At 38.9% G+C, this 144,179-nt stretch overlaps 1 protein-coding gene across 1 annotated transcript; it reads left to right on the top strand.

Annotated features, from left to right (window-relative positions):
• Positions 1-45,677: 45,677 nt before the first annotated feature.
• Positions 45,678-132,667, top strand: prrt4 (proline rich transmembrane protein 4). The gene is made up of 4 exons (XM_039761447.1): positions 45,678-45,786; positions 69,834-70,847; positions 105,675-105,764; positions 130,218-132,667. The coding sequence occupies exons 2-4, from the start codon at positions 69,878-69,880 to the stop codon at positions 132,134-132,136; spliced, it is 2,979 nt and encodes a 992-aa protein (XP_039617381.1). The 5' UTR covers positions 45,678-45,786; positions 69,834-69,877; the 3' UTR covers positions 132,137-132,667.
• The last annotated feature ends 11,512 nt before the right edge of the window (positions 132,668-144,179 follow it).

Below are 144,179 nucleotides of genomic sequence, written 5' to 3'. Positions count from 1 at the left end.
CCATTAAATATTACGGTTAGGGGTTAAATAGAATCATCCATCATCTATGTAGTTATTAGAAACTCACATTCTAAAAAAAAAATAAACAGTCACTCATGTGAATTTGTTATTAACATTAAACATTCTACCATTGGCTATTACAAGCATTAATAAACTTAATTATATGTTTGAAAAGGTTGCAGCAGAGCAGATGGTGTTGCTGCCTCACATCTTCAAAGCCCTGGATTCAAATTTTGGCCTGGAATTGGAATGGAGTGTCCTTGGCCCAGGGCTGGCTCCTGCCTCGGTCCCAGTGCTGCTGGTACAGATCCCTGCTTCCATGACCGTGAACTACATAGTTGGAAACTGTTGGCAAAAGTCAGTGAACTGACTTGAAGTTTGTGAATATTATTTATTGAATACAATGACATTTTTAATATGCTGTATTACATATTTAAATTGTAACAATGCAATCAAAGCTTTTCCTTCCATGTACAGTTTTACAGAAAGCATTTATTTCAGAAATAATATTACATTTTCTAGTTTTAAATGTGTATTCTTTTCATGAGTTTAAGCCTAACTGTGTATTGAAAGCGTGTTTGCTGTCCAAAGCACACGGACACCCCAAATGCCTCTTTAATGTAAGAGTAAAGTTTCCTGTTGTTAGACCCTGTTCACATTTGTGTTTAATCCAGTCTTAAAGTCAAGTGTGAATGCAGAAGCACCTTGGGCCAGCCTTGAATCTTCCTTGAACTGATGCTGTGTTTCATGGTTATGTCACAGACAGATAAGTTCTTTCATTCTTCCTAGATTATGTGTATCCTGGCCTCTCCATACTCATGTATTATGTACAAAACTGTGTCATTACCACACTTCCTTCAAATTACCAGTGCACGTTATTATCAAAGCATATTTTACTTACGTGCTGAACTGCTTTTTAACCTAGTTAAAACCTCCGAGGCCTTGCTCAGCAGGATCACTTTCAAACGTAGCCAGGCACATAAATTTTTGTACTGAAAACAGTCTGATGCCTGGAGATTAACCAGGCCCCTCCGATGATGTCATATGTTTAACCACCCTGTCCAACCCATTGTTGAGCTCTGCCCCATTGTTTAGGAACATTTTGTTCTCTGCTATTCAGAGATTAGATTTAATATGAGCACTTTCACACACACACACATTGACACTTGCAGTCTTTTGTACGGCTTTGGTAAAGGCGGCCCCTCTCCCTCCCCCTCTCAAAATAACCTACTCATTTATACAATGCACTCTCTATTTTCAGCTGCTTAAATCTTAGACATTCTTCAGAGAGTAAACACTCTTTTTTTCGCTGCTGTAGTCCATCTCCTAGACCAACAGAATATTTCTGCTACATGCTGAGACTTTATTAACTTGTGCACATCTGAGCCTTTCATCACAGCTTCTGAGGCAAACTAATTCCTCCATTAAAGCTGTGTGTACAGCTTTGGGTAAATGCTTGCTGTGGAAAGACATACTGCTTAGCTGTTTAGAAAGAAAAAGAAGAAAACAAAACCAAATCGAAAATACAATCAAGCAGTTGATTGAGGTGGTTTTAATTATGTAAGTTGTTAACATTTTGGATAAGGAGTTAACTTTACAAGCACAGGTTATGGATTCAAATGCACTTAATGTTAGACCTGTTTAATCTCTGTTGTAATAGAGCACATCAGGGCAAAGATGTGAGATTATTATGTGCACTGTGTCAGAGTGCTTCAGCTCCTTATCCTATTCTTCTGTTTACAATTTTATCTTGTATATTTGGTTTTCCTCATTCGCTTACTGTCAATCTTGTCTAAAGTGTGCAGGAATGGGATCTTCTTATAACTCTCAGGTGCTGTGGTCATTAGGGTTGCTGTTATCTAAGGAGACTATAAGAGGGTTTTGATTAGTTCTAAGGCCCAAAGGGCCAGGGAAAAATGTTTTAATAACATTTTGAAAAGATTCCTGACATTAACTGCTTAATCTGGAAGTGGGGGGGATCTCAGAATAATAAGGAGTGCAATGGTCTGTACACAACCGGGAATTTTTGTAAGGTCCAATAAATCTTAAGGTGGCAGGTAGGGACAAACCATAAGACACTGGACCGACACATTCCAGGAATCTTTAGGTGCCAGCTTCCCAGAATTCAACTGAATGTCCCTAGTCACCAACCACATTTTCTTGTCCCATATTTAGAATAGGAGCAGTCCTACACTTACAGTCGGCAAAACGCTTAGCCGAAAGATCTGCCTCTCTTACATTCTCTCAAGCTAATTTCCATTTTACATGTACGTCTTGAACATAAATCAAAACAGTTGGAACAGTTGACGGGGATGAAGGGTTGTCAAAGAGTCTTGGACAATAAAACATAAAGGCACTCGAAGGCAGTCATTATTAATGCCAAGTGGGTCAATCCATTTCTAACAAATTCTACTAAAGACAAAAACTCAGTTGTCCTGATTAGAATTAACTGTGCACCGAAAATATTTTTAAAATCTTGGCTAGCACATCCCATCTCACCATTGGCCTCTGAGTGATAACCAGAAGTTAAGTTAATAGTGCGACTAAATCTAATACAAAATCATTTCCAAATCGTGATCCAAAACAATCAATGAAGGGAAACCATGAAAACTATCTTTTCCAAAAATAAATCAGCTAATGTTTTGGCAGAAGGTTAACCGTTAAGGGGAATACGATTAGCATATATGAGAACCTATCAACTACCACCAAAATAGTTTTACAACCCTAAGAAAGATGTAGGTCAGTAATAACAACATTTATTTATATAGCACATTTTCATACAAAAAAAATGTAGCTCAAAGTGCTTTACAAAATGAAGAATAGAAAAATAGAAGACACAATAAAAAATAAACATAAGTCAACATTAATTAACATAGAATAAGTAAGGTCCGATGGCCAGGGTGGACAGAAAAAAAAAAAAACTCCAAAGGCTGGAGAAAAAAAATAAAATCTGTAGGGATTCCAGACCACGAGACCGCCCAGTCCCCTCTGGGCAAAATAATAAATAAATTAATAAATAATAAAGTTTGTGCAAATGTGTTCCCAGGAACAGAATGGAACAGCAAAAGGCAGAAGTAATCTAATGGGCAAGCCAGAAAGTGGCGTAGCACGACAACAAGTTTCACATGCTGCAATATAATCCCTTAATTTGAAATTTAACCTTTTACACCTAAAGTTGGTTTTAATTTGATTCACAGTCTGGGCAAACCTTGGATGACCAAAAATACTGCATTGGTAACACAAGTTCGGCACCTGAGCCCTTAAATCGGGAGATATAAATAACTTTCCTGCAGCAATCCTCTGTGTGATGCCTGCTTGATTTTGCACCACTAACTTTCTTCCAAATAAGGTATCAACAAGGTGCCCACTTTTACTATGGAATAATGGGCACAATTTCATCCTGATTATCAATGGAATCACTCATTTTCAAATCTGAGTTATTGTCATTGTTATATCAATGAACTGACTAGATTTGAGACCAGGAGAATAGATGAGTAACATAAAATGGTAAAATCTGGGAGATAAAAAAACAAGCATCAAAGCCAACATGAGAGACAAAAATTATGGCTAGAAATACAGGGCAGAATGTCAGCACCAGGAAAAGATACTGAAAAACATTTAGAGCGATTGCTATGAATGAAGGATTGTTTTCACAACTCAGATAAAGAAGAAAACTTCCAGATAATCTTGGATTCCATTGTATCATTACCTGAAGTTCACAACTGACAGAAAGCAAACACTGCAGAAATTTTGAGAAATACAAAATGGTGTATGAAAAGGTCCAATAATTAGATAACTTTTTAAGCAATTAGAATTTTCAAAAATTTACTTTATAACTGTATTCAGGGGCATCAAACACCCCAAAAATAAGCGTTTGATCTCAGAAATCCATTTGAAGAAATTATAAAAAATAAAAACAGAAATCAGACTCTAGTAGTTAGTTTCTCTTTATCTGATGATTTTCTGAAATTAGTTTAATTAGTTCTATATATGACAATGGAGTGTCACACACGTGCGCATGGGAGACAGCTAGAGGGACCAATCAAAGGTAATTCCACACCAGTCCAGGGTGTGGCGGGGTACACAAATCTGATATTCCTGCAGATCAAATATGGGAAATTCTGCCCGAGTCTCGCCATAAAGACATCACTTCTGTTTCCAACTCTATGATGTCACTTCCAGTTGCGGCCACAAAAACCTCACTTCCGGTTCCAGCTTCAAGAACTCACTTCCAGTTCTGGCCACCAGATGATGTCACTTCCGCTGACCTACTATAATAGCAAGACAACCTCCACATGTGTTCAGTTCTGTTTTGGACTCAAAATTATTCACAACTTTCCTTGTAATTGCCATTCTGCAGCCAGGGATTAAATATATGGGTGGTTGTCCAAAACCTTTTTCTGTGTGTCAAGGCTGATTATTTTCACAGGAGGTATTATATATTGAATACTTCTCATGGCACTATAGAGAAGAATTGTGAGTGGCCCTATCACTCTCGTGATGAATCTACTTATGAGTGCTAAAACTGTATGCCAGGTTCTTCCATGGATAGCTGGTAAGGCTTCCTTCTTTTACTTTACTGCATAATACATAACCTAATAGAATTTACTGCAGCTGCTTGAGAAGTGGGATTAAGGTGTGTTTATGTCTGTAGAGGTGTGTTTGTATGTTGTTTCATTTGGATTTAAGGAGTTATTGATTCTAGACTGGGTATTGGGGACAGCAGGGCATGCTCCTGCTTCAGCTCTCCACCATTGTTTCTTGGCATTATCCTGATACTTTTAAAATTTCTTTAGAGAATACCTCGAGTAATGGGATCAGGTTGTAAAAGAATTAATTTATTGGGCTACTTATGGCATATAAAATAGATGTTGTGCTTCTGCAAGTAACCAAAATTAGTTACAAAATATTCCCAGACACTAATGGATGTTGCGTGATGGCTTTGGTATATACTCTTAGGAGTAACTATCTTATTCCATTACAATTTACTGGTGTAATAAGAGACTAAAACAAGCATGAAGTTTTCCGGAAACCATCCCTGTATAGTTGAAGAATTGCATGAGAATGATAACAGTCTTTGCAGACTGGAGTTCAAAACAGAACTAAGTAGGTCAGCAAACATGTCAAATCTATAGTAGAGAAACCAGAAGAGGAGGGCTCTTTGGACTGGAACCAGAAATAACGTTAATTATGCTGCGACTTCTTGGGTGGTGGGAATTGCGTCATTAGGAGGTGGATTCTTTTGATGGTCTGCAGAAGGAGAAAAGGGAGAAGCATCAAAGGACTGTGTCAACCCCTTCTGGACAGTATTCCTGCTGAATTCTTTAAATCAGCAATTTCTGGGACATCATACTGGATACATTCTACTGTACAACATTCTAATCAGCATCTGGAATGAGGAAATCATGACACATGACTTTAAAGATGCCATTGTTGTCTCTCTGTTCATCCTTAAAGCAAATTTTGGCAACTACCTTGGTATCTCCCTTCTATCCATTGCTGGAGAAATTATTGTACAAATTTTATTTCAATTAATTGACCAACAACATCTCTAAAGAAATGCTGCTAAATGTGGCTTTAGACCAGGATGTAGAACTGTTGACATGGTCTTTATGATGAGACAGGTCCAGGTTCTAATGAATTGAGCAGAATATGGACTTCAATGCTGTCTTAATCAGTCTTGCCAATCTTATCAAGGTTTCTGACACAGTCAACGGGGAAGATCTCCGGACAACGCTTACTAAGTTCAGCTGCCACAGGAGACGTACCCATCTACTTCATGACAGTATGGTGTGTCTTCAGCAAGCCTTTCAAGATCTCCAGTGGTGTGAAGCAGTTCAGTGTCCTTGCTCCAGTCCTTTTCAACATGTTCTTTACATGCACCATGAAGCATGCCATGAACGGCCTTGAAAGAAGGGTGTAATTAAACTACACATTAAATGAGTCTCTTTATGATCTCCGAAAGACAGAATAGAAGAAACAAAACATTAGAGAGAGCTTTTGTTTAGGCTCTGTTCATTGACAGCTCTGTCCTCCAAGGTATTGTCAACAGGTTTACTGGAGCCTCTTTACTCTTCTGGCTCATGATCAGTCTTAATTAAACATCTTTCATTTGCCTGCTTATGGCACTTCAGCCCCCCTCCTACTATTTGTATTGATGGCAACAGGCTTAAGATGGTTGATCAGTTCAGGTACTTATGGGGCATCTTCTATTTACATGGCTCTCTTGATAAAGAAATAAGCAAAGCGAGAGAGTCTGTAGGTTGCCTTTGTTCTCGTGTGATGAATCATAGGAACATCAAGCTGTCAACCAAGGTCAAAGTGTACAAAGAAGATTTGCTCTCAAGCTTTTTGTATAGTGGTGATACCTGGACACTCTACCACGTTTAGCATTTTGGGTCACAGAAAGACAGATGACCAAAGAAATGATACACGATCTTTATTAAAAACAGCTATAAATATAATGGAATCTCTGTAAAAGTGTTTGAGCACTATGCAGTACAGCACACATAATTGTATCACATGGAGGACTACAATGCAGAAAACATGTATTTAATTTTGAAACAGATGTAGTAAATGAAAAAAACAGTACCAAGAACAGTACCAATGCCCCCACAGCCCTTGAATGTGCACCTCAAGGATTGGACTTGACAGGCAACACCCAAACCCACCAACAAAATCTACACAAACTATGACTTCTTAAAGAACCTGCTGAAATTAACTGAAGGATGTTGGCTCAGTACGGAAGTGGAAGCAGCATGACTCAATAAAAAGGTTAAGAATGGACAGAGGTTTAAAGTGGGAAGAACAAGTGTAACCGATGCAGCTTGATCTGGTTGACCATGAATATAGTGTGCACAAGCCTGCTTCGACATGGTGAATCCCTTCATCAGTGAACATTACAAGATTATGTTGTTTGTCTGTTTCTGCACTTTTGGATATCAGCTATGGATCTGCACATGCCATTGTGCATGATGACTCAGGGTACTGTAAAGTTTGGGCAAGATGGGTATCTAAACAGCTTTCTGGTTTGCAAAAGCCAACGTCCTTTGGTGAATTTCAGCAGGTTCTACTCCCTCAGCCCAAAGAACTCTCAGTACAGTGCATCGTTCAACAATGGTGCTTAGCAAAATGTCCATGTTCATTTGAACTTGGCTTCATTGAGACTAACAGACTAACACACTGGGCTGTGTGTGTTTCAATTACCCATAAGCCATCGCGAACATGTTGCATGTTGTATTCTTCTATCCATTGCAATTACCACATAATTTTCAAATTGCCTTTACTTTTGATTTACCCTCGAATTTAAACAGTAAATATTAAGTACAGCCATCATTTCAACTAAATCGGTCATAACAGTAAACTCAGCTTTGATCACAGAGCAAAGATTCACATAGTGCTGAAGTTATTTCCTTCTTCCATTGTTTAATGCGAATGCAAAATTATTAGCAAATATCACCACAAATTTACACCCAGATCAAACTTTTAATTCATTCTCAACAAGTTGATGGGAATGTCAGGCATATCACTCTTTGCATTTTCCTTTATGATTGTATGCCAAAACTAGAATAGCTGCCACTTGATTCTCACCATTAATCCTTTCTTACTTACTTACTAGAAGTCTCCCTCTTTTAATTACACTAATGCTTCTGGAGCTCTTGGCTTCAAGGACTGAAAGGGCAGCCGGCTCTAATGGAACGGTATGATGTCTGGTCCAGGGACTAGTTGGCCAGTGATTCCTAGAGCAAGCAACTTTACCTGCATTTTAGATGTCTGCTATTGTGTTAAACTATAATTAGCTCCTACACTATTGCTTTCTTTCCATTCTGCACTCCAGGGCTGGCGCCGTGCCTGTGATTTGTTCCTGCCTTGCACTCTGTGCTGGCTTTGATTGGCTCCAGCAGACCCTGTGTTAGTATATAACGGGTTGGATAATGACTGACTGGCTCCAGGGCTGGTGGCAATGACTGCATCCCCTTTCTTCTATATGCTTGGGCTACTAGCACTTAATTGAAGTGTTGGTAATTCTCTCTTTTATGGGGCTGTTTTGGGATAATTGGTAGTGCACAAAATACTTTGGGAAATAAATTGATGCACAGAACCAAGATATATTCAGCATAATGACGTAGATAATTGTCCTATCATGAGCACAATTGCCTGTACCCTCAGGCAATGTATTAAAATTCATTTACAGTATGTCATTAATGTTTGTCTGTTCTCAAGCGCAATTCAAAATGCATTTTAGGGATCATGATAGACAGAGATTGACTGAGCACCAGCACAGGCAGCTGTGATATTCTACAACAAATCCGTCACTGTTGAATATGTGAAAAGTAATTAGCAGTTTCCTGCTACTGAAAATTATTTTTATTTCTGCTTTGAATTTATGCACTATGTGACTTGACATATAAACTCTGCACACAGATGAACAAAAAAAATAATAAGGTATAAAATACATATAACAGATGCATAACAACTGCAAACGGTCTTTGAGCACTCAGTGCTTTTCTAAAATGGGGACTATTTGAAATAATTGGAATAAGCTGATTTTAGTGGCTCCTGCTCTGTTAGCTGATGCCGCCAGGATAGATTCTGACATGACATGAAAGTGCATTAAGCATTTTGGATAATGGATGGATGGAATAATGTTGAACTTGAAATAATTCTGGATGGTGTTACTTAATGTCGTCCAGAATGAAAAGCCAAGTGATGGACAGTGTCACCCAAAACAATTGACTGTTACCAGCAATCAATTAAATGAAGTGAGCTTTGTGTGCAACCACCCTACAGCACTCCCTCAGTGTGACGGGACGTTTTTGCAACAAGCCTAATTTAATTAACAGGGTCTCACATTATTGCCTACAGCTAGCATTTGTGTTGGGAGAATTGATTCTCTTCTGTAATAAAATTTCTAAATGCACCACCAGCGGGTTCAGTTTGTTTAGTGATTCTGTCATGCAAATGACATTCCTAAATGGATTTAAAATGACTTTTCATTTCTGTCTTCTAATAGAGTAGACAGCCCTATGCACCTTTTTCTTCTTTTTTCTTTGACGTCAGCTTTTCTTTCTAACGTGAAGAGTTGACCCTAATCTGGGAGATTGTGTCATGTGTCTGAAAGATGGCCACACACATATAATGTATTCATTTATTAATTCGTGATCTGTTACTCATTTTGTGCACTTTGGTATGACAGCCTACCTTGAGCACAAATCAGAATCAAAAGTCCATTGCGGCTCACAATTAAACACAGCCACACACTGGCCAGTTTAAAATTGCAAGTCAAGTAAGAAGAATGCAATTTTGGGGTGTGGAAGAAAAACCTGAGTACCAAGAGGGAAATCATGTAGGTATGCGTTGAATGTGCAACATTCACAAACTAACTTGGCCAAAATTTATGCCCAGAGCACACAGTGCTACTGATTCTACCTTTTAAATATCAGTGGAACTCCTAAACAACAGAATAATAAGAAGAGGCCAAAAAAATAGATAAAAGGTGTGTTGAACTAATAATAGTGGGGTTAGACCTGTCAATATGGGCAGGCCTGAAGCAGCTATGCCATTCAAATCAGACTTCTATGCCCGTTCATTAATAATATTTTAATGAGGAAAAAATACTGTTTTGTATAAAAATACATATATTGCATATGCAGATTTACAAAGAAGCGAGTAGGTAATTTTCTAATTCATAGATGACCTATTAGCGAGGATTGGTATGCTTATACCCATACTGGCTATTTGGCACTGAAAGAAACTCAAGTTTAATTTAGGCAGAAACATGTGCATATATTCAAATTTGTCAACGGAGATCATTGCTAATTACAAAGCAGACCCCATCATTTTAAATAATATTACACTATTCATTTAGAAAAGGCCTACAATTTGTCCCTGCGGCTTTAATTACATATGTAGTTATAAACTGGTGACAGAATTCAGCATGCAAGTGGTAAGAACAGGGCTTGCACTGGCAGTATTCACAAAGAAGTCACAAAACAGAGTCAGACTGAATTAGAGGTGTCAGGTTAATTTACTGTGCGTGACATTGGCAGGAACAATCCTAAAGTTACACCAAACACGGACTCAGGGAGCACCATATCTGGTGAGTTACTTTTGTAGTGTATCTTTTGTGTAGTTTCCATTGCTTATGCAAGCATGTGCTGTCGGTCTTGGTGATGGTTTATTCTGGTGTTAAATATTTGAGTAATAAAGCTGTATACATTTACTAATCCATGATTTGTTACTCATTTTGTGCACTTGTTGGTTAATTTAATATTTGACTGGTATAGTCTTATATGATCCTCCAGCACCCTGTTGGGCTGTTTAAAGCATTTTTATTTTAATGGCTTGGGTTTTAATGCTGCTCTTTGGTTAACTCTAGTTTGCCATTTGACACAAAGATCAATTCTCTTGATGTTAATTTGTCTGCTGGAGTGCAGGATGTCTGCTCACGGTGGCACTGACCTCTTCTTATATACTATCTCTTTAGTCTACTACTTGATTGATTAGTGCATTAACATTTCTCCTGTTCTTTTATTGTATATCTTTTGACAGATACATAGGTCTCAGAACCAACACTGGAATTAATCAAATTTTAATATGGGACTTGTGCCTGTCCACAGGAAGGCAAATGGGCAGCTTTAGCATTGGTTTGGGTGACGGGTCTGAATTGGATTAACAAAGGGAAGACCAAGGTACAAAGCTAAAAGGTACTGCTGTAGTCACATTGGACCTGAGTGTGTGCTCTGTATGTGCCACCATCTCCCTAGCCCTAAGCTGCATCCACACTATTAAGTTTTCATTTGAAAATAGCATTTTAAAATGAAAATGATCTCCTGTAACATTAGTGTTTTTGCATTGTTTATGAATGTATCTCTCTCCATTCTAAAACAGCAGAAAACACATTTGATGTAGACGTTTGGCCACACCGGGCATGTACGTAGCACTGGAAAAAACCCTCAAAAGAAGGGTAATGTTGCCAGCCATCAGATTTTTCACAAAACTGTATTGACCAGTGTAATAAGACTCGGTCACGAGCATAAAGGTTTGGGGCATTAGCAACTCTGTATACTTGAGGCAAAATAAGAAAAATGTCTTTACAGACACAAGTTCAATGCAGTACTGAGGTAACACAAGATGGTGGTGGATTTATATAATGGGAACAAAAAGAGGTGGGATCTTGAGTGAACTGGAACCGGAAGTGATCTCATCATTAGACAGGATCTTGGGAGGCGGAAATGACTTCTTTAAGAGGTAGGTTATGATGAAGGTCTGCAGAGGGAGGAAAGGAGAGAGTGTTTCTGGACAGCGTTAGCCCCTGACCAGGCTGAAAAACACTTGCTTTTCAGCCGGCAAACTTTCTCCCATGCGCATTTGTGTGACGCCAGTAAATTATTTGCTTTTTGTGCATGGATGTAGCATTCAGACTGTACAAAGCACAATTTAAATGTATACAGGTTAGCATCACAACAGACACCATTGAAAGTAACTTTGTTATATCTGAGAATAAGGCTTTCTTCTAAGAAGGGTGACCAATCAGGGAATGAGACATTTTAATGAACAGGATGTAATCAGCGAAGGGCAAATCAGAATGCGAATACTGTCTGCACTTTCAAAAGTTTACTTTTTAATCCAATCACATTGTAATGCTGAGCTTTCATTAGAATTAGGCTCTGGAGAGCATTTTTAAATGTTTATGGGGGTTTAAAATGCCAGGGTAGTGTGGATGAAAGGTGAAAATGGGGACCAATGTGTGCGTTTTTAAATGTAAACGTAGTAGCGTGGGTGTAGCCCTAAATTTCCTCTCTCTCTTTAAGATCATCTCTTCACTCACCTATACCTGTAAGTCTCCTTTAGCCTTGAATCTCAGGTCTCCAAGGGAACATACCAGCTCCCTGTACTGTTTGAGAATCCCTCATATCTCCTCAAAGGACTATCTCCTCATTAACAACCAGAAGGAATTGCCACCCCTGTTTTTCCTTAATTGTCCTCACTCTTATAGACAACCTTAGCATCCACTGGGCCACATATCTTCCAGCTTCTTGAGGAAACACTGCATGTTCCCCTCTAGGTTTCTTTTTCCCTCACACAAAAGGTTGTGCTCTTGCCTGTTACCACCCTTGGGAGATACTGTCAGCAATCTCAAAGGACACAACACTTCCTTGCATTTCTCAGCTTCTTGCTTGGCAACGTACATTCCCTTTGGCAATGCATGATTCTCTCAAGATATAGGACTTCGCAAGATTCTTATCTGGCACCACAACTGTCCTGCATGCATTTCCCCATCTCGACTGGGTAAGCTTCAACAGTCTAAATATGTTTTAATGTTAACAAAAAACAATCTTTGTAAAAAATTAAGAGAACAATTACTTAATATTTTATAGCACATTTGAAGTATGTATGTGGTGCAACTTTTTCTAAATAAATCTATAGCATGCAAAGGATCACAGGAAGGTTAAATAATTTTAAAATGAATGCGAGTCTACAGTTCAGTAGTTTCTAGTTGGACTGTGTTCCTGCTGGCCTAACTGCTTCATCATATAACTCCCAAGGGTGGGAAATGTTTAGAGGCTCTTCATCAGTAATTACCTTCCTAAGATGGTACCAGTGTACATGTTGGCTTGCTGTCTGCTGTTGTTAGTTTTTGCTGTGCTCATTCTGCCTGTGCTTAGCTCTACTTGTTTATCTATATCTGTAATACGTTGTAACCATCAAACCCTTATGGATATATGTTTCTTTGTTTTTGGATCATGTGGTGGATTTCTGGGCATTTATTATTCTCATTGTCCTCCTTGTTGCCCCACTTTACTCACAATCCTTTCAACAGGTGTATGCTGCTCATCTTGCATCCAGCTACACCATAGAAAGTGCTGTAAGAAGTACCAGGGTAAACAGAGTGGTGTTTTGATGAGGATTAAGCTGAAACTGGCTTCGCATCATGGATCATTCGATGCATGAACCTTGGAAGACTGCGACAAGCTGAATCTTTTCTGATCTGCTGGTTCCTAAAACTTAGATATACTGGTCTTCTACCTCTGGTCACAGATCAGCTAGTTGGATCTGCGATGCCTCCCTGGATTCACTCAGCTTCATTGTGGTGGAATTAACTATGGTACTCTTTCCCTATTGGAATCTTCACAGTGAGTGATTGATCCTTTATTAAAATGTGTTGTTCAATGTTAGATCTCTATTGAAGAAAAACATTTATTTTAAATGAAACTTTTCTCTCTCTTGAGGGAGACATCTTATTTCTGACAGAGACTTGCTTAACTGAGTAAGAGTGACATAAACCCTTTTACTGAACTTTCTTCTCCAGATTATAGTTTTTATAGCACTCCCATGTCTACAGGCCATGGTGGAGGTCTGGCTGTAATTTTTACGAATCATTTTAAATGTTGGTTATTACCTACTGAGACTTTTTCTATTTTGAGGTTCAATTGATTAAGGTGGTTTTGCTTCATCCAGTTCTCTGTGTCTTGGCATATACTGTAGATCTCCCCACTCATGTAAGATCTTCATCCCAGATTTTTTTGTCATTGATCATGACACTATATGGCGGAGTTTTAATTCTAGGAGACTTTAATACTTATATTTGTTGTCCTTCTAAAACTTTGTCCAGGAACTTTTTACATCATATGGAGTCTTTTGATTTTGTTCAGTTTGTTACAGATCCCACTCATAAACATGGTCATACTTTGGACCTTGTATTTTTGTCAGGATACTCTTTTGGCAGCATTGAAACAGATGATGGATATCTTTCAGATCACAGTTTTATTACATTTGATGCCAATTTACTGTTCCTCCTAGTTATTGGTCGTGCAGCTTTAATTCCGCATCTGCCAGGCTTTTTTGTAATTCTTATGAAACTATTTCTTTATCGTCTAGGAGGGAAGCATACTATCTGGATCTCAGCATTGATGAGCTTGTGAATTAATTCACATCTACTTGTGTGGATATTTTGAATACCGTAGCTCCACTTAAAGATTGGAAATGTAAACCAAGAAGAAAGCTGTGGTTTAATGACACTATGTGTTCTCTCAGAAGGAAGTGTAGGAAGGTTGAGAGAATGTGGAAGAAAGATCACCTCCAGGTCTCCTATAAGATCTTCAAAGACTCCCTTGTGAATTATCAAGAGGCTGTGAAGGCTGCAAGAACCACATTTTTTTTTCAAATGTTATTTCAAGCAACTCCAACAATCCTTGAGTATTATTTAGTGTTATTGATGCCATGATGAATCCATCTGGAGGTTCTGCAAATTCTGGGTCATCACTCTTTTGTGATGACATTTTGCAATACTTTATCAGTAAAATTACTAATATTGATAACTACAGCCTTTTTATTTAATCCACGGATTCTCTGCTGCTTTATTGTTCGTTTATTGTGATTATAGTTATTGCGTAGGTATTTTAGACTTACTTTACATTGTTCAGGTACCCATTTCCTTTATCATTCCAACTGTACTCCCATTAACAAGTCTATCAAGGTGATCACCATCGATCAAAGAACTGTCACTTACCGAGTGGTTTCCATGCCCAGAGATGGCTCCTGCCTTTTCCATTCTCTGTGTTACATATTGCACGGCCATATCAGGCTCACTCTTGATATCCAGAGGAACATTGTGTCTTATGTATTGAATGACTGGGACAGGTTCAAGGTCTGGACTGATGACGGTACAGGAGATAATTATACTACACAGGAGCACCATAACAGTGAAATGCTTAAACCCTTCACCTCGGCATGTGAGTTGATGGCTGCCGCTGAATTGTTTGGTTGTCGCTTTCAAGTGTACTGAAATGGCCAAATATTTTACACCTTTGGACAACCGCCAGTGCCTCTTAAACATCTTAGATTCACAGGTGACGATTTGAGTAGTGGACACTTTGATGTTTATGAATGTTTAAACTCTCAAAAGCAGGATGTGAAGTTATCGATGAAACCGGTTGTATGCTTACAACGCTTGACAGATGCTGAATGTCACTTCAACACAAATCCTGCAAATACTAATGTAATTAAAACAAACCATGAAACTCAAACCAATTATGACAGCAGCAATCCAAGCTGTGAGATTTGAGACAAGATTACTGTTCACATGGCCAACTGTACATTGCATGCTCAAGAGTAAGCTCAGCGCACAGCTTGGTCATAAGACAACTGGAGGGCCGAACTCCCAATGTGGTATACAATGAGATCCTTAAGAAATAATTATTGGTATATTTTCCCTCAGTTTAAAAAGGTTTAATTTTCTTCTTAATAAACATTTTAAAGCAGTACTTTGCCGCTGCGAAGCGCGGGTATTTTGCTAGTTACTAATATTAGAGCTAACATTGTGCCTGTTCCTCAGGATCTGTCGGTGAGCATCATACACTCCACTGTCCTTAATCAGTTTTAGCCAGATTCTCTTTCAGACCTGATGAAAATTGTGAATTGTCACCTTTTTTTGTCCTCTTAACTTTATGCCTGCTCGATTCTCTAAAGTTCGGTTTGGTATAATCGGTCCTACTTTGTCAATTGTTAATATCTCCTTGCAGCTGGGGACTGTTCCTACATGCTTTAAACATGCAGTGATTCAACTCCAGTTAAAAAAGGCAAACCTCAATCCCGAGCTTCCTAGTAGCTTTTGTCCCATTTCCAAATTATCATTCTCTCCAAAGTTTTGGAGAAAGTTGTGGGTACCCAGCTACAAACTTTTTTGGAGCACAACAATATTCTTGATAAGTTTCAGTCAGGATTCTGAATATTTCACAACACAAAATGGGCGCTGCTAAAAGTAATGTATGATCTGCTGTTTTGGAGAGGTGCGCAGTGCTAATTTTATTGGAGTTGAGTGCTACGTTTGACATGGTTGATCATGACATTCTGATTAACAGGCTCGAGCAATGGGGTGACATTCGGGGTATTGTTCTTAAGTGGTTCACGGATTACCTCAAAGGCAGGATGTTTTCTGTATATATTGGTAGTTCAACGTCTCCTACCACCTCTGTAGCCTGTGGGGTATCCCATGGATTTGTGTTAGTCTCGGTCCTCTTCTTTTTATGTATGTTACCATTCTACTCTATATTAAACAAGTATAGCATCCTGCATCAATGTGTTGCTGATGATACCCAAATCTATTTTCCATTGCAACCAGGTGAAATGGTTTTTAACTGCTTAGACGATATAAAACCCTGGAAGGTAGTTAACTTCTTGCAGTTAAATGAGTCAAAAACTGAAGTCATTCTATTTGGTCAACCCATTTTTACCCAAAATATTACTAGCACGTTGGGTCCACTTGTCCAATACTTAAAGCCATGCGCAAAAAATCTTATTGATTTTGGATTCAGATTTTAAATTTGACAAACAGATCAAAGCTGTGGTAAAAAGTATTTTTTTCTACATCAGGGTGATTTATAAAGTTGTTTCTGACGTTTAATGATTGTAGTGTTTGTGTTTAAAGCCTTACATGGGTCAGCTCCACTGTACTTAGCTGATCTTCTCAATTCATCAGCCAGGCAGCTGAGGTCTTTAAATCAACCATTGCTTACTGTCCTAAGTGTATCATTGAAGCTGAGGGACAATTGTGCTTTTGCAGTGGCTGGTTCTAAACTGTGGAATGGTTTGCCCCTTGCAATAAGGTCAGCTCCCACAATTTATAGTTTTATGTTTTTACTAAATACACTTTTATTCACTTGCTTTTTAGCTTAGGAGTTGATTTTGTTATCTGTCTTTTATTTTGTACTATCAGTTTTTATTGTATGTTTAACACCATGGTCAACTTTTAGTTGTTTTAAATGTGATATTTAAATAAATACACCAAATAAACCAAATCTGGATGAGCATGCAGATGTCATAATGAGATTCATCACAAAATATGAGGGCAACTGTTAACCAATGAAAACGATTTGCATATTTCCTAATAAGAAACCACTGATCACTATTGACAGTATGAAGTTCCTGCAGGCATGCATTTCAAAATGATGACATGGAAACATAGAAGAAATTCATAGAAAAACTCAGAAAAGCAATCCAAGTGAATTAATATTGGTACAGGGGTAAACTAGAGATGAAATTTAGAAGCTGTAATAATTCATACAAACGTTGACAGGGATTAGGAATGTTTACAGACTACAAAATTTCATCCAATACAATATCATCTTCATTCTCCTTTCCACACCAAATTACAGGGTAGAGTGCTGACCCCCCTTCTACACTGCTTGTTCACCTCTGACTGTTTGAACAGACACAGCTCCAGCTCCATCACTACATTTGTCAATAACACCACTATAATGATGAATGATGAGACATCTTACAGAGCAGTGGTCTACCTGATGACTGAGTGGTACCAGAATAATAATCTCACCATTAATATCTTTAAAACCAAGGATCTATAGATAGACTTCAGAAGGTAGACCACATTTTCATGTACATTGGAGAAGATGCTGCTTAATGTGTGAGCAGATTTAAATTTCTTGGAGTGACCATTACTGACAAACTGAAGTGGGCACAACACATTTTGTCTTTTGCAAAAAAGTTTCACCAGCACCTTTACTTCCTTATATATCTGAGTATAGGAAGCAATTTCTCCATCAGTTCTCACAAATTTCTATAGGGGCAGAGTAGCATCCATCCTTACTATCTGCATCACATCCTGATACAGCGCCTGAACAGCTGAAGAATGTAAAGCACTGCAGGGGTTGATGAAGCTGGCACAGAATATTACTGCCATCCACCTCCCTTCTATTCGTGACATATACAATATACTCACTACCTTAGAAAGGCAAAGAGGATGATTAAAGACTCAGCCATCCTGCACTTCTCACAAATAGGACAGGGGTATAGATTCAGGGACAGTTTCTACCCATAGGTTCTAAGATTGCTAAAGAATCAGTTATAACAATTCAAATACTACAACATAACAAAGAGTGTGTGTAAATATACTTCTCAAAAAAATTAAGGGAACACTTAATCATCACAGTCTAAGAACCAAGTATATTAAGCTTCAGGGATATCAATTTGTGCATTTGGGATGCACAAGCGATTGTGAATCAACTTCACCTGCTTTGGTGCAAATGAAAAGTGACAACAGGTAAACTGGAGAGGCAACAGCAAGACAACCCACAAAATGGTGGTTTTACAGGTGCTGGCCACAGACAATTGCTCTCTCGTTATACTTCCTGACTGATTCTTCTCTAGTTTAACATTTTTCATAATGTCGTGTCACTACTGGTAGCATGAGGTGGTACCTACAGTTGATTCAGTTTGCACAGGTAGTCCAGCTCCTCCAGGATGGAACATGCATATGTGCTGTTGCAAGAAGTTTGTTGTGTCTCTCAGCACCATGTCAAGACCATGGAGGAGGTACCAGAAGACTGGGGAACATGTGGGCCATCAATGCCTTTATCATCTAGGAACTGTCTACACACTCTGGCCACATGAGGCTGAGCATTGTTCTACACCAGGAGGAACCCAGGGCCATTTCTCCAGCATAAGGTCTGACAATGGCACTGAGGATTTCATCAGCAGTCACGGTACCATTGCCTAGTATTTGAAAGTCTGTTCAACCCTCCAAGGATATGCCTCCCTAGGACATCCCTAACCCACTGCTAAACTGGTCACACAGGCTGCATAACATTCACTATGGCATCTCCAGACTCTTTCATGTCTGTCACATGTGCTCAATGTGAACCTGCTCTCATCTGTGAAGAGAATGGGGCACCAATGGTGGAGTTGCTAATTATGGTGCTCTTTGGTGAAAGCCAATAGAGCTTCACAGTGATGGGCTGTGAGCACAGGTCCCACTGGAGGATGTCTGGCCCTGGGTTGATGCCCTTCTACGGAACTGTCCAGCTCTCCTCATGTAATAGTTTGTCTCCTGGTCTCTCCTCCATGCTCTTGAGACTGTTGCGGGAGACACAGCAAACCTTCTTGCAATGGCACATATGGATGTGCCATCCTAGAGGAGCTGGACTACCTGTGCAACCTGAATCAGCTACAGGTAGAACCTCATGCTACCAGTAGTAACAAGGACAACAACAAAATGCAAAACTACAGAAGAATCAGTCAGTAAGGATTAGGAGAGAGCAACTGTCTGCGACCACCATCTGCTAAACAATTCCCTTTTTGGAGGTTGTCTTGCTGTGGCCTCTCCAGTGCACCTGTTATCACTTCTATTTGCACCAAATCAGATGAAGTTGATTCACAATCGCTTGTACTTCCTAACTGCAAAAAATTGATATCCCTGACTTGGTGTAGACTGTGATGATTAAGTGCTCCCTTCATTTTTTGAGCAGTGTTGCATTTAGTGTAGGGTTGCTTCAGCCTGTATCTGAAAAGGAAAAAAAGGTTAACGGTTATTTCCACACTGAAAAGGAAAAAAGATTAAAGACAAAATGCTTTAGCTGCATGCCACACCTGATGTTGTTTCTTTAACCTTCTTTGATAATCAGCATGGAAATAACCATTAACATTTTTTCCTAAATGCATGCAAATACATATTCTATATATTTTTTTTTTATTTATTTATTTGTATTTTTGTCAACTAGGAGAGTTGCAAGGGTGTATTTAAAAGAATTACAACAAACTGGACTTGACTGATTAAAAATGCAGAACGTGATCATTTTAGTTTGCATATTCCTAATCGGTTGACATAGTGTTTGGTTTACTTCATAGAAATAAACCGTATTTAAAAAGCAATTGACTGTCAGCATTAGGTTCCCCCGGTGAATTAAATTATATTAACATATTGTTTTTTCAGTTTTAAATTCTGACAAAATGAAATTGCTCATACTGGAAGTAGGATTTTTTTCCTTCATTTTATCACACACTGTAAACAATTACCTTCTTCACATTTCCTGGTGGTCCAACATAGTGAATTACAGAACCATAGCGATCCTCAGCTAATTAGCAAATTACCTGCTAAAGCTACTGACTTCAGAGGCTGGGAAAATTGTGATTACATTTGTGCAGGCAGTGAGCCACATCAGGAAGGGTAGGTTGTGACGTACACTTTAGAAGAGGCCTCCAACTGTGCCAAAAAGGCTGTACGCAGGCAAGTAGTCAGCTCTGCAGAAGAATTACATTTCCATCAAGACATATTTTGCACTTGTGCATTCTTCTACTCATTCGATCAGCCTTATTGCTTTATTAATGGAAGCTTGTAACTATTACAATTATTACAGCTAATACACGTGTTAGCACAGAGGGCAAAAGCAACTTATGTTACACAATGACAATGATATTTGGGAGGTAGGAGAAGAGGTCACAGGAATACTGGGAGAGCTTATAACACAAGTAGGTCCTGAGCTGGAAACCCAATTTCCTGAGGCTGTGTGGCAGCAGAATTATCCTCTGGACCTCCAGGTTGCTTTTTGTTCAGGAAAAATAGCATTAGAATACATTCAGGTTTGTCAATGTGCACTCACTATCTTGTTTTGTTAAAATATTTCTCTTTTGTCCGCTACATTATGCATTATTGAACATGAAAAACTTGAAAAACATGGCTCTTAGTCAAAAGTTATTGCATTATACAACATGTCTAAATTATACGATACTGGTATTTATTCAGTTACTTTCCAAACCTGTTAATGTCAACACAGCGTCATAGTTAAATTGAATTTATCATGGTAGCATTGTGCAAGATTCCAGTTCAACATAGGAAATATTAACTCTGCTTAGGAAATTTAGAATTAGGCAACAAACCTCAGTTGCACAAGTTTGGTATGTAGACAACAACGGGATTGTGCCAAAAGGTAACAGAGCATAAATTGAATCAGTTCACTGAAAAAGAGAAACCCGCGCAGTCAGAATGTTCAGATAATCACTTGAGAACAGGGAGTTCTCCTTTGGCTTGTCCTGCTAAGAAGTTTGCTTTCAAAATAAATACTGTATGAGATATAGCCTATTCCCGCAGAAGGCGAGACAGTGTGATTTTTAAATCATAAAGGACCAGAGGATAACACATTTGTAACAGTTTTTTGCCAAAATGTTAAACCGATTAAGCCCAGCACCTTAACCAAGAATCAGAGTTTCTAAATTCACACACTTAACGATCTTATAGCTTTACTATGTTTGTCTTTATTCTTGGTTGATCCAAAAATGCTACATGTATATGATTGCTCCACTGATGTCAGACACTGCCTACTCTCAGGCTATTCTTGGTAGTTTCACAATAGCAGTGAATTCTTTTGAAATATTGTCATGGGATAATGCTGGTTTCTTCAAATGAAAAACAAATTCCAGATTAAATATTTTTAGGCTAAACCCCTTTCCAGAATAGATGTACATCTATGTGAAACACAATGAAATGTGAAGAAAAATTCTGATCCTAATTCTGTTCTGAAAACAGCTACAGCAGAATTAAAATACTGACTAGGACCTTGAATTCAGATCTTGAATTAATCGGGCAACAGATATCATAGACGCTCACATATCAACACTCACTGCACAATGCTTATTCACAATTAATTTCATAACTGTGTTTCTTTATCACTTTGTCACATTTTATTCTAAACGTGTGGGAAACGTTTACCTCTCCAATTTATCATGCTGACTGATATTCTTGCGTGTTTTGTTACAAATATTGTATGCAATACATTTCCCAGCAAATGTATGGAGTAATAATCTTAAAGAAAACAAATGGAGCTAGAGAAAAGCCCACCATAAATACACTAGATGTTCAATGTATACTGTAGGATGAAAAGAGAATCTAGCAGTGAAAACTGAGCAAAATGATGATCATAATTTTAATAACATATTGGTTTAGGCTACTTAGAAAGTTTAAAATCAAAAGCTTCTGCTGTCTATCTGTAGTTGACGTTTGGATAGTATAAGAAAAAAGAGGTAAATGCATGCTAAAACCACTTCAGAACTCATAAAATGCCTGTGCCTGTTATAACAAACATGGTGGCCATCTACCTAGTTATATTACAATTATAGAAACATTGGTGTGGCTGCAGGCTGGAGGCAAATCCTCAGAGATACAAGTACTGTACTTTGAACCAGGTATTATGGTGAGCAACTAAAGCAAACTCATATTTATGTTAGGCAAAGGAATGATCATTTGATTTAAACTTTAATGTGGAGAATTTGTTAAAGTGATACAATTCTGAGACCACCTTGGGGATGACTGTACTCAAGACAGAACCCAGGGAGCACTTCATCACACAAAGGGTTGTGGAAATCTGGAACAAACTACTGAATTATGTAATTGAAATGGGACTTTTCAAAATGATCTGGAATATGTGTTTTTGATAATAGATGGGAAGGTGTTGCTACCTCACTGTTCCAGTGCTTGCGCATTCTTCCCTTGATTGTGTGGGTTTTCACGTATGTTAGGTTAAATGTTGATTCTAAATTAGGCCCATGTGAGGGAATGTATGTGAGTATATCCTGTGATTGACTGGCACCCCATCCAGGGTTGGTACCTACCATGCACCCAATGCTCTTGGGATACAGTAGGCACGACTATAACTAGGTTTAGATTAGAAACAGGATGGACAACTTAGCTTTCACCCATCCAAATGAGTATGATGAACTGAAGGGCCTCCTCTCATTTGTTAAATTAAACTTCTTATTTTCTACTAAAGAGTTAGAGAGTATGGCCTGCCACCATGATTAAACTTGAATGCAGTAGTACTGTATTGTTATAAGTACTTACTTGCTTGTCTGGACCACATGATAAAATTGATGTAAAAAAATGCAGCATATTCAAGAAATCATTATTCTTCCTTATTCCTGACAACATTTGTTCAGCACATTAGCCATTCACTTGGCTAGCAAGTCCAAAGACAACTTCAGCCTTCCTTAGAGCATCCATCCCTTTCATGTTTGCTGTTGTTGTGGTTTATAGTGTAAAGTATTGTTAGGCTTGGAAAAAAAGTCATTTAAGTTAAAAAATCCAGTGATTGTTAATTGAATGCTAGAATGCATCGATCCATAATCTGCCTTTTGTGCAGCATAAGTCTTTAAATTCACAATCTTTAATGGTTTACACTGCAGGCCACCATTTTTGAGGCTAAGTTTAAGTTTTGATTTTCTGAACTGCTTCATCAAAAAAAGTCACATCTTTCAAGGTGGTAAATTACAAAATGTTCCCAATCATTTTCATTTGAAACAGCAATCTGATTATGTGCTGAATTTGCTGTAATTACTTGATTGGACTCAGAAGATTTCAATCTGCTGCTTTCTCTTGCTGGTACCGCTGTAAATAGGGCTTTTTCTCCTAAAGGACACAGATGTTGGTGTCTGCTGTCATCAATCAAATGATCATTAGCTTACAGAGAGGCTTTTGTAGGCCAACCCTGTTAAAAAAAAACATTTCCACATTTTGAATGAATGTTTAGCTCAGTGTAGGTGCAATAATATAATCAAGATATTCACTGCCAAGATCCGCAGATCATCTGACGTCTGGCAAGGCATTGTTTATTTCTTCAATTATTCAGCATAAACACCACAAATAATAATATGTTTTGCTGCAGGGATGTTTATACAAGTGTAATGTGACAGGTCATTTCATTTTAACAGGATAATTCATTTTTGTTAGTGCCTGTTATATTTGTGATCTATCATTATGCTGATAAAAATGCAGCATCATTTAAACTTGGCATTTTATTTGTGTGAAATGCTGAAAGCATTTCTAAAGGATGTATGTATTATTACTGTACACTGAAAATGCAATTTGGATTACTACTTGGACTCCAGGCTTGATTTCAGTAAGGAGTGTTGTTATTCCTCTTTAGTTTACTTGAGTTCATTTTTTTCACTGCATAGTCCAAAGATTTGTGGGTAGCACAGTTGACAGTTCACAGTTACCCTGGTGTGACAGTGTGCTTCATAGCTAGTTGGGGGTGTTATTGTTACATACAGCTAGTGATTCTGACTCAAGGTAAGTGGGTTTAGTAAATTATGGAGAATTTTGAAGACAAAAATGGGCCTGCTAATGGTGATTGCTGCCACCTGTAAAAATAGTTTGCCACAGGTTTTAAAAATCTATTTTTATCACCATTTTATTTTGAGTATACTAGCTGTTCTATCTGGTAGAGTGGTTAATGTACTGTCATGGACATCATGCATGGGCTGGCATTTTGGCCAAGATTGTTCAAGGGTCCTTACCCAGCCAGGAGGCCAGTATAATGGAGTGACAGGGGGAGATCACCTGCTTGGACTATTTGCTCCCCCGATACCATCGGGGGCAGTTTCCCTGGGCTACGGTGTCTGCATGGATACCCACAGGGCAGACTGGGAATTGCAGTCCCATTAAACATCCCTTCTGAGTTACAAGGATGCCACCAGGGGAGGCTGCAGGAGCAGACCACCCCTGCTCTAAGGGTCTTCTGCCTGATCTGTAAGTGTTTCTGGCATGCAGCACTGTAACACTGGAAGTTCTTCTGGGTCCAGGCAGCACCTCACCTCAAGAAGTCACAGTCGGGAGGCAGATGGCAAAGCTCACATGGAGGAGCAAAAAGAAAGGGGTAGGAAAGAATTGTGTTTTGGTGCTTCTGTAAACTGTACAAAAAAGCCATTGGTGAAGGTATTTGTTAAAATAAATTATTATTTGAGCTGAGGACTTGTGTTGGTCTTGGTGTGTTTGAGAGCTTGGGGATTTGTGGCACCCCTTACTGATCAGAGTTCATTACACATGTGAAATAAATAAAAAGCAGATCTGACACGTATGACCTCCTCCTTGCAAAAGAAAGAGATTTTTTTAGCATTACTTAGCATCTAGTGCTTCTGAGCTTATTAAGGCCTTGTGAAACTAAATGAAAGACTTAGAGAAATAATTTTGCAGCAAAGAGCAACTCATAGAACACTAATATCATTTTCTCAGCAATTTAGTAATACTACTGAAAAGTCATAGACCATGTAGAATGCACCACAGTCACAACGTACAAGTCAGTCGCCGAGAGATAAATGAGGCTCGAGCAGCCCACACCTCCTACCAGTGCAGCACTCCTGGTGGATCTTCACAAAGTGTCCATCCCCTTTCACTCCCACCATCTCAAAAGACTCATTACACCAGCTCAAACATGGAATTCATCCCAAACGGGTCATGTGTTGTTTGCCTTGACAAAAACTGAATATGACCTTTTTGTTTGTCATAAAATGAGCATTCAGAAAAGATGGAATGGATTTTTGATATGATCAACTGCTAAAGAGTTGTTGGGCAGCAAACATAAAAATGTTCCTTTTCAACACACTTAAACATCCAGAATAACAATTGCGGTCAGCAGAAATACCTGATTTATGTGTTGTTTTGTTACACAATCATCTCTAAATCTTTTATGATATCATGTTATGCTCTGGAGATATTGAGGTTAAAAGTGCAAAGGTCAAGCAAAAATTATAATTTTAGAAAGGGTTTCATTTTTTTCTTGATATTTAAGCATTTTAGCCATCATGGCCGAAATTATCGGCACCCCTGGAATTTTCCCAGAAAATGCACCATTTCTCCCAGAAAATTGTTGCAATTACAAATGTTTTGGTATACATATGCTTACTTCCTTTATGTGCATTGGAACAACACAAAAAAACAGAGAATAAAAGCCAAATCTGACATCCACCTCTCACTTCCAGGCCGGACAGACATACACACACACTTCTATGCATAGATATTTATATATACTGTAAGATAAGATAAGATAAATACTGCAGGTTCTTAAAAATAAACAAAGTGCCATTCCTTCTGAGCATTTTCAATTAGGCACACTACTGACCTGCTGCTGCCATCTACCAGATATACAGTGCTATTAATTTAGTATTATTTCCTCTAATAATGGAAAATTCTAGTGAGGTGGTCTCAGTTTTTTTTTCTATTTTTTTGTAGAAAATGTAAACTTTTATTATTGTATATTCAAAGTTAGAGTAAACTGGAAATAAATGCAAAGTTTTATAGAAATAGGTGCAGTGGTTTTTGTATGATGTTCTAATAGACAGCTGGACAGAAAATCAATTCTACGTATATAGATAGTAAAGTTTACAATTCAAAAAATAAAATTTTTTGTTCACGAATGAAGAACTAAACTGGTTGGAAAACCCACTAAATCTTGGAGGTCTTGAGGTTTAGATGAAGTCAGAGGCTATTAAATTCTCACCATCTTCCTCCTCCTCCTCCTCCTCTCCATGTCAATTGGGGTATCTTCATGAAACTAGAAGACAGACTGCAAGATAAGCAAGTGGACATGGATCACTTAGTGAGAGACTGGCTACAAACGTTTACTTATGTATATGCAAAATAACCAATAGCAATACAAAGAATCGTACAATGTGGTCTTTGTTCAGTCTGAGACCCAGTTTCTGAGTTCCAGATAATATATCCTTAATCAAAAAATTAAAATACATCTTTATTGCTCCTTTTTGAAATCTCCAGCAGGTAAAAGGTATCTGTTTTTGCAGCTGTGCTGAGATCTTCACCAAAGTGTCAGAAAAACAACCAGACATCTCATTTCTGCAAAAACCACCAACTGAACTGAACTAAACTGAGAGAACTCTTTTTGAAAAAAGTCTAATAAAAACACAGTCATTCTCTCCTCTTGTCTTGTAAGCACCTGGCTTTCTGTCTGATACCAGGGCAGTTACTAATTCATAGACACACAAGCCATTCATGGGAATCAAAGACTGGACTTTCTAATTTAGCAAAATGTTTTAAATCCTACTTTGCCTTTTAGGTTCCATGCAATACACTTCACTTATGTTCAGCATTACAAGACAGTCAGGCTTTGGTGTCTCTCCTGAAATTTGACAGTTTAAGGATTTTGGATTGGTGAATTGATTTTAGTGGACAGCTTTGATGAGTCTTTTGGTTCTGACATAGTGTGAAATTCAGATACGATTCTGTCACACCCCTCTGTTCCGATCCATTGCCTGGTTCTTTTTACGCTCTATAAAATTGACCATCAATGTCAACTCCCAACACAATGTTTAAGCCAGTTGTAGATAATATAACACTTGGGTCCAGCACAGACTTATGAAATGTTGATTGCCATTATTCCAGTTAAGCAAAATATAGCATATGATCTCACCATTAGTTTATGACTAGAGATTCTAATACCTGCTGTGCTTCAGTGGAAGAAGACAAAATTTTTAAAAGAAGGATCCAAAAGATGATTTGTTATCTTTATCTTAGCCAAAGCTAGCTACTAGAATACTCCAATCTTTTGTCAAATCCAAAACAATAAGCAAAAATCATAATTGAAAAATTGTTGCCAAAGGTGGTTATAAACTATGGAAACACACAGGATTTAATGAAATTTTGGATGACCAGGAAGTGCACTGTGCTGACCTTTAAAGTATCGTGCTGATGACATCACATGACACACACAAAAATATAGCAACAGTAAACAAAATGGTGGCGTCCCTAAAAATAATAATTGAGGCGCAGTAAAGTGTTACATTTTCTTAATATTCTTCTAATCATTTTTTAAGTTACAAAATTGCATTCTACACAATTCACACAAAAGAAAGCAAAAAAAAAGATGCAGGAGAAGATAATAAATAAATTCAGATGATAATATTACTATCCAGTGTTACTCCAAAGTTGCTATAAGGTTGCGCGACATGGACGCTATCCAGTGACCTGAGACGAAGACTGGACTTCTTTGCTACTGAGTCTCTCCAGAAAATCCTTGGGTACCATTGGTTTGCCTTTGTGTCGAATGAGCAGTTGCTCATGGAGTCCCGAATGAGGCACATTACCTGCATTGTGTGGGAGCGTCAGTTACGGCACTACAGCCATGTGATGCGTTTCCCAGAAGGTAATCCAGCTCATAAGATCCTCATTATTGGAGACCCGAGTGGCTGGACAAGGCTAAGGGGTCGCCCATGTAACACTTGGCTGTGGCAGATAGAGGGTCATTTCCGGTGGGTAGGACTGGACCGCATGTCTGCCTGGGGGGTTGCCAACCAGGATCTCGAGTTGTTTTGTTGTGTAGTGTGTGCGGCAACACACTGTACCAGTGCATGCTCACCAACTTGACTTGACTTGTTACTCCAAACATTACCGTAAAAGGATTAAGAATAACTATAAACCTGACACTATCTGACGGGTACATAAATATCTTCTCTACAAAATTCTTCATTTAGGACAATCCAAAAACTTGATATAGCAAGGATGGAGATACAGTATATGGCATTGTGTGGGCTCCAATCCCTGATATATTTTGGATCATTGTAATGTAGAAAATGTGCATGATATACAATTTTAAGATAAATTACATCATGTTTTGGATGAATGTGATGAATAACTGATATCCACTAAAATATTAACAGACAGGTTTAATTGGTTGATTTATTGCACTAGTCCAGCCTCTAGAGTTATCCTCAAAAAAGTTCTGTTAAATGCAACATAATTTCATGCATTTTTGCATAGTGGAGCAGTGGTTTGCACTGCTGTCTCACAGCTCCAGTACATTGGATTTCAACCTCAACCCTTGCACTATTTGCGTGACATCTGCACAGTCTTGCAGTGTTTGCTTGAGTTTTTATCTGTTTACATTTGTTTTTCTTCAACATTCCCACTGTCGTGTAGCTTTGCTGATCACCAGTTCTAAATTTTCCTTAATCAAGAAAATGGGAGTCTATACATGACTATGCCATGCCATGGACTTGGGCTCCATCCAGGAATGGCTCCTGCCTTGTGCCCAGTGTTGCTGGGATAACATGGTGTAGAAAATGGATAGACAAACTTGAATTAGCACTGTATTAGCGTACTGTATTAGTAGGGTTCTGGAGCCTATTCTAGCAACGCTGCATGCAAGCCAGGAAAGATTCCTAGACAGAGTGCCAGTGTGCACACACACACCCACCCACACACATGCATTTACACTCACCCAGTCTAACCACTAATTAGCCTAATTTGCACATCAGTGGAGATGTGAAAAGACCTCTGGAGTACTGTGAAGAAACTTCAACATGCAATTGCCACACCAATGATAACCAGGCATAGTTGAACCAAGAATGCCGTCTCCTTGAAGAAAATGTGCTGCTAATTGCTATGCTACTGTGTTGCCAGGCTACTATAGTGCTATGAGAAAATTCCCCTATAAACATTATAACAAATTTCAGCATCGGCAATGTTGTCTTGTGACTTAAGCAATTGGATGTAAAGCCATAATGTTGGAGGCCACCATAAATGCTTCAGTGTAAATAATGAAGAATTCAAGTATTATAGCATGTTATTCTATGAAGTTATTTTGAAACAGAAGGTGTATTATCAGGATGTTTTTAACAAATGTCATCAATATTTGAATATTTTTTTCTTTTAGATACAAATACTGTATTCAGAAGTAAATATAATTAATAATTAAAATGCTACTGTGATTTATGACTTACATGGTTAGGCAGAGGGCAGCACGGTGGTGCAGTGGGTAGCGCTGCTGCCTCATAGTTAGGAGACCCAGGTTTGCTTCCCGGGTCCTCCCTGTGTGGAGTTTGCATGTTCTCCCCGTGTCTGCATGGGTTTTCTCCGGGTACTCCGGTTTCCTTCCACAGTCCAAAGACACGCAAGTTAGGTGCATTGGTGATTCTACATTGTCCCTAGTGTGTGCTTGGTGTGTGGGTGTGTGTGTGTGCACCCTATGGTGGGCTGGTGCCTTGCCCGGGGTTTGTTTCCTGCCATTGTGACCTGTGTTGGCTGGGATTGGCTCCAGCAGACCCCCGTGACCCTGTAATTAGGATATAGCGGGTTGGATAATGGATGGATGGATGGTTAGGCAGATACTGTATACAGGGAATTATTTTGTGATGTTTAAACATTGTGAAAACCAGGGGAGCTCCACCCACCCCAACCCTGATACAGACAGGCAGAGACACGAGTTCTAGCACAGCACACGTTTATTTACAAGTGGGGAAGCACTTTTGCCCCCATAGCAGCACAGTACAATGCAGCAACACAATTCCTTCTCTTTCTCGCCTCCACTCCTCCATTCCTCCACTGGCAAGCTTCTTTTTCTCTTCCTCCCGACTCTGGCTCCCTGAATGGAGTGAGGTGGCTCCTTTTAAGCTGGTCCTGGTAGTGTTCCAGGTGGCTCGTTAATAAGACCTGGAATCACTCCCAGGTGTGGTTTAAGCCCCATGTAGGACTCTGGATCTCCTCCTGGCACCACCCCCCATGGAAACCAACAGGGCTGTTCCAGACTCCAACTCCCAGTGTGCCTGGCGGGAATCTGTGGTGCCACAGCAACCCAGGAGGGGTGCCCTCTAGAGTCCCGGGGAAGGTAGTGCCTTGTAGATCCACTCTTCCTTGGTTCTTCCATCCAGCCAGGTAATGGCTGTGGCTGCCCATCACAATATGTATACCTAGATTTAGTGTGCATTTGTATACACATTGAACTACCTTAGCTTGAACTAGGGATAGTTGAAAGTCATTATCACACTATTACTTGTTTGTTTTTCTAAGTGTAAATATTGAGAGATACTCTACCAAACATTTTTAATATAAGCAAGAACATTAGAACAGGCCATTTAGCCCAACAAGTTTGCCTGACACTTCTATATGTCCAATTTTTCCAAAATACCATCTAGTTGAGTGTTCCATAAATTACCAATCTCTACCACACAATTTGGTAAATTACTTATTCATCTATTGTTCTCTGTATGAAGAAAAATGATCTAACATTTGTGATAGATCTGCCCTTAACAAGTTTCCACCTGTGTCCCCTACTAATTCCTTCCATTATTTTAAACACTTCAATTATGTCACCTCTTAATTTTCCATTTGCTTAAACTGAAAGGTTCAACTCCTTTAATATCTCCTCATGGCTCAAACATCTTAGTCCTAGAATCAGCCTATTTGCTCTTCTCTGGGCTTCTTTTCAACCGCTATGTCTTTTTTTTGTAATTTGAAGACCAAAATTGAGCACAGTACTCCAGGTGAGGCCTCACTAGTGTGTTATAACATCCTTTGATTTATACTCCACATACAGTATCATGATATATAATCTAACATCTTATTAGCCTTCTTGATGCCTTGTTCCCACTGTCATGATGTGGAGAGTGTTAAGTTCACTGTGACTCCTGGGTCCTTCTCAAAGGTGTACTTTCAAGGTTCAGACCTATACATGATAGAACCAGTTTTTATCGTTCCACTGTTGGATACAATTATCATATATTGTAGCTAAGTCCTACCATATGATGCTCAACTCCCAAATTAAAAGATAGTAGTAAAGTTTCAGTCGATCAAAAGGTTCATGAGTCTTGGCCTTATTTGATAGCCCACTTAATGAGGTGAAAAAATGGTGATGAATAGTAAGAGATAACAACAAGGATTTTATGGGCTTGGAAATTAATACAAAAACAGAAGCTCCTTTTTATATCAATAACATTTCCTCTCAATCACAGAATGACAAATCATTTACAGAATAGTGAATATGGCAAGCATGTCGAACACAGTTCCTACTAGTGACTTATTTTTTCTTAACTCCTGCCTGATTCGTGTCATCATGAATTACCAGACTTGCCACATTAGAACTATTTTTATAAATGAAATCAAATGACATCCTATTTTTGCTCCTCTTAATTTCTTTTTATTATTTCAAATTATTCACTTGCTTTATGAAAAGACCTATGTCTAATAACTTGTGACATTAATAGTTTAAGACACTACAAAGGCTTGATGGATTGATTGATTTGACAAGTTATCTAGCATGGTCATTTATTTGTATTTATATTTTACAAAAACTACTTTGATATTTATTAGGTCCCTTTGCCACCTGGACCCAGCATCGTATCATTGTTTGATTAGAATGTGTGCATTTTCCCTGTGTGTGTTTGTGTGGAGTTCTATTTCCGTGCTGTTGGTTTTCCTCCCAAATTTTAAAACAGTGTGTTAGGTTAGATGGCCATTGTACTGTAAATTGTCCTCTCTGTGTTTACATGTACCTTGTGAAGGACTGGAGCAGTGATAGTTCCTGCCTTACACCCATTGCTGCTGGGTTAGGCCGTGACCATATAATTTTCAATTAGATTAAGTGAGTCTGAGAATTCAAACTCAGAATATTACTGTCTTCAGTGCACCTTTTTGGTAGTATTTCACAGTAAACTGTTTTAAAAGTAATAGATCATGACTTCTGCATCTGCTAAGGCATTTTGGAGTAGTAACCAATTAATCAGTCTTTTCTCTGTCCTTAAATAATGCATGGAGCCACAAAACAAAAACACTGCAAACAGTAAAAATGTGACAGCTAATGAATATGGTGATTGATGAAATTAAAAAATAGTTGAATTTGAAGCGTTTGTGCAATCATTTGGTTGCGGTTTGGAAGTAGTCTGGTCTGTTATACAACATGTCAAGGGTTAGCCTCTTGATTTCAAGTCTGTTCTTCTTGTATACAAAACTTTCACCTTGGGAACTTGATGGTATGATGTGATTGTATTGTTTAATGTTTTAGTAGTATTAGTGGTTTTGGCATGTGTTGAGAATGCACTGATATTCTTGCTTGCATGTCTGACCAACATGCAACATGCCACCATGATTTACTTATTATAACTAGTGACGAGAGAACTCCATTAAATTCTTTTTGTCTTGAGTTAAGGAAATGTCATGGAAGTATTCTTGAACTTCCTTGGATTCAGCGAAATGCATTGATGTCATTGGGTATGGATAAACTGATGGGATTATCATGGTTCAATGGTCTTTAAAGTGTCTCTGGTGGCTTCTGAAAAGTCTGGCTACAATGTTTTACTGATTAATGTCACCACAAATGTGTGCCACTGTGCCTCCCTGAGATAAAATAAATAGACTTGCATATCAAAAGAGTAAAAATTCTTGCAGACATTGTTCAGCAATGGTTTGTGGAACATGACAAAGAGTTCAAGGTATGGACTTGGCCTCCAAATTCCTCACATCTCAATCTGATCAAGCATCTGTGGGATGTGCTGGCAAAACAATAATATGGAGGCCCAATCTTGCAATTTACAGGACTTAACAGATCTGCTGCTAACATCTTGGTACCAGATACACCTTCAGCAGCCTTGTTGAGTCTTGAGCTTTGTCGACAGGGGGCCTTCTTAATATTAGGCAGGTGGTGTATGTATATATATACTGCTCAAAAGAATTAAAGGAACACTTTTTAATCAGAGTATAGCATAAAGTCAATGAAACTTATGGGATATTAATCTGGTCAGTTAAGTAGCAGAGGGGGTTGTTAATCAGTTTCAGCTGCTGTGGTGTTAATGAAATTAACAACAGATGCACTAGAGGGGCAACAATGAGATGACCCCCAAAACAGGAATGGTTTAACAGGTGGAGTCCACTGACATTTTTCCCTCCTCATCTTTTCTGGCTGTTTCTTTACTAGTTTTGCATTTGGCTACAGTCAGTGTCACTACTGGTAGCACGAGGCGATACCTGGACCCTACAGAGGTTGCACAGGTAGTCCAACTTCTCCAGGATGGCACATCAATACGTGTCATTGCCAGAAGGTTTGCTGTGTCTCCCTGCACAGTCTCAAAGGCATGGAGGAGATTCTAGGAGACAAGCAGTTACTCTAGGAGAGCTGGAGAGGGCCATAGAAGGTCCATAACCCATTATCAGGACCAGTATCTGCTCCTTTAGGCAAGGAGGAACAGGATGAGCACTGCCAGAGCCCTACAAAATGACCTCCAGCAGGCCACTGGTGTGAATGTCTCTGACCAAACAACCAGAAAGACTTCATGAGGGTGACCCAAGGGCCCCACACTGGTGCCCTGTGCTTTTTACAGATGAGAGCAGGTTCACCCTGAGCACATGACAGAAATGAAAGGGTCTGGAGAAGCCATGGAGAACATTATGCTGCCTGTAACATCATTCAGCATGAGCAGTTTGGTGGTGGGTTAATGATTGTCTGGGGAGGCATATCCATGGAGGGTCACACAGACCGCTACAAGCTTGACAAAGGCACCTTGGCTGCCATTAGGTATCAGGATGAAATCCTTGGGCCCATTGTCAGACCCTATGCTGGTACAGTGGCTCCTGGTGCACGACAATTCCTGGCCTCATGTGGTGAGAGTATGCAGGCAGTTCCTGGAGGATGAAGGAATTGATACCATTGACTGGCCACCACACTTTCCTGACCTAAATCCAATAGAACACCTCTGGGACATTATGTTTTGGTCCATCTAATGCCACCAGGTTGCACCTCAGACTGTCCAGGAGCTCAGTGATGCCCTGGTCCAGATCTGGGAGGAGATCCCCCACAACACCATCTGTCATCTCATTAGAAGCATGCACCGATGTTGTCAGGCATGTATACAAGAACACAGGGGCCATACAAAGTGCTGCGTACAATTTTGAGTTGCTGCAATTAAATTTTGGCAAAATGGACTAGCCTGCCACATAATTTTTTCACTCTGATTTTTGGGGCGTCTTTGAATTCAGGGCTCTGTAGGTTGATCATTTTCATTTCCATCAAACGATGTGGCATCCTTTCGTTCCTAACACATTACCCAGTCTATATCAGTATAGATATCCAGGAGGATTTCTTTTTCCCATTGAGATCTGATGTGTTTTCAAAGTGTTCCTTTAATTTTTTTGAGCAGTTTATATACAGTAAAACCTCATTTATCGTGGTTAATCCGTTCCAGACTCTACCGCGATAAATGAATTTCCGCAAAGTAGGATTCTTTATTTATAAATCTATTTTCACAGTTAGAGCATAGAAAATCTGTTTACGCCCTTCTAAATACGTTTTTTAACATTATTAAATCCCTCTAGACATGAAATAACACCCTTTAGTCAAAAGTTTAAACTGTGCTCCATGACAAGACACAGATGACAGTTCTTTCTCACAATTAAAAAAATGCAAACATATCTTCCTTTTCAAAGGAATGTGCGTCAGGAGCGGAGAATGTCAGACAGAGAGAGAAATATAAACAATAAAAAATCAATAGGGCTGTTGGGCTTTTAAGTGGAAGCACCATGATATATATTTGCATACTCTTTCCTACTATGGTTAATTATTGGATATGTTCCTTTACTGACAGTGTACCTTGTGAAACAAATACTGCAATATAGCAGATTTAGAAAAATGGATGAATGGATTTACTGTCAACTTATATCCTAAGAGTATTGCCACGGGGACTTCTTCACATTTATATGAAGTGTATGCTTCTGTTTTTCCTCTCCTTCTTTATCAAATCAGTTCAATCCACCTTATTGGTATGGGTCAGAATTCATGGCAGCAGATGCAATGCAGGTTGGTTCCCCCATCTGTTGTGGAGCTCACTTTCACACACACCCACACTCACTCATGCCAGTCCAGTTTAGAATCACCAGTTCACCTACCATACAAGTCCACACCGGATTACAACCCTGGACTGTGAGGCTGCAGCACTAATTATGGCATCACCATACCCCTTTGAAATGATGTCTGTAATGGTAGTGTATGAAATTCTGTTACAGAAGCTTTTGAAACCCACTGACATACTGCATATTGGTGCAAGCTCAACATGCAACTTTGTTTTAGATAATCAGTAACGTTTTTACATTTAGCTTCCTCATGTTCTGCGCTGTACCACTGTATCTGCCCAGTTTTTAATAAAGAAAAATGAATACATATTGGTCTAACTGGCTAAGCATTTACAGTATAATTGTAAACAGCAAACCCCCAAAGCAGGGATAAACCAAGATATTCCAATAATCTTACTGTGTGCTGCTGTTTTATTTGTAGACAGTGATTATACCATTTCCGCTCTATCCCAAACCTTAACAAGGATTTTCTTCTCCCTCTTGTTGTACACAAATGCTCTGGACTCCTGTTTATAAGCCCTCCAAATAAGCATCTGTAGAAGAAGAATTTTTTCTAAATTTCCAAAATGAGGTTTCTGTGCTACTTTAATTTGTATGGATGAGGCAAAGGGACTCAGAGAGTAATTATGTTAGAGCATATCGAATCAAAGCAGCACACTGTGCAGAGCAAGAGGGAAAATAACTTTCTGGGTTCAACTCAGCACGGAAATGAAAAGTAAAACACATGTTCACTTTGGATAAAAAGATGGAAAGAAATGAAGTTGCTGGGATCGCTTGTTGATAAATTAGCATGCAATTTGAAAAGTGTGAAACTCTTGTGTGATAGCACAGTTGTTAATGCTGCTGCCTTATTGCTGTAGCTGCCCTGTTTGAATTCTCAGCCAAGTGCGTTGATTTTGCACATTCTCTGTGTTCAGGAGGTTTTTTCCTACCAAGGATTTGCATCTTTTCAAAAGGGTAATTGTTTGACTCTTAAGTGGGGTTGCATGATAAAATGTGGCTCTGTACATGACTGGGACCTCTAATGGTCTGGGTTAGGCTCTGTCATCCCGCCACTCTGTACTTTGTATTAGAATGGGAAGGTTCAGAACATTAAAAAATGAGAGTGGGTACTTGAGCATGTGTGTCCGACAGGCATTTTCACGAAGATTAGTTTCCGCCTTTTGCACAGTGTTGTCAGTATAGGCTGCAGTTTTCTACAGCCTGGTAAAGTGTGTTCAGAAAATGGATGGATCAATAGATACTGTCAAATAGATAGATAGATAGATAGATAGATAGATAGATAGATAGATAGATAGATAGATAGTGATTAGTTAATGATAGATAGATAGATAGATAGATAGATAGATAGATAGATAGATAGATAGATAGATAGTGATTAGTTAATGATAGATAGATAGATAGATAGATAGATAGATAGATAGATAGATAGATAGAATTCTATTTGTCACTGGGGAAATCTGGCAGTATGTGCTGTATTACCATTATAGAGCTTTCACATTACATAATCCTGACCTGGATAAAGCAGGTTTGACAATGGATAGAAGCCATCAGGTTATGGGTGAACAAGTATATTCAAGTTAAAATAACTGTAGTTCTTCTATAGGCCCATAGGCTCATTGTTGTCACACGTAGAGAATACCATGAAATTCTTACTTGTATGTGCTGAACAACAGGTCGTAGTTACTACGTTCATCTTGACTGTCCTCCTTGTTAACGCCTTCAGGGACCAGCATCGTCAAGGTCTTGTGTTTCTTGTGTTATGAGTTGCTGAAGACAATTCTGTTAATTTTTTTAGGTTTCTGTGTCTGTGGATTTAAATTATTCAGCTCAAGCCAACTTGATGTTTCAAGCTACTAATACTGAGCTCCCATTGACCCCTGGCTCCTGACTACTGATTGCCTTTTTTTTTTTGTCCAGATTCCGGTACTGCTGCTTTTATTTTGATTTTTTTTTCTTTTGGCACCTTTATTACCCACAATTCTCTAGATGGGGGTCTCACCACTGCAATGTAGAAATGAAACAGGAACTGTTTACATTTAATGTATTATTTTATTAGCTTCTTCAATTTATTCTTCCACAACATAGCATGAAATGAAACTACCACTTCCTGAAACTAATTCAAGGTGTGGTGGGAAGGCATCCATCAACCCCGACAGCCTTTGAAGCATAGCAGGAACCAATCCTAGTCAGAACAGATCAGTGCAGGACCCTAACAAGGCTAATTTTGGAATTGCCACTCAACCTAGCATACATGTTTTTGGGAAGTTATAGGAAAACTAGGGTATCTGGAAGAAACCCACAAGAACATGGAGACAACCTGAAAGTTCCACCCACACTGTGATTAGATTGAGATTCACAAACAGGACCACAGATTCATTAAGCAGCCACACTAACCATGACACTCTCTTAATTTGTACTGTTGCATGTTGGCTGGACATTCAAGTAAGAATGTCACTGTATATGTGACAATACTGCTACTACTCTTCATTTGGAAATGTGTGTACATTTTGAAGATGGAAGATATATAAGATACAAGTATGATATTACAAAGAGTTTTGATTTGATTTGATTTTGATATTCTTTATTAGTTCCCAAGAGGAAACTGCCTTTCTGCATAACCTTTGGGATGTCAGATCGCAGGGTCAGCCACCATACAGCACCCCAGGAGCAATTTTCAGGTTAAGGGCTCTGCTCAAGAGCCCTGCGGGGTAGGATCCCTTCTGGCAGTGACAGGATTTGAACAGGCAAACTTCCAGATTTATTTATACTACTAACTTTAGAAAGAGAAAGGGAAACCTTTCTGAAATCATGTTTTCACTTAGTAATTTACTGTTATTGAGTGTGTATTTAAAATGAAATGTGCAACAGAATACGTCTGCAGAAAGTCAAGGGTCTGAACACTTTCTGATTCTGCTGTATGTATAAATATCCCACTACAATCAAAGTACATAATGATCACTGTCTTATCTTTGTAAAATCATGAATATGCTAAAAACGCAGTAATCCACCAGCACCACACTTTATAACTGACCAAAAGCAAAGGACACTGCCTGCAGAAAAGTCTAAGTTTGACTTCAAATAGACTCACCCATCATGATTGTAGCTGGGGAGGAATTTTAAGGAGCTATGTGAAATATGCAGTCCAATTGTGTTGTGTACAAAAAACATTTGACACAATGTGCGAGTGTTTGTGGAATGGCTAGTGTTGAAAGTGCCAGACAGACAAAGAGGTCATTAGGCCAAATTGCGGACCTACAGGGTCACATTTAAACCTTTGCTTCAAGACAATGCTTCTCAAGATGGCGTGTGATTATATTAATAACAATTCAGGGTAGGAATGCGTGTCAGGCCTTGTGCATGAAAGTGAGCATTCAAATCCAGATTTGAAGTGTAAATTAGTTTTTTTTTATTTATTCTTTTTTTTCTTTAAATTGGTAATTTTTCAATAAATTAGTGCATGGATGATAAATGAATAGAATTTTTTAGAAAAATGATTACAATCTGTTTTTTTCATATCCTCAGTCCTTTTCATCTTACTGTCATTCCATCATCCAGTTAGGAGACAGTCTTGTACGTATTGCATGCTGTGTGCTGAAATGTTTAACAAACAAAATACATTTAGTCCGTTGTTTACAATTGGCATTATCATAACTAGTTTGGCTTCTAGCTCACCACTATAAAAAAGAAAGTCACTAAATTGTAATCTCGAAACAGTATTTGCAGTTAAAAACGAATTTCAAGCATTATGACTGTGGCGCATGTTATATGAAAACGAGAAGACAAGAGCCCTGTGTTCAGATTTTATGTTATAGCTGTGTCCTCTTAAAATTTCACATAGTCATTCTGAAATTGAGAGTTTTGTTGATTATACAAAAGAAAAGGTTACTGTCCTTTAGTTAGTTAAACCTTTAGTAACAGTTTATCACTATAATCACAGACACTGGCAAACTAATAAACCATTAAAAATTTTGAACATGTCAAGCCTCTTAAATTAACAGACTTCCTTCGTTCCATTCTTATTTGAATAGTTTAATTGTCGTAAATCTGTAAAAAGTGATACACATGGCAAACTCATTTCTAGTAGTTTTTTGCATTTATCTGCATTCTTTTATATTTTTTTCACTGAAGCTATTCTTTTCAGTAAATCTGGGTTCTTGGATAAATATGAATAGAAATCTTTACATAGCATGCTACTGAAATTGAATGTTCTGAATATTAGTCCCTTAATCAAATCTGTTCTGCCCTTTCAAAAACAAGGATATTTGTTGTTCAAATATTCTGTGAACTTGCACTTTCTTTTTGGCAAAATGGGTATTCCTGAATTTATGCAAAAGAAAGGATTATGAAAATATTATGAAATTATTTGAAGAAGTGACTAATTAGTCGATCAACTTATAACTGAAAAGATACTGCATTTATATGACAGAATAAATGTGTGATTTTTTTTAATTAACTGAAACTTTAATAGTTAGGAGCAATGGGTGGTAATAATATTTTCCATTAAAATATTACAAAGCAGAACTTACTCGCACTTAAATATGACGGACTGTACCTGGATGTATGAAATTTCTTGTTAACCAAGCCGCTGAAAGAAGAGTTGAAAATAAGATCTCACATCGAAATTGTAATTTCGATTTTGAATAAATTCACTTAGTTATGCTGAATTGGGGTTACACATAATTAAGAAAAGGAACAACATTTATAACAAAATGTCTACTCACCAAGAACAAAAAGCTGAATTCAAAAGATGAAGTGAAAAAGCCAAGTTGGACAGTCAAAAGCCAAGAACTTGAAGGGTTGTTTCTATTCTTGTCAATATCTGCGTTATTTACTACTACTATGGAAGTGAAGATTTTGGGAAAAAAAGTGTGTGCCCTACTTCTGTAAATGCTGAGTTATATACGGCGTTTAAATTTTACCAATGAAATGAATAAGGAGATTTTTTAATTTTAGCAGCCAAAATTCCGGACATTTTCAAAATTTTATAAATTTCTCCTGGACAGTCCATGGCACGTAAAATATGAGAACATGTGCGGGAAAATGAGGACAGTTGGCAGCCCTAACTATGCAGTCCTGTTACATAGAAGACAAGTAACAAGCTTAGCTCCCCTCATCACACATTGCGTTTAGTTATTGCTTTTCTAGAGTTTCAGATTTATTCCACAAATTTGGACAAACCAGGAATTCCAAGGAAGTAATCATTATACTCCTTCATCTGTGATGTCATTTTATCTGCGATCCCTGATGTCATTCCTAACAGCCACATAGCAACCACCAAGACTAAAGTCCCAAAGTGACAGTGCCCACAATAAAAACAGAATGGCACCACAGGATAATAAAAAAATGAATAACATAAGTAAAAATGTAATTAAACAAAATGCATATATATTACATCCCAATAAACTATTTAGAAAAATTAAAAATGCAAGTCAAATCATGACCCTTTGAGTTGGTCTTTAGGTGCTACTAGGATTAGTGTAGTAAGGTTTGGGTTTTCTGGCCTTGACTATTTACGTCTAATTAGACTACCCAGTAATGATTATTTGCCTTGGCCTTTTTATCTATACTAAGAATTATGTAGTTTGGAATTTATTTTAGGGGTTGTCCTCTGAAAGAATTATTTTTTTGTGTTGTTGCTTTAGTTTCTGTTCTAAATGGTAAGAAAGGGCTGCAGGTCTTAGTTATTATTTTTATATTATCGTTTTGTTATTAATTTTATTTTTATGATTCACGTCACTTTTCTGGTATATTTTTTTATAGGATTGCTTATTGCCAGTTACGTAGACATGATGTGTGACATCACTTGGTTATGGCATATGACATTTATTTGTAATGTAATGCTGTGGCTATTTAAAATGGCACCACAGATTGAGGTGTATCTAGATTTTTGGATTCAATTATACAAACTTTAAAACTTTGGTAGTAAGACTGGGAAAGCAATTTAAACAAGGCTTAGAATTTCTGTTTTGTTTCATCGATTTTCTCATTTTGTACTTTGTTCACTCAGTTCTCTTTGTAAATTTTTTCTGTTTAGATCTACACCTTGTTATAGACACTGACTATGGACAGCTCTACAAACTACCTTATCTTCCAATTGCAAACTCATTTTCATTTTAACTCTTACAGCCTGCCATTGCAACAGGCATAAAATTCTGAAAGTACTTGTTAGTTTTCTTTGCCCTGTTTCAGTTCATGTAAAGGATTACATGTAAAGTTATTTAATTATATTATAATCATTAAATAAATACTTAAAATATTTATTATGGATGTAAGGTTTAGTGAGGTATTTTAGACTTTCGGCTTTCCCATCAGGGTTAATCTGAGCAGAGATACTTTTTAACATGTCATTATTTACACATTAGCTTACAGTTCTGCTCTGTACCACCATTCAATTAAATTAGTACTGACTTGAAGCTAGGAGTTGATTTCACTTAATCTCAATTTTGTTCATGTCTATTTTAACAGCAGTAGCTTCTATTATGGTGTATAATTTGCTCCTTCCAGTTGGATTAAGTTTTGGCACATGAATCTGTAGTCATATCACTGAAATATTTTCTCAAAACACACAATTAAAGTCATAAAATATGCCAGGAATGAAAGTGACAATAAAGTTTATAGTAGAGCATTGCAATCATTCAGATGTAGCCTTATACAAACCATATAAACACTCCAGGACGCGAATCCCAGGCATGTTAGGATCCATTTAAAACAGTTAAAACTACTGGTCACTGTTCAGTTGGCCCATCAAGATCATTAATTGGATGTGGTCTCTATGGTTTTAGTAGTTTCTTCTGTTAAATATCAAGGTTTTTCTTTTTAAGAAAACTTGTATTCATAGAGGCCTCAATGATTCAGAGACCCTTTAATACAATGAATGAATTTTTTAAAAATCATGAAGTGTTTTTTGAGATACACAACTCAATCATTTGCTCCAGATCCCCATGATCCTTTGCTTGCTTCCTGGCATCCATTTTAGACGCACCTCCTTTTGGTTTCCACTGGCGTCCTCAGGCATAATATTCATTGTTTACTTGAAAGATTTCTAAACAATATATTCCATTATTACCTTTGTGAATCTTCAAGTGTTGAATTAGGCCTTCCACAATATGCGGCCTTCTCTACTCACAATGAAAGGGGTTTAATTCCCTGAGTCCATCAGATAAGAATAGGATATTAAGTTTATTTGTCCCCAGGGGAAATTTGTCTTTTTACACACGCTCTTTAAATAAATAAATACAATTAGTCCAGGACCAGTCTGTCAAAGGTCTTCATGATGTGAGAAATAAGTGCCACTGGCCTGTAGTCATTAGATGTCTGTCTTCTTTGAAAGAGGAACATTGTGGGGTGTTTTCCACAGTAGTGGCACTCTCTGAAGCCTTAGGTGCAGACTGAACAGGTGAAAGAGGACACCACAAAGTTGGCCTTAAGAACTCAAGGACTGGCTCCATCTTGTCCTCCGGATTTTTTCTGTGTTGCTTCTTCAGTTGTCTCCTTACTGTCATGTTTCAGCCAGCATTTCTACTCTGGCTGGGGTACCACATTATGTTTTTGGTCTGTTTTGTCTAAAAGTGGGTCATTTGTTTCTATTTATGTTTCTTTTATTTATCATGTATATTTTGCTTTGTGTTTAATGCTATATGAGAAAAGCCCAGGTTATGTCCCGTGTTCTTTCTGGGTGGCTCCTCAAGGGGCGGGGCCACCTGCTAACCACCTATTTATGGGAGGGCCCTCCATAGTTGCTGGTGGTTCATTACAAATGTGCTAGGGAGTTGAGTGTTTCTTGTGATTTTCTGTGCCTTGATATTGCTTTGCATTAACTCTAGATTTTTGATAACAAATTTTTATATCGGGACTTTGGTTACTTTGTATTCTTTTGTGCTCTTCAGAGCTTTTTGCTTGCACAGCCCTTGTGAAAATACAGGTTTTATTTTTATAAAGATTTTTCTCTGCCTTTTGGGTTACTATTCTAGGTTTTCATGGCATTTTCCCCTTCTAGTCGGGCAATTATTATAAGTGTTTTTGAAGTCACAAGACTTACTTGGTCTAGCTATGGTTATCTTGCCATATGTGTCAAAATACAAATCTGAGTTATTTTGCTTAGAGATTAATCAAAGTTTAAGGACCTTAATTTGAAACCTAAATTGTATCTATATGTAATTCTCAAGAAAGCTTCAGTCACCAAATAAAAATGTTACTTTCTCGTTACATGGTTACAAGTACCCATAATACAGGTCACAGCACAATACAAACACAATTTGAAACATAAAATAAATCATCTATTACAAGCAGTTGGAGACTTAAATTAATATTGAGAAATCATCCAGGAAATTAAATTGTAATCATTTCTTTGAAAAATGTGTTCTTACAACAAGGATGATGTGCAGGAAGTAAATAAGAAAGGATCAGGAAATGAGAATGAAGTCACTGACAAAAAAACCAGGATAAAAATGTACCTTTCAGTGAGCCTTAAAGTGAAGAGAACAGAACATTACATCAATTACCGAGCTATTCATAAATGTGGACACTGAGAATCCCATGGCATCAGTTTATAAAGCTGACCCTTCTCAATATGTCTTAGCAATGGTACCACAAAATGGCAATGTGCATAAAAATAAAATGACATTGCAGTAAACATAATAATCAAAACAGTTTCAAATTCCAAGTATCAGAAAATAATTTGAAATTTAGAGAATTATACCAAATACCTTACTAGAGCATTACGCCTAATTTTATAAAGCTCAAAAGAAATTTAAATCATAATACGATCACAACAAAATGAAGGAATAACTGAGGAGAGAGCTACAGGTCAATCCAAGAAATATGATAACTAAGAACCAAACATAGTGACAAAAATAATATTCAAGAGAAAAAAAAAAAGAAAAAATCTCAGCAACCTAATGATCCTTTCCCTAATAGCTAAAAAGGTTAGTTGATTATGTTTAGAATCCAAAGGTTGGACACAAGTAACCATGAACCACAAAATGATGTTTGTAACACAGCAGCAATGCTGTCGTAAAGAAAAAGAATAAAATTATAACCAAAATGGCACTGCGATGATATCAAAAAATAAAGTTAAAATAAAATAAGAAATACAAATACGAATGAAAATTGGTCAAAATGGCTGATAACAAACTGTCCAGGCATTCATTTTCAAATTTGGCTGGTCTAGTTTGAAGTCAATGAGGGACTGGAGGGTACCCAAAATGCAAGACAAACAGAACCATAGACCATAGAAGAAGAGTAATTTAATGTAACAAGTAACAGTACTTTGGTGAATGATATTTGAAACAGTTACATGAATAATGATGAATAATTCATCTTGGGCTACATGTCCATCTCCCATCAAAATGTTTGTTATTTTCTTAAACTCTGAAGCAGTAGCCCAATCTTGTAAGGATTACAGTTCACTACAGAGAAGATTTATTTATACAGCCATACTCACACAGGGCCAATTTACATAATAAAATAATACAAAATAATTAATCAGATACATGGGGTGTTTCCCTACATGCTGCTTGATCCTGCCTATAACAGCTGCATTTCGGATGTAATTCCCTTGAAGTTAATGACAAAAAATTTAGAATTCTGAGTAAGGAATTATTTTCATAATAAAAGATAAAATGTAAAAAAAATATGAGCTGAGGACTAATAATTAAACATTTTTGTGAATTTGTATGGATCTCCAGTTAAAGCACAACAATTGTTTAAAGTGTGGCCCATGTCCAGCCTTTATTAAGATATCAGTGGGACCTTAGAGCCCTCTGAAATTCTTTATCGAAGTATAACATGTTTATTGGAGACCTCAAGCCCAAGAATATTAGAGGCACAAAAGTGCTGAGCTAAGATCAAGGGAAGCCCGTGAGAATTTTTGTTGCCCAGGCATTCCAACCTGACTTTCAGGACCATATTATGCATTGTCTTCCACTAGACTTCCATACTGTTTATTAGGTAGCCATTTATTTTATTAAAGAAACCCCACTTTCTGTTAAAACTGATCTTAATGAGTTTCTAATAGTAATCTCAAATATGCTTTGCCGTGATTAATTTCAAAGTGAACATTTCAAAATGATGAGTCTGCTAGGGTCGTTCACACAACTTGACCTATTACTCCCAGCTCTCACTCCTCAATTGCAAATTTGTATGCTGCTGCTGCTGTTACTGCTGAAAAGATGAGGAGAAATTGGAAAGAGAGAGAGAGGGGAGAGCGAATGAGCAAGCGAGAGTGAGAGAGAGTAAGAGAGAGAGAGAGAGCAAGCGAGCGAGCGAGCGGTGCTATATACTATATGCAGCCCATCCTTTTCCTGAGGCTGTCTTTCCCAGCGTCCACAGTACTGGCAGTCCTTGCTAATGAATAATTTGCTCAGTGAGGTGTGACCACAGGCATTGTGTATTTGAATTTCACACTGACGGACTGAGGCAGCCAGTGGGAAAGGGGGGTAGGGAGGGTGGGCGGTCAGTCGGTGGTAGTGGTGGCGATGGAGGAGGTGGGGGGAGAGGAGGCACAAACTCAATTTCTCTTGCAAGGAAGGCTATTGAGAGAAATGCAGCAGAGGGAAGCAGGCAATTTCACATTGCTGAATATCACACCTGGCCAAGTAAGTCTTGCTGATTTCCTTTCTAATGACCCGAAGAGCATCCTAATCGGTGGTCCAAAATTAAAATTCAGTTTTGTCTTGCACAACATTCACTGGAATGGATGTGGCAATGAGAGCAGAATGAAGAGCAGCAGATTGCATGAATGGGAATGCATGCGTGTAGTAAACCTTAGGTAGTATTGGGAGCTAACAGCATGTGTAGTAGCAGGAAAAATAAAGAAGCCAGAGCTGAAAGAGAGGACTGAATTTGTGGAGTATAACAAGCCAGCAGTTTTTTTGCAGACAAGTTCATAGATATGCAGAGCATGAATGAATGAAAGGTTTGAATATATGCGGAGGAGCTGCTGTCTCGCTGTCAAACTGGCTTTTTTTTCTTGCGTTTAGAAAATATCTGTTATAAATGTTACGGCTGCTAAGCAGCAGATGAAAAAAAAATAGATAGGGAATGTCTTTCTACAAAATATCTAGAATGAAGGACTAGCAACTGCATGCACATATGAAAAGATGCATGGCTACTTACCTTGGACGACTCTGAGAGTAATGCGAAAATGATACTGAAACGACAGTGTGGCCCCAGCAGTTCTGTGAATTACAGCCAACAGCGGCATGAGTGACAGTGAGGTGGAAAAAGCAGCAGCGTTATGCCAGCCAAAGCTTTAGCAAAAAAAAAAAAAATTGGAAATAGCCTTTAGATTGTATCAATGAATGCTATCAGAGTAGGCTACCCTCCTGTTATAGACAAGACATCTTAGTATATAGAGCCTCTCAACCAAGATGCTTTGTCACTAAATGAGCTTTTCATTTTTTTTTCTGTAATTCACAAACACAACTTGCTAGAAGGAAAATGGCTGAGAGAGGAGGACAGTAAAAGCAAGCTCACCAGGGACTAGACATACTGTTTTTTTATGTCCTAAACACCTTAAGTGTTGCCTGTCAGCCTGGCAAGTGGAGCAGAAGCCATCCCAAGTTATGATGCCCATAGCCTTCACTCTTTTAGTAAATGGGAACCACATTCTGTTATGTGAATATCAAATTAATTGCCTTCGTTTATTTCGTTTGCTCATTAAAATATTTAAGCCAAGCCAAAATCATAATTTGCTTCTGCTCCGGTCAGATTATATTTTTTACATATTTTGTTACTCTCCATCTTCAGCTGTATACGTTAAGCCTTTTCAGCAGATTTGCCTGTCAGTAACAGCTTATCTCCACATTAACAGGACATTTCAAATCTATCTGACAAAAATGTAAACACTTAAACTGACCTGGGCACCATGGTACTCCAGGGTATCTGCTGCCACCTCCTATATCTGTAGTGCTGGGTTCAGATCTCAGCCTGGGCACCGCTCTCTGGGCTTTGTACATTCTCTCTGTGCCTGGGTAGATCTTGCTCTGTTTTTCTTCACACTTCCTAAAAACATACAATTAAGCTAATTAGTAACTCTGAACTGGCCCTGGTGAATTTGGATACTTATGTGTGTGGCCTGCAGTAAGATATGGATGTGGAGTAACCATATATGGATTGGGTCCAACCTTGGACCACCTTGCTACAATGCATTGGATGATGGATGGATAGATTAAATTGTCCTTCCTTAGTATACACTGTATTTTAAACATGGTAGTTATACTTATTTATTAAGACAAATACTTTATTGCTACCTGGCTAACTATTTGATGTTCAATTGAATGAAATATGGCAACACATCCTAGAATAGAAAAAATGAAACCACAAACCCATTTGAGATTTGAACTGTTCATGTAGATTAAACTCATTAAAGCACTATTATTAGCTTCGTTTGCAGGGGACCTTTGAACTCAAGTCACCTAATTCCATGAAGAAGTACAAGTAAGATTCACTGAGAGTCTGCAACCATAGGGGAAATAGCAGATGGTGTGTGGAGGAGGGCAACATAAGATACAGCTCAAAAAAGTGAAGGGCGAGAAGAGAAGAGAAGAGAAGAGGGAGCGTGTGTGCTGTATTAATGCCTAATGTGGACCCCACATAATATTGTTATTATTATTATGATATTGACAACCCGGCCGGTTAAGTCATTTGCTCCAGAAATGCAGTGTTAAGTTTAAAAGAGCAAACCAAGTAGTTTTTTTAAGGACAAATCTCGTCTCAGCACATAACGCTGTCGCCCCACTTAACGTACAACACATAATCTCTTCTTCATTTACCTTATATATATATATATATTGCAAAAAAATGGTGGACTTCACTTTCTGTGTTTATGTTATTGTCAGGTAAAGATGACACTTTTGGAACCAAAACAGAAAATCTAGGTATGAGTTATAGCAGTTAGTGGTGTTCTTGCACAAGACTGAAAGGCCTCACATGTAGCTGGAATGATCCTTTAGTCTAATTAGCAAACCCAACTATGTAGAGATAAGGCTAAAGGCTGTGCAAGGAGCCCAAGTGCGTAACTGGGTCAACACTGTAGCTGTGCACATGTTTTAATTAATCGGAACCTGAAATATGTCTTATCTGAACCCTGTCTATATGACATTTTAGACTGAGTTTAAAAATGTATTTATAGTACTTACCTGCTGATACTGGTCAGCACTGCATACTTTGCATTATTTGATATCTATCATCTACAAAACATATACAGTAAATATAATATATACAACTAATGAAACGAGATGTACAGTACCTACCATACCTATATTTTTCCATGTCTTAAATTTTTACCCTCTTTCTTCATCTTCTATAGTGGCAGTTTTTCAACAGCAACATTTATTTCTATAGCACATTTTCGTACAAAGGATGTAGCTCAATGTGCTTTACAAGATGACAAAGATAAAAATAACAAAAAAAGAAAAGCAGATTAGAAAAAGTTAAAAATGAGACATCCCAAAAATAATATATAAGAAAAAATCAGTATTCACTAACATACTGTAGAACAGATAAACAAGTAATATAACAAGTAGAGTCCTTATATTCTATAGACATTAATTTTAACTCTTTAAAGATAAGTCCGATGCTATGGTCAGATGAGTTTGGAGGACAGAAAAAATATTTTAAAAATCCAGAGGTGCAATGTAGGAATAAAAAGCACAATTTGCAGGAATTCAGAAAACCAACCAACCATTTCTCACTGGGCATTCTACCTAACTAAATGTGCCTTTGTAGTTCCTTACTGTTTTTTAAGCTTTGCCCTAGGAGGTTTGATGCAGTGAGTCTCATTGACAGTTGAGGTACCTGCATTATACCTGCAATGGTACCTGCAGTGTTCCAGCGTTACCTGTGACTGCACAGTGCTATGATTGGGTTGTGGTGGCAGCACAAAACACCACTGCGGAAAAACCAGAAAAGAAAGCAGAGAAAAGTAGAAGTAAATAATGGTTGCAAATCCATAAACAATTTTAATATTTCTATGCATTATTATTCCCACCTACTCTCACCTTTTCTCCTTTCTTTCAGCCTGGCTTTGATCATTCCTTCCCTCCTATATATATTACCAGTATTTTCATATTCAGTTGCACATCCGATGAAGGCTACTATATTTATATAAATAAACAGACATGTCTGAATGACTAAAAAATAACTAATTATGACAATATAAGGTTCAATGGACAAAAGGGAAGAGGAAAAAACTGCAGTCACCCACTTTACTGGAGAAAATGCTATAAATCTCTGGGGGAGTCCATGATCTGGCAATGTAAAGCACTGCAGAGGGTGGTGAAGGTGGCACAGAATATTACCGACACCCAGCTGCTGAACATATAGAACAATTACTAACCTTGAAAAGGCAAACAGTGTAATTAAAGACCTCAGCATGGCTGCTTTTCTCATTCTCCCTTTCTGGCTAATGGTGCAGGACCACTGGCACTAATGGTCAGTTTCTACCCATAGGTTATGAGGTTGCTAAACAGCTGATAAGAAGAACAAACGTTGGAAAATAACAGTGTGTGTATATACTATATATACTGTATATTTTTATATTGATACTAATATCTATCTCTCTCTCTCTCTCTCTCTCTCTCTCTCTCTCTCTCTCTCTATATATATATATATATATATATATATATATATATATATATATATATATATATATATATATATATATATATTTACACACATTTATTTATTCAACATTCATTTTATTTTTGAATAGTTCACTTCAGGTTCACTGGTTTGTATGAAAACACAGGAAAACAAAATGGTTCAAAAGTGATTAATGTAAATAGAGTCCATTAATATCTTTTCATTAATTAACTGTTGAACTATGGCCAGTTGACAACAGAGGAGAGTAAAACGAAACCTCCAGTCAACAGTGTCCCTGGAGCAGATAAACATCTTGGGGCTCCACAGTCAATTGTAAAAGAGAAATTCATTGGTTCTAAGTGTCCTATCCATAGGCAGAAAGACATCTTGGACACAGAATAGTAACCACAGGGTACTGAGAATAGAAACAGAACAGAGGAGGGTTAGTAATGGTTCACAATTATCGTATTACTTATATTTTTCACAAAACAGTGTACAATATGTGCAGCTGCACAGCTAACAAGCAGCTCTAGTCATGGTATGCTAGCCTAAAGTAACAAGTCTTCTGTCTGGATTTAAATGCTGAGACTGAAGGCATATCTCTTAATTAGCAAGTAGATCATTCCACAGGTTTGAGGCCCTGTAACTAAAAGGTCAGCCTCCCACAGTTGTTTTATTAAACCTTGGAGTCTTAAGTAGGCCGGCATCTTGAAATCTTAATGTGTGCTCTTGTTTGTAAATAACAATAAATTCAGATAGGTAAGCATTGCCTTGGCCATTAAAGGCTTTATAAGTTAAAAGTAGGATTTTGAACTTAGCCCTAAATTTAACTCGGAGACTGTACAAGGATTTGAGACCTGAAATTATGTAGTTTTATTTTTTAGTTCCTGTAATGATTCTTGAAGTAGCTTTTGCTATTAACTGATAAAGATCAATTAGAGCAACCAAAGAATAACACCTTGAAGTACTCAATTCTTCCAGAATTAAATTTACCAATTAATTTCTCAGTATTCTCAATATTAAGAAAAAGACTTAATTTCCCAAAACTTTAAAGATGAAATAAAAGGTTTTAGATAGTTTTGTAACCTGTGTTTAAAAAAAAAAACATACTGGTGTCAAGGATAACGCTTAAGTTGCGTGCTAGTCCAAGTGAGTTCAAAAGTGACAGAATGTTGTTGCTGCTTGTATCATTCCCCCCCCAAAGAGATCTCATCCATCTATTCCTGGAACTCACTGTCACAATTAATTGGAACAGGCATTGAAGAAAGGTCATTTGGCCAAAAAGAAAGGTAATAGCTAAGTATCACTTGTATACGAGTGAAAATGAATGTTATGTTTTCTGTTTATAGATCCCCATGGAAACATATAAAGTAAAACAACAGTGTATATATAGTATGCAGTATGCATATTGATTTACTGTCAACTGTTCCAAGGACACATACAAGTAAGAATTTCATTGTACTATGTACACACAACAAAAAGCTTGACTTGACTTCACCCAACCCAAATGAACACCCTCAACGTCATAGAGACTCTACAATATCATAAGCACATGCTGTACAGTCTAATAAGAAGCAGAATGAATACTTTTACTGATGTATTACAAGGTTCAAATTATCACTAGTGTCAACAGTGGCATCAGCAGGATACTACAGGATGATACAACAGAGGATAGTAAGAACAATTTAGAATGATTTGCCAAGCTTACATTGCTACAATATTAAACACTAATAATCAGCTATATTCTGCATATTTTAGACAGAACATTTGGCAATTTCTAGACCAAAGGAATCATTTTCATTGCTTAGACTGTTGCCCTTTGCGGTGACCCAATGTAGTTTCAGTCATCTTTGGAAAATGTTAGAACCCGGGCATCTTGAGACAGTGGATTATCGTGATGAATGTACTAGCAGGTTCTATTAGTTAAACAGGCCCCATACCATTTAAAGTTTTACATGATAGGTGGATAATTTTCAAATTAGCCTTAAATTTAAATGAAAACTTATGCATAGACTTTTAAACAAAAGTATGTGGCCCTTGCAACAGTATTTTCAATTAAGTGAAAGCTGTATAGAGAATGATTTGAAAAGCCTATGAATAACACATTACAGTAGTCAGTTCTACTAGAAATAATGTCTCCATTACTTCCATGCATAGAGAACATCTTTATTTTCCTATATTATGTTTAACTAATAAAAGCAAGTTTTGGATAATATGCTAAAAAGTGTGGTAAAAGGCAAACTGATGCCAAAGGTAACATCTTCAAATTAATGCTGATTCAGTAAAACTAAAGTTGGGCCAACTCATTTAAAAAGTGACAGTGCCTTTTAACTTGTTGACACAGTTCATTTGGAGCATCATAGAAGAAATGTGGAAATGTTATTTGATCTGACGAATAAGTATAGCTGAGTGTCATCTGACATGAGTGAACGCAAAAAGTAGGATTTCTAATGGTATCTGTCACTACTAACATGTCAGATAAAAACAGAAACAGCCCAAATACTGAGCTCAGACTAGCAGTAATGATGCCAGTTTTTCAAATACTTTAAAAAAGAAAAGGCAAGTTTGAAATTGGTTTATAATTATTAAGCACCCTGGGGTCTACCTTCTGCAAAGTTTTTCAATAACTTTCTGACAGCTGACAATTTTATTTCATTTAAAACTGTGCCAGTCAACGGTGCTGGTGTTTGGCCAGGAACAGCTAGTAGGGTTTGTTTTTTAAATAGTTAGAGTTACAATTTGCTATTGTGTAATAAAGTGGAGTTACATGGGTGTTTATGTGCAAGGGGATATGGGTTTTGCCACTGCCATATTAAGATTGCAAGGTGCCTTTTGAAATCTGGCATGTTATCTTATCAACAACTAGTTGTACTAAGAGGGTTGAAATCTAAGTAATCGACATAGACCTCAGAGTTAACATTTACAGTGCACCATGCAATGCATACGTCTCCGTTATATGTTATTTGATATGGGATTTGTAAAAGCATTGTTAATGTTTGTGATGTGCCATCTGTTAGAATGACAAATTAAATGCATTTTATTTCTAAAAATGTTTCTGATGCACCATCTTTTGGAATGACAGAGACATTGCAACCAGACGGACGCACAAACAGACACATAGACACTTATCCTTTTATAAAGGTGGATGTTGTAACTGAAGAACTTCCTAAATCTGTTCTACTGATGCTTGTAAGAATTTTAGTATATATGTCAGTTCAGATCTTGCATTTGGCAAATTACTACCTTAAAAATAGTTGTTAACTACAGAACTCAGGCTAGTTTTGTTTTTATCTGTTTGGATGTAATTGTATTCAAAATGGGCTATAAAATTTTTTTTTACACCTTTTAACACAAACTGTTTGGCAGAGCTGTTTCATTCACCATCTATAATTTTGGCATTGAAATTTAAGAGTGTGTGTGTTCGGGAGTTTCTTTGTACTCTAATCACTTTTGTATCTTCCAAAGATACATTATAGTTACACGTTAAACACAATGCTCTGCCAGAACTCAATTCTAGTTAGTCACAATTTCTGTAAATTTTAATGTAGTGTGGCTATCTGGGTGTGGCACTGTTCTAGCTTTAATTTGTAACCATAGTGGCAATGGATTAACAGAACAAATGCAATCAACTTTTGAATAGAGGTAATTTAATTTCGAAGAGTAATAATTACAGTTTGAGTCTCAATAACATGCATGATAATTAGATCTAATATAAGACTGTGAGAGTGAGTCAGGCCTTTAACAATTTGGTAAAACCTTGTCAAGTTCATTAGGTGTGCAAAACATTTGCTGTCTGTGGGAAAATTAAAATTATACATTTAACACAATGTGGTCATGTTTTATCACGTAAAAACTCACCGAAATTAGTCATTAACAAAGAATATCACCAAGAAGGTCCAATGATACTACAATTATGCTTGATTTATTTTTTGTCTGATATGAGCACTGCATTGTTCAAAAATGATAAAATCTTCATAAAATTGTTAATTTTCTTTAGAAAAAAACATCCAGGCCATCTGTAGAAAAGAACACAGTCAATGTTGCTGTTGTGCCCACTGTAATTTTTCATCCTGAAGAACATTTTAATTTAATTGAGTTTTCCAGGTTTTAGAGTCATTATAAAAGGGTACTCAAGCATAAGCCACCATGGTCGAACAAGAAAACTGCAAAAAAGTTTTTCCTTTATATTGATATATAAGTTCAGATGCTGTTTAAAAACTGTGGTCATCTTTTATAACATGGTTGTATAAGTAAACAGAGATATGAATATGTACAGATCATCAGGTTATTAATCAAAACTGTTTTTCAATCATGTTTACAGAATAGCTGTATAGTTTTTCATTTTAATATCCATGAAGCTCCTAATGCAGGCACCCCAATGGAGAATTTGATTTTATTTCAGATCAATTGAACACTATGTTCAAGCATAAGGGTGTTCATATGTGTACTTGGCACCAGGACACCCTAGGCCTCAGTTCGATGATCGACTTTGTGGTCGTGTCGTCGGACTTGTGGCCATATGCCTTGGACTCTTGGGTGAAGAGAGGGGCGGAGCTGTCAACTGATCACCACCTGGTGGTGAGTTGGCTTCGATGGTGGGGGAAGATGCTGGTCAGACCTGTTAGGCCCAAACGTGTTGTGAGGGTCTGCTGGGAACGGCTGGCAGAGTCCCCTGTCAAAAGTAGCTTTAACTCCCACCTTTGGTAGAACTTCAACCACGTCCCGAGGGAGGTGGGTGACAGGTGGGGGACATTGAGTCCGAATGGGCCATGTTCCGTGCCTCTATTGTTGAGGCAGCTGACCGGAGCTGTGGCCTCAAGGTGGTTGGTGCCTGTCGGGGCGGCAATCCCCGAACCCGTTGGTGGACACCAGCGGTGAGGGATGCCGTCAAGCTGAAGAAGGAGTCCTATAGGACCTTTTTGTCCTGTGGGTCTCTGGAGGCAGCTGATAGGTACCGTCAGGCCAAGTGGAATGCGGCTTCGGTTGTTGCTGAGGCAAAAACTCGGGCATGGGAGGAGTTTGGAGAGGCCATGGAGAATGTCTTTTCGAGGAGATTCTGGTCCACCGTCCGGCGTCTCAGGAGGGGGAAGCAGTGCAGTGTCAACACCGTATATGGTGGGGATGGTGCGCTGCTGACCTCGACTCAGGACGTTGTGGGTCAGTGGGGGGAGTACTTCGAAGACCTCCTCAATCCCACTAACATGCCTTCCAATGAGGAAGCAGAGCCTGGGGACTCTGAGGTGGGCTCTCCCATCTCTGGGACTGAAGTCACCGAGGTGGTCAAAAAACTCCTTGGTGGCAGGGCCCCGGGGGTGGATGAGATACGCCGGAGTTCCTTAAGGCTCTGGATGTTGTAGGACTGTCTTGGTTGACATGTCTCTGCAACATCGCATGGACATCGGGGACAGTGCCTCTGGACTGGCAGACCCCCTCTTTAAAAAGGGGGACTGGAGGGTGTGTTCCAACTACAGAGGGATCACACTCCTCATCCTCCCTGGAAAAGTCTATTCGGGGGTTCTGGAGAGGAGGGTCCGTCTGATAGTCAAACCTCGGATTCAGGAGGAACAGTGTGGTTTTCGTCCTGGTCACGGAACAGTGGACCAGCTCTACACCCTTAGCAGAATCCTGGAGGGTGCATGGGAGTTTGCCCAACCAGTCTACATGTGTTTTGTGGACTTGGAAAAGGCGTTCGACCATGTCCCTCGGGAATCCTGTGGGGGGTGCTCCGGGAGTATGGGGTACCTGACCCCCTGATAAGGGCTGTTCGGTCCCTGTACAACCAGTGTCAGAGCTTGGTCCGCATTGCCGACAGTAAGTCGAGCCTGTTTCCAGTGAGAGTTGGACTCTGCCAGGGCTGCCCTTTGTCACCATTCTGTTCATAACTTTTATGGACAGAATTTCTAGGCAGCCAGGGTGTTGAAGGGGTCCGGTTTGGTGGACTCAGGATTGGGTCACTGCTTTTTGCAGATGATGTTGTCCTGTTTGCTTCATCAGGCCATGATCTTCAGCTCTCTCTGGATCGGTTCGCAGCTGAGTGTGAAGCGGCTGGGATGAGAATCAGCACCTCCAAATCTGAGACCATGGTCCTCAGCCGGAAAAGGGTGGAGTGCCCTCTCAGGGGGGGGTGAGATCCTGCCCCAAGTGGAGGAGTTCAAGTATCTTGGGGTCTTGTTCACGAGTGAGGAAAGAATGGACCGTGAGATTGACAGGCGGATCGGTGCGGCATCTGCAGTGATGCGGGCTCTGCATCGGTCTGTAGTGGTGAAAAAGGAGCTGAGCCATAAGGCAAAGTTCTCAATTTACCAGTCGATCCACGTTCCTACCCTCACCTATGGTCATGAGCTATGGGTAGTGACCGAAAGAACGAGATCACGAATACAAGCGGCTGAAATGAGTTTCCTCCACAGGGTGTCTGGGCTTTCCCTTAAAGATAGGGTGAGAAGCTCAGTCATCCGGGAGGGGCTCAGAGTAGAGCCGCTGCTCCTCCGCATCGAGAGGAGTCAGATGAGGTGGCTCGGGCATCTGATCAGGATGCCTCCTGGACGCCACCCTGGTGAGGTGTTCTGGGCACGTCCAACCGGGAGGAGGCCCCGGGGAAGACCCAGGACACGCTGGAGGGACTATGTCTCCCGGCTGGCCTGGGAACGCCTTGGGATTCTCCCGGAAGAGCTGGAAGAAGTGGCCGGGGAGAGGGAAGTCTGGGCCTCTCTGCTTAAGCTGCTACCCCGCGACCCGACTCCGGATAAGCGGAAGAGGATGGATGGATGGATGGATGGATGAATTGATTCTTTCATTGCTTGGCTGTCAGTTGATTTTGATGCTGTTGCATACCTCTCAGTTCATGAAATACCCCATTACTAGGGTTTTGAGTAAAAGCTACTGTAAAATAACAGTTGGGAGAGAAAACAGTATGCCATTTCAGACTACAAGGCTGCAGTGTGGATGGTGCTCAAAAATTTGCAGCCATATTTTGGGACAAAATAAAAGTTTCCTTTCAGTCTGGTTAGAGACAATCTCCCTAGTAATCCAGATCTTTCCCAAAAAAATTTGTCCTAATTGTTTACAAAAGCTATAATGCACTCATGAGGCCTCATATATGTACAGTATATAGTTTTGGTCTCTATAACACAAAAAAGACATAGCAGCACTACAGATAGTCCACATGAGTTATGACTAGGCTGATTCCAGGACTAAGAGCTATGAGAATAGATTGAAGGAACTGAACCTTTTCAGTGTAAGCAAATGGAGTTTAAAAGGTCACATGGCTGAAGTTTTTAAAAATTATGAAAGGATTAGTACAGTGGGCCCCAGCTGCTATTCTAAAATGAATCCTTCAGCAAGAACACAGGGGCATAGTTATCACTGTATGGACTTGTTAAGGGCAAATTTTGCAAAAATATTTGAAAGTTTTTCTTCATACAAGGAAACAGACACATGGAATAAATTACCAAGTAGTGTAGCAGATGGTAGGATTTAGGGATCTTCTAATCTTAATTAGGGTTAGAGTTATATTACTTTGGACAATCCAGGTGAATAAGATGGATGAGGTTGTTGGGCTGAAAGGCCTGTTCTCATCACAATTGTTCTAGTGTTCTAGTTTTGAATTTCTATTCCAGGTTGCTAACCAAGCAGTGAAGGGAAAGCAGCTCGCTGTACAGTATACTGCATTCATATCATAACATTAACAATCTCAGCTCTACATAATCCACCTTAGAGTCACAGTGGCCTCGAACCTGTCCCTTCAGCTATGGGTGCAAGGGAGGAAGCCCTTAACTGGGTGCCAGTCTAGGGCTTCTGAGTGAACCATTGTAAGGTCCCTACTAAGAACTAGGGCAATTTGAAATTATCAATCAATTTTAACAGCATGTCTGAGAGAACAAAAAAAGTACTTGCAGGAAAACTGATGCAGACATGGGAAACCATGCAGAGTCCACTAGGACAATGGCAGGGTGTGGGATTTGAAGCCAGGACACTAAGTCTGTAAGGCAGCAGCACCACCCTTTAGACTACATTGCCTCCATATAATCTTGCTAAGGGCCTAGCACATTTTTATTTAGATTTGGTACACATAGATGTGAAGGTCTTTCTAATACCTCAGATTGCAACTAAACAAAATTGTGCTGACATGCAGAAAAAAGTTGGCTATTTCATTATCAGCAAGGGAGTCCAGTTTAGCCTCAATTTCAGAAACCTTGTGACCAAGGAGGCTTTTTGCTGAATGTGCTCAATTTTGAATTTCAAAATTCTGCTGTGTGCCACTGCCAATGATGAGCATTTTATTAATAGGACTCTCAGAAGATATTTTTGGTTTAGGACCAGATTGGTGATCTGAGTGCTAAGTGACTAAACTTTGACTTCTCAGAGCTCCCTTCTCATTGTTAGCCATTACTGCTGTTACCAATGTGGGCTGATGATTTTGCTGTGCACTGACTACAGTGGGCTCTGGAGAAACTGAAGCTAAGTCAAAATGGATCTGACAGAATCAGCAGCCTTACATCACTTAAGATCAACCTGCACATTAAATATTTTTTAACATGTTGACTGCTACAGTGAAAAACAGGTAAATTTGTTCCTTGTGCCAATGTAAAGTATACTAATTAAGTGCATTTTGTTATTGTGCCATGATATAAATTTATTTACTTTAAAAAATATTTATTTGAGCTACCTAGTAGTTGGCACCTGGAACAGAAAATTATTTTGTGTGTCAGCTCTGCAATAACTTGGCTGGGTTTAGCAACTTAGATCTTGCACTATTTGTTGCACTTGATTGTCATAGTTTCCATTTGAATGTCATGGTGGTGAAATGTTAATCACTGAGAGATATTCATATGGTAGTTGTTAAGTATATGTAATTATTTTTGTAAAAAATAAATAATATTCAAAATGTGGCTAATAAGAAAAGCATTAAGTGAAATATTCTGCTTTACGACTTGGCATTGATTTTTCATTTGTTTTTCAGAAGCCCACTATCCTCTGTCTTAATGTGTTATCTGAAAATATGCATGTATATATTTGGCACTACTAGTTACCTCATAAAGATGATTTATGAAATAACACGTAGCTGGCGTCCATTTATAGATCTCCTACTACAAGTTAATTCATATTTAGCAGTCAACATGCTCAGGTCAGATAAGACATTAGTTTATTAGCTTGTCATTTTTCACTTCACAGAAGAAGTTATAATTATTTATTGTTATGTTTTCTTTTTTGTTTACCGTGTGCTTGAAATGGGTAGGTACACACTGGCATTCCATCCTGGCACTTTGCTCTTCTTGTGTGATGAATGATGGTAGTTAATATATGTATATGGGTTCATACCAGCATTTCACCTCACATTAACAACCCATATTTAGAAAAACAATGTGTTCTTTCACTGAGCTTTTTGAGCGGTTCATAACTCTCAACTTTCAGACCTGCAAGGGGAAGCCCCATAGATCCTGTATTTTGATGCAATCCATGCATAACAGAGCGCTTTCGCATATTCACCATTTTATGATATTGGCAGCTGCAATGTAGTTATCTGTTCCTAGTGGCATGGTCTAGACTGATTCTTGTTGTAACACCACTAATGTGGCACTTTATAAGCTAGCACCGACTGGGGCATGGTGCCCAAGAAAATGGATATTTCTCAAAAGAATAAAACAATACCTTTATCCACAAATTCTTAATTTTCTTCTGGTTTGCTCCTTCATCATATATTAATTAAATTACAGTAGCCATATCAGCCATTAAGATCCACAAATTCTACACTATCATTACAAGTGCCAGTAGGAGGCTTAGTATATGCATAAATGCCTTGGGAATTTTGCTGTTACTTCAGCATATCTCCTACCCATCGACATCATGTCTGTCAGAGAGTATGCTGTACTTTCTTGGCATTCTTGTATCCATTTTAACTTACTGTCATAGTGAAGTTGGAGTGAAACCAAAAGCATTTCTTTCATATAATGTTAGATGCTGTACAAACCTATTGGAAGTAGGTCTAACCACACTTGTCCAGGGGTGCTGTTGCTACTGTTGCAATCCAACATGGCAATAAACACAAGGAAGAAGCTCTTATATGTCCATAAACGTAACTCAATGAAAAGAAGTCAACTCATTTTCTGAGTAATATAGAAGACGTAATGCCACAATGGATGGATTGATTGATGCGTACTTAAGTACAGAACAAGAAATGACTACTAATCTAAAGTCAGGATTTTTTTTGTTGCTTTTAACCAGAATGCTTTAGTCTATTGGTTTAAATGAATTTTGTAAGCTAATTAAATTTTTAATTACATGTTGCAAATTAATAAGCCATTTAGTCTTCCAGTGTAAAGTGCCTGTTTATGTTACTACTATACTGTACTTACTAATGCACAGGCCTTGCCTTGACTATTAAATACATATATTTGTTGATTGTTATTTGAGTATTATTTAAGAAAATAAATCTAAATGTAAGAAAATTAAATATAAACAAGAAGTTACAGTATTATAATGGAAGTGACCGGCACATTCTCACTCACCTAATGCCAGAGCGGTTGTAATGTTTGCCTATCTTCATCTGCTCCTGTGCTTCCACTGGGGGATTTTTTTTCTTTCCTAGGCCTCTGGTGACAGTTTTTCAAATGGTTGCTTAGCTCTGAATTTATCGTTCTTGATTTTAGGGCACTGCCAGTTCCATTCTGATTACTAATATTGTAAAAACTTCCTTGCGGCCTGTATCCTAGTACAGCTTGTACCCATGGGCGATCTGTGGAGCAAACAACTTTATTTAACAGTGCTTAATGGAAAGAACATGCAGAGTAAATCTTTGCTGTGCCTACTTGATAAATCATCGGCTCTGACAAGAAATTGTCTGTCTGTCACTATTTATAGGTGCACAGTGAATAACAGAGTAATAAATAAATTGGGGCAGGGGTGCAGGTTTTATTTTTTCCTCTCTGTCTTACGTTACTCCAGAGGGCTAAATGATTTAGTGTTAACACCACAGAATTGAACCGTGCAGATAGCTGTCTTCGCCACTCCCTCACAGTGTTGTTTACACCAACTAACTTTCTTTCTTTTTTTTTTTTTTGATGCCTTTCTGTATTAAAAGTATAGTAATAGATTTAATTTGAATCCATTCAACTTTAGTTTTAAATTTCACCCCATACTCAATTAGGTAACTATCTAAGGTTTACACATTGAGTCTGAGGTGGGGTTTGAACTGACAGCTTTTTGGTTGAGGTCCATTGCCTTACCCACTTGCCTACATTTTCAAAAATGATAATGCATGTGAATTACAGTGCAATAAATAATAAATTGGGAGCATAAATAAATAAACAACCCCTAAGTTCTAAATCTTATCTCTAGCTATAATGAATATAATGGTTCACTGAGGATCAAAGACTCTGTGAAATGCATAAACCACAACTAAATGGCTGGTTTACCGGGTGTAGTTTTTGATTGCAAGGTGTAATCTGCCAGTATGACTTCCCCTTGTTTTGTAATTTACTGGTGGTAGAGAGCTTCATCCAGATAAACCAAAGCTAGTAGAGGTTAATATACTTCATGTTCCTTGAATTGTGCACCCCAAGGGCGTGAATGTTAACTTGTGGCCTGGTATGATTGAGTGTGAGTGGTCATATTAATGTGTCTCGCATTCGATTACTTTGCTCCTAGAGCTTCCAGGATAACCTTTAGCTCCCTGCAATTCAGAAAATGGAATAAGAGGGTCTAAAAGTAAAGAGATTTGCATTAAAGTCTAGTCTGTCCATTTCTAGATTTTATCAGGGTCTTCCTGGTCTCGTCTGATTCAAGACACCTAATTTACTATCATCCTCAAATTTAGCAAACTGCTAGTTAAGCCAATAGACCAACTGGTCCCAACTCAAACATATATTTGACCTCTTAATTATTGGAAAAGTCCTTGTTTCACAACAAATTGTTTTCTGTGTTTTGTCAGTTTATCAGCATCCATCTTTTATTCCAAATGATATGTTTGTTGGTGTCGGACTCTGGAAAGTAGGAACAAATTCTGGGCTGGCTGCTGGTTTACAACTTAACATCAAGTTGTTTCAGTTGAGTTATTGTAGTCACGGTATTTATGGGAGTAAGCATGTGGTGCTCTTGGATATTTCTTTTAAACATGCCAATCACAAGAATTTCATTACTCTCTGGCCCTTTGTCCTTTTATTATCATGTTCTGCTTTCACAAGATATTTTGCTAATTTGAGAGCAAACTCCATTCTATTAAGGCAGCTGCAAGATGACTGCACATCGTATGCCTTTCAGTCTCCATTTCTAAAGCAAGCATTCTAAGATTGTATTAATCTGGACAATTTCACTGTCATTTCTTTAAGCTGAGTATGAAAGACAGTGCGGTCTAGTGCTTAAGACTTTAGATTTCAAACCCTGAGATCGTAGGTTCGACTCCTGCTACATACACTGTGTGACCATGAACAAGTCACTTCACCCGCCTGCGCTCCAGTTGGAAACACAAAAGTAACTAATTTTTTGTTCTCAAATGGTTGGAGTCATGTTGGATAAAGGCATCAGCCAAATTAGAAAACATACAGTAAACTGGTTAGGAATTAATAACATAAAGCATGGTGTCTATGAATATGTTAGAGCCCTAGCTATTATATAAGGATCACTTTGGGGATTAGAGAACGGCTTAGCTGTTAAAATTAGCATCTCACAGAGCAGGACTCTATCCTTGTAGCTCACAGCCATTGTTATACAAATTTCAAGTGGACTACTTCAAAGTTGGGTGATGCAGTGGTAGCAGTAAGGAGTCCAGGGTTCATGTCATGGGTGCTCACTGTATGGAGTTGGCATGTTCTCTCTGTGTGGGCACCCTCTGGGTGCTCAGGTTGCCTCCCAAAGTCCAAAGACATGTGGGTTAGGTGAGTTGGCCCTAGTGTGGGTGTGTTTGCCCTGTGATGGACTAGCTCCCTGTCTAAGGTTTGTTCCTGCCCTGTGCTAGCTGGGATAGGCTCCGGTAGACTCCCAAAAATCCTGTTCAGGACTAAGTGGGTAAGAAGATGCCTGACTGACTGCTTTAAAATGATAAGAAAATTATTTTATATCCCCATCACTTGGATGAATTTCTCCCGAAAACATTGCAGAAATTAAAAAAAAATAATAATCTAAGGTGGTGTCCATGTACAGTAACCACCTGCTTGTCTAGGAGTTTAAATATGCAGGTTTTATGGGAATCAGGGTCTCCATAGTGAGGGTGTCAACAAGATAGTGCTGCCATGATGTAATGATGGTTTAGTAAGGCATCTCCACTGTAGTACTGTAGATCAGCACTGGGTGGTTAAAATGGACCCAGCTCACCACTGGCGCCACACATTCATCCATGCAAAACGTTTTAATACACAGTAAGGTAAGCTTTGACAAGTGATATTTGCTGCTTCAGACAGCAGTCAGACAGTGGTGACATGTTGCACGTTGATCACACATGCAAGCGAAAATTCTCACCATACTCTTTGTACTTTAAAAGACCCATACGCACCCCAGAAACAAAGAGTTAGCCCTCCTGCCATTCAGCAAGTGATATGAAAGCGTTCAATGTCATACCAGCAGACTACCCCAAGGCCATTACGCTGTTAATTCCCATACAGTCATCTCTGCCTGACTTCTGACCCAGACTCCATTATGTAAGCAGGCGCACTGCCAATCAATTTGCATTAGCAATTCAGTTTTACTGTCTTATTGTTACTTATTCTGTCTGATAGATCTGGAATGTTTCCATATGATATTTCTTTATGTCTTCATTTTCTACTCTGAAACATTTACACATGTATGTAAGCATTTATTCTTAATTGTTACTGTGGTTTTATTTGTTGGTGCATATCAACACACAATTTTCATTGTACGTGTAAACTATAAAAACAATAAACTGAACTGAATTATTTATTGACTGGTCTTGGACAGAGCAGGCATTCCTGCTGAGACAGCAGTCTGGAGATGTCATGCTTAAGGAACACATCCCATACACCATTATATCTGTAAACACAAATGCAATCACAAACATATAGCACCTTTCACAGCAGGCGCCATCGCAATACATTGTACAAAGCAGCTGAAAAAAATTCCAGTGTCAGGCACATCTGAGGTTGAATCCTGACTTGTGTGCAATGCAGCCAGGACAATAAGTTCCATACCCTTCAACCATGCTATTTGTTATATCATGAAGTTACAACGTCGGGCATACATAACTATAATATCTAAGAGGTTTGGCTTAATCCAGGTCAGGGCAGGTTGGTGTCGAGTAGGGTGAAGTCTATCTCACCAATATTAGATACACGACAGGAACCAATCAGAGGGCACACAGCCACTCACACCAATCAGCAGGACAATTTAAAGCCACCAGTCTACCAGGAGTCAAACTCAGCCTTATCAAGCTGTGAGATGGCACCCCCTAATCACCACACCACAGTGCCACTCACCCTCAAGCAGTTTCGCAGAAGATCAGAATAGGCAGGTTTTAAATATACAATAGAGAAAATAACAGTTTGAAAGAGCTCTGCGGAAAGATTTAAAGACTAAATCTGGAATAACATCAATGCCAGTCCTATCGTCTTGATCTCACAGGGGCAGCTTGAATTCTTTAGACGCATACAAGAGCAGGCACCACTCCCTGTGGACCTACAATCAAGATGACAGACGTTTCCTGATGCCTGGTCGCCTAATCTCCACTATAGAGGGTGGCCCAGCTTTCTGGGTCATGTTGTCCTTCATGATATGTTTTACTGTGCGCGATTTGCATAACCCACAAATCCATAGTAATGATTTATTTAGATGTAGTACTACTTAATGGCATACTGTAAATATGGCCTTTGGTGCAGCGGCTGATGTAGGGCTCAGGCACAAAGACACAGAAGCAGGTTATGAAAATGTAAATATGATCTGTTTCTTATCACAGTCACTTATTATAATTTATTACAATCGCTTGCCCTGGCAAATATAAATCTTTTGCCATTCTCTATTCTAGTGCCTCAATTTGTATATTTTTCTGAGCCTGGTTTTTATAAAAGGGAAGAAAAAACCTAATTAGTAAATTACTCTTTTGGGGAGTGAAATATAGGTCATCTCAGAATGAAAATGATTGTCCTAATAGGCTTTAAGCATTAATGACAAGCAATTAATGAGCGATTCAATACAAACTATTGCTAAAGCCTGGTAATTGCTTTACAGATAAGAATTAAGACTGTTTTGTTCATTAAAAAAAGGGTTTCTGTTTAATTATCGTTAAAGGCCTGTTGTTTTTCCCCCCAATGTAAATGATGACTTACAAAAGCTCTTCATATTGACAAAAGGGGTTACAAACCTCCGGATGCACAATGGGAAACTGGCCTTAAAGGGTCCTACCTGGTGCTGGAGTGTTCACATGTTTTTGTTACCGTGTCTCAGTTTGATTACAGAATTTGTGCCTTTCCCATTTCCTCTTCCTTTACTAAAACTCTCCTTTCAGACCATTCTTTCAAATAAACAAAATGTCATAAAAATCCTTTGAAACATAACAAAAGTTAAATGAAAGGGTAGTTGTATTGCTGATGCCAAACTGGCCCTCATGTAAATTCAAATAAAAGTGGTGTGTGTCAGTGGTTCTGTGATGGACTGGCACTCTATCCAGACATGTTCCCTGCCATATGTCCCGTGTTTCTGCAGCACCTCCATACCCCCCGCTCCCATTATTCTGATCTGGATCAGCCAGGTTTAAGAAAGAGATGACATAATACTGTAAGTGCTATGGACGACATAGCGGTTAGCACAACTGCCATGTGGATCCATTACCCTGGGTTCACATCTCCCTCCTAGGCAGAGTCAATGTGGATTTTGTACTTTCCATCATGTCTAGAAGAGTTTTTTCCTCCAGGTCCTCTGGTTTCCTTCCAACATTCCAAAGACGTATGATTAGGTTATTTGTCAATTCTAAATTAGCCCCGAGTCAGAGTGGGTGTAAGTAGACCCTGAAATGGATTGATGTTCCATTCGAGGTTGTCTCCTGCCTTGTGTTCAGTGCAACCAGGATAATAGGCTCCGTCATCAGCATTCATGTTAAATGTTATGTCATGAAGTTACCATGTAATTGGTGGGCACACTAATATTTTCAAATGGCTTTTCTTGAACGCTTGTGTAGATGGCTGTTTACTTGGCTGAAAGGTTGCACCATATCTGCAATACCATAGTGAATGTTAACAAAATGGCACTTTCCACAAACACATATACTGGTGCTTTTAAAGAATTGAGAAATGAACAAACTTATTTATATTTTAATTTTTTTTAAATATCTTGTCTTATCAAATGTAAATATTTTGGGATAGTTGGGGCAGGCAGTCTAGGTGTAGTGATTAAGGTTTTGACCTTCAGACCCTGAGGATGGTGGTTCATATCCTGCTACTGCCACTGTGTGACCATGAGGAAGCCACTTCACTTACCTGTGGTCCAGTTGTATCTCAAATGTTTTGAATAGCATTGGATAAAAAATGTCTAACCTGCTGAACTGTTTCAGGGCTGATGTCGACTTTTGTCAATAGGAGGATTTGACGATGGTAATCGACTGTAAATTTTGACAAAACCAACTGTCATGTTTTAGTTGGACTCTCGTTGCTAGAAGGAAAGTTAGATTCATTGGTTTGACCGAGATTTCCTGAGCTCGTGTGAGTAGCAATGCGTAAACAATGGCAAAAATGGCACTGACATTTGGCGAGAGATCAAAGTGAACGTGTAAAGTAAAATAATCCGTGGATGACGTTTTGCCTATTGTTTCTGAACTGGACTGTGACTTGTCGAACTCAGTGATTGAAAACGAATGTGAAGTTCCAGCTTCAGTTGAATGGTCCCCAGCTAATCGTTGTACTGACAATGTTCGCCAGGGAGGACTGCCACTTAACAATGATAAGAGGTAGAAACCAGATTGCAATGCACTGTGACTTTGACCCAGCCACGCAAAGACAACTTGGCAGCAAGCCTGACATATATTCTTGGTAAACTGGCAGCCACAGCATGCGGCAACAGATGTTTTATGTTGATTTCTGTGTGAAACTATTGCTTTTCAGAAACTGTTTTTTGGAAAAAATATTCAGCCCTCAAAGAGTTAATACAGACCAGGGTTGCGGAGGGGCTGGGGCCTATTCCAGCTAGCACAGGATGCAAGGCCATCACAGGACCTTGCAAATTGCAAACTGACTTAACCTGCATGTCTTTGGGCAGTGGGAGGAAACCAGAGCACCCAGATGAAACCCACACAAACACGATGAGAACATGTAAACTCCACACAGGACCTGGGACACGAACCTTGGTCTCCTTACCGTGTTGCCCTTGCATGAAGTTGTCAGCTATAAATGTAATACTTTGGTTTAAATTAGGGTGCAGGTTCTGGAATAAACCACAACTATTGGGTTATCCATCACTGGAGCAGTTCGGGGTAAACCTGTTCCAGATGTATCAGGCAGGAAACAGAAACCAGCACTGAATGAAGTGCGAGTCAATCACTGGGAACAGGCAGCAGCAGAAGTGGAAAAAAAAAAAAGAATTGGCAGCACTTCCCTGCTGTTTTGGCTTCTTCATTATCCTCCTACATGTGTAATGTTCTTGACGCAATGCTGATATTACAATTTCTTCTGAGATCAGAGAAAGTAGGGGATCCCCTTTAAGGTCCAAAAGCATGCTTATATATAGAAGCCATTTTAGAAAGCACATGGGCTTTGGAAGACCCTCAGAAGTACAAAAGCTCATTGACAGGGCAGTTTTTATTTCTAAATACAAGTTGCTAATGGGGCTGGTATGCATAAATGAACTCATGGTACACCTAAGGGCAAATGGGGCAAATCCTGGCCAACTTAAAGTTCTGGGCACACTGCCCATTCCGATTCACCATTTCAGTTTAACACACGCATCTTTGAGATATGGCAGGAAGGAGAAGTATCAAGGAATATTCACAAGACACTGGGAGGACATTCAGATTCCACACTAGGATGCAATGCCAGTCTACTGGAGCTGACAGACAGCATGTCACCCACAAACCATGGTCATTCAAGCCTCAACTATTAAAACCTGATTGATTGCTCTCTGTGTCTCTATACATCTCCTACAATGTCTTCTCTACACCACTGCATCAGGAGCTGCCTGTAATCCTGAAGCTATTCTAACCTGAGTGTTAAAGGAGATTTCCACCAGTGTAACCACACATTTAAGCCATCTTCTACCTCTGATTCTCTTTTAATTAGTATTATGGATTTCTGACTCTATTGATTGCATTCATCAAAGCACCCAGTATTAATAATAAATGTGACGTTTCATATAGCAGAAGCTACTTTGAAGAAATCAAACCTTTTCACTTTATAATATCAAATACTCAAACATAAGTAAGAATTTTATTGTTATTATCCATCCACAGGCATGGAAATATGCAAAACCCCTCACAGATAGTGAGAAGACTGGGATGTGACCTCAGGGCTCCAGGTCTGCACCACTATGCTACCCTTATTAAGGATCTTACTCTGGTTTACCGTAGTCATGAACAAGGATTGGATTTTTTATCTTTCCAGTCATTCTTTCCCATTGCAGAGCCACAGGCAGCTAGTTGCGTCACTTCCAAGCCTGAAACCAACTGCTCCACCACAAGGAATACAATCCAAGGGCCAGTTTACAATCGTCAACTAATCTAACATGTGCATACGTGGTAGTAGTAGTATTAATCTTGTCATGTGTTCAGTGAAATTCTTAACTTGTATGTCCAACCAACATGCAACACATTACCACACCATGATAAACAAGAGTGTAATAAAATAGAAAACTTCAGCTGAATTCACAGAATGACACAAATCAGCTAACCTGGCGTACTCCTTCCTAATAATAATAAGGAAAGGGGAAGGGGCCCAGCAGTAAAGACTGATACCGATATATATAATAATAAAAAAAATAATAAATCAATCTCACAACTTGTCATTGGTTTAAGTACAGTATGAGCTCTTGAGCCAAAATTTATTATTTAGCACAAGGATTTTGTATGTGAGGGGAAACCCCCACAACACAAAGAAATACTGAAAATTGTATCCAGAAAGTAACCAAGCAGAAAATTCAATCCAAACGAAATCTAGGTCCCTGGAGTAGTGAGGCAGCAGTGTTATGCCCGGTGTTTCTGTGCTGCCCTGTATTGGAAATCATTAATGCTAATTACTGGCTCCCTAGTTAGCACAACTCTCAGCTCCAGGAGATGCAGCTTGTATTTGGAGCTTTTCATTTTTTGTGTGAAGTCTGCATATTCCTCCATTTCTCAGTAATCTTCCAGGTACTTTCAGTCTTCCACCCACATCCCAAAGTCAAGCTTGTTAGGTCAACTGTAAATTTGAAAACGGTCCAGTTAGTGTGAGTGTGCACATGGTTGTGTGCATGAATGTGTCTTGTGATGGAAAGGCTCCAGTCCTCCTATGATATAGTATTGGAGGTACTCATCTATCCATCCATTTTCCATACCAAGTCTACCAAGATCAGGGTTGGGGAGAACCATAGGGTTGGTTCCTGCCTCGCACTCTGCACTGCTGGGATAGGCTCAGACTCTTGTATGCTTAAATAGATATAATGGGACACAAAACTGGAAAGTACTAATCACTGCCATTTTAATACATGCAGCCATAACTCTAAAACAATATTTACACCTACTATTAACACACTTAATTATGGAACTGTACTATAAACAATCTACAGTTGAGAAAAAATTCTTAATAAACCAAACTAAAGTGAGTAAACCGAGAATGTGTGTACACGTGCTGATCTGAATGTTCTGAAAATGTAGTATTCCTGTATTTTGTATATAGCAAACAATTGATTTTTAGCATATTTGTTGTTGAACTAAAATTGATTCACATTCAATTTTTTAAATATATGTAACATTTGTGGCAATTTACTTTCTGTTTTGAAAGAGTGATTTTATTTTATATCTTACACAGTTTTCAAATACTACATTTATCCAACACATTTAAGTGCAGCTACCATAGACAGATGTAATGTCCTCTTCCGATGTCCTCAGTCACCAGTTTATAACATGCATGTTGTTTCTGTTTCTGATTCTCTTTCCTCCCAGGTAAATTCTCAAAGAATACTTAGGAAGACAAAAGTGCCTCCTTAATGGAATATGCTGTTGTGTTAGACATGCCCGCTTGCAGCAAGTGGACTATGCTTCCTCAAGGTTTCATGTTGACGTTGGTCCTTTGGTATTCACTATTCTGGGTCTCTGTTTCTGAAGCCACAATTCAGAATGTGGAGATGCAAACTTCTTCACCCTTTCTGAATGCACACGTCTTCAATCCTGAACTGTCTTCCTCCCCAGATCAGAATGATTCACTTAGTGTCTCTTGGGTGCCTTCAGAACTTCTAATGGAATCCAAAACACCTTCCGTTCAAGTTTTACCTACTGATTTAAGAAGGGGATTTGAGCAAACACAGATGAAGGATTCAGAAATATCCCAGCAGAGTGCTGAAGATGGACATGAAGTGCTTCTTCCACAACCCAGCTTTACCTTCTCGGAAGAAGTAAAAGGCCTTCTCTCTCCAGCATACAGTGGAAGCAAACTTCCAACTGATAGCAGTGATGAACATAGACCCACCACTGTGCCATTTTACTCTAGAACTGTGCCACCGCTGGAGTTTACTGAAACCAGTAGCAAGTTTGTTACATCCCAAAAGAAATATCCTGAGCACATCACTTTTCCGGTTTATACCATCAACCAGACCCAAAAAGCTTTGAGTGCAACTAAGACTGTTCCCTTGGACCCACAAAGAAAAAGTAATGCCACCATACCTGTGCCAGAGGCTGGCAACGCAGACCCTACTATAGTTCGTCAAGTACCTGAATTGCAGTCCGGTGTAGCTACTTTTGACACTTCAATGATAGAACCAACTACAGCACAACATAAAAATAAACAGGAACCACTCACTGTGACAACAGCAGAGCCCAGTAGGACAGTCTGGGCCAAAACAAGTGCCTCCAGTGCTACCACTTTGGGACTGCATCTTACAACAGACAAAATAATATTCCTCAATCAAACCAGTAAGGCTGTGACCGGAAATGAAACTCCAGGCATTGAAGTCCCTACAGGTAAGAATTTTTGGTAACCTTTTAGGTGAGGCAGTACCTGTAATACATTTATTAGTCACATACAGATACAGAACAAGTCATTAACAAAGGCTTCTTTTTGGTCTTACTGAATAAAAGCATTAAAAACACAATGATTTAAAAAATTTGCAAATCAAATACAAAATGATTAAAAGTGTGCTAAGCCAAAACCTAACCACACAGGACAGCCAAAAACAAAAGTAGAGAGTAAAGCCAAGAAAGAACTAATGCCGCTGCGAAAGTGTAGTGGCAGAAGAGACCCTTGAAGAGATCCCAGGTGCTGCTACAAGGCTGATTATACCACCTGAGCCTTGTAATAATAATTATAATAATAATAATTAATTAATTAACTAAGGATATGAAAATTAGTTGAAGAAACAAAAACAATCACAAAAGGACAATTAACAGTTACAAAGCAATTAGCAGGAAATGTGGAAGTAAACCTCAGGATAAGATACATAACAGACCACAACAGCAGCCATATTTTAGAATGCATATGAAAGTGTCAGCGTGTCAGCTTTTAAATCTTTTAAGAGGGCCTAATTACTCTGCGTTACTTAACCTTGGCACACACAAAATAAAGGGCAAAGGCAGCATGTGAAAAAATTACTTGCAAGCTCAAAATACTGAAACCCTGATCATGGGAGCAAAACTCTTATGTCGGCTTTTCTCACTGGCAAAAGACACATTGTTAGATAGGAAGAGCTCAAATCAAACTCATAAATGGCTGGAGAAAGAAGGAGAACACTGAACATGATGGTGAAGTCCTAATCAGAAATACCAGCTTTAGTAGAGTCATGTATGTACAGAAAATGGATACAAATCTGTCATCTTTGAAATTAATGCTACATATGGAAATAATAGTAAATCCTCATATTTTCTTAACAATGTACAAATTAGCTAGTTTATTATCGTGTGACACAAAACCATAATCTCCTGTCTGCCTCTTGCAAGAAGTTGTATTTGCTCATTAAATTTAGGCAAACACTGTAAACTGCTGAGCAGTGCGAGGTACTGGTGATGGCCAATCACTCCATAAAATCCCATCAGTAAAGAGCTGCCTGGCTTCTCCCCTGAGACTGACCGATTTAGTTACTATTTTTATTAAGTGTGTCACCTACTTGATGCTGAAATATGATTGACCTGGTGTTTCTTTGTACTTTATAATGCCATGCTAAATATTCCAAGCACATATTACGCAGCATGAACCAGAATTTCATATACAGCAGGAATTACAGTATTCGTCTGTCTATGGATTTGAATCAGAATCAGCAGTCTGTATTTTTTATTTGTTTCCATATCTCCTGACATTATTCATTATTTTATATACTTAATGGATTTTTTTTTTTTTGAAAAAAAAATCCCTCCAAAGGAAATTGCATTTCTAAATAATTTTCATGTTAGAAGCCTGGTGAAGAATTTCAGCCCTTCCTTATGTTCATTTTTTCAGAACAGAGCAGGATAAAGGCATCGGTTACTTTTCAGTTAAACGTACTGTGTGGGGGTCTTTGTGTGTCTTGTTTGGGGGACTACCTGTCTTGCCTTTCCTCTTCTTGGTTTACACTCTCTCACTGCCGGTGACACCAACTAGATTAGAGCAAGTAAAAGGACAGGAATATTGATCCTGTTTATTTGAAGAGATATTGTTGTATTCAATGTAGTTATAAATCACAAGAATTTTGACAAATGAATGTTTTATTGTATTGTCTACTCAATGCCAATATTGTCATTGTTCAAACAATTGGTAACTACAGTAAAATCAGTAAATTTAAAAAGTAAACTACAGTTAAAACTAAGGTGAGAAATAAAGTCTCCATCTATAAAGACGATAAACTAGACAAAGACACATGTATGAAACTGAACAATTACTAATAATGGGGGAAAAGAATTTGGGTTTCTGCATGTCTCATAAGTCTGTTCTTTTTCACAGCGAAGGCCTTGTGTTCCACTTCAAGCCTACCAATATAGGGACAAGGTTCAGTTTGTAGGACAAGGCTGAGGGTTGGAGACAGGAGAGGTGAGAAAGGAAAGGTCAGGAGATCCCACCAAGTAAATAGGGTTTGAAGTCCATTTAGTGATTGCTAGAGGGACAGGAGAATTTTTTCTTTCCATCTACTTTGTAATTTTTCAGTTTTTCCATTGTTGGTCCTTCCTTGTGTGTGTTATTGCTAAACACATATCATTTTGGTTGAGGGACAGCCAGCATACTTACCTGGCCAGGACACCTGTCTCCCCCAAGACACTACATGGTGGCAAGCCCAGGCTTGAATCTCCATATGGGTGCCCGTAGGGCATGTCGGGTATTGTAGTCCTGTTCGGTCTTGTGGGGGCTGCCAGTGGGAGCTGCAGGATTAGAGAGTCCCCATGTCACCCGGAAGTGCTTACAGACCACATGTGTAGAAGATCGGAAGTACTTCTGGGGTGGCTAAAATAAAAGGAGTTGCCTGCCTCACATCATCGAGTCAGGAGGAGGTGGACAAAGCTTGTGAGGTGGTGCGGAGGAGGCAGTGACTAAGAGAAGACAAAGAGAGGACAAAGGGTTGCTTTATTGTGCCGTTTATTATGCTTGTGCATACTTGTGGCTGTGGTGGGAAACACCTGAGGAAGAGTTTCCCAAATAAAGACTCTTTGGCTTTTAACTTGTGTCTTGATCCTATTTGTGTTGGGTGTTAGGGGAGCTGGAGCGCCCCCTACTGTCCACATGGTATACAGTATGTTTGAATATTTTGTTGTTTTTCTGGATGCAGAGATTTGCTGGGATGGACCTCTCAATGTAAAATGTCGAATCAAAACAAAATGAATTCTTTGGGTGTGGTGATGATTCCTTGCAGTTCTAAGATTGCATGTTTCATTTCCAGCTGTTCACTGTCTGTGTACAGTTTCCATTTTATCTTGATACCCATGTGAATATTTCTTCAAGTCTCTTTTCACATCCCAAAGACATGTAGGCCAGTGACTTTAAATGCGTATTTAACTGTGTCCTGTGAAGGACAGCCAATCTGTCCAGAGCTGATTTCTGTCTTGTGCCCGATGCTGCTCCAAATATATAATAAATATATAGATAAATGCTTTTTGAAATGTAGTCCTCAACAAGCTAAAAAAACAAACAAGGGGGAGCAAAGGAACAATTATGTTTATCAAGACAAGTTCTATTTCGCTCTTAGAAAAGTGTTAAGTTCTGTCTAATATTATGAATCAAAAGCTAGCTTCTTCTGTACTTTGTGTCCAATGGTTTCAGAATAGGCTCAGGACCTCTGCAAAACTCAGTTGGGTTAAATGGCTTTAATTATGTACAGTATACTGTATATGGATACAGAAAACTAGGCAGGGTAGATGGATATCACCATCAACGTTGTCCATAGCGGGTATTCGGTATTATGAGACTCTGATGACCTGTGGAGTGAAAGGCGGGAGGTTCCCCTTTAGTGTCCTTGGGCACCCTTTCAGTTGTATGTAAAGGAGTTTGTGAACGTACCAAGGACTTTAAGAAGCACACACCCCTTTATGTACAGAGCATGCGCACTTTAATGTTCATAAACGCTGCCCATTGGGTAAACGTGTCCACTCAGTATGTTCCCCCTAAGGGTTTGGAGCATGCACCCCTTAACTTTCAGAAATGGCACTCCTCAGATGTCGATGCCCGAGGTGGCTGCCTATGCTGACTTATGGATTGACTGGCTGTGCATGGATACATTAAAGTTATGGCAACTCTTACTTTACAATAAAGAGGAAGGGTACACTGATAAAGGATTAAAAACAGTTTTTATAAAAACATTGGAAATTGTAATCATCACTGAACTCTCACATCAACACCATAACATCTTCGAAGTTCTTGCCAACTGCCAGGCCTTATTAAAATATAGCAAAACAAGCAGCTATAAGAAAAGCTACTTTCCACAGGCCATCAAGCTCACAAATGGTTGCCAATGCTCTGTCTGGGCACCTCGTTCCCCCCAATATCTTGCAATTTTTTTACATGTAGCTAATGCTTAATTCAGTATTTATTTCAGTATTACCTGCTTTGCATTGTACTTTGCATGCATACATTCACATTCTTTCTCTTTTACTTATCTCTGGTGTGTTTTTACCAATTTTGTGTTATGTCTGTCATGTAACCACACTTGGGGAATCATCAAAAGAAAAACAGCGTCAGATTCCTTGTTTGCAAGCATACTTGACAAATAAATGTGATTCAGATTAAGACAAATCGATAGTCATGAATCGATGGACTATTGCAATGAGAACACAAAACCACAAATCTAGGTACCAACAGTACTTTGCTTTATGTATTTTACTCCAACAAACAATCGCTGTGCAAACAGTGCAGTGCAAAGTCTTCTGAATAAATAAATAATCCACAATAAAAAGAAGTACTCATGGTGGAGGTTCAAATCCACTAATAAATAAAGCCATAAATAAAGTAGGTTAAGATCAAGAATTAAAACACAGTCAAGATCAGCAATTTTTTTTCCCACCAGCTCTCGAACTCTGGTGTGACTTTCTTTTGAGCTTGCCTCCTCTGCTCACCCCCTTGTACAAGGAATGTAGCCTTGAGACTCGCAATGCAATACACAATACATAACAATATTAACAAAAGTTACATAACAAAGAACACATACAAATAATCCAAAAACAATAAAAGGGAAAACATACTTAAGGCTGGGAATAAACCCTGACTGAAACATAACAGCCACAGTGTTAGCCTAGGAGCTTTTGCTGGGTTATAAAGCATATAAAACACTGGGTTCTGTTTCACAGCTGCAGTATTTGGAGGCACCGCCTCCTTAGGTTCAACATAAAGGGAACAAGGTACACAGAATAAAGAACAAATGAATTTGTCATAAACACATAACAATGCAGAGTAGTCAATAAACAAAATGATATTAAACACAAAATAAAATAACAGAAAATGAACATAAATCGTAAAATTAAACTCAAAAGACTGCGGTGGGTTGGCACCCTGCCCAGGATTGGTTCCTGCCTTGTGCCCTGTGTTGGCTGGGATTGGCTCCGGCAGACCCCCGTGACCCTGTATTCGGATTCAGCGGGTTAGAAAATGGATGGATGGATAAACTCAAAAGATGACAACATGAATGAATAAAAAGAAAAGACAAAAGAGCCAGGGTTAATCCTGGCCATTTCTTAACAATGCTCCCTTATCCAGACGAAAGCTTGACTTACATAATGACAACATAATAACCTAACAAGAGTAAGAATAACCTAAAAGCAAGCTGATTAAGAATATATATGAGCTCCACAATAACATAAGAGGACTTTGGTGGTCTTGTATTTAGCATCAGCCACATGGTTGCCAGAGAAATATTAAATGAAGAAGTCACAGATATGAATCATGGAGGACAAGGAGGGTCAGGTTTTAGACTCATGTTTTATGTTTTATACACAATACAATACAGTAAAATTTATTTTTGTATAGCCCAAAATCATACAAGGAGTGCCGCAATGGGCTTTAACAGGCCCTGCCTCTTGACAGCCCCCCAGCCTTGACAAGAAAAACTCCCAAAAAAACCCCAGTAGGGAAAAAATGGAAGAAACCTCGGGAAAGGCAGTTCAAAGAGAGACCCCTTTCCAGGTAGGTTGGGCGTGCAGTGGGTGTCAAAAAGAAGGGTGTCAATACAATACAATACACAGAACAGAACAAATCTTCAATACAGTATACAATAACAATTTTAGAAGTACGTAGCAGAATTTAACAGTAGATGATATCAGATAATATGATTTGGATTTGTTTAGAGCCATGTAGACCTCATCCATCAAGCTGCCTCCTCATTTGGCCATTACACGGCTGAAACGGTGCTGGGCCAGCCAATCCAATGAAAGGACCCCTCTTTCTCGCGATTCCTGCGATCCTCCATCAGGGATGACTTTACCTTAGGCAGGCAAAACAACTTGGCAGGTGGGCTGTGGCACCAAGTGCCACATTTGAGTACTGAGAAGAGAAACAGAATAGGTGAGGGTTAGTACCCAATTATAACTGTCATGTTACTTATGTTTTAGTGCTAATGACTAACAACAGAGATGCAGTATGTACAGTTAATCAGCAGCTCTAGTCAGGATATGCTAAACTGAAGTAGTGAGTCTTCAGCCGGGATTTAAAGGCTGAGACTGAAGAGGCATCTCTTATAGAAGCAGGAGGACCATTCCACAGTTTAGGGGCCCTGTAACTAAAAGCTCAACCTGCCACTGTTATTTTATTAATCCTTGGAATCATAAGCAGACCGGCATCTTGAGATCTTAATGTGTGCTCTGGTTTTTAAGTCATGATAAGTTCAGACAAGTAAGCCGGATCTTGGCCATTTAATGCTTTATATGGTAAAAGGAGGATTTTGAAATCTGCCCTAAACTTAACCAGGAGCCAGTGTAAGGATTTAAGAACTGGAGTTATGTGTTTGAATTTTCTTGTTCTTCTAATAATTCTTGCAGCAGCATTTTGGATTAACTGGAGGCTGTATAGAGAACAGTTTGAACAGCCAGTGAACACCACATTGCAGTAGTCAATCCTACTAGAAATAAATTCATGAATTAATTTCTCAGAATCCTGTTTATTTAGAAAGTGCCTTAATTTCCTAACATTTTTAAGATGGAAGAAACATGTTTTGGACAACTTTGTAATATGCACTTTAAATGACATGCTAGAGTCAAAGATAACTCCAAGATTGTGGCCTGATTCAGTGAAATTAATGGTGATTCCAACTGAGTTGAATGATGACAAAATATTGTTGTGATCGGCGTCATTCACTCCAACAATTAACATGTCTGTTTTATCTGTATTTAAAGACAAGTAGTTCTCATCCATCCACTCCTTTAATTCACTAACACAACTTATTAAAAACAACATCGGAGAAACTTCATTTGATCTAAATGAAAGGTATAACTGGGTGTCATCTGCATACGAGTGAAAATTAACATTATGTTTCCTAATGAGAGATCCCAGTGGAAGCATGTAAAGTGAAAACAGTAAAGGTCCCAGTACTGAGCCCTGCGGGACACCAAATCTCACTTCTGTGTATAATGATGGAGTACTGTCAGCACATTTATGTACATATTGGAATCGATTTGATAAATAAGAACTGAACCAAGCGAGCACACTGCCTGTAAGCCCAACATCGTTTTCTAGCCTGTGCAGTAAAATAGAATGGTCAATGGTGTCAAATGCTGCACTTAAGTCCAACAACATAATTACAGTGGAGTTTTCTTCATCAGAGGATATCAGAATGTCATTTACAACCCGTGTTAGTGCCGTTTCTGTACTATGACCAGTGCGAAAGCCAGACTGGAATTTCTCAAATAAATTGTAATGCGTAAGGTGTGACTGAAGCTGACTGGCGACTACTTTTCTAGTATTTTAGAGAGAAAGGGTAAATTTGAAATAGGCCTATAGTTATTTAGTATGTGTGGGTCTAGGTCTGACTTTTTAAGTAAAGGTTTAATGACTGACTCTCTTAGTACGTCAGGTACTGTGCCATGCAATAATAAACTATTAATAATGTTTAGAATAGGCATTGCAAGAACATCCATGGCACTTTTTACTAGTTTTGTTGACACTGAATCTAGGGAACAAGTACTGGGTTTCATTTTAGATATTAATGTTAAAACTTCCTGCTCAGTTACAGCATTAAAATTACTAAAGTGCTGAATGCAATGTGAGGCAGGGTCTGCTAAACTAATAGGCATTTTGTACTGTGATGCTGAGATCTGGGATCTTATATTTTTAATTTTCTCATTGAAGAAGTTCATTAAGTCTGTACTGCTAATATCTGTTGGTATTTTGCACTGTAGATCTGAATTGCCATTTGTTAATTTAGCAACTGTTCTAAACAGTACTTTTTATTATTGCTATCTATCATTGTAGAATACAGGGGGTCCTCGGGTTATGACACAGTTCCATTCCTACAACACTGATGTAGCCCGAATTTTGGTGTAAGTCAAAACACACCCTAGCCTAAGTCACTTACTTATCCTAACAAATTTGCAAAATCATAATCTAGAACATAAAAACACAACTAAGCCACAGAAAAAGGAAAAGGACATAAATATACTGTACTGTTTACACTGTACTGTAGTAACAGAAAAAAATGACAAAAAATGTGTAAAAAAAATTTCTTACCTTTATTCCTTCTGATCTCTTTACAATGTCTAATTTCACTTCCATCGTGATGGCTTTCCTCTTCTTCGAAGCACTACCATCTGAAGACTCTGACTTTCGTTTAGGAGCCATGATAAGGGCCACAAAGTCGGCAAACAAAGCCACACAAACTGAACACTTCCTCCAACAAAACTAGTTCACCAACTCCCTCACTCATACGCTGCGTTACTGTGTATTCTTCCGCTGCGTGCAACCAAACTAGTTTGCCCACATATTCCGTAAGTATGACGCAAATGGCGTAAGCCAATACACTCGTGTCAATTTTTTAAAGTTTTTATGGGAGTGAGCCTTGTAAATGCGAAACGTTGTATGTCAAAACATTGTAACCCGAGGACTCCCTGTAGTATTCTGAGCAAGCTTTAAAGAGGGCCTTTTTATATTTATATACACTCTCTGTCCATGCAATTTGAAAGACATGTAGCTTTGTTGTTCTTCATCTGCACTCCAGTTTTCGACACTCTAATTTAAGAGCTTGAGTGTTGTCATTAGACCAGGGAGAGTTTCTATGTGCTTTGATCACTTTTGTTTTAAGGGTAGCCACTGTGTCCAGAGCATCTCTCAAGGTCACATTATAATGTGATGTTAGCTGATCTAAATTGTTTTCCACGCTTACATTTGATGTTAACTGATCTAAATGCTTGTTATAAGTAGTACTGTCTCCCATTACTTTTATACAGTATTAATCATGATTTCTACTTCTTAGTTTTAAAATTTGTGCAATATTTCATTATACTGTATTTATGATTATTGTATTGTTATAGAGCCTATATGTATATATATTATTGTATATATAGCGCCTGCAGTGCAGTAGGTTATACAGATTGTTTAATTAATGCTTATTTGTTTTTTTATTTTTGTTATTTAGCTAGTGTTCATGGTCTTGTAGACCCGCAACATTATTGGATTTTAAAAACAATAAAAACATACCATTTTATGTTAAAACTACTTAACAGATGTTGACTTTATCTCACTTAAAATGTGGACAGCAAAAGTGTTTACTACTTCTGCTAGATCACATTTATCAATGGATGTGTTATTTCATTCTGTGATAAAATGTGTTTTTTGTGTACAAATCAAAAATAAGCAAGACAAAAGAACTTGTAGTAGTAAACCAAGTAAAGTGTGTGTCCGTGAAAGGTATGGGTGCGAGGCTACCTTATGTGATCTTGCCTAGGGCACCAAATGACCCAAGGTGGACTCATGACTGGAGCAAAGAAAGGTGCCCAGAGAACATGTTGCCGAAAAAGGTAAATTTTGCCAATTGTCAGTTATGATTAATGATAGCTGCATAGAGTGTGTGGGATTATTGCTGCATCTGTTAGTAAAAACATTTTATAAGCATGCCAATTACTGTACATAACATGAAAAGAATCACAGTTGCTGTTACTTACCAGGCGGGTGCAATTATAGCAGCAATCCCGAGAGCTTGATTTTAAATGTGTTCTATCGAGTCAGTAGCAGTTTGATCTGTGAAGAGCTGCTTTTCAGACAGCTGCTTCTTGGTTGTTTTATCTTTACAAGTGATGACTAATATGGCAAATATTATGAGGCATTTCTCACTTTCTCATATGTCCAAATGCTTAAAAAGCTCTGCTCTCATTTCAGCTTAGAGTTGGGTATGTTCTTCACATGAAGCGACCAGCTCCTTTTTAAATCCTCACTTGTATTCTTGATGTTTGTGCTGCTTATCTGATGCATTTTAGAAAGAGCGACCACATGTCCCGTACTGTCTTGGACACCCCCATTTCAGCACCTTGAATTATACTTAAAGATCCATTTGATGCACAAAGAGCACAGTACATAATTTTACACACATCTTCTTGCTCCAAACATCAGTGTGTTTAATTTGTATTAATTCAACTTAAAATGCCTTTATACTGACATGCACACTAGCCCAGTACCTGCAGTTTCTAATTCAGGGCTAAATTTAAATTATATTGCCACACTCCATGATGCTGTTAGAAGCACTAATGACTGGAGTTATAATACAAACATTGTGGTCCGCCCAGGACCAGACCGAGAGGGGGTGTCCGTCCTGGTTATGCAGGAGGCCTCGGGTAGGGGGCTTAGAAGCCCAGCCCTGTAGGGACCCGTGGCCACCGCCAGGCGGCGCCCCAGTGCCTAATTATCCCGGGAGCCCGGCACTTCCGCCACACCAGGAAGTGCCGGGGGGAAGACGACAGGGGACACCCGGACGGCTTCTGGGTGCGCAGCTGGCACTTCTGCCACACAGGGGTGTGGCTAGTGCTAATTGCCGGGGAGCAGCTGGAGCCCATCCGGGTTCCCATAAAAGGGGCCGCCACCCTCCAGTCATTGGTGGATGTCGGGAGGTAGCAGGACTGAACTGGAGAGAGAGGACGGGAGGCGGCCAGGAAGGCACAAAGACTGTGGGCCCTGGACTTTGGGGAGATCGGTGCAAGAGGCACTGGGGATTGTGAGTGTGCACGTGATATTGACATTGTAAATAGTGTAAATAAACAGTGCGTGGGTGCAAAATATGTTGTCCGTCTGTCTGTGTCCGGGCCAGCGTTCACAACATATACAGATATAATACAGAATATAGTACAGATATATACAGATATGATCTCTCTACATATAAATCCAGTGTCCGTCTGTCTGTCTATATGTCTGACCGCTTTTTACGAGAGAACTGCGTGCCAAGGGGAGTGGGAAGTGTGACGTCAGGAGTAGGGAGTCGGGCAGGGCCCTCCTCACTACTACATGGGCAGAGTCAAGGGGGACAAGTAGTATAGAATATAATACAGATATATACAGATGTAATACAGAATATAATACAGATATATACAGATGTAATACAGAATATAATACAGATAGATACAGATATAATATAGAATATAATACAGCTATATACAGATATAATACAACATAGAGTTTGCGGTGCTGTGCCTCCTTTTGTTTGTGGTTGTCCCCACGGAGGAATTGCTCGGGTTACAGCATCATCTGCCTCAGGGGTTTGCTCAGGGATACATTCCCCCTTACAGGTGCTATCCTCCCTGAAATGGGATCAGACTCAGCCTTCTGGATCATGGCTGGCTCTTCTAATTAGTACTTACTGCTTACCTGTTCTAATTATTACAGCTCTGATTCAAAACAGTAATTAAACCCACGAGGTAGAAGGCAGCATCTCAGTTTCACATGTGAAGCTCTCTTGCAATGCCAACAAGAGCATTATGAGAAAACATGAATTGTGGAGATGAAAGAAAGCAATTAAAAAAGCTGTTACAATGGTACCATTGACACCCATCAACCACTGTAATATGTTTGCAGTACATTTCTTTTTGAATTAGAAGAAAACCATAGAGGACCGGTTCTGTTTAGGGAATGTTGTTCAAAAGGCTGCTAGGGCACTGCAGTATTAGGTTTGAAAGTGTGGAAATTATGGTTTTAATTTCAGGGATGCTGTTTTCAATGATCCTGTGTCACCATTCCAGAGTTTTTGATTTGAATCCCAGCCTCATCGCCATTTGTGTTGAGTTTTCTTCAGTGGCCTTCCACACCTCAAACATATTCATGTTGATTTAACTTGCAACATTAAAGTGGCCCTACATGAGTGTCCTCTATTATAGACAGCCTCCATATTCACTGTTGGTTTCTGCCTGATGTTGCCAGAATTGGCTCAGGCTCCGGTAATCCTACAACTAGGTGAATCAAGTTCCATATCATATGGGTGGATTTGGGGACATTTTGTTGAAAAATTGCAGCTATATGTATATTTATAAGGAGCTGGACACGGCCTTTGCTCCCCTCTCCTTGCTCTGTACTTATGCTTCAGGTAGGTCACGGACTTCTGGGCAGATGCTTGGACATTTGGAAGGTGAAATTGCTTAGCAGAGTAAGTTTTAGGGCAAAAATAAGATTTTTCCTTTCTGAATTTGTATTTTTTTTTAAAGTCACATATCTTCTTTTAAATCTTGATCTTCTTTTTGATCCCAATTTCATACTGGGCTTAGATGCCTTTTTGGGATGGCTGCAGAGATAGGATTTTCTCTCCATAGTCCATAGATATGCCTTCATGTAACGTGTTGATCCTAAATTACCTCAGGACATGTGTGTCAGTGATGGACTGAATATTCCTGCCTAGATCCTGTTGCTGTTGGGTTAGGCTCCTTCTTTTCACATCTCCAAAATTACAAAAAAAAAGATGGCCGACGTATTTATCTTTGTAATCTTTGCATTACTCTTTTTCTGACTTTTGTTGTACATCAGTCTGAGTTGTTTCTCTTTTCAAGTGTTAAGAACCCATTCAAGATATGTGATGAAAATCATTTATTATTTTCTTGGATATCTTAAATTCCACCTGGACCTCACTGTTTGATAGGCAGCTTATGTGGAGTTCTGCTTACCACTGTCCCTTAGTGATTTCTTATTTTTACAGCACTTTTCATTACAAATACACAAAGCACTAAACAAAGAAAAGAACAGTTAAGAATGTCATTATTATTCTTATATCAATTTCCAAGTACCCTCAAGTAGGACTTGCCTTATGCACTATTTATATGCTTTTATTCTTCTTTGATCAAGAAACAGATGGGATATTTTTAAATGAGGACCAGAAGATGAATGTTATTAAAAATTAAGCCCAGTTCGATAACCAGAAAATCAAGTTGGTCTTTCATCAGACTTAAAACAAACTCCTAACCTCAAAATTGAAAATTCAAAGCAAATAAACCTTTTAACAAAATGTACTCACTGATTTTTTTAATATTTATAAGTGTGTGGCACTGACCTTTGTATTGTCACAATGGTGACATCGCACACCATGTATTTCAGGTCCAATTTCCTTAACAATGTGGTAGCAACTGCAACACAAAATATCAGTGAAAAAAGGCATTGGTTTGTTTTTATTTTCTTATATGTTTTTTAGTATGGTTTTCCTAAATCAAACAGTCATTTTAGGAGTTTTGAAGGCTCCTTATTATTATTATTTAATAATTTAAATTAATTTAATTTTAATTTAAATTTATTTTTGGAACTTCCAACTGCATAAAAAGTTATCGAAATTGTTTTGGTTTGTTTTGTCTACCATTTTGTATCTTGTACTATTGCTGCTATGATTTGTTCCTGACGTCAGAGCTGCTTCATGCATTGCTAAGTCCTTGCATGTCACGACCTTTGGGTAACAACGTGATGGGGTAAAAAGTCATCTAAATGATCACTTCCTTATTGCAGCTGTGGAGATAAAAACCTTTTTGTTGTGCTCATTCTACAGTCTTCAGTATTTTTTCATGTTTCTGATTTTGACCATTATTTTTGTCTCTTGTAGATAGATAGATAGATAGATACTTTATTAATCCCAAGGGGAAATTCACATAATCCAGCAGCAGTATACTGATACAAAGAAACAATATTAAATTAAATAGTAATAAAAATGAAAAAAACAAAAATAAAAAAAGCAGACAATGTAATGTTAACATTGTACTGTCTTTGATCTTCCAGTTTTGGCCCTTTTCTGTTTCTTATTTCTTGCCCTGGTCATTTTCCAAATCTAGTCAGTTCACGGACATAACAAATATATTTTAACTATAGCAAAATAAAACTGAAATAAAAAACTAATGCTAAACATGGATACAGCATCCCAAAAACCTTTAAAACCATATAAATCTCCACAGGGAATCTGTTACCAAGATGACTAAAATGTAACAACTTAACACAGTCAACAGTCAAACTTGTATGCAGAGTTCAACAATACTAGCTTTAAATCCAATAGCACATACTACAACTTAGGCAAGAGAAATCAAAATAGCAAGAACATAAAATTAAACAGTAGAGTGATGGAACAGTGGCACATGGCAGCACAGCAGCCTTACAATTCTAGACCGGTGGCCCTCAAGTTCAGTTCTGGAGGCCTATGATGGCTACATGTTTTCCACCATCAAGTTTCCCAAAGAAGCTTCCTGTTGTTGATGTCATTTTCTAATTATTCTTCTTTTATTTTTGCATTCTCGAAAAATGTAGTATTATGATATTTACATGTATGAGAAACATAACAGTATTTTTGTTTTCCTCAAAACTTTAAAAGCATTGCTTTCATTTTTGTTGTTTTAATAGTCATATTTTTTGCTTGTTAAATTGTATCCAAAAATTACAATTAATGATGGATGGAGCAGACACAGAAGCAAAAAATATGACTATTAAAACAACAAAAATGAAAGCAATGCTTTTAAAGTTTGTATTTTTTAAATACAAGATGCTGAAAGGCCGCAGTTACTTCAGTGTCTGACCCACTAGGGTGATCATTAGTAGTGCATAATCAGAATGAAAATGATAATCTTAATAAGCAAGATAAAACAACATTAAATTATCACAATGTATCATACTGTAATGGTCCAGGTTGGCCCTGGTAGCCCGACACAACTTGCACCCGGAAACGTCGATAGTCACAACCGTGATGTACTAGACAATGAGGATGACAAGAATTGGTACAAAAGTACACCAATGGTTTATTAACAAACCATATGCAAACTAAAATATAGAGCAGAGTCTTCTATAAATAATCCAGTAAAAAAAAGTGTGCATGTGAAGGTTAAAATCCATTATAAACAATAAATAATCCAAATACTTAAAAGAAGGTTAACACAACACAGAATCTGTTCCTTTAAAAACAATCTAGAGCCAATATGCTTCTTTCTAAAACTGACACGCTCCTCTGCTTACCCTTTAGGGGTCTCTGCAGCACGAGGAGATGTCCACCAACAGCTGTAGTCATTTCAATGATTTTGGCTCGGGTCCCTGACTCGAGTCGTTTGGTGACAGCAAGGATGCTGTGCCAATCCCTGCTTTTCTCTCACGCTACCATCCTAGGCACTCAGCAGGGATATGTGATAAGTCACTGCTACACTACTGCTCCCTGATGCACTCAGCAGGAGCGACCTCTGCCCCTCTTTGACCATATGTTGCTGTTGGGGCTCACTTCCGACCACCTGCTTTCACTCCACATCACCATGGGCTCCTCCATTATCCTGCCCTTCTTTACTTTCACTTTTGCTTTAACCTACTATCTTTTTCATTTTCTTCTGATTTTTTTTCTCTGTTTCCTGTTCAGGCCCCTTTTATGCTATTAGGGATGCAGGAGTGTTGACACCGATTACAGACTCCAACAACAACAACATTTATTTATACAGTGATCGCTCTCTATATCGCGCTTCGACTTTCGCGGCTTCACTCCATCGTGGATTTTAAATGTAAGCATATCTAAATATATATCACAGATTTTTCTCTGGTTCGCGGATTTCTGCAGACAGTGGGTCTTTTAATGTATGCTACATGCTTCCTCAGTTTGTTTGCCCAGTTGATTTCATACAAGGGACGCTATTGGCAGATGGCTTAGAAGCTACCCAATCAGAGTATGTATTACATATTAACTAAAACTCCTCAATGATATACAATATGCTTCCCGCGTGGTGCTTGATTGTTTGCTTTTCTCTGTCTCTCTCACTCTCTCTGACATTCTCTGCGCCTAACAGAGGGGGTGTGAGTAGAGGGGCTGTTTGCACAGAGGATATGAACGCTCCTCTAAAAAATGCCGCTTTATCGCAGTGCTTCAGCATACTTAAAAGCACAAAAGCACGTATTAATTTTTTGATTGTTTGCTTTTCTTAACGAGCGCTCTCTCTCTTGCTCTCTCTCTCTGAAATTCTCTGCTCCTGACGCACGCACACCTTTGAAGAGAAGATACGTTTGCATTCTTTTAATTGTGAGAAAGAACTGTCATCTCTGTCTTGTCATGGAGCACAGTTTAATCTTTTGACTAAAGGATGTTATTTCATGTCTAGAGGGCTCTAATAATGTTAACAGTGTGGGAGAGTTTATAAGGGCTTAAAATATATAAAAATAACCATACAAACATATGGTTTCTACTTTGTGGATTTTCATCTATCGCAGGGGATTCTGGAACGCAACCCCCGCGATCGAGCAGGGATTACTGTATAGCACATTTTCATACAAACAATATAGCTCAAAGTGCTTTACCTGATGAAGAAAGACATAGACAAAATAAATTAGAATTAAAATTAGGGAACACTAGTTAACACCGAATAAAAGTTCTGATGGCCAGGGAGGACAGAAAAAAACAAAAAAAAAACGCTGGAGAAAAAAATAAAATCTACAGGCGTTCGAGGCCACGAGACCACCCAGCCCCCTCTAGGCATTCTACCTAACATAAATGACCTCAATCAGTCCTCATGGCATTCAGGGTTCTCATGGAAGAATTTGATGATGACAGTTTGATGATAACTCTAGAGTGCTAATGAGATAATCGGCCAAATCACACGCGTCTGCACGTGAACGCACAATAAGTTGATTAGCCCATCAACACTCCAGAGCTGCTCTGCCATGCACATCTACAACCCTCCAAAGTCTGAGTGCTCTAATTTATTTTAAATTGCGCATTGCCATGGACTTCACTCGATATACCACACATGCTGTGCATAAATGCTTTTTACATTTTAATAAAAATTGGCAAACCCAGTTTTGTAATTTCTCGATTGAGACCACAACATAAAAATCTTGGAAATAACAGCTGTCTTAATTATGACAGCAGAAGTTGGGGAAAATGAAAACCTGCAGCTATAGGAGCCTTCATGAGTGAACCTGAGAGCCACTGGTTCCAGTAGACTGGGTTTGAAGGCTGAATTTGATCAATGTATGTGGAGTTTACATGTTCTCCCAATGTCTTTTCACAGGTCTGGCTAATTTGGCTGGCTAATAGCTAAGTTGGTTCAACATCTTACCTACTTTTTAAAAGCTTTGAATGATATATACTGTATATATATATATATATAACTTATTAGAGATTCCCAGTACAGTTCCAAAGACATGTGTGTCAGGTTAACTGATAACTATTGATGAGTAATCCCAGTGGAGATCACTTTGCCACGAGATTGGCAAAACTGCAGAAATGTTCGGTAATTTTGCTGAACTCCACAAAATGCATTGAAGTCAATGGAGAAGGAGGAACCAAACTAATTCTGAGTGGATTGTAATACTGTAATGGTCTTTTAAGTGTCCCTGTGAACTATGCTGAACTGAATATTATGGAAAAAAATGTGAGCTGAGCTGTGAAGCAGCAGTGCCAACCTATAGCTCCTCCACACCTCAGGCAACAAAAGAAGCAATTGAATGAACACCACAAACAAAATTCTGAAAATGGTCACAAACTATCAATTTGCTCACAGAGTTATAATTTTGGGATACGCATTGGCCATGCAAAGAGGGCTTCATTGTGGGACTTGTGGGTACATTCCATTGAAGTCATGGAACTGGGTGCAGCTGGAACATCTTCTCTATGTTTCTGATCTATTTGTACAGACTTTTCACATTTTTCTTCCATCAAATCGTTCATTATTGTTATTATTATTATTATTATTATTTTACAGAATTACATGTGTGTTTCAGGAAGGGAAGGCTTCTTTAAGACTTATTGTGACTCACAGCTGCATAATTAGCCATGCTGCGCTGCACGGTGGCAAGTGAGTGAGCGAGCACCTGGAGATTAATTTTAAACATCCAACAGCAGTAGTCATGTTATTCTCATATTGATCAGCTATGTATGCCTCAATACTGCAAGTTTTTTTTTTAAGCTCTCAAATCATGGAATGGCTTTTACAGCTTTGTGTTGTCATGCTGGCCTCACAAAACCATCATGGGCCTCTGGGAAAAAAATTTCCATTTAAGCCGTCCACTCTGCAGATTTCCAGGAAAATATTCAGCGAACAAAATCACCAGCAAACACAGCATATTTTCTGCAAAAAATATTTTTCATGAATTTCAACGCTCAGCAATACTTATGACTATGAGACGAGTGAGTGTGTCCCTGTGATAGCATGGTGCCCAGTTTACATTTGTTCCCCAGTTTTCCCCTGAAACTGGTGCACTAGGCTCTGGTGCCAAAACTGATAATGCTAAGTTAATATTACAGTACTGTATATTATCCAAAATGAAAGACAGAGTTACAAAAAGGCCACTGCAGATACATAGAGGGTTACATTAAATTTTCAAAGGGGACATTAAGTCTTTTTGTGAAAACTTTTTTTGAGTCAAGATAGGGAGGTCTGCACAACTTTGATGCGATTGCTAAGAAACATCTGACTCACTTAAAATGTCATTTACTGTCACCTCGGTGACATTTTACCAGCTTGCATCCTTTTAATTGAGGCAATTTGTTTTTTTTTAATCGAGGCCCGTACATTTTATCTGCTTTCAAATCTGGGCCAATCCCAAAGGAGGACTGACTCACATTTACAGTACATAAGCAGTGATTTATGTTTGCTGACTTCAGTAAGAAATTGAGTACCACAGATTCCATTAAAAGTGGATCGGGGGACAACTAAGTGAATCTATGAGACTGGTAGCTCTTATTTGTTCCACTTTTGATTTCCTCAGACTATAAAAATTTACAGCAATCCAATTGCTACCATTTAAGTGCCACAGTCAGACTCCGGGGTTTAAAAATGTTTCAAGTTATAAATAACTGTTCAAAGATGCACTTGAAACCTTAGTAGTAGGCTAATCCATCTTTCAGATGAGACATAAAGCTGAGGTCCTGACTCTCTGTGGTCATAGAAGATACCTGGGCATCTTTTAAAAAGAGTAGGGTGCTTCCAAATGTACTGGCTAAATTACCCCCCACAGCCTGGCCATTCCACATCCAGCTTCTAATTGGCTACCCCTCTCTCTCATCACTTCACCACCTAATTGCTAATGTGTGGTGAGCAGACTGCAGTAAGAATGGATGCCACATATTGACATTGGTGGTCGTTAAAGGGGTTCCCCCTTTCTATGTAAAGTCCTTTCAGTTGGTTAGAAAAGGGCTATATAAATGTAATTCATTATTATTATTGTTATTAATTTGGAGCACTGACAGAAGTTTGGAGGAAATTTGCAGGCCACAAGGGCAAAAACAAAGGCAGTAAATAAGAGATAAATCACTTCATGTAAAATGGGCAGTGGATAAAAGCCAGAATGTCAGTTGTATTGAATTTCCAACGCCCAAAATGAAAACCAAAAGTCAAAGTAAAAAAATACAAAACATGTAGCTCCATAATCATCAGCTAATCACACTGTTGTTTTTCATATCCTAAAGCAGTGGTTGTCAACCTGTAGGGTGGGCTCCCCTATGGGGGCATGAAGTAACAAAAAGGGGGGTGCGAAGATGTGAAAAAAAGAAAACAAGAATCAAAAATATGAAAAAAACATCTGTTGAAACCAAAACAAATTAACTTAAACTACATTCTGATACTAGAACAATAAATATAGAGTTAATATGTCAATAAAAGTTAATTAGGTATAATAAAATATGCATCTACATTTTAAAAAAATGTTAGGGGGGGCGCGATTAAAACTGTTATGAAAACTCGGGTCGCAAATACTTAAAGGTTGAGAAACGCCATCCTGAAGCTTGGACGTTCAGCAGTGCAATAGTGACACCAAAGGTCATGAGGCACATGACTAGCAATGAGATAATATTCATAAAAAACATGGTGGCAATCACCTTAAAAAAACAACATATAAAATGGTGACACAAACATAATAAAATAACGATAAACAATAATCACATTCTAGAAATATTCACAATTCCAAGAGTACCCCCAAACACCAAAGAATCATATATAATATTTGGGATATTCTGTCTAAATTCTAGAGAAAGCAGTTTTCATTTATTTTACTACATGTTAATATTTTGTCACCCGATGTTAATTTACATAATATTCCCAGAGGCACCTTAACCTTAGGAGCAGATACTGCCTTAGACTACTGCTCTTTTGTCCCTCTATGAGTTCACTGATACCCTATGGAGACTTCTGTAATTCTTTTCTTGTTTGTTTCCATAATACTGTGTCATCATTATTGCATTAACTTAGATCTTAGATTTTCATTTCATTTAGACTCTTGTGATGAGAACCATGGCAACAAGAATGTGTGAGGCCTCCAAAAGACTCATAATGCAGATCAATGCTTAACTTTAATGAGCCCCAACTAGTACACACTGGTTTCAGCCAACACAGACCCATAAAGGAGAGCTGGCATTAAAAGTATAAAACAAGCCACAAAAATATAACTCAAAGATGCTTCACAAGGTTACAGAACCATCAAACTCTGGCTGGTAGAGACAAGTACCACATAGAATCTGTATCAATGCAGATTTATTACAAAAATTTAGAAAAAAGTAAAAATGTTCAAAAGAGCAAATAAGGATATGCCTATAAGGCAATCCAAAGGCAAGCAATTCCAAATACACACATCCACAGGCAAATCCAGAAACAAATAACAAATCAAAGAAATAACAATACTTGCTTTAACTCCAATACAAACTCAATGCACCACTGCTGAGATCCTCTTCTCTCACCCATTATATAGCCAAAGGGGGGTCTCAGCAACATTGATGTCAGGGTGATCACACCTCTTGGGTTACCACACACAGAACTCAAGGAATGGATGTGCATTTAAAGTAATACATAATTACTAAATCATAATCAAACATATCAGAATCCCAGGAACTTTTGTAGCATTCCCACATCAGGAATTCGAGACATTTATAGTTCATGGTACTTTTCTTCGCTCCTACTTCAGGGTACATACTTTCCGTTCAACAAGGAAGTATCGTGGGAGGGGCTCAGGCAATGAATTGTGCTGATTGGTTAGTCACAAGCACTGGTGACATCTTACAAATGTATAAGTAGGTTGGACTTCGGAGAGTTATCAGTGAAGATGGAGTGCTGCACTTCACACCACAAACATAATATTTTCCATGAACTTGTGATCAATTCAAAGCAATAAGGTGTGAGGGTGTCCAATGAACTCCTGATCACACTGCACTTCTAACCGCACAACTGTTCATAGCTACCTCTCTGGTGCACATGCAATGCACCGTATCAAAGCAATAATCTCCCCCATGAAGTCCAAAGTGCATCAAAATAGTTAAGGAGGGGGTCCCCCATCTCCCATATGAACTCCCAAACGTGCCTTACTTCACAACACATCACTGTTGTTCTTCTTTACATATTTTGCATAAAGGTTACAGTTCCTGTTGTGCAGTGGGAACACGACACACAGAAGTGGCTAGTGGTCCAGGGCCTACATCGTATGGGAACTCATTGGTTCTATGTATTAATATCACAGACTTGACCCTCACCTCCAGCATGAGGTGGCATTTTGCTCCATTTGCTTAAGTCCATGGGATGGAAATAGTTTTATCCTGAACTGAAATGTTTGAGTGAACACGCGTACAGTCTATTGTCTTTTCTTCTTAACACAAAAATAATCCAACACTCTTCAGAAGTCTGTCAGCATGAATTATCTCATTATTGCTGGTACAGATCTCATCATGTAAACTTTTTCTCATTCCTGAATACTTAACTTCTCACTACATTCGTAATAACATGGTACAACACCCTAGTACTACAGATAAATCACAGAAATTCACTGTGAAATCAGGGTTAATGTTTAGCTATCCATTTCAGTTGAAAAGACTTTTGGCTAAAGACTTAGTTTTTTAGGTTTGACAAAATATCAGACAGACCTTCTGTTAACGACTTATTTTTGGCAACTTTTATCAAAGTTTCTTCTCCTGGTCACCTGCAATCCTTTCTTTTTGCCTTACCTTGCATTCAGTATAACGATCAACTGTTACTCATTGCTCCACATGTCCGGGTGTAAAATTCATCTGGTTCAGCTGCCTGTGTGGAGTTTGTATGTTTTTATTCTGTCTTTGGTGGGCTTTTGTTGGCAGCTGTTAATGTGCATGTGTTAATTAATCAAGTCTCTATGGTGGTCTAGTATCAGCCAAAGTTGATTCCTGCCTCACCTTTGAAGCCATCTCTCATCCTGCAATGCAGTAATCCGGTTAACAAGCAGATATTTTGGTATTATATACTGTAATTATATGAAGTAGTTTGGAGATTACACATTTTCCCTGTGTCTGTGTATTCTCATACTTCAAAACCTTGGACACTAGGGTAACTGGAAAGTCTAAATTGGCCAAGCGGAGGAATGTGTGGACTCCCCACCTAGGTTATAGTTCCACAGTAGACCCCTGAGTCCCATATGTCTGAATAGGCAGATTCAGAAAATGGGTGAGCTGAAATTTTTATACTGAAAAATGGCCAATGACTATTGTTTCAGACTTGCTCTTGAGTGTTGGAAATGAACAGTCGAAGTCATTTCCTAATCAGTGGGCAATTCCTGTTTGTCATTGATCTTATTTAATTAAGAGGTTATTTTCTGCTCTTGGTTTGTTAAGTCTGACATACCCAGCAATGAGATTCTTTTTTAATGAAATAGAAAAGACATCCTATATTATGAGCATGCGTGTGCGTTTCACTCGGTAACATTTGCTCTCTGATTTCTTAGCAAAGACACACACAGGTTTTAGTGGCCTTGAATGACCTGCTCTTCTCTGAAATGCCCATTTAAGCGAGTCTCTGTCAATATGAACAGATAACAACAGGAGGAGGAATAAAAATGAACTAACTGAAGACTCAGTCAGATTCAGTAAATGCGTCAGACCTTCAGTTATCATTGTTGCCTGAATTGTGATGCTTTGTAGAGAGCAGCTGACCTGAACATCTTAAGAGACTTGTTAGAATTCTTAAAAGATATGATTGCTGGAATAACCTCTAACTTTCTTGTGACCCTGCTCAGGATAAAGAAGGTTTAGGAGATGGATGGATGAGTGGATGGATGGATCGATGGATGGATATTGTGCATAAATATATACTTCTTTGCTTTGGAGTTTTCCTGTGGAAGTTTCGGCGTTGTGCTTTGTGCCCTACCTGCATGTTACCTTTTTTCTAATTATACCACATGCTGCTCTTTTGAATTTCACTAAATTTAATTAATTAAATTGAATTTCTTACAAAAGCAGGCTACACAATGTTTAGTTTAAAGTGTACAGATTAGAATGAGGGCAGAAACAATGTCTAGTTAAGGAAAGTTCTTGTGAAGGCAGCAGCTATCTTCTCTAACTATAGAAAATCTGTCCGTCTGTCTGTCTGTCTGTCCACTTTTCACGAGACTTAACGGATTTTTTCGGGTTTTTTTCAATAATTTGCTTGAACATACCAGTTGATTTTGCAACTTCTCTCATTGCATTAAGAATCATAGTTTGCTTGCAGCAGCAATATATTCGCGCTCATCCAAGACAGAGGCTGTGGGCTGAGGTCAGGGGGAAGCGTAACATCAGGAGTAGGGAGCTGGGCAGGACCCTTCTCACTGTTCTTTTTCACTAATACGTGGGAGGAGCTGCGGGGCACAGCTAGTCTAATAATATAAGAGTGAATCCAAAAGTAATGACAATTTGAACTTACACAGTAACCACATCGGACTGGACCTCATGTGATATAATATACTCATGATGGCTTATGGGTAATTCGAAATACACACAGTGCAGCGTTCTGCTGTTAGTTTAGTTGAAGCCAAGGTCAAATGAACATGAATGGTCTGTTGCAGTGATGCACCATTACTGAACAACGTGAAGTAGTGAGATTTCATTGGATAGAGGGAGTGAAAGTTGTTGAAATTCATAAAAAATAAAACTGTGCCATTGAATTAAACAATAAATTAGGCTGTAAATAATTCAACATACAGTATTTATTTACAAATTAATCTTTGCACCAGACAACTAAAAGATGGTAGAGATCATTGAAAACTGATACATTAGAATGAGAACAAGCCCACACTTCTGTTAATTTGTTAATAATTCAATTAATATACCAGAAAAATAACAGGAAGATGAGAAACTCAACACATAAAGATAGTTTACATAACTGTCAGAATTGTATCCAATTTTAACCATTACATTTTCCAGTAAACTGATATTTTTATTTTTAAAATGCATTTGTCCAGAAAGTGAAATATTCTCCAATAAGTTGACTGCACATTGCAACAGCGTTGTATTGTGTTCTACTTACTGCATGTCATACACAATATTATAAATATGCTGCTTACTGTTACTAAAAGCCGAGGACACAATCAGTCACCACACTTGATCTATGAGACTTGCATCTCCTTGCAATGCTTATTCACATCCCACTGCTAAGCTTTTGTAATTGATAGCAGACAAACATGACAAACAGCAGGAGGGGCAACAGGGGAAGCTGAGTGGTGAGAACACACAAGAAAGTTTTTATGGACGGTATGGGAGACAGGGATACAACAACCCTATTCATCCTACAGCTATTTACACTAACAAAGCAGTCCACTGGTTGGTACCCGAGCAGGACATGAGATCTCCCACAACCCTTTGCGTCCTGCTCATTTGCATGCAGACAGCATGATTAATTGGTGTACCCTGTTGCTTTCTTACATATAGATGTATTTATCGTCGTCACACTGCATGTGAAGGAAAATCAATCTTGTGTGGTATAAAACACTGCTGGAAACTTTAAAAATTTTGCCTGACTAAAACATCCTTCAACCACTTTGTTTCCCTAACCTTACTACTCTCGGAGGGAAGTTTTACTTCATGATTTCATATCTTCCTTGTTGCAGGCTTCTCTGCATGAATTAAAATTAATTGGCAGCCATGCCTGAGTAGCCTAGGAAACATTAATTACACTTTATTAGATTTGGCTCTTCCAGCATTCAAGTTGTACACAAATCAAAGTAATAAAAAATATATACGTATAATCCACTAATAGAAACTGATAAACTTCTTTTCTATCAGAAATAAATGAAGATGGATTGTCAAGAGTTAACAGAAAATGACTGGATTAAAGAAGAAGATGAAGAATTAGAATTATAACTTGGCAAAAAAGGTTAAAGAGTATATAAACAGACAGACAACATAACTCAGATGTTTGTCAATTTTTCTATTTATTATTTTTATTTACCCCACTTGGGTTATAATTCAATTACATTTTATTGTATTCTTTTGTATTCATTATGTACCTTTAAAAACCCTGAAAAGTTTCATTTCTTGAATGGGATCTCCTGGACACATGCAGTGGACCACAAACTCTGCGATTTAGAGCATCAAAAAATTGAATTCCCATCGAACCTGAGTCATTAATAATTCATGTTCTGTTCACCAAACAGTAGCCAGTGCTGCTGCTGCACAGCACCAAGGACCTGGGTATAAATCGCAGCCTGGTCTGGATGGATTTCCTTCAGGGATTGCCATTTCCTGCATATGACATGCATGTTAAGTTCATCGTTGACTGTGAGTGAATACGTATGTCTCCATGTAAGAGTGTGCCTTGTAAAGACATGAAGTCTCATATAGGAGTGGTGCCTGAAATGAATCCCAAGCTAGAATGTAATAGATTATAGGTTTATAGGCTTACTAATTGATAATACTTATTGGTAAAATGAATGGATGGGTAGATAAAACCAACTGTGGACTCTCCAAAGGTTGACTTTCTACCGGGATGCTGCTGACTGGAGTTTTATTTTTCTCTTCTCCATTGTCAGTCAGCCGTATATTAATAATTACATTGAGGGTCACTTTATGTTAATCCATCTGAAATTGCTGTTTCCTACAAGACAACAGATGCTTACAGATTTTTTGTGTATGTCCTGTGGAAGAATAATTTTTGGGTAGCATAGCATTCATCTTAAAGAAATAGCATACATAATAGCATGGATAAATGCAGGCATATCAGGAAACCAGATAAAGGTCAAGTGAACAACAAAATATACTGAAAGATGACTAAGAAATAGCAGATGTCTTGTAAAACAACCAGAATGGACAGTTGTTATATGCACAGAAACTTCAAAGGTGGTGGCTCAACTCAAAGGTATAAGAAGAACTAAAATATAATATGATAGACTTTTATTTTATACTAGCCGGCCCCTGTGGCTCTGTTGGCGTAGTAGTGAAACAGGACAGTGAGGAGGGCCCTGCCCGGCTCCCTACTCCTGATGTCATGCTTCCCCCTCCCCTCGGCCTGCAGCCTCTGTCTCTGATTAGTGCAAATATATCACTCCTGCAAGTGAACTATGACTCTTAGCGTGATGAGAGAAGTCACAAAATCAACCGGAATGAAAAGAACCTGATTTAAATCCGTTGTTGTCTCGTTCACTAGCTAAGCGGAGGCTGATGTGTGAGTGAGGAGGGCCTCGGCCCACTTTCCTCTGCCTGCTGCGTGTCCCTCAGATTTGCGCAAATAAATCAGTACCGCAAGTGAACTATGATACATAGCGCAATGAGAAAAGTCACAAAATCAACCAGAATGTTCAAGCAAATTATAGAAAAAAACCCAATCTAAATCTGTTAAGTTGTTATCTTGTTCACTAGCTAAGCGAAGGTAAGATACGCCCTGAGGCTGGCGCTTGAGTGAAGAGGTCCCCGGCCCACTCTCCTCGGCCTGCTGCATGTCTTTCAGATTCGCGCAAATAAATCAGTACTGCAAGCGAACTATGATACATACCGCAATAAGAAAAGTCAGACAAATTAACTGGAATGTTCAAGCAAATTATAGAAAAAAAACCTGATCTAAATCCGTTAAGTAGTTCTCTCGTGAAAAGCGGACAGACATACAGAGAGACGTTGGATTTTATATAGATATACATGTAGATAAGTTATTTGGATGTAAACCAACGAACCAACCAGAGTAAATGTATGCATTGATTGACACTGTAAGTAAATTCAATAGTTTATAAAATGAACCTCTATCCTTTGTTTCTCTGATCATTCTGACCATGCTGTAAAAGACTGCTTTTTGAAGAATGCTCCCTCCAAGGCATTTGGTTGAGGAGTAATTAAAAGATACAATGAATTGCTCTTCTCCTGGCTGATGATTGATTTGTCCTGTTAGAGGATGTTTCTTTCTTTGATAGGATGTTGAATTTCTACAACAGTCCATTTTGTTATCTGTAAAATTTATATGCTTTTTACAGCACTCTGAGCTTCTACTCAGTGAATTAAATTAAACTGATCGATCAATATGCCTAGTTTGAACAAGCTTGTTTAATAGTATGTCCTGCAATTAAGTTTTGTCCAACCAAAGCTAGTTCCCAATTTGCACCCAATGCAGAGCAAGCTCTGAACCTCAGCACCTGCATGTGTACATAATATTCCAAAACCTGCTTAATCCATACATCCATCCATTATCCAATCCGCTATATCATAACTGGGGGACTGCTGGAACCAATCCCAGCCAACACAGGGCACAAGGCAGGAAATAAACCCTGGGCGGGGTGCCAGCCCACTGCAGCTGCTTAATCCAGAGCAGGACTAAACTGGCATCACTGGATATGCTGATGCACTCACTGACTCTCAGCTACTCATTCATTTAATTTAAAGTTACAAGGTTATTAACTGCATGTGAATGTCTTTGGGATGTGGAAGAAAAACAGGAGTATCTGGAGAAAAACCTCATAAAGCAGTTGTGCCAGTGCCTTGCCAGGCTTTTGTTACTGCATATGTGTGTTTGAAAGGTGAATGGAAAAATAGGATATCGGAAGCCTGGATGTAACAATTATTGATATATTCTTGAAGCTTCACAAGTTCTTTTTATTTCATAGCTCCTAAATATTCCACATCTCTCTCTCATTTATATTTTTGTTGGCATTTGTAAAATAATCACTCGTCTGCACTATGTAAAGATTCATTATTCTGCCCTTACCTTCAGCTGTCTGTGACCAAGAGTGCACCAATAGAGGCCTAGATGAAGGTTAGTTGGTCTTGAGGAGGCTGAAAGCTCCACACAGAGGCCAAAGGACTTTATTCTGCACATGTATTTGCTCTTGGTGTGTTCATGATGGCGTCCCACCTAACAGTGGTGGCTTACAAAAAGATTTAAATCCTGATCATTGCTTTGCAGTCTCATACATAAAACTCACATGTCATTTAAAAAAAAGAAGATATTTTTGGGTTGAATTACAACCAGAAATAAGAGTTGAGGGTGACGCAGTGGTAGCGCTGCTGCCTCGCAGTTAGGAGACCTGGGTTCGCTTCCTGGGTCCTCCCTGTGTGGAGTTTGTATGTTCTCCCCGTGTCTGCGTGGGTTTCCTCCGAGCGCTCTGGTTTTCTCCCACAGTACAAAGACATGCAGGTTAGGTGCATTGGCGATTCTAAATTGGGCTTTGTGTGTGTGCCCTCCGGTGGGCTGGCACCCTGCCCAGGGTTTGTTTCCTGCCTTGCACCCTGGGATTGGCTCCAGCAGACCTTTGTGACCGTCTAGTTAGGAGATAGTGGGTTGGATGATGGATGGATAGAATAAGAGTTGAATCAATTCAATACAAAAACTGTTTTTACCTGTTCATTACAATATTTGTATTATTTGGTGAATTTTCTATGATTAGAAACCAGAAACAGAAGTCATCGGAGCTTGAGACCTCGCTCTGGAAAGTCCATCCACCATTAAGCAGCATTGCTAATACTAAGCCTTGTCCATTCATTTATTCATTTGAACAATAGTCAGCAAGATTGCGTCCAGTCCTCTGTGGTGAGTTCACTCGGGTCGATGCTGTTTTGGTCATCCATGTCAGATAAGCATTAATCCTTTGTGAATTTAGCCAAGGTGTTGTGTCATGGAAACCAAGACTGTGAGAATTCACAGTTCTTAAGTAATAAAAAAGAGTTTTGAAAAAGATACTACATTAAGTAACATTCTCAGGCTTGTTTAATCCATCCAAGGGACCGACTCCTGTCAGCACTGAGCAAAACCAGTCCTGGACGGATCACCAGTCTATCATTGGGCCCATTTATGCACACACACACACACACACTCATAATGGGGCCAGTTCAACCTGAAGTGCTCTGCTTTGAGAGAGTCATGAGGGAAACTGGAGTACATGGGGAGAACTGAAAAAGGTAAATTCATAAAGCTTCTCACAACCCAAACGCTTCAGTAAAGAATTTCAGAGGTGCTTTCACAATCAGCCATGTTAGCTCACTTGTCAGTTTTCTCAACGCACTTCTAGACGGGTCATGGAAGGGCTAAGTGGTCATTTATTATCAATTGTGCCAAAGCTTTTTTGTTCTTCTCTTTTCTTTTGTCATCTTTGGTCTTTGGAGTGTTCTGTATCTTCACACAAAAATTAACTCATGCTCTTTTCAGACATACTATTTTTTTGTACTAATTTTTCCTTTATTTTATAAATTTTTGGTGACTCATAATATCCTCCAGTATTATCGTAATGGTGTTATTGTAATGAGATGCAATCTCCTTGGCTGCAGAAATGAGGTATGGTCGCTTAGCATGAACGCTATAAATGTAAACTTATTTTCAGAAAGCAAGCACCACAACATAAGAAAAACAAAATGCATGTGGATTTTCACCATGTTAGGCCCTTTATCTAAACTGTTTTAGCCCTAAAACCTCTTAGGCCAATAGCAGTATGAAATGGACACTTCTCGGTCCACTACAGCCACATTCTTTTCTTACTCAACAAATAGGATTGTTAAATCTTAATAAATAATAACATGGAAAAAGGAAAAAGAGTGACTTTGGATAGATAGATAGATAGATAGATAGATAGATAGATAGATAGATAGATAGATAGATAGATAGATAGATAGATAGATAGATAGATAGATAGACAGTGAATGACATGACATATCATTAAAAGGCAAAGAGAGGTAAAAGATGCTTTAAGAAATAAATACAGATACATTTTACTTACCTTTTCTTTGGCTTTCATTTCTTTCTCTATGTCTTTTATTTTAAAGTTACAGGAATGGGAAACACATTTAGTAAAACACAGTAGTTAAATTGAAAATTGATTCCATTAATTGCTGACTTTGTATATTTTTTTTACCATTTGAGTTGGCAGCCTAGCATTATAACAGAACATAGCTTAATCGAACAAACAAAAAGAATATCACAAGAACAACAGGGTGCTTCAAAAACGGTCCATAAAACTCAGCATTCAACCCCCAACTGAGAGAGATTTACGACTCGAGAGCCCCCAAGGGTTCTTTGTATAGGATTAAACAGCACATAAAATAAGAAGATTCAGCACTAGCCCATGCATTACATTAACAATTTCTAGTTGAAGTACAGAATAAATTCGGAATAGAACCGCCTAAGTGCTCCTTGTAATCTATGTGTAATGTATGTAGTATGCACTTATACATATGTGCTCTGAGAATTTCCAAACATTTTGAGGTGAGGAAGTTCTACTCACTGATCATCGTGCTGAAGAGTGGCGACGTGTTACATGTTGAGTAGCACATGCAAGTAAGAATTTCACTGTACTAAGTACATGTGACAATAATGGCCCGATAAACTCTATAAAGGGAAATTAGATTTGTTTTTCAACTTGAGATAATATAAGTGATCACTTTCCCAATGAACTATTGAAGATGGATAGGAATTCTTTGACTTGAGCAAAATAAGTCTTTGTTCAAATAGTCAGGTATTGGATATTACAATTGACTTTTCATGGCACTCTGTATACTGCAGTTAACGCATTAGAGGTGGTCATAAATTCATTGCCATCTGAAAGATACCATATACAAAAATAGTTAAGTGTAGGACATTCTCAAAACCTGAGGCCTAGTGACGCAGGCACTTCACGATGCTGAATTGCGATTCTTGTTACAAGTGCTGACTCAGACACATTCTACGCAAATCAATAAATATAAAATGTTAATATCTGTCTGCCAAGCGACTATATTTACATATTTGGTTGATGCCCTTATCCACAGTGAGTTACAACATTGGAGATACAATTGGTTACATTTCTTTTGTTCTACCAGTTGGAGGAAACACATTTGAAGTGACTTGCTCATGGTAACACAGTATCAGTAGCCTTAACAACTACACCATCCTGCCTACCTTACTTGTGAACTAATGGGATTAGAACATCAATCTTAGTGTTAATTGAAAGGTTATGACCTGCTCTGTTCTGGAAGTGCAAAATATTTTAGACAGTGGCAACCTTGACCTGTAGTCATGTGCTTACAGAAAAGAGATCAAGAAGCCAAGTGATAACCACCATGATGGCAGAAAGAAAAAGAAGACTAGCAGCATCTTCTGAGTGTGAAGCACATTGCACAAAGTGATTAAATGATGAAGTAAGAGAAAGATACAGAAGCATATAAACGAGCGAGGAGTAATCCTGCATATAGAAATTTTACATAGTGGCAATATGGTGAGGGCAAAGTGACCTGTGCTCATGTGATTTTGGCAACTTCATTGAGAAACAAAGTAATAACTACTATAATGCAGAGAGAAAAAAAGGGCAGCAACATCTACTGAGCCAAGTAAGTGATGAAGAATGAGAAAGAATAAGACAACAAGATTCTTAACCACACTAACAAGCAAGAGATCATCCTGAATATAGCCTGATATGTTTTGGAAATTGTAAGATTGTAGCACCGGATGGACAGAAAAAGTATTGTAATAAAAGTATGGTCCTCACAAGCCTGTCTAGTGATAATCCCCCAGCACATAGGTGTTCAGAATTCATAATCAAGCATAAGTATTGTTTTTTAGTGATCATCAAACAAGTTATAGTTACTATAATGGCAAAAAGAAAAAGAGCAGCGACATCTGCTGAGCATCAAGCAAGTCACAGAAGGAAGTTAAGCGAGAAAGAACAAGAAAGAATAAGAAGACAAGATGTCGAACCATATTAACAAGCAAGAATTAATCCTAAATATTGAGCATTTGAGCAGCAAACAAACACGATAGCCAATAGGCGTGCAAGACAAAGCCCAGGGATACAGAATGCAAGAATACCCCAGAGACAGAAGATCATCAAATAGTCAAAACTCCTGACCATAGGAATGTGTTGCTGTTACCTCCTTACCTCAATGTTTCTGTGATGACCACTACTTAGCAAAGTTAAATCAGTAATGTGATCAGCGTCAAGCATATTTTTTTAATGTTGATTGCCAAAATAGAAAAAATCTACTTGGTCTATGTGAGGTGCCAGAAGTAATAATTTCGGAGGAACTGAAAGAAGTATCTATTTAGAAAACATAACAGGAGCAGCCAAAAGAAGAAGAAGCATCAACAGCTCCTTATCTTTGACTTGGTATTTATTTGCATTTTACTTTAGGATGGTATATCTGTGTGTTTCAGTAGCATGTAAATAAAATGAATACATGAATTACTTCCATGAAGGGATCTACAATATGAGACTTCTTGAGTGCAGAATATCACATATTCACAAATGGGTATAACATTTGGAGCAATTTAGATCGTATTGTGACCAAACCATGGATCTCAGGTGCACACTATCCTGGTAGATATAATCAGTACAAGTGAAATAATCCTAATTTATTTAAAGGACAATGAAGCTTAAAGCGTAAAGATGGTTATCATCATAGTTCATAAATTGTAATGTTCCTGATTTTTTTTGGCACTCTCTAATAGAAATGAGTAGGCCATTAGCACCAATGCTGGCACGCTGATACTGGACTGGCACGTTTTGGGCCTCACTCTGGTTTGCACAGTGGATCCATGGTGGGGGTTTAGTTGGATAACTTGTGGTCTTCGTTCTAACATTTTAAACACTAAGCCACATTATCTGCTGAAACATCCATGAAATTGATATGGTAATTAGCAAAACTATTTGAAGTACACAGCATTACATTTTCTCCCCATAAACTGAATTAACATATCATATAATATATAGAATATGAACAGTTTTTTACTTGTCCTGTTTCATAGATTAGGTTCTTAACTTGTTACAGAGGAGTATCCACCATAAACCTCAGAGACGAGGCACACGTGGTCTTTGTGGTCTTAATATTTAACGTGAAAGACTGGCCTCCTGTTGACAGGATCATTAAGTTCTCCTAATGATCGAGCTCTTGTAATCATCTGGCACAGAAGCCTAATGCATTTCCTGGGGAAGTAGGCACTCAAATTCAATTGAGTTTTGTATTCAGGGCTGTGTCTATAACTGTATATCTCAGTCGGCCTTGTTTTTCTGACAACAAATGTTATTCTAAGAAACCGCACTTAACCTTTAGCCAATACCACTCATGGCTGCAAATCTGGTAGCTAGCTAGGCAAATCAGCTTTTCTGAGTAGTGTCACATAGCTCAGCAGGGTCCTCCTCAGATCTCTTCTTGCACTGATAAAGTGGGTACAGTATTCAGTATGACTGTGACATGCAAGCTGAATACCCTTGTATTGTGATCAAAGCATAAACATTGTATTGAACTGGATGCCAGGTGTAGGACAAAACGTAAAACAACAAAAATAAACTAGTAAAAGTTGCTTGATATGTAACCTTTAAAAACCCATTTAATTAGGGTTGCTGGGGCACAAAGGCAGGAATCAGCCTTGGATGGGATGTGAGATTATTGTAAGACCCATTCATGCACACACACATTGGGTCCAAATTGGAATCATCATTAGAACTGGATCTGGACGAGAGCAGGCCATTTGGCCCAACAAAGCTCGCCAGTCTTATCCATTTAATTCTTCTAAAAAAAACAGTAAGTCGAGTTTTTAAGGTCTCTAAAGAGCTCTTGTTCTTAAAGCGGATGCCAATAAGCAAAAGTATACACCAGGGTTAACTATAAGATTAGTCACCCTTACACTATTTTAAGATTAGACACCTCGTCTAAATTTGAAGATTAGGGACCCTGGTGTACCTAGCCTTACCAGAACCTTGAGTTCAGAGTTTGTAGTAGGGGTAGGCCAGTCTAAGTGGCGTCCGGTTTTGGCATCCTCTTTTTTGAACAAGACCCTTCTAAAGTCCTACTGTCTGCCACACTACTTGGCAATGCATTCCATGTCTCTACGCTTCTCTGTGTAAAATCCAATCTACTTAACCTTCAAATCATTCAAAATGTGGTAAGACAAAAAAAAAAAAACAAACAAACGTACACAGAGGAAAATCCATGCAGACAAGAAGAAAACAAACCCTTGGTGTGCATCTTACAAAGTTTAGAGCAGGGGTCCCCTACTCCAGTCCTGGAGGGTCCCAGTGGCTGCAGGTTTTCATTCTAACCCTTTTCTTAATTAGTGACCTGTTTTTGCTGCTAATTAACTTCTGTTGAATTCATTTTAATTTTTAAAAAGATTTGTTCCCCTGAATGTCTTCATCATTTCTCTGAATTGCTTCATTTATTTCCTTAAACAGAAGTGAAATGTAAAGTGAGTGAGCCAACAGACGACCAACTAAGTCAGGGCCTCAAACTCCAACCAATTTCACTCCAACCAGTTGCTTAATCAGGCATTTAACTCACTCTTTAATTCCATGGCTTGTTGCTGCATTCATTGTGCAGTAGCAGACGTTTCTCTTTTCTAAGAGCACTCGTAAAATGTTTTGAGGACCTGAGCAGATCAACTTTCCTGAGACCTTCTTCTTTCTTTATTTTCAGATATTGTATGATGGTCACAGTTTGCTGGTCCTATTTTTGGCTTATTTTGTATCTCACTATTGTTTGGCTTCTAATTAAGGAAAAAGAAACAATTAAGGGGTCTGAGTCTTCAATAGCAAGTTAAATGAAATGAATTCAAAAGCAGTTAATTAGCAGCAAAAACAGGTCACTAATTAAGAAAAGGTTTGGAATGAAAACCTGCAGCCACTGTGGCCCTCCAGGACCAGAGTTGGGGTCCCCTGGTTTAGAGCAATGCAACTTTCCAGAATTCACCTAGTTTAAAGTCTGAAGTGCTTTACCTGTACACTGCTTTCTTTATGTGTGCTTTGTTCTTCTACGGAAATAGCTTTTGTGTTCTTTGTTTTTTATGTACATCGCTGGCTTGATGATGAAGGTCAAACCAATGGGGACCAAGAACAACAAGGACTATTAAGTCAAGATGGCACTGTCTCAACTTCACAGAATCTGGAACTGTTGACAGCAGGTAGGCAGCAAAATATAAGGTATAAAAGAAAGACAAAGAACACAGCCATCATACATACATTTACACTTGTACAAATAAATATAACATTGAAAATGACACATATGGTGAAACATTAGATCAGATATATTTGATATAAAAATTAAACCCACATCAATACCTGACTGATGATTGCTGCAAAGGCTAACTGTTCATCTCATGATTTAAGCCTGTGAATGTTTATTAAAATTGAGCTTATTTAAAAGATTAATAGCAGTTCAAATGAAAGAGTATTTGAGCAGGCTGCTTTTTTATGCTCGGAGCACTGAACCTGTGACCTGATAGCAAGTAATGTAATTGAGAATGTAGTGGATGAGTCCTCTCTGACAAAGTGCACTCGGCTTTCTGTAATAATTGCTTGATAAAAAAGGTCTGTGATATTGGAGCATGTTAATATTATTATTTCATATTATTATATTATTTTGCTCTATTTTACAATTTGATTTATTCTGTTTTTATGGCTGACTTCTAAGATTTCCAAAGCAGGCCAACAGAACATAAATAAAGACAGACTCAGAACAAGATTTACAGAAGACTGACCTAATAGAAGGAAGGACTTTGCTTCCTTAAACAGTCGAGCCACTGCTGTCCTTTTATGCAGATGACTTTTTCTGTATTTTCATTAAAAGTCAGTTTTCAGACAGAAAACATACTGTATAAAATGCTTTGCTACATTACATCCACTGTTTCCTTTAAATTTTATTATTACAATGATAATGGGAGAGGGTCTCAGCATTTTTAATTTTCTAATCTCCTTTGTCATTCTATTATTATTATCATAAAAATAATAGTGGTAATAGTACTTTGAATCAGTTCTAATTGTCCTTTGACTTTACTAAACACAAGGTTCATATACCCAGAATTCTCAGCAAAGCCAAATATCATCACAGCTGATGAAACCATGGTAACCAGAATATAGTTAAAGGAACACAATGAGAACATCTGTATATACGACAATATTGACCAGATTAACCTATGAGCATATAAACTCAAGACAGAGAACATGCTACTCTTGGTCACAAAAGCTGTAAGTCAAAAAAATAGGACATGACATCTTACGTCAGATGCAATACATGGAATCAAATCCACCAGAAGAATAATAATATGTGCAGTAAACAAAATGGAAGAAAGGGTATTTTTCTTGGTTCTCCAGTTTTCCCTTCAAAAACCCAAAAGTCTACATATTAGGAAACTGACTGTATAATTTGTCATGTGATTTAATGGCGCATCTATCCCTGACTTGCGATCTTCATCGCTGGAATGGGCTCTGGCTTAGTGCAACCCTGAACAGCATTAGATAGATAGATAGATAGATAGATAGATAGATAGATAGATAGTGTGAAAGCTAGGGGGTGCCACAAAACCCCAAACACGAGCACACAAGACAGTCTCCGGTTCAAACAAAAGCACAAAACACAAGTTGCCTTCCTTTCTCCCAGCTCTGACTTGAATAGACAAGGTGGCACAGTCCTTTTTATTGATCTGCAGTGCCCTCTTGCACCACCCCAGGATGGCAGCAAGACTGAATTACCGGACTCCATTTCCCGGTATTATCTTCTGATGTCCGAATGGGCACCAATATCCAGGGTTGCTACCACCTAACCTCCTGGGGGATTAAAGGCTGCCAGAGACAGTCCTTTACAGGTACTGTAAAGGGAAAGGAAACTTCTTCTCTCCCGGTTGGGACACCTGTCTTTCCACCTTGGGCTCCCCTTCTGAGTAAGGATTCTTCCACTCTCTTAGCTGAATGGTAGTTACAACACATAGATAGATAGATAGATAGATAGATAGATAGATAGATAGATAGATAGATAGATGAATTGAATTCTCATCTTAAACCATTTAGAAAACTTTCAGTTTATTTGTCTGCAATTCAAACATCTTACATGCACACTTCAAAATGACACCCCTCTCTGGCCTAATTATTTCCAAATAGGATGCCTTTTCGCTCATTTCCTGACTTCAAGAAAAGTGTTTGTCTTTTAGAAGTGCATAGGAGAGGATCTCATCTTCATTTTTCTCTCTTTACCATCAAAGCACTGTTTCTTTTTCTCTTGTGTAGTGTTCTGAATCTCTTTATGCCTCTGTGTGTCCCTGCACACACCATTCCTATAGAATAATCAGACATTTAATTTGTTCCAAGCGAGATAATTTTTGGGGACACTCTGACTATGATTATTAATGTCTTCAGGCCTGTTGCAGCCATATTTAATGTTTACCAGGGTCAAATACTGTATTTCAAGTCTGACAGCCATTATAAATATTTTCCAACAGGCGGCCTACTGCCTCATAGCTGAAGAAGCCTTAGCCTGAATCCCAGTGTCCATGTGGTGTTTCTGTAGGTAAACTGGTGATTTTAAATTGTCCCAGTGTGAATAAATCTGTGCATGAATACTGCATGAATACTGGATGGACTGGTGACCCATCTGTGTTGGCTCCTGCATTGTGCTGATGCTGTCAGGTTCTATTCTAGTCTATTCTAGTTCTAGTCACATCTCAACCCTGAGTTGAAGTTTAGGTTCACAAAATCAAGAGTTATCTCTAGCCATCATTAGTCCACAACTCACATCTTTCCAATGGGTTATTTTTTTCATATATTTTTTTTAAAAATCCTCCCATTTACCCTTTTGGAAGTCTGTGGGCACCACACTGTTTATCTTTCCTTCAAAGTCATGCTTTTATTTTTAGTGATGAGTCATCTGCTTCCCTAACCATTTTAACATAAGATTAAAATAAATTCCTCACACTTCCTGATAATTACATTTTCCAGTCACAAAAATCTCCTTTACATCATAAATTTCCTTAAATGTCCTGTTCTATTTGTAGAGTTTATATAAATTCATTTCATGGTACCATTTTGCCTGTGGCTGAACACTTGGGCATAACGTTTATCCACCAATCTGTTTTTATATCTGATTATCTTTGGGAAGACTCAAAGTAATGAGAAGTCAAGCAAAATGACACCTTTTATTGGCTAACTAAAAAGATTACAATATGCAAGCTTTCGAGGCAACTCAGGACCCTTCTTCAGGCAAGATGGAAATTCAGATGACTAGGAAGTGCACAGCACTGATCGTTTGTCTCATCACACCAATGACGTTAGTGCCATGTACCTTTGGGTGGCATTGAGTAGCATCATTGAGGCATTTACTGCTTGAAAACCGCAATGGTGTTGGAAAAAAGATGCAAAATGTTTGAAAGCTTGCATATTGTAATATTTTTACTTAGCCAATAAAAGGTGTCATTTTGTTTGATGTCTCACTACATTCATCTCTCCCTGCATCTTAACTCACTCTCACCCCTTTTTCTACCTTCACTCCTCTATTTAATACTCATTCCATCTCTTAGCCCTAGCCTATAAAAGGTGTCATTTTGCTTGACTTCTTACAACATACCTAATGGATAACACGGTACAGTGGCTCCCCTTAAAACAAAAGTGATCAAAGCACATAGAAGCTCTCCTTGGTTTAATGAGAACACTTGAGCTCTTAAATTAGAGTGTTGAAAACTGGAACGCAGATGGAGAACAACAAAGCTACATGTTTTTCAAATTGCATGGACAGAGAGTGTTAATAAATACAAAAAAGCTCTCTTTAAAGCTCGCTCAGAATACTATTCTACAATAATAGATAGCAATAATAAAAATCCTCAGGTACTGTTTAGAACAATTGCTAAATTAACAAATGGGAATTCAGATCAACAGTTCAAAATACCAACAGATGTTAGCAGTACAGACTTTATGAACTTCTTCAATGAGAAAATTAAAAATATAAGATCTCAGCATCACAGTACAAACCACATACTAGCTTAGCAGACCCCGTCTCACATTGCATTCAGCACTTTAGTAATTTTAATCCTGTAACTGAGGAGGAAGTCTTAACTTTAATTTCTAAAATGAAGCCCACAACTTATTCCCTAGATCCAGTGCCAACAAAACTAGTAAAAAGTGCAATCGATGTTCTTGCAGCGCCTATTCTAAACATTATCAATAGTTCATTACTGCATGGCACAGTACCTGATGCACTAAAAGTGTCAGTCATTAAACCATTACTTAAAAAGTCAGACCTAGACCCACACATACTAAATAATTATAGACCTATTTCAAATTTACACTTTCTCTCTAAAATACTAGAAAAAGTAGTCCCAATCAGCTTCAGTCATACCTTACGCATTACAATTTATTTGAGAAATTCCAGTCTGGTTTCCGCACTGGTCATAGTACAGAAACGGCACTAACGCGGATTGTAAACGATATCCTCTGATGAAGGAAACTCCACTGTAATTATGATGTTAGACTTAAGTGCAACATTTGACACCATTGACCATTCTATTTTACCGCACAGGCTAGAAAATGATGTTGGCCTAACAGGCACCGTGCTTGCTTGGTTTAGTTCTTATTTATCAAATCGATTCCAATATGTACAGAAATGTGCTGACAGTACTCCATCATTATACACACAAGTTGAATATGGTGTCCCGCAGGGCTCAGTACTGGGACTTTTCACTTTACATGCTTCCACTGGGATCTATCATTAGGAAAGAATGTTAATTTTCATTCGTATGCAGATGACACTCACCGCACACCCAACCTACCTGGAAAGGGGTCTCTCTTTGAACTGCCTTTCCCAAGGTTTCTTCCATTTTTTCCCTACTGGGGTTTTTTTTTGGGAGTTTCTTCTTGTCTTCTTAGAGAGTCAAGGCTGGGGGGCTGTCAAGAGGCAGGGTCAATTAAAACTCATTGTTGCACTTCTTGTGTGATTTTGGGCTATACAAAAATGAATTGTATTGTATTACAACACCCTAGTAAGATTCAAAGGAATCACAAACTAAAACGAAACGGATAAATAGCAATCAGGAATGTGACGTTGGTCCATCAGTCCACTGGAGGACAAGGAACACATGGTAGATGAGCTCACTGCATGTGTTTGGACTGTCAAAGAAGATGATGTTGTCTTAATAAACATGAGAAGGATACACAAGCTTCATAAGGAAGGCATCCAGTCCCGGGCCATGCTTGGGGTAAGAATGCCAAGGATGACAACTCTGGGTTATTTAAGTTAAATTATTATATTTACATGTAGACAATAGAGTCATTGTCACGAAGTGGCATAGGCAAGGAACTTCAGTAACCACTACTGACACACTCAAGTGACCATGACAAAGTGACTTAACCTGTGGTGGCTCAAGTGACATAATTATATAAGACTAAGGAATAGTATCGGCTGTATAATAATGAGCATTTTTGAATTTAAAACTAGTAAAACATGGAAAAATAAAAGTCTAGTGGATACTGTGGTGTGGTATATTGAGCCACCAGAATCCACAGATGATGCCACATAGTCACTCCCTGAAGAATGTACTGACAGGTCATAAAGTAATACATTTTAAAATTAGAACCCAAGTTCCGGATCAGAGCCTCGACCACAGGTTTTTGGTTTGCCTCAAATTCAGACTGTATGGCTAAGTGCACTGGTGCTTTTGCTAGACCCTCATCTGGGCTCCAGGAGGGGGGAATGACTACTTTGAGCAAAATGAATGCCATACCAGTGCTTTGAGTTAGCTGGAAAATAGAAGCGAAGGTTAAATGTGTCCTACGCTTTCTCTAATCCTGCTGCTCAAAATAAGAACAAACTTATTGTAAACTCAGAATTTCAGGTCTTGCTTTCAATGCTTATAGTATTTCAAGTTTTGAAGGTGGCATCCTGTTCTCAGTTCCCTAATGCTAATTTACAAGGCAGTGTAACCACATAAATATGTTTTGTAGTTTTTTGAAGTGTACATATTTATCTTAAAAAGAGACATCTTGCTGGTCTAATGAGGACTTGACTAGTCTGCTCTGCGTTTCTGATAGAAATGCACCTTCACTTTGGTGTAGGGTGAATGGTGTGAAATAAGGGCAGTGTTAGATGCTATGCAGATTCTAAAGATTGCCAGAAATGTTGAGCTCTTTGAAAGCAATCAGAGCGCAATCAAGTCCCCAACATGGGGTACCACTCATTACACAACATTCATTTCACATGTTAATTAAAGAATCCAGTGTAATTGCTTTTCCTGTTTTGAATTTTCTACATTCAATAAGATTTAAATGTCCTACCAAGACTTTTTTCACTTTCCTGTTAAAGTGACGGGTGGCACGGTGGCACGGTGGTGCAGTGGGTAGCGCTGCTGCCTCGCAGTAAGGAGACCTGAGTTTGCTTCCCGGGTCCTCCCTGGGTGGATTTTGCATGTTCTCCCTGTGTCTGTGTGGGTTTCCTCCCACAGTCCAAAGACATGCAGTTTAGGTGCATTGGCGATTCTAAATTGTCCCTAGTGTGTGCTTGCTGTGTGTGTGTGCCCTGTGGTGGGCTGGCACCCTGCCCAGAGTTTGTTTCCTGCCTTGCTCCCTGTGTTGGCTGGGATTGGTTCCAGCAGACCCGCGTGACCCTTTAGTAAGAATATAGCGGGTTGGATAATGGATGGATGGATGGATGTTAAAGTGACAAGGACAGTGACCTTTTCGCACTTCCGATAATAAATGTGTCAAGCTCTGTTTAATCTGATTTTGTTATTTTTGGCATATTATTTAAACACGTGACTGAGGTTATAAAGGCTCTGAATACTTTTGAAAGAGTGTAGTCACTACACTTGCATGTAAACCATGAATTAGTAACGGCCATGTCACATTGGGTGACTTTTCCTGTGATTTTCAGTCGCGGCCTTCATTTATAATACAAGATCTTAGCAAATTGTCTTTTTAGTCTGACATACCCAAAGACTCACTCCAACTAATCCGTGACTCACACCGACAAAAGCAGACAGGTTACTCGTAAGGCGTGAGAGCTGACAAGAAAAGAATGGCAGTCCAATGCATAGAAAGCAGCAACGAGAGATAAGAAACGTGAGGGTGGGAGACCTCACATGCAGAGGAGAACTGCATCTTGTCTTTCACATGCTGGAAAGTCAGCACTCAGTCGCTAAATATGACATGCCTAGCAGTCTTTAGTGGTGTAAACTGATGTGGTCCAGCAACGAAATCAGTCTGACATTCCCAACGAATAGAAGTCATGGAATATAACAAAAGGAGGCAAACTGATAACTTCATTTATTTTCTAACACACTCGTAGTATTAGGGGCAGCACAGCTCCAAAGTCCCAGATTCAAATCTCTTGCCTGGTCACTGTCTCTATGGACTTCACGCATATTCTTTCTGTTTGTTCAGATACTCCAGTTTTGAAAGCTGATCCCGGGACTATTCTGATACATAATTGTGAGTCATGGCGGTAAATGATAAAGCTAGGATTAATAATCTACTGTCTGATCTATTTGTTTTTAAAATACGGGTTTTTTATCAGCATATATTCTCATATTCTTATATTATTATTACTTACTTATTACTTATCATTACTTAGTATTACTAGGGCGCTAAATGTTTGTGTTTTATTGTGCTTAATTACGTTTTCCTCCTCTTTTTTTTTTTCTTTTCTAATTATTTCATGTGTACCCTAAATGAGACTGTTCAATATCATACCCTTGGTTTGCTGTTATTGCTATTACTGCATTAAGACTTGTTATGCTTGTTTTGGACACATCTTTAACACCATCACCTGGGTTTATTATCTGGGGATATCATCTTAATGCACTAAAATTGATGAAGATTATATGTATGTATGTATGTATATATATATATATGTATATGTGTATATGTATATATATATATATATATTAAGTGCAAAATTCTTTTCTTTCTTTTTCCTCTTTTAAAGACTATATTGGTAACAGATATCTCTATCTTTTAACCTTAAAGCGCACTGCATGGGGGCTTGATGTGCTTTGGGCGTGCTCTGTCTCTGGGTATGTCAGAGGACTGGGACTGCATGAAGTGGGTTTTAGCCTCACCTGGGGAGGCAAAAGGGAGGGTGGGGGTTAAGGGGAAGAGAAAGAGAGCAGGCTTGATCTATATCTAATCTATCATCTCAATCTTTATAATTATAACTATCAACGTAATAATAAGCTGCATGGCAACAACTCTTGGGGGAATAGGAAATTAAGACCTAAACTATTTCACTTCCAGTTAAGACTATAATATGACACCAAAAACTCAGAATCAGTGTCTCCATGATGGGACAGTTAACTTCGTAAGCTGGAATGTTAAAGGCCTGAATCACGAATTAAAGAGAAAGAAAGTACTTTCTCACCTAACAGGTCTAAATGCTAAAATAGTATTTTTACAGGAAACCCACTTACTAAGTAAGGATCAGTTCCGGCTGCAAAAAGACTGGACTGGCCAAATGTTCCATTCTAGTTTTACAAAGAAAACTAGAGGGGTGGGAATTCTCATACATAGAACAGTACCATTTGTAGCATCAGATGTAGTATTGGATCCTGAAGGGAGATATGTGATGGTCATGGGAGACTTATCTAACTGTAAAATGATTTTGATAAATGTTTATGCACCTAATGTTGATGATAAGGAATTTATACAAAATTTATTTGCATCCATTCCCAATCTGAACACTCATAAACTTATAATGGCTGGGGACTTTAATTGTGTTCTAAATCCACTTTTAGATAAGACTTCCTCCACAGGGGAACGCAACTAACACCGCAAAGATAATTACAAAGTTTATAACTGATCACAACTTATCAGATCCCTGGAGGTTTTTAAACCCAAATTCAAGAACATATTCTTTCTACTCACCAGTACATCATTGCTACTCAAGGATTGATTACTTCTTTATAGATAATAACTTCTTGCCTAAGATTAAATCTTGTAAATACGATGCTATTGTTATTTCAGACCATGCTCCGATGATCTTGGAGCTGAAATTACTAAGCCCCATACACTCACCCGCAGATGGCGTCTCAATCCGCTTCTATTAGCTGACGAGAATTGTACTGAATTTATATCCAAACAAATTGAATTCTTTCTAGAGACAAATACATCCCCTGAGATCTCTGCAGGAACACTCTGGGAAACTCTTAAGGCCTTCTTAAGAGGACAGATTATCTCATATCTTTCCCACAGAAATAAATCCGAAGCGAAGAAAGTAGCAGAGATAAAAGCGAAATTACTAAAATAGATGAAGAACATGCCAGACTACCAAGCGAGACTCTACATAAGAGGAGGCAGGCTCTACATTCAGAATTAAACCTCTTGACAACTAAAGAAACCGAACAACTAATTTACAAATCCAGACATCATTATTATGAACATGGAGAAAGCTAATAAGCTTTTAGCGCAACAAATTCACAAGCAAGAAGTGCATACGCAATCTCGTAATTACTAACACGAATGGAGATAAAATCATCGAACACAAAAATATAATGTACACTTTTAGAGACTACTATAAATCCCTATATACTACTGAGTTTAAAGAAGACAATATACAATCTAATGCATTTCTGGATAAATTACAGATACCACAAATTGACGCTATTAGTGTGGAGGAGCTCGATAAACCTCTGTCATTATCAGAATTACTGGATGCTATAAAGTCACTCCAAGGTGGAAAAGCAGCAGGCCCTGATGGCTACCCTGCAGAGTTTTACAAGAAATTCTCCGCTCAGCTAGCTCCCTCCTATTAGCAACATTTACAGAAGCCAGAGATAACCAATCTCTTCCACAAACCTTTCGCCAAGCACTAATCACTGTCTTTCCAAAACAAAATAAGGACTTATTACAATGTGCATCATACAGACCAATTTCACTTCTGAATAACGACGTTAAAATACTCTCTAAAATCATAGCTAGAAGGATGGAGAAAGTGCTCCCTCAATAATATCACAAGACCAAACTGGATTTATTAGGGGCCGACACTTATCTTCAAATCTTCGACGCCTGTTTAATGTAATATACTCACCAACTAAATCAAACACCCCAGAAATATTATTATCATTGGATGCAGAAAAAGCATTCGACATGATTGAATGGAAATACCTTTTACTATTTTGGAGAAGTTTGGGTTTGGCCCAACATTTGTGCATGGATTAAATTACTGTATACTAACCCAGAAGCTTCAGTTTGCATCAATAACATTTGCTCAGACTACTTTAAACTAGAACGTGGCACAAGACAAGGATGCCCTTTGTCACCACTGCTGTTTGCAATTGCCATTGAACCACTGGCAATACATTGTCGAAATACTGATCAGATAAAGGGGATTAGCAGAGAAGGACTGGAACAGAAAATCTCATTATATGCAGATGACATGGTACTGTATATATCGGACCCAGAAAATTCTGTGCCTGCAGTCTTAGCAGCACTCACAGAATTTCAAAAGCTCTCTGGTCTCAGAATTAATCTGAATAAAAGTGTACTCTTTCCGGTGAATTCGCAAGCATATAATATTAGATTAGACACCCTTCCTTTTATCATTGCAGAACAGTTTAAATACCTCGGGGTAAACATCACAAGTAAACATAAAGCTCTTTATCAACAAAATTTCGTCGTCTGTATGGAAAAAATTAAACAAGACTTGCATAGATGGTCAACCCTTCATCTCACACTAGCTGGAAGAATTAACACTGTTAAGATGAATATTCTTCCTAAGCTCCTTTTTATTTCAAAACATACCAATATACATTAATAAATCGTTCTTTAAGCAATTAGATTCAACAATAACCTCATTTATTTGGAATTCTAAACATCCACGCATCAAAAGAGCGACCCTACAAAGACAAAAGGCAGAAGGCGGCATGGCTCTACCTAACTTCCAGTTTTATTACTGGGCAAATATACAGTCGATAAGAACCTGGACACAAATAGAAGAACATACACAGGCATGGACCGCAATAGAAGTAAAATCCTGCAGTACTTCTTTGTATTCCTTGCTTTGTGCTCCAATAAACACACGTTATCGGCAATACACTAATAACCCAATTGTGCTCCACTCACTTAGAATCTGGAACCAATGTAGAAAGCATTTTAAGACGGAGAAGCTTCTTTCTGTGGCACCCTGCAAAAGAACCACCTCTTTCAACCCTCACAAACATATGCAGTTTTAATATCTGGAAAAATTTGGAATTAACTTGCTTAGAGATCTTTATATAGACAACGCCTTTGCATCCTATGAACAATTACATTCCAAATTTAACATTCCAGCTACAAATTTCTTTCACTATCTTCAAATCAGGAACTTTGTTAAACAGAACCTTCCAGATTTTCCTCATCTTGCACCCTCATCCACGCTGGAAAAATTATTGCTCAATTTCAAGGAGTTAGACTCCATCTCTACAATATATAAAATCCTTTTACAATCCCTTCCTTTCAAAGATCCAAGAGGACACTGGGAAAATGACCTCTCAATTAATATATCAGAAAAGGAGTGGAAAGTAGCAATGCAGAGAATTCACTCAAGCTCCATATGCGCAAAGCATACAATTATACAACTCAAAATTATATATCGAGCACATCTGTCTCGACTAAAACTCTCCAAAATGTTTCCAGGGCATGATCCAACCTGCGAACGTTGCAACCAAGCCCCAGCCTCACTAGGTCACATGTTCTGGGCCTGCTCCAAATTAACATTATTCTGGACAAAAATTTTTAATTACCTCTCAGACAGTCTTGGACTCACAATCCCTCCTAACCCATTAACAGCTGTGTTTGGGGTTCTTCCAGAGGGTCTTAAAGTGGAGAAAGACAAACAAATTGTGATTGCATTCACTACACTGTTGGCACGCAGACTTATTCTGATAAACTGGAAGAACCCAAACTCTCCTCTTTAAGTCAGTGGGAAACTGATGTGTTATTTTATTTAAAATTGGAAAAAATCAAATACTCAGTTAGAGGATCTGTGCAGACTTTTTTCAAAACATGGCAGGATCTAATCAGTAATATTTTGAAATGATTTTATAAAGCACAGAGAATTTGTTGATTTAGGTATTTTTAAAAGCCTTAAATTTTACACCGTTTGGCTTGCTCTCTCTCTCAAGGGTGGGGATCGATCTGTTCTTAGCATAATTCTTTTTTTTTGTAAAAACTTGATTGCTATGTATTGATTGTAATAAAATTAATAAATAAATAAATAAATAAAACAGATACTCCAGTTTTCCTCCCAACCCCCAATGCATGTTAGTTTAATTGTGTGAGAGCGGGTGTGTCATTGAGTGGTCCCAGTAATGGAGTGGTGTACCCATCAGGCCAGGGCTGGCTTTTGTCTTAGCTCCAATGGTCCCAAGATAGACACCAGCTCTGTGTGTCACTGAATCGAATAAGCCAATATGAATTGTTATATAAAAGATATGAATTGTTTTGTCGTCGTATTAGTAAAGGTCTTAGAGCAGGAGGCCTGAATGCCTGCAGTAAAACTGTGACCAGACGCTTAACCGGTACTCCTTTGCCCATCCGTAACTAATGAATTATACAGGCCAAAGGAAATAGGACAGCTGATGGCCTACTGATCCAACCTGACTTTGACAATCTTCTACAAGGGAAAAGTGTGTCCCACAGAATTGAAGTGGCAGATACAATCGTATCCGGTCAAGTCTCTTGTCTTTCAAAATCTTATGCAAGTCATATAACAAACACAGCCGCTGTTATGCTCTTTACAGCCTTTAGCTTTTGGTGGTCTTTCCGTGGATTGCTTAGCTTTTGCCTACAGTTGAAGCCACTTTCTAAGGTTGTTAAATATTTGAGTGAAATTTTACTAATTGCGGTGGGCTGGCGCCGTGCCCAGGGTTTGTTTCCAGCCTTGCACCCTGTGTTAGCTAGGATTGGCTCCAGCAGACCCCCGTGAACCTGTAGTTGGGATATAGCGGGTTGGATAATGGATGGATGGATTTTACTAATTTTTTTTTTTTATTTTACATTTTTTGCTAAGAAAACAAATACTGCTTTATAGTCAGCCTTTTAAAAAACCCCTGGATTTAATTTAACATTTGAAATACATGAGTGCTGCAGCCTAGGAAATGTTTCACTCAAGTCTTCAAATTTCAGCTATAGACACGGTCATGTCATTTTCTAACCTGATTATCCAAATCAGGGTTACTGGGCGGAGAGGTGTGTTTGGCTGGAGCCTATCCCAGCTAGCATAGGCCCTAGACACGATGCCAGTCCATCGCTGGGCAAACACGCACACCAAATACACATTTTGGGGCCAATTTAGCACTGTCAGTTCACCTAAGCTGCATGTGTTTGAACAGTGAGAGGAAACCAGAGCAGACATGGGGAGAACTTGCAAACTCCAGACTGGGAGGCCCTGGGACATGAACCCTAAACTGCGAGGCATCACCGTGATACCCATTTAGCCAAACTGATTTTACATAGGGTGGGTTTACATAGGGAGGGTTAACATGTCAGTTAAGTGCGAGTCTAATTCTATAATTCGAAGTAATGATGACCCTTAGTCCAATTCTGTCTAGTCAATGTGAGCCGGGCACAACAAGCTGCTTTCATTCCAAAAACAGATGCACAACACATCCTAAGTCAGTGGACCCAATTCATGCTGCCAAGCACTTCTTAAAATCTGCCAGCTAGCACCCGCTCATGTAGAACTGCTCTCTGAATGCATGCAAGAGATTTTGTCTGGGATGCGACGATTGTAGCGATTAGTGATCATTTTTCTTGTGATATACTAAACACAGCAGCCAGTGTGTATTTCTTAAATTCCTACATTCTGAAAACAGCTCTGATCTGGGATGCATGAAAATACCATGAGATTTTAGTATGCTAAGTAAGGTTTTCAACATTTCAGCCAGGAAGTCGTCCTCAGTTATAAATCATGCATAAAGATGGATTTTCTGGATAGTAAATAATTAATTAAAAAGTATCCAAATAAGAGGCCCCACTCTCAATGACGATACACCATTACATTAGTTTAGAATTTACTTGACAAATGCGTCTAAAAAGTCCTCCACTGCACTTATTATCAAAGACTGTTCAACTGTATTGTGTTGTGCTCTTAAATAACTTAAAATATTTATGGTCTACAGTAGGGGCGCTACACTCTGTGGGGCTTGTATGATCTCGCGCTGAGTTTTTTTTTTTTCCATGCTGATGGATACGTTTCCCAGTAAAAAGTTCCAGGGATTAATCCATGGTTGTCATGAACTGGGAGAGTTCCAGCTCAGAGTGTCACTAATGTAGTTAAAGCAAATGGGTAGATGAGCTTGTTGTAGCATTATTATTATTCTTATTTCTAAGCTACAACATAGTCATACGCTTAAAAGGCAAAACAAATTCCCTTTTGTAAACTTTAGTGATAAGAGTGATATCTGAACAGATAAAGAGAACTGGCACTGAAATCCAAAGCAAACACAGACCCGCACTCCCTCCACTTGACATATTCCAGAGGTTAAATAAAAGAGGAAGATGATTAACATCAACAGCAAAGATGTTCTGAAGAAAAGCAAACATAAATAAAACGCGGTGGCTTACAAGGTAGATTTAATAAAGGAAGCAGTATTCTAAACGCTTAATGACGTGTTCATCGATTTTCTGAATTACTTTGTAAAAGATTGCTCTATCTTTAAAGGTTTTGGAGCAGATTCATCTTCTTGGCCTTTTCGAATAACAGTTACGTTGCGGCAGTTAGCACAAACTATAAATCCGTAATACAACTGCTTCCATACTGTGACGTGCGAGTCCCTGTCTTTCACCCAGAAACAGTCCTTTAGCAAAACCAGCTTTATTCAACTTGAAACAGGAACAGCGCGGATATTTATTGTAGCGGGATCTAACACACAACAATTAGGCAGGGTCGGGGCCAGTCCTGTTCCCTGCATTTATAATGTTCCTTGCACCACCCATCGACAGCAAGCGCTTATAGTAGTGACCGCAATCGACTCGGATCTTCTGCGAGCCGCTTCCGCGTTGAGAGCCCGTGGTTGCCTAGGCAACTGATAGTTGGCATCTACTGTATAGACGCGGCGATTGCGCTTCGGGACGCTCTTCAGCGTATAGTCTCGTTGGGGCGTTTTTGGTGAAGGGGGTCCCAAACGAGTTTAGAAACCTTACAATATATACAAGCAGTGACTACTTTTTAAGGTAAAAAACGTTAACCAGTTGCCAAATGACAAATCAAATGGAGCCTGCAGACATCATGAAAACTTTTACATGTTGTTCCACCAAACATTATGATGGCCAAGACATATGATGAAAGCAACAGTTACTGAGAGTTGATTGTTAATGTCAGACGTGGTAGCCCTTGCACTACGTGAGGTACTATACTTTGTGGGGTTTATGGGGAACGGTGCAATAAATGAAAACCATCAAGTGCGAAGCAGTTCTGTGTGCAAAATCACTTTAATTATGAGAAAGGTCAGAGGAGATTTGTTCAAGCTAGTACTCAAATCACTGCTCTTAACAAGGGAGTGATGTGCAGAAGAGCATCTCTGGACACTCACAGTGCAGCAGACCTTAAAGTGGATGGGCTGTAACCACAGAGGACCACACGGAGCTTAACTGCTGTCAGCTAAGAACAGGGAGATAGGATTACACCAAAACCAGATGAATCAAGGCTGGAATGGAGCCGCATCGTCGGACAAAGCTCAGTTTCTGCTGCTGGAACTGTAAGATGATCAAAAATGTAATTGTTGCTTGTGGTACTCTGCAGTAATTACCTGGCATACCTAATAAAGTATATATAATTTTTCCTTTCAGATGAAGTGACATGTTCTCAGTCACAAAGTGAATCAGACATGATGATCAAAGTAACAGCCTTGCTGTCAAGTGGCGCACTTCCTAAATAAGATCCTAAATAGATCCTAATATGATCCTAAATAAGATCTGTCCATCCATTCAATATGTAAAGCTGTTTTCTGGTTTCATGCAGCCAGTAGGATTGAGCGTTAGGTGTAATAGAGTGCTGGTCCATCACTGAAAAACACAAATGGCACAGCAATCTGCACGTGTTTTGAGATGCAGGAGGAAAACTGAGGGACCATAAAAACAACCTGACAACAGTTAAAATCCACCATGGTACCCGTTAGATGATATCAGTCTGAGATATTGGGTCACAGATTACAAGTTTGTTAATCTTGGTTTAGTCCGGTTTCTACTAGCATGCAAGGTGCAAGTGCTGAAGGAGGAGAAGGACCTGAGGACAGCTTCTGACAGTGTACATATATACATATATACATACATATATATATATATATATATATATATATATATATATATATATATATATATGTGTATATATATATATATATATATATATATATATATATATATATATATATATATATATATATATATATATATATATATATATATATATATATATATATATATATATATATATATATATATATAGTTAGTTAGTTAGTTAGTTCAATTAATTAAGAATTAGCAGTCTAAACCTCTAAGAGGTGCTACCAACTACAGCCACTATTGCTCAGTGAGATTTGCCACCACAATAACCTAATAAAAAAATTAGAAAGACCTTCAAGGATCTGGGATGTCAAATGGAATTTTACATAGTAGGAGGGTATTCTGGAAAAAATAAAGACATGGCCACTTGAATTTACACTGAACTCTTAGAATGTTATGGCAGTAGCACTTAGAGAGTAGCGAAAAGGGACAAAGCCTTCTTCTCAGCTAGACGTTGGTTCCTTTTGCAAATCCTACCATCAGGTGCTGCTCAAGTATTTTAAACATCTGTAGTTCTCTGCAAAGATGCCAAATGCTGGAGGAAAAAGGAAGAAACAATGAGCTCACTATTTCACTTTGCTCCAAAGCTGAGAAACAAATGCAGATTATACATGAATGAAATGTCAGCTCATTATATTATTATTTAGCATCAATTGTAGATTCTGTCAAGATCCAGGCCTTTTATTACCTTTTAGGCACAGCCATCAGCAGTGTGTCTGTTTGCAGAGAGAGTGTCGACCTTGTTGAGGGGTTTACTTACCTTGGCAGTGACATTCATGTCTCTGGTGACTTTTCCTGTGAAGTCAGTAGACGGATTGGGAGAGCATTGGAGGTCATGAGGTCGCCGGAAAGGGGTGTGTGGCGCTCCCGATATCTGTGCAAAAGGACGAAGGTCCAAGTCTTTAGAGTCCTGATGCTTCCTGTCTTGCTATATGGTTTTGAGACATGTATGCTATCCAGTGACCTGAGATGAAGACTGGACTCCTTTGGTACTGTGTCTCTCCAGAAAATCCTTGGGTACCGCTGGTTTGACTTTGTGTTGAATGAGCGGTTGCTCTTGTAGTCCCAAATGAGACACATTACCTACATTGTGAGGGAGAATCAGTTACAGTACTACGGCCATGTGACGTATTTCCCCGAGGGTGATCGAGCTCGCAAGATCTTCATTATTGAGGACCCAAGTGGTTGGACCAGGCCAAGGGTTCGCCCATGTAACACCAAGCTGCAGCAGATAGATGGTCGTTTCTGGAGGGTGGGACTGGACCGCATGTCTGCCTGAGGGGTTGCATACTCCCTAACCTGACCTGACCTGTAGATTCTGCTTCTTTTTTTTGTGAATGCAGTAAAGTTGTGTACTCACATTTTAAGGTAGCACAAGCATCTTATTTGACTATGGGTCTGGGTGTAAGGGTGTCTTGTGAGGGTCTGGTATCCCATCTAGAGTTATTTCTTGTTCTGCTGCCAGAGAAGGCTCTTCTATCAGCGATCCTGTAAGGAATTTTGTAGATTTGAAAAATGAATACGTGAATGTGTGGTTACCTTTTCAAAGTCAGTTTATAAACTGGTTTTGAATATTTGTTTCAAGAACCAATAGCATGAGCCTACAAGGCCAGCTGACTTAAAAATGATGTGTTTTTTTTTTTCAGACAAACCACTTTTATTGTATAAACCTCCAGTTGTTTGCATTGTATTCTTTACAATTGGAGCAAAGCCAAAGTGACAACCAAACCAATTCCTTCGCCACTAAGATATGCTGAACATTTATAGCAAAAAATGACAAGAAAACATCATAAACTTAAAACACTAAGTACAAAGTGCAATTTTTAAGATAAATAAATAGTAGTTAAACAGTCAAAGTCAAGGTCATGAGTGTAAAAGTTCTTTGATATATTTCCATCAGTGTGCACATTGATTGCAATGATAGCTGCCAATGCAGGAATATCAACAAAGAAACAAGACAGATAGCCCACTCTCAGCTGCTGTGAATGTAATGAACTTTGTCCTCTTTTCACACTCTAAATAAGGCTAACTTGGCATCTGTTTGTATGTTTATTTCTGGCATACTCAAAAACGTCTGTCAATATTTTCACAAAAACGAAAATATACTGTATCTTAGTATGAGTCCAATTTAGCATACAGGTGACAAGCAGGAGTACCCAGCACTGCTCGGCATGGGGACACCAACCAGATTTTGGAATGAAACATAGCCTGTGGTTGTCCCCTATAAAAATAGGAAATCTGTCCAAAGTTTGGCTGAGATAAGTCCAGCAGTGTGAATTTGTATACTAGACAAACACACATTTAGCTTTAGATATGAGACATGACCTCCTAATGCAGTGGCAGGGAGGGTTTACTGAGATTGATATCTGATTTCAGTGAGTGATCTTTAAGGGCTTCTTTATGATGTCAGACGCTAAATGTAAAGCTCAATAGTAGAGGGTGAACAACAGGTCAACCGTGGTGGCGCAGTGCAGAAAGTGCAACCATAATCATAATAAAGGACAGACCATTTTGATAATTCTTCCCGTCAAATTATCTCTTCCATTTTAAATGGCTGCAGATGTATGGATGTCTGAGTTTTGGTCAAGTTGTTAATCTCACAGGCAACTGTATGTTGCTTGATCCGACAAGTGGAAAGACACAGGAAGTTCTGAGGGACCACAGTAGTTTCTTTGCCAGCTTGCTGTCCTGTTCTCTGTTTACAAATCTCTTGTCTTGTGTATGTAGTCCAGACGCGCTCATATGTTTAGAGTGTAAATTCTGCTTATCTTTGGATGAACATGATGAAAATCGATGGCATTTAACAAGAGCTAGATGGATTGGTGGCGCAGTGGTAGTGCTGCTGCCTCGCAGTAAGGAGACCTGGAGCAAGCAAAATGAACCGTGAGCCAAGAGGCAGAGGTGGCCAGGATAATCTCTTGTTTTCATTCCCTACAAAATCCATTCCACTCCATTTTTGCCCACTTTCACTCATTTTCACCCGTTTCCATTCCGTTCCTGATCACTGTCCTGCTTTGCCATCAAAAAGAACTTGAACTGGATACATAGGCATTCCTTCAACAGCAGAATCTTTTAAGAGAAAAAAAAATCACATAGTGTAAGTAAATATGTTTAATAACAACTTTTTCTTTATCAAAATACAATCTATCCATGTTATTTTCATATAATAAACGGATAGATATAGCGTGACCTAACATTCTCTTTTTCTCTGCAATGTCTCATTTTGAGACCTAAAAATATTGGTCTTACTTGTATTTATGAAATCCAATGAAGTGGTCTTCATTTAAGCTCAGACTGTGCAAACAAACAACAGACATACATATGTTGTTTGATCCATGGACAGCAGGTATATGTTTTGAACCTCAAGTGTGACGTACTGTAGGCTTCACTTAAAGAAAAGCACACATGGCAGTTTAACTCAGTTAAGATAAGACTCTGCAGTTTCAGCAAGTGGAACACCCTGCTGACCTGCACACACACAGATAAGTGAAGACATATACAGTATGAAGGAAAAGGAAAAAACAAAAAAACTACTCCAACTAGGACTCACATCATGCAGCTGCCTTACTGTACATGCGGTTATGGATATGTACCACAATGCCTGGGTGACTCATTTGAAAACTGAGAAAAAATGAAAAAAGAAAAAATGTGTGCGTTGTCTTTTTTGGCTGCATTGATTATAACATCAGTGATCAATTATATTAGTAAACAGAGCTATATATACACAAAATATACTGCTCAAAAATTAAAGGAACACTTTTTAATCAGAGTATAGCATAAAGTCAATGAAACTTATGGGATATTAATCTGGTCAGTTAAGTAGCAGAGGGGGTTGTTAATCAGTTTCAGCTGCTGTGGTGTTAATGAAATTAACAACAGATGCACTAGAGGGGCAACAATGAGATGACCCCCAAAACAGGAATGGTTTAACAGGTGGAGGCCTCTGACATTTTTCCCTCCTCATCTTTTCTGACTGTTTCTTCACTAGTTTTGCATTTGGCTACAGGCAGTGTCACTACTGGTAGCATGAGGCGATACCTGGACCCTACAGAGGTTGCACAGGTAGTCCAACTTCTCCAGGATGGCACATCAATACGTGTCATTGCCAGAAGGTTTGCTGTGTCTCCCTGCACAGTCTCAAGGGCATGGAGGAGATTCTAGGAGACAAGCAGTTACTCTAGGAGAGCTGGACAGGACCATAGAAGACCCTTAACCCATCGGCAGGACCAGTATCTGCTCCTTTGGGGAAGGAGGTACATGAAGCAGGCCACTGGAGTGAATGTCTATGACCAAACAATCAGAAATAGACTTCTTGAGGGTGGCCTGAGGGCCCGACATCCTCTAGTAGGCCCTGTGCAAGGAGCTCAATTAGCATTTGCCATAGAATACTAGAATTGGCAGTTCCACCACTGACGCCCAGTGCTTTCCACAGATGAAAGCAGGTTCACCATGTGGCAGACGTGAAAGGGTCTGGAAAAGCTGTGGAGAATGTTATGCTGCCTGTAACATCGTTCAGCATGACCGGTTTGGTGGTGGGTCAGTGATGTTTTGGGGAGGCATATCTATGGAGGGATGCACAGACCTCTACAGGGTAGACATCAGCACCTTGGCTGCCATTCGGTATTGGGATGAAACCCCTGGACCCAGTCAGACCCTATGCTGGTGCAGTGGGTTTTGGGTTCCTCCTGGTGCATGACAATGAGCAGCCGCATGTAGTGAGAGTATGCTGGCAGTTCCTGGAGGATGAAGGAATTGATACCATTGACTGTCCCCCACACTCGCCTGATGTAAATCCAATAGAACACCTCTGGGATATTATGTTTTGGTCCATCTGACACTGCCAGGTTGCACCTCAGACTGTCCAGGAGCTCAGTGATGCCCTGGTCTAGATCTGGGAGAAGATACCCCAGGACACCATCCGTTGTCTCATTAGGAGCATGCCGTTTCCCCCAAACCCCCCCAACATTGTCAGGCATGCATACAAGCACATGGAGGCATACAAACTAGTGAGTATGATTTGGAGTTGCTGCAATGAAATTTTGGAAGGACTAGCCTGCCACATCATTTATTCACTTTGATTTTTGGGTTGTCTTTGAATTCAGCCCCTCTATAGGTTGATAATTTTCATTTCCATCAAACGATGTGGCATCCTTTCGTTCCTAACACATTACCCAGTCCATATCAGTAGAGATATCCAGCAGGATTTTTTTTCCTCATTGAGATCTGATGTTTTAAAGTGTTCCTTTAATTTTTTGAGCAGTTTATATATATATACAGTAGCATATATGCAGTTGAGGCCAGTGGTGTCAGGAGGTGGGGCTTTAGGGGATTAAGCCCCTGATCTCTGGCACCCAGACCATGGTCATCATTTACAATATAGCCCCTGATCAATGTTAGATGGTTTATTTAACATACACATACGAATCATGTGAAAACACAAGTGGGACGATCCCCTGTTCAATTTCACATACTCGAAGGACTCATCTGAAACCATTTGTAACAGTATGTGATAATCACCGAGGGGGCTAAGACCCTGATCCCTGTAAATCCTACACCCTTTAGCCATAGGTTTACATAAACTCAAAATTCTCAAAGAACAGAGAGAGAAATCAAGAAGGAAAAAAAATGACTGAAGACAGAATCAGGGTGCTCGAGATGGTGCAGGATGAGGAAGCAGGTGGTCGGTAGAGACTCGTGGTGGAGTGAGCTGTCAGAGCTCCAGGGGCCCCATTGAGCACTGGAGAAGGAGCACTGGAAAAGGATGATCCCTCCTAGAGATCTAGTAGATGCCATGAAGGGAGTGTGGAAGATGGAAGGGCAGACTCAGGCAGTCAAGATTAGAAACAGAAGAGAGGGACGCAACTTCTGGTGTCTCTGACAGTTGCAAGACCCATTGGGCGAACTTTGGAGACAGGGATTGACTTCAAATGTGCTGGGCTCGGAAAGGACAAGAGAAAGAATCTGTTGACTGCATGGTTTTATTAGGTTTTATCCCAAGATTATTTATGGAATTTTAACTCACGGAGAGTTCAGTGATTTTATTGGAGTATTTATTCATTTGTTGACTTTTGGAAGCACTGCACTTTGAAACACTTTGTTTCTTGTTAATAAAATCATTTAACACTTCTGTGCCCACCCCTTGCGAAATGCGTGTGTCCTCATTTGCCTGGCTCATCTCAGTACATGAGTATCAACGGTTACAGGTTCGAGAGACTTGTGGAAGCACCAGGGAGCACCAGACTGTCACAACATAATGCTGCTTCTTCAATGATGTCATTTATTTTCTGTGGTGCACCAGGCCCTTTCCCAGAAAAACAACTCCACAACATAATGTTGCCTCCCATGTATTTCACAGTTGGGATGGTGGTCCTTAGATTAAGAGCGTCACCCTTCAGCCTGCAGGTTCAGTCATATGGTTGGGATTTGCTTTTGCTCGTTCTTCTTTTGTGGTTTATTTTAGTTTACTATAATGCATTGTTTTGGATTTTAAGAGGCCTGCTTTTGAGTAACCCCTTCTAGTCAAATCACAGTATTATGTTATTTTCATCATACATTTGTTAATTCTTTTTATATTGAACTATTCTTTCACTAGCTTTAACAAGTTCAAAAACAAAAAGAAGAAACAAATCTTTGTCTCTCACTCTGTGTTTTACTCTAATTCTTCTTAAAGGATACGTTCAGTACTTTCCAAGTTGGATTTATTTCTTCACACATATGGTTTGTATCCATTTACCACACAAATGTGTGTTCTAAAATTAAGCATTTCCTTTAATTAAAAAAAATATATCTTGCTCTCACTGGTGCTTTACAATGGAGGCTAATGGAGCATGGAGCAAAATAAAAGCTTAAAAACTTATAGAATACATTCAAGACAGTTACTGAATATAGATCCGCATCTTGCGATTACACACACAATTTAAAATAGCTTATATATGTAATTTACGAACAAAAAAAAAACATATCATTAGAGTCGCTGTGCACATCATCTCAGAATTTGTCTTCTCTTGCAATAATCTCTCACCTCTTGGAGGGCTGGGTGGTTTCCTCTCGAAAGATCAAATCATAGTAAACTTTTTGTACCACATGGATGGTTTTATTTTGATTTACTTCAGTATTTATGTGAGAACTCACACAAGCAAATAGAAAACATATTTTTACCACAAGAAAAGTTATACCAGGAATATGTGAGGAAATGATTACTTCCAGATGCCTTTTGTTGTTTCAAACATGCGTCGGAAACACGGAAGGCATGTTTTCTTTTATCGAAACTGAAAGAGGTGGTACTGTATTAGTTTTAGGATTTTATTTTCTGGTGGTACCCTATGCCCGATTAGCCTCCATTGTAAAGTGTCAGTGTAGCTAGGTAATATTTTACATTTATAGAAAAGCTTAACTTTAGAACAAAATTTCACATGGCAAATGCATATATGCCATGTTTCTAAAGAAATAAATTCAACTTGAAAAATATCAAGCTTATCCTTCAACAAACACATATTATCCATTCATTCCTGTTCTTGTTTTCTTTGAAGGCCCAAAACTGGGTAAGGTAGGGCCAGCTGTGCGTGGGCTGCCAGTCCATTGCGGGGCACACATTCACACACACACACGCTGGAAAGATGGACGCTTAGATTATAATCAAACATCACACATGTATTGGGAAAACTAACGGTGCCACTGTCCACAGGGACTGGGTGGGGAAGAACAAAGTGATGTTGATAAGAAAGGGCAAGCAAACAAAGCAATAAAATTATAAATATGTGCGCCAGAAATAGAAAAAAAATAGTTTCATAATAAAAGAGCACACTTTACTTTATTATACAAAGTGAGTACCATTACAGAAGTCAGTGAACTTTATGGTGGGATTGATTCTGGCTCCCCATGACAATAACTGTGTTTAAAAGTGGATGGGTGGTTTGGCATCACTGATGCTAGGTGTTAACAGATAGGTCTGATTAGCCCAAAATAAACTGTCATTCCTTATTGCCACTTGTAACAGTTGCCAACCTCACGTCGCACACATGAAACACGCCACTTGTAACTCAGAAACTGTTCTGTCTGTGGATCAGCAAGGGGTCTCCATTCATTGCTCAGCAAGATGTGAGAGCTTCTATGTAACCTGAAGGACCATTGTTTGCAACTGGTGGGCCGCACTGTGATGTGTCTCAACAAAGCGAATTTCTGCAGTATGCATTATTAAGAGTATTGGCACTCTCAACGCCATTTGGTGTTTAACCACATATACAGTATCTGTTCAAATGACCTTATTGACAAAGTAGATGTTGTGTCTGTCCTGACCATTATTGCGCTTTTCACAACTTTTTTTCTTTCTCACTGTTGTTTCACAGATGAAGACTTTGGTAAAGCGGTAATAGATGGGCATCCAACGACAAACTCGAAGAGCATTTTAACCAGCATCAGTCCAGAACTGGACTATCCGGAGAACGATAGCTTCACTCCTTTCTACATGTTGCCTGCCCCCATGTTTATCCCTCTTCATGCAGACTGGAACACTGCCATGGCAGTTTGGGGTATTGCATGGGAGGTCCACATTTATGGAATAGGATCCCTTTATGTTGTTATTTCATTCCTTGCAGCCCTCAGCCTCCTGCTTCTTCCATTCAAATGCCCATCAGGAAGCATCTTCTTCATGATCGTCAATATATTTCTGATAATTGTGGGATCCAGTAGAGCATTCTCCTTGTTCTATGATGCCTACAACCATCAGGACAAGCTGCCCTCCTCCGTACTGCTGCTCCTTTATGAAGTTCCATTTCCGTGCTTGACATCTTCATTTGGTGTGGTGTTTTTACTTCTCTCCATGCGATCGAGGATGCAGCTGTCTTACTCTATATTTCAGCATCCATGTTTCTTAGCTGTTTTAGTCTTCTTTCACTTTTCAGCTTCCTTGGGCTCCATTGTGCTTGTTCAAGTGCTCAGCCATCTCCCATGTCTCTTTTTTGTATCCCAAGGAGTGTTTGTAGTCTTAATGACCCTCATGTCTCTGGCATATTTCATCTTCTATTGCTACGTAAGAGCAGACGCCAAGCACATCTACCACCTAAACAACACCTCCCCACCCATAGAAAGATACAACAGATGCCCTTTTGCTGATGCAAAGGACTGGGACAGAGCTGCAATGACAGCAGTGTTTTCGTCCATGTTTGCCTTATTCTCTGCCGCCCTCCAACTCTATGCAATGCTGCATGCTTTGGGGTTTGGAGGCATTGAAGTATTCCATCCTTGGCCCTGGTGGGCTTTCCACCTGAGCTGTAGGATCTGTGAGGTGGGCATGGGCCTTACCTTAGCAATTATTGTAATGTATCCACTCTTCTGCTCTAAGGATGTCCCCCAGCAGAGCTGCTGGCCCAGCATTTTCTGTCTGCATCACAACCACGTCACAGTGAAATCTCCTATACTACCAAACAACTATCAGTGGTCTTCTTCGCAGCAGGAAAAGCTTGTAATCTGTGATACAATAGCCCGAAGTGAAATAGAATGCCTTCCCTTGTATACGCTTGTAGAAAACCATCTCAGCAGTCTTGAAGGTCTTGACCTTCTGTACCACAGTACGAGGTGCTTAACATTAAAGGATTTGGAGCTGAACATTAACCCCAAAAAGGGATCGTGCTCATCCTCCTTCACAAGTATGCAGATGGACAGTGACTCCACAGCAGACCTCCATCCTCCCTCACCAATAAACCTGAGACGCAGCATCGATGAGGCTCTTTTCAGTGAAGCGCTTATTCCGGAAAGCCTCTTTCAAAACTCAAAACTTTACAGCTCAAGCAATTTGTCTCTCAACATTCAAACTAAAGCAGAGAAAAGAGATTTGAAGGAGAATGCCGCAGACTGTGGCCTTTACAGGACTTCTTCTTGCATCGAGATGGACACGGCCCCAGCTCTGAAAGAGTCCGTCTTAAGTTCCGACACGTTAGATGCAACCTCTTCTACTGAGCAATGGCGTGGAAGCAGTGGCAGCTCCCTTTATAAACTCTCTCTCAATGGATCCTCATTGGTGCTCTGCTCGAGTCCAAGCAGGACAGGCTATTCATCCCTCAGCAGCAACAGAATGCCAAGAAATGTTTCCCAAACAAGTCTGAACCAGTTTGCTCCAGTTCAAAGACATTATCAGACACTGGGTTCAGTTTCAAGGGAATCACTAAATGAGCCAGAAGAACGAGATTTAGCCCTTCAAGCGGAGTTTATGAACGTCTGTCGACAGATTGATGAACTTAGTGTCAGTAGCGACACCATAGACTTGTAAGACACTGTGATCTTGTTCATTTGTGACCTGACACTGTCATTTCAAACGGATTTCAGCAGTCGAGAAACGAGGACTGGAAAGACTTAAATAAACAGGATGCAGTCTTAAACTCTACCAATAAATGTGGCAACATGGATGATGTTGGAATCCAGTAGCAAAAACTTTTATAGCCTCAGAGGAAATGCAATCCCACATTTTTCTTTAAGCTTTTTTGCTATAAACAATATATGGGGCTCTTTTGTATACTCATTCTTCCCAGACATCCCATTATCACTACCAGAGGCCAAAAGAGATTTTTTTTTCTCCATGGACTGGATGAAATGTTACTTAAATGATAGAAATTCTCGCAACATTACGTCACTAAATTTTTACAGTCTTTGCTGCACTTCAGAAGTAGAGACCCCAGCACTTCTTATTGGGAACTTGTTCAGTTCGGACTTCTCCAGTTGCACTGTTCATTTATTTGAGTGTCTCCTTGTATTCCTGTGTTTGTTGATCCCAAAAGCGTCAGCTGTACCAATGGTAAAAAAACATATTGTTTGTACAAATTATTTGTCAAAGGTGTTGAATTTCCTTGCTTTTTAAATGCTCAGAATTACACAGTTTTGAGATTTACTTTGACGTATGCTCCACTGGACATTTCAGTCATCTGAATTTTTTACTGTAAAATTCCAAACTCTTTGTGCATTGTATTTAGGCTCAATGCTGCCACCTGCTGGCAAACCCTCTCCGTGTCTCATAAACGCCAAATACTAACCCAGGAAAGAAAGCTTTTTCATCATCTTCATTATTACTTACATTAGAAAGTGACCATTTTTGGATGTAGCACTAATATAAACTTACCTTAAAATGGTTTTGTTATCTACTATAAAGACTGACATTTACAGTGCAAAAACAGCATTCATTCTTCTTATAGGTCATACTAAATATATATATATATATATAATATTTACATTATATAAATTTGAGGAAAATGTATCTTCTTTTGTGAAATGCAATTATAAAATAAATAAAAGTGTTAAGGATTTTTACAGTGATATTTACATTTGCTATTACTTGATGTGTATTATTTAAAAAGCTGTTTGCATCACTGTGGCCACAGACGCTATTTGATATGTTGTGTTAATCATAGAGAATAAACACTTCAGCGTCTAAACCCTGTGGCAAATATTTATATATATATACATACATACACACACACACAAATATATATGTGTATATATATATATATGTGTGTATATATATATATATATATATTACACACATTATATATATATATATATATGGACACTAGAGGCCCTGTTGCTCCTCCAACCCAACACAACAAACGCAGGACACGAGTTGAAAGCACAAGGATCTTATTTATTTTCAGGAAACTCTTCACAAAGCGTTTCCACCACCACAGCCACAAGTAAATAATTTGCACAATATTTCATTCTTCTTCTTTCTTTATCTCTTTCTCCTCCTCTCCTCCCAGCAAGCTCCATCCATCTACCACCCGAACCTGGCTCCTCGCTGTGAGGCTGGCAAGTCCTTTTATAGTGGCCAACCCAGAAGTGCTTCTGTTCTTCTGCCCATGAGGCCTGTAAGGCAGAAACCTGATGCCTCCACAGCACTCCCTGTGCCCAACAGGGCTGTGATATTAAACTCCAAGTTCCATGATGCCCTATGGACATCTGGGGCACCGCTGTAACCTATGGGAGCTGCCATCTAGCATTTGGGAAGAGGCAGTGCCCTAAAGCAGCCACCTTCCCCCAGATTTCCATTTTTTGGGGGTCCTGGCCGGGTTGGGCTGCTGGCTGTCCCTTACAATATATATATTTATGATTAATGAATGATTTTTACCTTCTTGTAATGCATTATTCCTGTTGGGTGGCATATGAGAGTGTTAGTCAGGCTGACGGAGAAGGAGAGCAGTTGCAGGTATGCCCTGCAGTGAGGGTTTCACATCGAATTAACTTAATGTTATTGCTGCATTTTCTATGCTGAGATTAAGATAGATAGATGGAGTGAAAAACTCTGGCATAGGGGAAGTCCTCATGAGGGAGAGATTTCTCCAGACCCAAAGGGTCCCCTCATTCAGACCTACACAAAGCCAGCCACAAAGATATATAATTATTTTTTTTCCTTTAAATGATTAATATTTGTGAATTTTTTGGATAAAAAACTGAGACACTGCCAACAGACGGACAGATGTGATAATAAGTTAGCAAGTATATAACAAAGAGCTCCATCAAATACTTACTAGAAGTTCTCAGAAACATGCTGGCCATCAACTGTCACAACATGGTATTGCTAAACTGTTCTTAACATCTCTCATCAGTGGAACAAGGAGCTGGCAAAGTGTAACTGGTACCATCCATGAAGCACAACATGTCAGGCGGTGAACTCGACAGAAAAGGCGTATTCTCCCTCCTCTTCCCATTGCAGAGGTCTACGAGCTAATCAATAAGGATGCGTGGAGTGACCTGCCAGTCTCAGAACCCAGAAAATAAATTTAATCAAACATAAATAAGTAAACAATAACACTGTCATTTAAAAATGTTTCATTGTTATTGTAATAGCCCAGGGAGGGTGCAAGATATGAAGGAACTGAATCAGCCACCTTACACTGATTGCTGCTGAATGGCCCTATAAAGGACCTTGCTTTTCAGCAGCAGCTTCGGTCTCACCACTCAGATCTTTGGCGGCAGCATGCACTTGCCAACTGCTGCGCCCCATCGTTCACTTATGTATACCTCCTAGCTTCATTTCACTCTGCTCACCTGGCGTCAGCGGTGACCTGTATGCCACACTACTGCCCGGCTCCGTGAGCCAAGCCAAGGCCAGGGTGCACATCCGCGACTCTCCTGTAGTTATGCATCAGGGCCAATGGGCTTTAGCAGCCAAATGACGCATCCAAAGCATTCTATTGTTGTGTCTGTGCCGACCCGACCCGACCCGACCCGACCCAACGTCACTCACGGTTCTGCTTCCTATTTATCTAGCTGTGCTGTTAAGGAACACTGCATATGCTCACAACACAATTATGCCATGTTTTCTCGTGTTTGTTAACATTAGTGATATGCAATGAATGAACAAACTAGTTATTTTGTACTTGTCTTAGTCTCCAAACGAATGTACAGGTACAATGACATTAAAGAACAAACCTTTTCAAGGCATGCGCAGTGCATGTTACCTTTTATATATTGCATTCTGCGACAGTCCTATCATCTTAATTTCACGTAAATGGCTGCTGTCTTTGGGGAAACAGCCTATCAGTAAACTGACGACAACTAGCTAATGACTGACTGCGCAGCGGACACCAAGCACCTCCCACTGGTTGGTTCACTCTGACTATCTGCAGTACGTACACTGACTGACTGAATGAGCCAGTATGCCCCTTACTGATCTGGAGAAGTTTGTTCATGAACTGCAGACAGAGACTCGCAGTACAGTACACTGAACTAGATCACGGAAAGAATCAGTTCATGTACTGAGCCAAGAATGAATAGCAGACAAGAGACACGCCATACATTGAATCTCAGTTCAGTTCACTGATGATATATGTATGGGATATTACATGAGAAAGGATAGGATATAAAAGAAGGAAATTGTTGTGTCTCTTGCGACATCTCGCCTATAAACTGCTTATTTGATTATTATTATCATGTGTGAATGATTTATTTTGCTGCTTGCTTCTTATATTGTTTGGTGGTTAAAATGGTTACAGATATGCTGAGTGTAAATTAGAGTATAGCTTGTTGTTTTTGAAGTGAACGACTCAGTGATTCAAAGATTCGCATCATTTTGGTGAACTGAATGAAATGAATCAAACCACTAAAAAGAACCGTTTTGCACATCACTAATGGACATACTTCTAAAGCCGTGCGGCTGGATGTTTTGCAGAGCCACGGCGCAATGAAGTCAGTGCAGTTAAGGTTAGGGGTTGGTGTGGTGAAGGTTTAATGCTTTAACTATTGCACTACAGACCGATGGATATAACTATTGATTTGTTGTATGGTAATACAACAAAATTTGACACAGTTGGACAACTCAATTGAACAGCAGCTCCTCCAGGTATTCCTGCTCCCACAGACAGGTCTCGGCCGGTGGGAAGCATCTCTCTTACTGTAACAAACACCACCTGGAAAGCACACCAAATAGCAGTTCTGCTCAACAACTTATGTGTTTAATAAATTGTGACAAAATTGTCTCTCCATACCTCCTGAAGTTCCAAGTCGCACTTTCCTGCTGTTATGGCAGATGCCTGATGAAGTAACATACTCCCACTTCACACAATTACCCTTGCGGTGTCTCCATGTCACGAGGCACAGCCGGGTTACTCTCATGCCGTCTAGCTCTCTCTCTGCAATCCGCCCAAGACCTGCCGCTATCTTTCGTGCTGGGCTCATTTTTATTTTCTCCAGTAAAAGTTACATTTTCGTCTACATTCTTGAACGTCCTGAATCCTGTGCTCCACACACCTGTGTGATAGCTCGCTGTCAATCCTGCATCAAAGTCCCACCCATCTTTAGGGTTACACTGTGTTAGCACCACTGAAGTTTTCTACGGAAGCCGAGAGAGGACGTGAAATATTGTTATTTTTTTTAAATTGTCTCCTCGAGATAACAGACTAATTTTTATCGAGATCTCGAGAAAACAAAGTTTGTTTTTTCGAGATAACGGAATTATTTTATCACGATCTTGAGAAAACAAAACTTAAACTTTGCTCCTGGCATCAGGCTCGCTTAGACTGCAACACCTATACAGCTGAAACCTTGCTAATTGTCTTCTTAAATGACGGACACTAACGTTATTAATTTCTAAACATATTTCAGCCTGCGTCAGCCCTTGATTGAACAAAGATGTGACAAGCTGATCAATACAGTTCTGCTCTTCTGCCATTTCAAACAGGACATGGCTTCAATAAGTTAAACATTAAACGTTAGATACAATTATTTCATTCTATCGAGAAAACAGGATCTTTTGTTTTATCAAGATCTTGATAAAATTGTTCCGTTATCTTGAGGAAACAATTTTAAAAAATAACGATATTGCACGTCCTCTCTCGGCTTCCATAGTTTTCCCCTGAATGGGAACAAACTTGCCATGCACAACACGGGTTTAATTTAATTTGTCCTCCAAAAACATATTTAAATATCTTCAGTTGAGGGTGTTGTGAGAAAACCCTTCCCCTATTTTCAAAGAAGTTAGTTACGGAGTTAAGTGAGAATGCTGTACAATTCTTTATTTGCACATAGATATGCACAAATGTCTCAGTCCATAGAATGAGCAATCATTAATACAATTAATTCCCTTGTATACTTTTCTATTACCATCACCTCATCTAATGCATCACATCATTGGACTCTTAATATACATAGCTTTATTATTTCATCCAATCAACTAGTGCCACTAGCATTTTCTGACTCTCCCATTTATCTGAATGTTGCCTCGTTCATAGGGGTGTTCTGCATACTCTTGTTCTTCTTACTGCCGCTTCATATGAGAGGTGTTTGGCCTTTGCCATTAGTTTGCTTTCTAGAGGGGTGTTCATTACTCATTTACTACATTCTAACCTTGGAAATTCAGGTAGTTTCACTAAGGTGAGGCAGACCTCACCTGCTCAAGGTTTACGCTGCCCTTAGTTAGTCGTTTAGTTACCCTCTGTCCTTTTCTTTATGTTGCAATAATTGGCTGTTACATATTCATTTTAGGATATTACAGTACTTGTACTAAATTATAAAAGATTATATAGTAACTAAAAATTCCATAATAGGCAGTGAGGTTTAAAATAAATGAGTTTTTTGGAGTTTGGGACCAATCTGAACTATTGTGGAGGTTCTATGAAGTTTGTGCAACATCAGTGGTAAACCTGCCAATGAAAAGGATTACATTTGTGAGGCATTAAAAAAAAAAAAGAGTCATACACAATTTTAATTTGGAGACCAGGGGCATTAGAGAAATCATTAACTCCAACACAAAGTTGTCACATAATGTGGTTGTTTAGTAGGGGTTTTGTCAATGGTTCTTCATAGCTCGCTTTTTTTTTCTTGAATTAAATAAAGCAAAACCAAAGACATCAAATGTGTAGATGCAAAACAGAACAGAAATCAATTCCCCGTCTTCTCTGGGTTGGACCTAATTTCCTGCATGTTGGGTTTGTCCACTGCTCCAAAGCACTTGCCTTCTCTCACCCTTTGACCTTCACAGCTCAGTAGTTGCCACAACTCTCCTTCCACCTCTGCACACAAGTGTTGGACAATAAGGTGGTTGTATACTTCATGATGGGATCATTTTTTGCAGACACCAGACTCTTCAGTCTCCCTAGAAGTGCTGAGTCAAAACTGCTAAAATGGCTCAAGAGGCAATAATACTCCCTAGTGGATGGATAGGAGACTAACGACCTTTTGGGAGCTCTCCCTGAATTCACGCTTGAATGTGTAACTAATCCTGACCTTCCTGATTTGAACATTAGAACAACTGTGACAGATTTTCCCATTGCATTCACCTTGTTCTCAACCAGTGTGTTTACATGTGCCTTAATAACCCAGTTATTCACACAATCCTGGTTTCTAAAATGCCATGTAAAGCCTTATTCATCTAAGAGAAACAGGGTTAACAGCTAGATTTCTCCATGAATAACCTGTGTATGTGGCCATGTAAACCCTTAACTGGATTACAGTTCGGGATTTTGTAGTCTGTGCATATTCATTACACCCTGTTCACCTGCTTAGCTTCACACATGCTTAGGAAGAAGCATCCACAAAGATCAATTTCCTGAGGCAAATGCTCAGGAAATCAGGTGATCACATAATCTGTTTCAATATTCCATCCATCCATCCATCCATTTTCCAACCCGCTGAATCCAAACACAGGGTCACGGGGGTCTGCTGGAGCCAATCCCAGCCAACACAGGACACAAGGCACGAACCAATCCTGGGCAGGGTGCCAACCCACCGCAGGACACACACAAACACACCCACACACCAAGCACACACTAGGGCCAATTTAGAATCGCCAATCCACCTAACCTGCATGTCTTTGGATTGTGGGAGGAAACCGGAGCACCCGGAGGAAACCCACGCAGACACGGGGAGAACATGCAAACTCCACACAGGGAGGGCCCAGGAAGCAAACTTAACTGCGAGGCAGCAGCGCTACCACTGCGCCACCGTGCCGCCCTTCAATATTTCAGAAATCTCTAAATTTATGTTGATGAACTGAATACAGTGCTACGCTCAGGAGCAGTGTGAGGGTAACTCATTAGGCCAGGTTTATATTTCACGCGACACATGCTCCTGTGGACTCTCCTACTGTTTATACTTGCACGCGTACTTTACACAAATCTGGAAGAATCCACCAGGAGGCAGTGCCAGATATTATCAAGGTGACAACAGGTTCAGCTTTATTGTGTGATGAATTGCCTGGAACACCCATTAAATTCTGAGGATATCTTGCCACAATATCTCTGAAAAGGATGTTTAGCGATGAATTCATCAGTCCAGGGATGTGCCCATTCCTGCTAGCAATGGGTACGAGGCAGAAACAACCCGTGGACGAGGCATCAGCTCATCGCAAGGTGAATACAAGCACTCACACATACACTGGCATCATTTTAGTGTCACCAAATCTGCATATCTTTGAAAGGAAACTGGTGCACAGTATGGAAACCCAGCAGGAAAACATGCAAACTCCAGGCAGAGAATACCAGTGACGTGACTCCCTGAGAGACAGCAGTGCTACCGCTCCGCCACCATGTCACCCCATGTGTGTAATTATTAACAGTATTCATTATTTAAACAAAATGAACGATTCATCTGTAAAATGTATATATCAAGTATAAATCTAAGGATTCTAAATGTGCAGAGAGTTGGAATATCATACATTTAATGTGTTGTGATCTATTGCTGCTTGTCGCTGCTGTCAGGTCCAGGACGTCCCAGAAGTTCATAGCGATAAAGAACTGGGATGCCGTTTACGATGGTCTGCTTTACTGATAAAGTAAACTACGAGATTAATGTGGGCATTTCAAGATTAAAGCCGAAATGTTCACTTCAATCACAAAATACACCTTTTCACTGTGTGTTTATCTGAATACATCTGAATATAAAAGCATTTGTATGTAGGCATTTTGCTTCACAACGTCAACCCATTCACCAATCATCACACGCACTTTGATCCTATAAGATCCTCAAAGCGGCTTTTTGTCACATGTAGATAGTAAACAGAGACTCTGACGTCACATTCCAACTTTTATCACACTGCACCCGCCTGACTTTTTGCTGGTACTGCAACTCGCGCAAGCGCCGTGTTCACTTCTAGACCCGCTCAGAGGATGCGTCACATGAACGCTGGGAACACGTGGCAGCCACGATGACTGCACATACGCGTTCTGGCAATGAAGTATAAACGTGCCCTTAAACGTATGTGTGTTACGTAGATTACTTTTTAAATGTGCTAGTAACCCAACGCAATACTTACTTTATTAAAGTAAAACTACCTGCGTTTTTATTAACATGGCATCACTGGGTATGAGGCAGGTAGCTGACATACCGGGACATTTGCAAGGTTCATTCACGCAGCCAAACAGAAAAGAGTGTGCTGTGTGTATTCCGGTAGCAGAAAAATAGGCATAACGTGTCAATGTTTGTATTTTAACCCAGCTATTTGCTATAGACTGCGGTGGGCTGGCGCCCGGTTTGGTTCCTGCCTTGCGCCCCGTGTTGGATGGGATTGGCTCCGGCAGACCCCCGTGACCCTGTAGTTAGGATATAACGGGTTGGATAATGGATACGTTGAAAGGTGACGCAGCACCCAGTGTTCATAGCGCAAGTCATCGGGGGCTCAGGTTGGTGATGTAAAAAATGCACGGATGTCATTTACTTCACAGCACATGAAGGATTAAATTGATTTATAAAACACAAGAAAAGGATTCATGATGGGTGATGAATACCTTAAAGTCCTTTTAGAACAGTGCAGTGACGCAGTTGCACAAGTGAATGCACATTTTTAAGAAACCAGGTTTCTCTGTGCGCACATTTAAACACACTCGGCCTGTTCTGAACTACGGGAGTTGTACTGAATTTGAGGGCACATACATACAAAGGAGAAACACTAGCGCTTTTTTCCACTCTCAAGACGTTTTCATCATTGTGAATATGAACCAGAATAAGAACTCTGGGAAAAATGTATCACAGCCAATTTTGTATTACCACAAAGCATTACTATTTGAAGATCACATCATCTGCGGCAAGAGAAATATCGAATTAGATTGTCTCGACACTGCCGTCTGCCGAGATTCAGGGGCTGCGACTGTCATTCACGCAAATCACTTGTCAAATGTAGTTCAACACCAACAAGGACGCCTGGCTTGATCGCTGCGCTATAGTAAAAAGGAAGCTGCTTATATTTCAAAGTCATTAGTGGAGCTGGGAGACTCTAATCACAATCGAAGTCATTTTACATCGACCTGTGGCTCAGACAATGGCGCCAATCTAAAAGAAGTCCGCCCACGTTTGAATTTACTCGTTTGGATGGTGTCAATAATGGAGCACGGAGCAGGATTCAGCAGCAGCCATCTCTGAATATGCTGGAGCTCAGTAGCTCTCAGTCTCAGTCCGGGGGCAGGTTTTTTGTTCCAACCAACTTCTGTTTTTAACTGGACTGCTAGCCAAGTGAAGTGATTTGTTTTCACCCAATTTCCGTGTTTTGAAGTTAATATAAAAATTACAGAACTAAGTTTGGTGAATTTTTATTAAAATGCACTAAGCAGTTATATGTAGCGGTTTTAACAATATTTTCATTGTTCATCTACAAGTTTTCTGGTTATTTGATCCATCCATCCATTATCCAACCTGCTATATCCTAACTACATGATCACGGGGGTCTGCTGAAGCCAATCCCAGTCAACACAGGGCGCAAACACACACACGAAGCACACACTAGGAACAACTTAGGATCACCAATGCACCTAACCTGCATGTCTTTGGACTGTGGGAGGAAATCCACGCAGACACAGGGAGAACATGCAAACTCGCAGAAGAGAAGAGAACCCAGGTCTCCTAAATGCGAGGCAGCAGCGCTACCCACTGCGCCACCGTGCCACTATTTGATGCATTATTTACTAATTAGCAGGTCTGACACTAAAGTAGTTGCAGCCTTTCATCATTCAGTGTTGTTTTGCCAGGCATCTTCTCTGCTTCTTTTCAATTGTCATTAAGATACAACGAAAGAAGCAAACTACACAGAAAAAGGTCAAAATAATAGAAAAAAATGAGTTAAGCATTTAAAGATATTGAAAACATAGAAATAGATCTAAATATTTTATAAACGTAAAAAAAAAAAAAAAATTAGACTATTGGGCTTTTCTGAATGTAAAATAAGAGAAGAGAAAGAAGACCAGCTAATTAAATGAGATCAGTTATTATCACTCATTGTGAATCTGATTGGGATTAAAGCCTGCAGCCACAGAGGGTCCCCAGGACCAAATTTGGGATCCCCTGCTATAACTAATTATGCAAAGATGTAGTCATTCAATCAATAAATAAATAACAAATTTTACCCAAGCAATAAACTCTGGGTGATCCCTGGATTAAAAGAACCTTTAAACAGGCAATCATAGTCTGTTTCAATGTAGGGACTTAAGAGTAGGAGAAGAAAATTGTGCAGAAGATGAATAAAGGTTTATACGGTGTCACAATTCAGTTCTCATTTGCCTGTGCTAATCAATATGTAGTACGTTCACGCACTCCAGCACCACGACTAGTAAACGTGGCTGCTAGTGATGAGCAAACTCCGCTGGGTTTGCTTTGCCTCGAGTTCAGAGAAATAACGGAAGTGTTTGCGAATATCGACAAATTTAACGAAATGAATTTAAGTCACTGGGGAAGGACTACCTGAACTGGATTTGACTGAATTATAATGGCGCAGTCGTCTTTAAAGTGTTCCCTGAGGCCTAGGGAAATGTCTGTCAACTATACTGGGCTGATTATTAAAGCCAAAAAGGTGACTTGAGCTGTGAGCCAGCAGTGCCAACCACTGCACCACCGTGCCTCTGTGAGAACAAAGAAGAAAGAACGCAGTCAGAGACACACAATCATAGATCAAAACAAAGCAGAAATGCCGAAACCATAGTCAAAAGTCAGAAAGAAATATGTATGTTGTTTAAAGTGGATTTATGTGAGAAACTATTGCTTTGTGTGCTTTTCAGAAAACAACCTGGCAGCCATTCGTCGCCTCACCGTACCTCCGCAGTGCCGCTGGACAGCCACAGACTACTAACACACTGCGACAAGGCACTGCATGCAGCAACAGATGTTCGATGTTGATTTATGGGAGAAACTATTGCTTTGTATGCTCTTCAGAAAAAGGAGTTTATTGGAAAAATATACAGCCCTGGGAGAAAAGGAGAAAGAAAAGAAAAAGAGTTAAAGTCAGAAAATGTCATGACTGAAGGCTCTCCAAACTGTCTGTGCTGATGCTTTTCACTTTTGTTCCATCAAAAAAAATAAAATCGTTCTATAATTAGTATTAAATATTAAGTTATTATTTCACAGAGTCTCCTGTGTTTTTGGGGGCTTTAGGCTTTTTCTCACCATGTGACTAATTATGCATGCATAGGGCACGTGCCGCCTTCTTTTATATTGACGTGAAACTCAAAGATCAACCTGCATATTTGGCGAAAAGCACCGATAACTCAGGTCATGACCTGACCTGGAGGGCCTACACCAAGGAGCTGCTGAAGAAGGCGCAGCAGAAACTGTAGTTTTCTGAATCCTAAGAAAGAACCATCTCCCCAAAAATCTGTTCCTTGCCTTTTATGCTGGATAATGTGAATTTCCCCTTGGGATTAATAAAGTATCTATCGATCTTTTTTATCACTGTTCCATCGAGAGTGTGCTCACGTACGGACTGTGTGTGTGGTACGGCCTCAGAAAGGAAAGCACTCCACAGGGTCGTCAGGACAGCGGAGAGAACAATTGGTTGTACCCTCCCCACTCTGGAACAAATCTACACCTACTGATGCTGCAAAAGAGCAATAGACATTTCACAGGATTCA

Source organism: Polypterus senegalus, chromosome 8 (genome assembly GCF_016835505.1).
Source record: "Polypterus senegalus isolate Bchr_013 chromosome 8, ASM1683550v1, whole genome shotgun sequence".
NCBI classification, from domain to species: Eukaryota; Metazoa; Chordata; class Cladistia; order Polypteriformes; family Polypteridae; genus Polypterus; species Polypterus senegalus.
The sequence above is the reverse complement of the archived record's forward strand: the minus strand, read 5'-3'. Positions and strand labels throughout refer to the sequence as shown.

Coding starts and splice junctions, on each gene's coding strand:
- prrt4 (XM_039761447.1), top strand. CDS start 69,878: ATGGAATATGCTGTTGTGTTAGACATGCCCGCTTGCAGCAAGTGGACT. Junction 70,848..105,674: donor AGGCATTGAAGTCCCTACAG/GTAAGAATTTTT, acceptor TTGATGATGAAG/GTCAAACCAATGGGGACCAA. Junction 105,765..130,217: donor TCTGGAACTGTTGACAGCAG/GTAGGCAGCAAA, acceptor GTTGTTTCACAG/ATGAAGACTTTGGTAAAGCG.